General features: G+C 42.3%; 1 protein-coding gene across 1 annotated transcript; it reads left to right on the forward strand.

Moving 5' to 3' along the window:
* Positions 1–55,788: 55,788 nt before the first annotated feature.
* On the forward strand, positions 55,789–118,034 carry CDYL2 (chromodomain Y like 2). Its single transcript, XM_033157185.1, has 7 exons — positions 55,789–55,856; positions 94,890–95,484; positions 104,776–104,993; positions 109,305–109,477; positions 113,001–113,211; positions 113,692–113,835; positions 117,360–118,034. Exons 1-7 carry the CDS (start codon positions 55,833–55,835, stop codon positions 117,516–117,518), a joined length of 1,524 nt encoding a protein of 507 aa, XP_033013076.1. The 5' UTR covers positions 55,789–55,832; the 3' UTR covers positions 117,519–118,034.
* The last annotated feature ends 3,862 nt before the right edge of the window (positions 118,035–121,896 follow it).

Raw genomic sequence — 121,896 nt, forward strand, 5'->3', positions numbered from 1 at the left:
TTTTAATACTTTTCCAAAACTTTTCCTCCCCCACCCGTAGGCTTCTACTAGGGGACACCGGTTCTACCCGTAGGCTTTAACCGAAAAACCTGGCACCCGTAGGCTTTAGCCAGAAAACCTCCGCCCCCACCCGTGGGCTTCTACTAGGGGCTACCGGCCCTACCCGTAGGCTTTGACTGAAAAACCTGGCACCCGTAGGCTTTTGCCAGAAAACCTTTCCCTCCCACCCGTAGGCTTTTTCGGGAGACACCGGCCCTACCCGTAGGCTTTGACCGAAAACCCTGGCACCCGTAGGCTTTTGCCAGACCCTTCCCACCCGTAGGCTTTAGGGAAGACCTTACTCTGCCCGTAGGCTTACACTAAACTCCTTGCCGCTCTACCCGGGGACCCCTTGGGGCAAAATACACGCGCGCAATTTCTATTTACAGTACTTTGGGCAAGCGGTGGATTCGCGCTACTGCAGCGAAATCCTGGATAAACCGGGCCGTTATACCTCACCTCTCAACGTCTGTTTCCGAGCCACTTCCGATATGTTGCCTTTAACCGGAGTCTTTGTGGAAGCGATTTTCAACTGCGCTTTGCCTCAGAGAGGGCACCACTTGTCGGGGTTTGGGTGCTGGAGCTCCTCGTGCACGGCCTTGGGCTGGTTATGCACGAGGTACCAGTTGCGGGGAAAGCGGCCAGCGTTCCGCGTGCTTTTGAGCACGGTCGCCGGCCAAGCCTCACAGTCTGAAGGATGATGAGTAAGCCAATTGAAGACTCTGGTGGTGTGTGAGTTCCTAATTGCCTTCTTTAATGAAAAGTTGCCTCGTGAAATAAAATATATACCCTGACTCTGAATAGGCGGACCAAATTAAAGAAATTAAAAATTTTACTTTACTCCCCCCTTTAACCCCAAAGGAAGACAGACACCGGTTGTATCTTTAGTGGCTTCGGCAGAACCCGCGTAGGCTCGTCCCCTAAGCTAAGTTCTCCTAAGCTTAAAGACCCTGCGCGCCCAATCTTCCGCGAGGCTAACTAAATAAACTAAAACCGAAATATCTTCCGCGGGCCTAACCCTAGGCTAACCTAAAAGAACCTATCTAAAACTAAAACCGAATAATCTTCCGCGATCTAACTCTAACTAAAGAAAACCCCATCCAACCCATCCAGCCCGCTCCTAGTCCCTTAAACTAAACTTGACTTCAACTAAAACCCAACTAAAAGAACATGAACGAAATCCTCTGCCTAAGCGGGGTGCCTCTGCCTTTTATTAGGGAACAAACGTGACATCATCATTAGTACTTTAACCAATAAAATCACTGTTGCTGCCCTCCAAAAAGGCGGGAAGCAAGTTTAACGCTCATTAACAACTTTGAACATGACCGGATCTACAAAATAAAGGCGGATTAATCTCATAAGTGAACCACACTATTCATTCATGCTTTCACTTTCGCTTTTGCGCGCAATTATACCAAAAGTAGACCTTGAAAAACTTATAAAATAACCAAATAAATGTGAATCCATGGCGGATCCGTGAAACGTATTCCGACACTTAAAGGCAGGATTGAGAATATGGGGGTGATATATGCACTCCTATTGTTAGTCTGCTTCATCACAGTTAGTAAAGGACTCACCTGTTACATGTGCAAAGGAGTCCTTTGAGGAAGTGGGGTTCAATTCTTTTGCTCAGGGCCAAACTACACTTGGTGTTAAGCTGGGGGCAGCCAACATGGTGCCCTCCAGGTGTGTTGCTGCACTACAGCTCCCTTCATCCTTGACCATTCACCATCCTGGACAGTTGGTCTGGGAGTTGTAATTCACAACATCTGGAGAGTGGCAGGTTAGCTACCAGCTCTCTCTCTCAAACCGTTGGCTTGCATGGGCTAGACGTTCTCTCCCTGGTACACCAGCTATTTATTTATTTTATTTGCTGAAAGCCTTTTGCCGTTGGGAAAGCTCAAAATGATACAGCCCCACCCTCAGTCCAAAGTAGCATGCTCCACTCCACCACCTCTTGATTCTACCATTACAGTTCTATGTTTGTATGGAGCAGGAAATCAGAAAGCTAATGAAGCCATCTCTAAGCAAATTGCAATGACTGCTTCAAGGTAAAAACAGAAGCTGGACACAATACTTCCAGTGATTTGGACATAGAGCCGGCCCTATCATTAGCCCAGGTGAAGTGCCCTACCTTAGATGGCGGATTCTGGAGTATTGTCCAAGGGCAAGAAACGGGCAATTATGTAGCTGTTGTTATATTTTTAGCTCTAAGGGGATTCAGAATTTCAATTTTCTCCCCCAAGTGTACAAAGATTTCTTGGTCCCTTTCTTTTGGGGTATTATTAACTACAAGACTTACATATTTTAAATGACGTATTTTGTATCTGAAGAAGTGCGCATGCACACGAAAGCTCATACTAATAACAAACTTAGTCAGTCTCTAAGGTGCTACTGGAAGGAATTTTTATTTTATTGTAATTACATTTTAATAACGTTTATATTAATAAAAGTATGAAAAGAGTTTAAACAACTATTATTTATTGTCTTACTTATTTATGATAAAAAGCATATATCACTATCCATAAAAAGCATTATGGTTTACAACAATCATACATTAAACCGTACAATGAAAACCATTTTAAAAAACAAAAACTATTACAGAAAGGAATTTTCTTAATTGCCAGCATAAGCTTAGCGGCATAGAAATGTTTTCAACAGGCATTTACAGATTAAAAGAGAAGGCGCCTATCCCATTAAAAATATAAAAGAGAGCAAGCAACATTTGATTATTATTATTTGTTTACTGCTCAATGCAATGGATAGTATCCAACCTCCTCTGAGTAGACCCACCAGTGTTAATGGGCATGACCAACGGAGTTTCATTCATTTCAGTGGGTCTACTCTGAGTAGGAGTTACTTGGCTATAAACCCTGCCCTACTCCCCACCCCCTTAGGCCTTGAAATAAAATTTTATTGATAGCTTATTGTAGTATTTTTTGCGATGTCATTTTTCATATTTGGAATTACTGCATTTGCTTTAGTTTCATATTATTGGGAGCTTTGGGGCTTCCTTTTGAAAGGAAAAGCAGTGTACAAGAAGGCAAAATGCAATGAAATGAAAGCATCACCTACTGGATGTTCACAATCACATTTATTTGAGGTGTTTACCTAGAAATCTCCAAGCTGAATCTCCAGGCTGTTTAAATCACTCCAGTTGCAGAATGCCTCCAGATCACTCAGGGGAAAGAAAATCCTTCTCCCAGTTTGGGGATTCCATTCCCTTTCCAATTTAGGGATTAGATTTGGCACGGTTCTTTTTCCTCCCAGCCGGCCCTCCCCCACCCCAGCAGCAGAGTGCAGTAATAGTTGGATAGAGAACATTCTGTTCCCTGCCACATACAAAACGTTACAGAAATGGGAACGAGAGCTTGCAGAACACAAGCAGGGCCTCAGCCAAGGGCCATCCTGCTTCCCGGGAGAGGGCTACAAAGTCTGCTAAAATCAACAACGGGCAAAGACGTTCCTTGTAATATCAGTTACATATCTCTAAGCAGATTTGCCAGGAGGGTCCTGTGTCCCTTGTGAATGCACAAACATGCTCAAGCACAATCATTTAGCCTCATTCTGCCTGCCACCACCGCCTTATGTCAAATGGTCTTGCAGCCCAGATTAAGCTTCCCTGCCCCTAGCTTCCAGGCCTAGGTGAAGAGTCTCATGTCCCCCTCTCCCATCCCTTCTGTCAAAATTTAATGTGGAGATGGCCCTAAGGAATGGCAGCTGCTCAGAATACATTGGGCTGCAACACTTCATGACAATGTTGGGCTGCAGTATTTCCCACTCATATTATTATTTTCCTTCATGAATCAAGCGGGAGATAACCAGAGCACGTACCACTCTGGCGAGACAGTGTGCGGGCAGGTAGGGTCTCAGCCTGCGTACCAGACGGAGCTGGTGGACATAGAATTAACCTGCGCTTCTATGGGCAGCTGAGAGTCCAAAATGAACCCAAGGCTTTGCACCTGGTATTTTAGTGGCACACTTACGCCATTCAAGACCAGGGAGTCACCCCATGCCTGCCTGCCCGTGTCCCTCAGAAACAGTGCTTCTGTCTTGTAGGGCATCAACCTCAATCTGTTAACCACAATCCTTAACAAACTCCAGTTCCCAGGATTATTTGGAGGGAAACGTTTAAAATGTGCTTTATATGTATGGTGTCTTCACAGCTTCCCCTCTTTTTCTTAAAAATAATAATAATAGTCAAGAAAGTTGCATTTCAAAATACTTTCTTCTTCCTGTGGCAATCCCTTTAACATTTGACTCAAAGTACCTTTTCACTCCTATTGCCTAGACTCATTATTGCTTAGAATGTCAAACAGAATAGGATGGTAAATTAACACCTGTACAGCAATGCCTTGCAAGCGGCCAGCAATTTCCAGCCTAGTTTCTTAAAGTGGAGGTAGTGATCCAATATTCTGGAAAATGAAGAGTGAAATGGGTTGAAAAGTCCCTTCTGTACCAGCCGACAGGCTTCTCCGGCACGTTGTTGGGTAAAATAAAGAGTCTGTGCATCTCTGGAGAGCTTGCTACAAACTGGATGATACACAATTAAGTAAAATTGCTGCTGTTATTGATTGCTTGGGGCCAATTATTCTCTAAGGAGAACGGGAGATTTGTTATCTTATCTGTTCTGCTAGTTTTCACTGCTATGATTGCTCCTGACATGAGCTACTTTCTTTCCAAAAGATTTCCTTTGTTAAATGTACTTCACGTGAACAGGGGGAGGTGGAAATCAGAACTTCTCCCAGATTAACTGAACCAACAGCTGGTTCACATATACATATAAGGTGTCTTCAGTCCTTCTTAATTTGCGTTCATGGAGAGTTATAGGGGTGTCCATTCCAACCCCAATCTCTGTGCCCCAACCTTCCCACATAATGATGATGATGATGATATATTTATACCCCACCCATATGGCTGGTTTTCCCCAGCCACTCTGGGCAGCTCCCAACAGAATATTAAAAATAGAATCAAGCATTAAAAACTTCCCTAAACAGGGCTGCCTTCAGATGTCTTCTAAAAGTCAGATAGTTGTTTATTTCCTTGATGGGAGGGTGTTCCACAGAGTGGGCACCACTACCGAGAAGGCCCTCTGCCTGGTTCCCTGTTTCTTGGCTTCTCGCAGTGAGGGAACAGCTAGAAGGCCCTCAGTGCTGGACCTCAGAGTCCGGGCTGAATGGTGGTGGTGGAGACACTCCTTCAGGTATACTGGGCCGAGGCCATTTAGGGCTTTAAAGGTCACCACCAACACTTTGAATTGTGCTCGGAAATGTACTGGGAGCCAATGTAGGTCTTTCAGGACCGGTGTTATTTGGTCTCGGTGGCCATTGAATAGGAGAGTCTAAAGGGGGACTGGAACACAGTGACAATCCTCACCTGAACCTTGACAAGGTCCTGGTTGTGGCAAGAATTGCAAGTGTATTAAAGGGTGCCTCTGGACTGTTAGTATTTTACAGAGAATTATTCATACTTTAGGTTTGCACAATTCAAGTGAATTAAAGCCCTCTGCCACCTTGGCACAACAAATCCACTTTTAAAAAATAAACAGACTTCTGTCGTGCCGGGGAAATGCACTGCAAAGCGTAGGATGAACAAACGACTAAGGGGAAGATCTATCAGCACCCCACAAGCAAATCAAGATGAATGTGGGATAAACACACATTGCTGTATAACTGCCCCATAAACAAATCAGAACAAATGTTCACTGAAGACTAGATATCATTTAACCCAGGCATAGGCAAACTCAGCCCTCCAGATTTTTTGGGACTACAATTCCCATCATCCCTGACAACTGGTCCAGTTAGCTAGGGATCATGGGAGTTTTAGCCCCAAAACATCTGGAGGGCCGAGTTTGCCTATGCCTGATTTAACCTCTGCATAAGCTTGATGCAAGCAAAATCAGAGGGGATGCTCAATACATAGGTCGTCTGGAGGAGCCCCAAGTCAAATGTGCTTACAACCCTACTTCAGACCTTCTTGCTGAATGCCAGGAGGTTAGAGTGGACAGAACAAGGCCAACACACACACAGCTCTGCACCCCTCCATGGCTACAAATTCACCGGAGAAGAGCTATCTATGATCATTCAACACTTCACTATGCAATATTTAGGAGCATTAAAAGATCCCTAGGCCTATCTAGTCCAGCATTCTGTTCTCACAGAGGCCAACCAGATGCCTATGAGATGCCTGCAAGCAGGAACTGATCATGACAGCAGACTCTCTCCTCCAAGGCACCAACACTTCTTGGTATGCACAGTGCATTGATTACTTTAAACAGTACCACATTTGAGGTGAAAAGGGTTGATGTCAATGTTATTTTTGGCTGCCATCAGAAATGACATTTGACAAGTGACGGAGACCATTTAATAGCATTCCGACTGCTCTGTAAACAAATTACATTATTTTCTTTACCTGTAGAAGAGCTGTGGCAAAACTGGTTCTTCAGGATTTCAAAGTGGTTCAGCCTTAATGGGGAAAAAACAGCTTTGGGAGTTGCCTATTGACTAGCACCCATGCATTGCAAACTCACATTCTCCATCTCCCAATCCCTAAAGTATTTTAAAATACTTGCAAACACATTACCCTCGGTCTTCAGCTCTCTCTGTCTCTCTGCTGGGGACGGACAGATCAGTTTATTTCTAGCCCATGCCAATTTTGCATGTGCTCAATTAAAATAATAATAATAAATAATTTTTTATTTATACCCCGCCCTTCCCGATTTAAAAACCGGGCTCAGGGCAGCTAACAACAAATATAAAACATTGATTAAAAACAACTTTAAAAATAGCTTAATAACAGCATGAAATACAACATAAATGTAGCATCCGCCAAAAAAGCTCTCCAATGCCTCACAGATACGTGTCAGATTTGTGTTTAAATTTGGTTGTCCCCCTAGGGACATTATCGACTTGATTATTCTAAAAGGTTGTGCCGGGTGAGAGCTAGTGGATGCAATGGAAGCTGCGAAGTAAGATTTTTTAGCAGCTTTCAATGCCATCTCATAGGCTTTCATAAGCATCCTATAGGATGTTCTTGAAGCTCCGTTGCGAGTCCGTCGCCATACTCGCTCTAGCTGTCTGAGGTCCTGAACCAAGGGGCCCAGTTTCTGCTGGGTTGCAGAGGGCACTTAGGCGCAATCTCATCGATGGCTGCCAAGAACCAGTTGTTCCAGTCCTCGACAAGGTCATCTAATGAGTCGCCAGGGGGAGCAGGGTCCAGCAAGGCCTGACGGAATCTATCAGGATCCATCAGCCTTTGCGGGCGAGCCTAAATAGACCCACCACCTGAGCAGTGGAGGACTGGGAAGTCAATCTTGGCTTTCAGACCGTAGTGATCAGATCGTGGCACTTCCACAGAGGATAGCATGATCACATCTATGCCAGCACTAAAGATCAAATCCAGCATCTATGCCAGCACTAAAGATCAAATCCAGCATGTGGCCTGCTTGATGAGTGGAGCCCAAAACAAACTGGGAGAGCTCTAGTGTCGTCATGGAGGTCACTAGGTCCAGAGCCTGTGAGCAGGGGGCGGCATCAGCATGGACGTTGAAGTCTCCCAAAACCAATAGGTTTGGGAACTCCAAGGCCCAGCCCGCCACCACCTCCAGCAGGTCTGACAGGGTGACTGTTGGTGTGCTGGGTGGTCGGTACACCAGCCAAACAGCTAAGCTCTCCTTGGTGCCCCACACGAGACCAACACATTCAATGCCAGAGATCGCCGGTGCTGGCAGAGCTCTGAAAGAGCAATCCTCCTGGATTAATAACACTACTCCTCCCCCCAACCCACAGTCCGCGATTGGTGGAGGATGGAGAAACCTGGGGATGCTATCTCATGCAGGGAGACTACTTCGCCTTCCTGTGCCAGTGTGGTGTAGGTGTTAGGAGCGGTGGACTCGTAATCTGGGAAACCAGGTTCGTGTCTCTGCTCCTCCACATGCAGCTGCTGGGTGACCTTGGGCTAGTCACACTTCTTTGAAGTCTCTCAGCCCCACTCACCTCACAGAGTGTTTGTTGTGGGGGAGGAAGGGAAAGGAGAATGTTAGCCGCTTTGAGACTCCTTCGGGTAGTGATAAAGCGGGTCAAGCAAGGTCAAGCGCAAAGCCCTAAAAGTAGGAAGAGGTGGGCAGGTGTTCTGAATGCACGCACCGAAAGAGGAAGCTCTGGGACACGTGCATGGGTATAAATAGGTCCTTCGATCTGTTTGGACTGTGCGCCATTAGCCAGATTGAACCCAACATTGAACCCACCAATCAGGTGTTGTGGCTGACCAATCTTACCCACCCACAACAAAGGGGATCGGTCTCCAGGTCTCACCACAACATGTGCCCTCTTTGAGGGAGGACACAATAAATCATTGAACATCACTACTCCTTGCCTAGGAACCAGGACACCCACAGCCCTATTTGGAGATTTCAGGGGCTGAAACTGGGGTCTTCTGCAAGCAAAGAGAATGTACCACTGAACTATGGTCCTCCCCCTTCAGATTCTTTTGGCTGGTTGGGGCAATGCTAAACCATGTCCCCACCCCTGCATTCCCCTGGTGTGGTTTTGGTACCAATTTTACATCAACTCATTTACAATGTCTTCATATTACAGAACTAGAATAAATCTCAGTTGCTATCTAATTCTCTGAGGGGAAATCCTGGTTTCTAAATGGAGTGATGTTCAACCTGTTCAAACAAGATTGGAAATCTGGCTTGCAAAACATCAACAGCAGCAAAATACAAACAAGAATAAAATTAAAAACAAACTCTATACAATAAGTACCACCAACATAAAAAGGCACAGATTCACATATAACCTAGGAAAAAAGCAACCTAAAATAAATATAGAATGAGTCCCTACTCGCCCATCCCCACCAAAGAGCCTATATATAGCAAAGACCTAATATACATTAACATCTAGCTAGTTATCAAATTTTGATCCCCCTTCCCCCCCCCACACACACACACAAAGGCACCCCAGGGGACAAACATCAAAATATTAAAGCAATACAAATTAAAATAAAATAAAAGCATCTTTAAAAACTTTCAAATGTCTAAAAATGTTTAAAAGCAATCGCATAATTCAGTTACTTATGTGAGAATTATGTGGGATTATTTGGTAATACTTCTCTCTCAGTAAGTTCAAGGTAATGGTGGTGGTGCTTGTTTAATAATGATATGTTTCATCCCTTGAAGAAATTATGGAATTATTAGGTGGGATCAGACTAGTCCATTTAACTTAATTTAGCTGAGACATGACGATGGTTTTAACCAGGAAATATGGAGGTATAACAGCTGAAACTCCTTTCAAATTACAGATAATAAAACGTATCTCCCATTGTTCTTCTACTAAAATTTATCTAATGCTATTAAACTCATTGAAAAAGGATGAACATTTTAAGGAGAAATGTGGAAAATATATAGTACAGTTTATTTTACGGGATTAATGGGTCGAGATGTGGAAAAATATTCTGTCTTCTAGACTGAGCCCTGCATAACTGAAGGAAAACTTCCACAAAAATATATCAATAGTATCTAACATCTCACAGCATTTGCAAAAAAATATAAAACAAATTATGATGTATTTTATTATCTTTGGCCTTCTCAGCAGAAATCTTTGATATATTTTGGACCTGCCCAGTTATTAATCAGTTTTGGAGGAAATTAACTGGCAAATTGTTGAGATTAACATGTTCTTTCTTACCAGCTGACCCTAAAGTAATTTTATTATGTTATATGAGGGTGATAGTGGCAGAATCTGATTTAAAATTAACAATTAATGTACTAAATGTAGCTCATGTCTGCATTGCAATTTCCTGGATGAACACTGTCCCACATTTTTATTTTATATCATATTATTTCATAAGATTTATATACTGCTTGATTTTTTTTATATATAAAAAACCTCTGTGTGGTTAACCAAAGAATAAAACAGTTAAATTATCATTAAAAGCAGTTAAAACAGCTATTTAAAACATTCAAATAATAAAGATCAGTGATAGGCTAAGAACAGATTAAAACTCATGTAAATCTTCTACATATATTTTATTTCATAAAATTTATTATATCACTCCTCTGAAAAAATGGGACACTGCTGTTATTTCCAAATGAACTTATTTGGTGAGTGTTCAAAGGGAAGTGAATGTTGACACTTGCGGGTTTATGGAAATGTGGGTTTTCTTCACTGCATTCTGGAATGAAAGAGAAACAGAGAATGGACATTGACATATCCTTCCTGTCAGTTTATTTCTTAGTGCAGAAAGTATTGATCCGATGTGTAGAGCTCTCTCCTATTCTGATTAATTCAAGAGAGTTCTGGAAGCTACTGGAAGCTTCTCTGTATGAAAGAAGCTTCTTGATTGTTTGGGTTATACCTTCAGAGAAGCTGAGTACAGCTGGCTTGAACTGGTTCTCTTATCTCTTCCAATTAACTTTAAATATAAACCAGAAGGAGCCTGGGTTTTACTATCTCTTTCTATCTCTCTTCCTTCTGGTGTGGTGTTCTGTACATAGTATGCTTAGTGTTAAGGTTTAGTCTTGTTATAAGTATGTAAGTTTTTGTAAGTGCTGCAACTGGATTTTTATCCTGATTGTATTAGATTTGTGACCATTATGCTCATTTACATTCAGTTGCAAGTAAAGCTCTGCTGGATGAAGTACAATTGCCTCCGGAAGGTGTGCTTGCTATAATGAATAGGATAGGAGATGCATGTGTTGGGCGAAGGGGCTCTTTAATAAATAGTTTTACACCATCAGCAACGGGTTGTAATAGTCCAAGGGGTCCTACTACGTTTGGACCTTTTCGCAGTTGTATGTAGCTTAAGATTTTGCGTTCAAGCAGGGTCAAGAATGCTACAGCAATGAGGATGGGGATAATATATAGGATGGGGTTGATGATATAAGATAAAAGTTTATGCATTATTAAGAAGGGAATTTGCTTCCCTGTAGAAAGATTTTAGGTCTTTTGCATTACTTGACTCTGCCACCTTAATAAGCCCTTGTTTAGGGGAGGGGGGGTGCATGTTTAATACTTTAGCAGTGATCAGTAACTTTAATTAGGACGTTCTTTTGGAAGAGGTCCTACTATCTTGGTCCTTTCGTACTAAAGATAGTGCTGCATAGATAGAAACCGACCTGGATTTCTCCGGTCTGAACTCAGATCACGTAGGACTATTAATCGTTGAACAAACGAACCTTTAATGGCGGCTGCACCATTGGGGTGTCCTGATCCAACATCGAGGTCGTAAACCCCCTTGTCGATATGGACTCTAAAAGGAGATTGCGCTGTTATCCCTGGGGTAACTTGGTTCATTGATCAGACAATAATATAGTTGCTGGGTCTAATGAATTAATTTTGGTGTGTTAACCTTAATGAAATTATTTCATTTTTTGGAAGTTTTATTATATTGCCTCTGGGTCTGTTTTTTAGAAACCCTGCTACGTGTTTTAAGTTTTTCCCTCCTCCGGTGCTGGCACGTCACTTCCATCCCTAGCAGTGGTTTTCCGGGGTTTCGGAGAAGGATCCCTTTTCCAGCAACTGTTTGGAGATATTGGGGTTTGAAACTGGCACCTTCAGTATGCAAAGTGTGGACCCTACCACTGAGGCCATGACCCCTCCCTTAAATGTGGCGAAACATAGTTAAATGCAGTTTGTGCAAAGGCTCCAGCATCTGTCTCCTGACCACTGTGTCTGTTGGTAAAAGGCTGTGACTCAGTGGCAGAGCATCTGCTTGCATGGAGAAGGGTCCCGGCTTCAGTCCCCAGTATCCCCAGCAAGGCTAGGGAAGATTCCTGCCTGGGCAGCTATTGCATTGAGACAATCCCAAGAAAGGATTAGGCAGCTTCCTAAGACTGTAAATCAATTATACATCCATATATTCTTCAAGACATCTTCTTAGCTCCTTCAAGCCACACCAGGAACGTTCCTTAAATTGCCCTATCCATTAAACTTTGTTTCTTGATGGTAGCAATTGTATTAATTATAGCTGAACTGCAGACAGGGGATATCATGGGCCCTTACAGCCAAATGCAATTGAGAGTCATCAGTTTGGCCTTCTGTGTGCTTGCACAGCTAGAGAAGAGTAAATCCAGGCATGCTAGGAGCAGCGGCTGGCAGACCTCCAGCAGCTAGCTTCAGATTCTGTAGCATCTCAGCAATTCTGCCAGTATCACCAGACTCCTGAAGAGAGCGGCCTTAAAGGGGCAGGGCAATATTTTAGACTCGGATCTTGGATTCAAATACAGAAATCATTCCCAAACCTTTGCAGTTCACGGAGGAGCACCTGGATATCATCTTGTTCTCTGCAAAACTCCAAGAAAAATGGTTGTTGTTGTTGATTTATTGCCCACCAATCACCTTAAGCTTCCAGGGCAGGACACAACAATTTAAAATACATTAAAAGTAGTTTATGCCATCCTTCAAACTTGGAACAATATTAAAAGACAGCCATTAAGTGTTATATTGCAGTCTACGTATCTAAAGAAATAATAATGATTTATCATAATTGCAACAATAAAAACTATATTTATTTAATCACACTAGCAAGGACAAAAGATAACTAAAAATAACAAAATAAGCCTAATGTGATGGTTGAGTCTGATGGCTTTGGTAAAGACCCTTGATATCAGGTGTGATATCTGTCAACTAAATGTGCATTCTGAGTTCTGAACTCAGTTTCTGTACTCGGTTTTTGTGGAGATTATAGCTAGAAAATCCAGTATCATGCAGAACTGGGAAAAGGTCGCCATTACTTGATTTCTGTGATAAGAACCCATCAGTGCATGGAGCAGCTCTGTTCTACAGGAGCACAGTTGGGGAAGCGCTGAAATGCAGCAAAGTGGAAGGTGCTTCCACATGGCTGTTTACTGTGGTCTGGATTTTTTTTAGCTCATCAGATTGTCCACAGAAATGGTAAACCAGGAATAAAAGGTGGGATGGGGTGACATTTTGATACGGGCAATGTTGTACGGATACTGTGAAAAACTTGCAAGCGTGAACAAGCACCGTCACAGAAGCATAGAAGCATAGAAATGTAGAGCTGAAAGGGACCCTGGTGATCATCTTGTCCAACCCCCTGCAATGCAGGAATTTCTACTACAGCTTCCATGATAGATGGCAATAAAGTGTTATGTGGAGGCACAGAGAAAGGGAGAGAGCGAAATTAGTACCAATGAATTACTTGTGGTTACTTTTATATTGTTTTTATTTTGTAAGCTGCCTTGAGAGAGTTTTACTCTTAAGGACATAGATAGCTGCCTTATGCCATATCAGACCAAAAGTCCACCTAGATCACTATTGTCTTCTATGACTAGCAGGAGCTCTCCAAGGTTTCAGGCAGGGGCCATTCGTAGCCCTACCTGAAGATGTTGGGGATTGAAACTGGGACCTAGTTTGAAAAATAAATAAACTCAATGGGTCTTAAGTCTATCCTAAGCAAGCAAAGACCAGCTATATCTTTCAATCTATTGTTTCTTCTGCAGAGAAAGTGGTTTTCTGTGGGACTATTATGACGCAGGTGGCGCTTAGGATGCGGGTGGCGCTGTGGGTTAAACCACAGAGCCTAGGGCTTGCTGATCAGAAGGTTGGTGCTTCGAATCCCCATGACAGGGTGAGCTCCCATTGCTCGATCCCAGCTCCTGCCCACCTAGCAGTTCGAAAGCACATCAAAGTGCAAGTAGATAAAATAGGTGTGTGCTGTGTGCTGCTCTGGTTCACCAGAAGCGGCTTAGTCATGCTGGCCACATGACCCGGAAGCTGTACGCCAGCTCCCTTGGCCAGTAAAGCGAGATGAGCACCGCAACCCCAGAGTCGTCCGCGACTGGACCTAACAGTCAGGGGTCCCTTTACCTTTATTATGATCTTGACATTTTCTTTAATAATTTGTCAATAATTAGCTGTACTTGATGCGATTGTTTGCTGATTGCCTTGTGTTTTCCAATGGAAATGACTTCATTCAATAATTCACTCTATTCCCAATGTTCAGGCTGTGAGTACTGTTGAAAGAAGCCCCACCCACATGCAAGAGGGAGGTATCAGCAGGCTGAGGAGAATGCCAAGGTTTACCCTGAGCCAGTCTCTCCACCATCTTGGCCCTCCCCTTCTCCCTATCAGCTAGCAGCAGCACCCTCATGTTGGGAAGCCTGGTAAGAAGCACTGCTGCACTTTGCCAGCTGCTACCGAACACGGGAAACTTCTCAATGCCATAACATTTTGATGCAAGTCCCCCTTGTAAATAAACAAATCCTTTACGATGCTACAAATCATCCTTCATGATTACTTTAGGACTGTAACTACACTTCCCCCCCCCCCCAGCATTGTGAAATAGATGGAATATTCAGCAAAGGAATTTCCAGCGGTTGATTTTTAAAGATGCTCCAAGTTTCAGTTGCTTCCAGGTTCCCTCCACGGTTCAACAACAGCGCTTGCCTTTATGCTCTACATACGGGCTTTCCAGAGTCCTCTGGCTACTGGAAACAGAATGGTGGGAAGAGATCTGCAGTGGAGAATCTTTGGCCCTCCAGACATTGCTGAACATCAGCCCTAACAATCCCATCAGTCCTAACAATCCTGATACACAGCCGGGAATAATGAGAGTTGTCGTTCAGCAACATCTCTTGGGCAAAGGTTCCCCACACCTGAACAAGATTGATTTTGGTCTCACCCACCTGGTTCATCCTTACGTTCTTATCCATGACATTTTCTGCCAGAGGAGACAATCACATTTGCTTGATCTTCCCCACTTAATCTTCTGATGGGATTGCTAGCAAAGAATGAAACCTAACACAGAGTACTTTCCTCATCATATAATTCAATTTTAATATGAATTCATTCTTCCACCATCGTTAACAGTTAACATGTCCTATTTCTTCCCAGTTCTAATTTACCATCTGAGGACTTCATTGTTGACTCTCTCTTTTTTAGATGCCTTGAAAAAAATGAGTTGTGATCAAGAAGATAAGAGGCAATATCTCACATTACAGATCAGCTGTGTGCTCTTACAGATGAGATTCTGGCACTAGAAATATTAAACTGTTGTTGTTTGGCAAAGGCTTAGCCATAGGCTGCAGCTGCACTGTGTTTGAAAACCAAATTGATTGGCAGCACACTATATAACTGAGCTTGTTTTCTACTGCTAGGTGAGGGAATATTATCTCCTTTTATTTTGATGTTTCTACTTACAAGCAACCAGATCTGCAAGCTGGTTAAGCTGAAATTTTTGGCTTTAAACACATGCATACATATTTCATTGTCTAAATTTATCCAAGTTTTATACCCTGCTTTTCCATCCCCTAAAACAGAGATAGTAAACCTGTGGCCCTCCAGATATTGTGGGACTGGAACTCCACTGATCCTTGACCATGCTGGCTGTGACTGATAGCAATTGTCATCCAACCACAAATACCAGCCCCCAGTTCCCAATCTTCTCTTGCACAATCTACATTTAAAAATGCTTCTTGTTTGTTTTTTAACTGCTGCTGTTCTCACAGATTGAGCAGTGATATTCAAGAGACACTACATAGTATCACTGGACAAGCTTGCATCAAATCTCCAAATCTTGTTGATGTCTTCCAGCAAATTGTAACAGAACACAGGCCCTATTTGATAACATCTACAATTAATAACTACACACAATCAACACACCGTGGCTGGTTTGACAGTCAGTGCAAAGCGAAAGTTCTGGCCAAGGGATTGCATGAGAATCCATGGAAAATTTGATCAAAGGTAGATTGCAATACAAGAGTCTGCTCAAAAACAAGAGAGCTGAATATACAAAAATCCAGTGGCAGGAACTGGGACTAGCAGTAATGGAGCAGGGGGTATACAAATTATGGGAACTGGTGGCCCGGGGTTTAAAATGAAGTGAGATCATCATTCCTGCCTCTGGTTGAGATATGTAAAAATTTCTTCAACATAAGTTGGTGGTCAATCTGGGCAATCACATGTACCAGCAATGTGTGTGGATTTCTCAAACCTACCTGAATGGCCACTTGTAATGAGACAAAGGCCTTTATTTCCTGCATGAAATCAAATAAAGCTCCTGGAGAAGATATGCTTCCACCTGAGCTCTATAAGGACTACATAGAATGGTGGACACCTATCCTGGTAGGCTTATTTACCTAAACAACACAGACGATGAGAGATATTTCAAATTGGTAACATTGACTGCAGACATCTGCTATTGATCCAAGAACTATGCAGCAACATAGAAATGAGGGTCAGAGTAAGTTTATATGCTGGTATGAGTGATGCTTTTAAAACATCATGAGGAGTGAAGCAAACTTCTGCTCTTGGTAGTGTCATATGGAGGCAGTGAAAGTCAAAGCATAGAAAACCACAGGGGCATTGATTAAATTCTGTTGCAAGAAGGGGGGAAAGCTGATTGAACCTACTCTAAAGATATTTGGTGGCTAAATGCTTACTCAAATGCTCTGTGGTGTTGAAATCTGGGGCTCTGTTTGAATTCCATTAAAGTTTTGGAAATTGTGCAGAATAATCTCCCCACCCCCCACCCCGAAGATATACTCTCTACCATCAGGAATATGAGCAGCTGTTCCTTAGTTCAGAATCCAGGTAGTCAACAATTCAGGCAAGAGTGGACTGCACTCAGTTAAAGTATATTTTGAAAATAGCTACTCTGCCTATTGAGCATTTTTCTGCACTGTGCTATATGGAATTGGGCAATAACCTATCATACCAGTTTTGTATAGTTAACAAGCAATCATTTCTCTATAAGAATGTGGCCTCCATCTGTGCTGTTAGCAGGAAATGGATTATTAACAGCTTAAACAAAATATCTTAATTTGCTCCTCAAAATAATGATAGCAAAGACCAAGTCTAGGTCTTTAATCACTGTAATATTCAGGATTTTAGAAATCATGTGGAACACATCATCCCAAAACTTCCTTACAGACTAACACTATCAGCAAAATATCAACCATTCTCAAATGTGACCTGTGTGTTTCTTTCAGGTGGTCCAGGTAAGATTGTGTGTCATGAACTGGCAGGACAGCAGGGAGGAGAAAGAGGATCCTGGTGAGGGGTATGGCCATGACTGGGACACACCGGGACAAGCTGGAGATGGAGAAGGAGAGGATGGTGTAGAAAGTACTCACCGGATGACCGAGGGTGGCAAGGGGATGGAGGTCAGTGCACAGGAACCAGAGCGGCTCCTGTCTCCCTGAACACGGCAGGTACTAAGGCATAAGAAGCAGCAGGTGGAACATTCTAGGACAGTGGTGGCCAAACTTGGCCCTCCAGCTGTTTTGGGACTACAACTCCCACCATCCCAAGCTAACAGGACCAGTGGTCAGAGATGATGGGAATTGTAGTCCCAAAACAGCTGGAGTGCCAAGTTTTACCACCACTGCTCTAGGAGGTGGAGACAGGCCAGAGGCCAGAGCCCAGCTCACTTGCTGGCCAGGTGGAGCTTGTTAGCTCTGGGAGGAGGCTTAGAACAGGTGAGGGCAACATGTCTTGTCAAACCCAGATGCTGCAATCAGCATGCAAGGTATAAAAGAGAAGCAGAGCTGACATGTTGGGTCTTCCCATGTCTTGGGTGTTCCAGGGAGTTCTTTGGGACTGTGCTTGTGCAGGACTGACCTTCAGGTGCTCTGATCCCTGGATCAGCTGCAGAGGCAGGAACCTGGCCTGACTGCACTTCTGACCTGTTGGCCTGCCAGACTGCATGCTAGCATCTGCCATGGGATTGTGCAACTCCAGCAGAACTTGCCACCAGGTACCCCATGGTTCAGGACATTGTGTAACCATCTAGAATATTTATACTTGACCCTACATTTGGTCCCCTCACCCACCCATGACAGAGATGAAGGCAACTTTGACCAGGGCAAGGCTATTAAGGCTCTAACTTGGGGTGCGCAATTTTCTTTAAATGGTGCTGGTGCACTCTACTAATTTTTCTCTGGAAGCGGCCAGTTCTCAGCAGCCTGGGCTAGGGCCAATGGTTTTCACAACGTGGCACTGGTTTTGACAATTCCTACACTGAAAGAAAACAATGAGTTGCTTTCATTCATAGAAAAAAACAATTATTCATTCTTTTACCAATTTTCAAATGGCACACCCACATGCCCACACCCACGTATGAGAATTGCTCATAGGACATGGTTATCAGACCCCTCACTTTCCTGGTCCACCTCCCCTGGATTTCCTCCAGTTGGTCAATTTTATTCTTAAAATATGATACCCATAACTGGACACAGGACTCCAGACGGATGAATCTGCCAGTTTGGTTTCTCTCAGTATCTCATTTTTCCAACCTTAATTTCAGTTTGCAATTTTGTAATTTTTAAAAAAACCACATGGAAGTTTATTAGTGTTTAAGTGTGCCAAGAAATAGAGGAAAATAACAGAATGGGGAAAACCAGAGATTTGTTCAAGAAAATTGGAGATATGAAAGGAAGATTTCGTACAAAGATTACCACAATTAAGGACAAAAGTGGAAAGGACCTAACAGAAGCAGAAGACATCAAGAAGAGGTGGCAAGAATACACAGAGGAATTATACCAGAAAGATATGGAGGTCTCATACACCCCAGGTAATGTGGTTGCTGACCTTGAGCCAGACATCCTGGAGAGTGAAGTCAAATGGGCCTTAGAAAGCCTGGCTAACAACAAGGCCAGTGGAAGTGATGATATTCCAGCTGAACTATTTAAAATTTTAAAAGATGATGCTGTTAAGGTGCTACACTCAATATGCCAGCAAGTTTGGAAAACTCAGCAGTGGCCAGAGGATTGGAGAAGATCAGTCTACATCCCAATCCCAAAGAAGGGCAGTGCCAAAGAATGCTCCAACTACCGCACAATTGCACTCATTTCACACGCTGGCAAGGTTATGCTTAAAATTCTACAAGGCAGGCTTAAGCAGTATGTGGACCGAGAACTCCCAGAAGTGCAAGCTGGATTTCGAAGGGGCAGAGGAACCAGAGACCAAATTGCAAACATGCGCTGGATTATGGAGAAAGCTAGAGAGTTCCAGAAAAACATCTACTTCTGCTTCATTGACTACACAAAAGCATTTGACTGTGTCGACCACAACAAACTATGGCAAGTTCTTAAAGAAATGGGAGTGCCGGATCACCTCATTTGTCTCCTGAGAAATCTCTATGTGGGACAAGAAGCTACAGTTAGAACTGGATATGGAACAACTGATTGGTTCAAAATTGGGAAAGGAGTACGACAAGGCTGTATATTGTCTCCCTGCTTATTTAACTTATATGCAGAATTCATCATGCGAAAGGCTGGACTGGATGAATCCCAAACCGGAATTAAGATTGCCGGAAAAAATATCAACAACCTCAGATATGCTGATGACACTACCTTGATGGCAGAAAGTGAGGAGGAATTAAAGAACCTTTTAATGAGGGTGAAAGAGGAGAGCGCAAAATATGGTCTGAAGCTCAACATAAAAAAAAACTAAGATCATGGCCACTGGTCCCATCACATCCTGGCAAATAGAAGGGGAAGAAATGGAGGCAGTGAGAGATTTCACTTTCCTGGGTTCCACGATCACTGCAGATGGTGACAGCAGTCACGAAATTAGAAGACGCCTGCTTCTTGGGAGAAAAGCAATGACAAACCTAGACAGCATCTTAAAAAGCAAAGACATCACCTTGCCGACAAAGGTCCGTATAGTTAAAGCTATGGTTTTCCCAGTAGTAATGTACGGAAGTGAGAGCTGGACCATAAAGAAGGCTGATCGCCGAAGAATTGATGCTTTTGAATTATGGTGCTGGAGGAGACTCTTGAGAGTCCCATGGACTGCAAGAAGATCAAACCTATCCATTCTCAAAGAAATCAGCCCTGAGTGCTCACTAGAAGGACAGATCCTGAAGTTGAGGCTCCAGTACTTTGGCCACCTCATGAGAAGAGAAGACTCCCTAGAAAAGACCCTGATGTTGGGAAAGATGGAGGGCACAAGGAGAAGGGGACGACAGAGGATGAGATGGTTGGACAGTGTTCTCGAAGCTACTAACATGAATTTGGCCAAACTGCGAGAGACAGTGAAGGATAGGCGTGCCTGGCGTGCTCTGGTCCATGGGGTCACGAAGAGTCGGACACGACTGAACGACTGAACAACAACAAAGTGTGCATAATGCGGTTTGTATGCAATTTTGCCTAATATATACATTCCCCCCAAACAGAAATTTTTTTGTATGTTATATACACTAATATAAGCATTTATATGCACACCCTAGTAAATGCAATTTTATACACATCACTTGAATAGAGAATTATATTGGAGAAGTGCATGTTTCAAAGGATGGCTACGTTTCAGTTCTTGTATTATTTTGGAGAGTTCAAATTTGGTAGGTCCTCATTTAAATGCAAACTGAATCAGATTTCTCCCCCATCCCTATCCCTGACCAATGCAGAATAAAACAGGATGATCAGGCTATATGCTGTTGCAAACAGGAAGTTGGGCTGCACGGACCTTAGGTCTTGCCCAGCAGTTCTCTTCTGATGTTCTCAGCATTTCAGAAAACTGTCAGAGAGGTCAGACGCTTTCCTCATTCTGTGTATTTGCTGTGACCAATAGGATTGGGAGCTCCCTGCTCTCAGTCCCACACGTCTGGCATTTCAGTACAACATTAGCGGCAAGGGGGCTATAGAACAGGTGGAGAATCAATGAGGACCCGCTGAAAGTTATTTGCAGATGCTAGGAGGAATGGAAAACCACAGCAAGAAATGGCACATACTACTTATTCAATAATAAAAGGACCCTGCTGGAAATGGAAGAGGAAGCATTTTCTGCAAAGCCTCCAGGTTTTCAGGGGGAATGGATTGTGGGAGCTAACAGCAGCACCAGTTTCGGCAGCAGCTACTCAAACATTCCAGCAGGTTTTAAATGGCAAAATTCTGGAAATAAAGAAATTCAGGGAAGGGTCACAATGTATCCTACTTTTTGTCCAAGTATTTTATGGATTTACTGCAGCTTCTAAGTTATACTCAGAGTAGTTCCATAGAAATTAATGGACCTAACTGAGCAGGTCTAACATAGGATGAAAGGTAAAGGGACCCCTGACCATCAGGTCCAGTCGTGTCCGACTCTGGGGTTGCGGCACTTATCTCGCTCTATAGGCCGAGGGAGCCGCCGTTTGTCCGCAGACAGCTTCCGGGTCATGTGGCCAGCATGACTAAGCCACTTCTGGTGAACCAGAGCAGCACACGGAAACACCGTTTACCTTCCCGCCGGAGCGGTCCCTATTTATCTACTTGCACTTTGACGTGCTTTCGAACTGCTAGGTGGGCAGGAGCTGGGACCGAGCAACGGGAGCTCACCCCGTGGCAGGGATTCGAACCGCTGACCTTCTGATCAGCAAGCCCTAGACTCTGTGGTTTAACCCACAGCGCCACCTGGGTCCCAACATAGGATTAGGGATGGACAATTTTTATTTCTCTCAATTTTTCTTTTTTTCCAGTTCTTAACATTTCTGCATCAGCTTGTGATTATAGTTTTTTCCCCTCAAAACAAAACAAAAGTTCTTGTTAAAATTTGCCAGCATTTTTGTGCAAATTTCTCCTAATATATAAATTCTTGCAAGCAAATTTCCCTAATATAACGCATTATATATATTTCTATAAAATTTTAACTTATATATACTTTTTATGCACACTTTCCCCTAGTAAGTCACATGAGGGACTGTGTGAAAGTTGCTACAGGTTTACCAGTGAGTATGCGGCCTTAGTTAGCAGGGAGAATGCATAGCTATAATGACTCATTCTTCTCATCAAAACCATGCCTGTTCCCTGCAAATGCTCATTTAGCTAAAAGCCACTTTTTGATTCTGGGTTTGTTCAGCTCCATTCTACTCAGGGACTAGATGGAGCTATTTTTGTTGCTTAATCACCTGCGTTCCTATAGTTGCATAATCAATCTGTGTAGATGGAGATTTGCTAGATGACTGAACAAATGGAAAGAGTTCAGGCCAGTGTATGGGTTTGTAAACACAGCCCAAGAGCAGGCTTGGACCGGAAAGGAAGAAAAAAGTGGTCACTGGGAGGAGGAAATAGCCACGGAGTGGAACTCACAAAAACACACAGGCCCGCAGAAAACAAAATCTGAAAGCAAAGGAGATTCAAATATAAGTGATTTTCTCATTCATTTACAGCAATGGACAGAGAGAAACATCCTTTAACACACTGGCAATGTGCTACAGATGAAAGTATTCCCACCCTGCACACACATACAATGTGTGGGTAAATTTTGCCTTTTTATTAACGTGTAGGTGTTGTGTTTTGTGATTATTTTATGCTGTAAGTGGCTTAGGGACATTCTTCTTTGTGTAAGAACATCTTCCATCAAGATTGCCCAGGGACTCCAGAGCTGAGGGGCAGCATACGCCAGCTTCTACCTCAGTCACAAGACTAGGACATCCCTTGCTTCTCAGGAAACCCATGAGGGCAGAGGGAAGACCATGGTGTAACTCAGACCCTCCAAGTGTTCCTGTTTTCCAGGGACGTCCCTGATTTAGAGAAGCTGTTCTGGTTTCTGATTTGATACCGGAATGTCCCACTTTTCCTTAGGATGTCCCTATTTTCATTGGAGAAATGTTGGAGGGTATGGAGTTAACCGACCCCTGAGTTGTCTGAAGGCAATCCTGTAGAGGGATGGTTTTTTTTAAAGTGTAATGTTTTATTATGTTGGAAGCTGCCCAGAGTGGCTGGGGCAATCCAGTAAAATGTGTGGGGTATAAATAGTAAAATTATCATTATGGAATGGGACGTCCATATGTTCATTGGAGAAATGTTGAAGGGTATGGTAACTTCTCCTGTATCAAAGGCAGGAGGATTCTGAATTCCAACTGCTAGGTATCACCATTGGGAGAAGGTTATTGAGCTCATGTCCTACTTGTTGACTTCCCACAGGCAACTGGTTGGTCAATGTGAGAACAGCATGCTAGTCTAGATGGGCCTTTGTTGTGATCCAATATGACGGTTCTTAAGCTGTCAATGTGTAAGACAATCAGCAGAGGTAACTTACTTACTTTCCTCCAAGTACTCCAAGGTGTAGGTCACTTCTCACTTATCTCATACCCTCCAACATTTCTCCCATTAACATAGGGACATCCCATTCCATAATGATAATTTTACTGTTTATACCCCACGCATGTTACTGGGTTGCCCCAGCCACTCTGGGCAGCTTCCAACATAATAAAACATTAAACTTTTAAAAAAAGAACTTTCCTTCAGACAACTCGGAGGTTGGATAACTCCATAGCCTCCAACATTTCTCCAATGAAATCTGGTTTCGGTGTTCCGTTGCGCCAGAAGCGGTTTAGTCATGCTAGTCACATGACCCAAAAAAACTGTCTGTGGACAAACACCGGCTCCCTCGCCCTGTAAAGAGAGATGAGCGCCGCAACCCCAGAGTCGTTCGCAACTGGACTTAACTGTCAGGGGTCCTTTACCTTTACCTTTTAAGAAAAAGCCAGACATTCTGGGATCAAATCAGAATCCGAGACAGCTTCTCTAAATCAGGGATGTCCCTGGAAAATAAGGACACTTGGAGGGTCTGTTATTTTCATGATGCCATGTTAAATCCATTTTATTTTGGAAAGCTTGTAGGAATGAGGCCCAATTGCCCATCTAGTCTAGCATCATTTTCTCAAAGTGGGCAGTCAGATGCCTCAATGGGAAACCCACAAGCAGGACCCAAACACAAGAGCACTCTCCCCTTATGCAGTTTCTAGCAACTTATACTCAGAAGCATTGCTACCTTCAAATGTGGAGGCAGTAGCCATTGATAGCCTTGTCCCTCATGAATTTGTCTGATCTTCTTTTAAAGCCGCCCATGTTGGCAGTCATCACTGCCTCTTGTGAGAGTAGATTCCATAATTTAACTCTGCATTGTGTGAAGTGCCATTTTCGTCTGTCCTGAGTCTTCCAACATTCAGCTTCATTTGATGTCCCCATGTTGTAGTGCTATGAGTAAAGAATAAAAGCTTCTCTCTGTCCACCTTCTCCACCTCATGCATCATGCTGTACGCCACTATCATGTCATCTTTTACTTGCCTTTTCTCTAAAAGGAAATTGCCCAAAGGAAGATGCTTTTACCATTTTGTTGCTGCTGCGCTATACACGCAGAGCCCCTTCCCCAAGTGACATTGTGCCTGTTTTGAAAGCTGAAGGGGTGGACAGGAACATGGGGGCAGCATAGCAGATTCCCCCAAACCCAATCAACACAGCAACTGTTACAATATCATTTTCCCCAACCAAGATGGTTCCATTTATAAAGCTGAAACCTTCAATTAAGTGTAATGTGCTAAACCCAGCAATTCAGGAGAGACATAAAATTGTATAGACCAAATCTAACCACCCAGGAGAATTCATAGAGCTAATTATCCCTTGTTGTTCACAGCTCAGATTTGATCTAAATGCAAAATATTTATACAGAAATGTTTGTTTCACTTAGCACTCTTTATGCTAGCTATCTGATTTTGCCAAACTTATTGCTTCTGTGTCATGCAGTACTTTGAAAAAAAAATACAAAAAGACATATCATTTAGAAAAATATTGGAGCTGATTTGGGGGGGACAGAGAAACTGGGGGGAAACAAAGAAACTGGTGGTTAACGATGGCAGGTGAATACTTCTTTATGTATTTTTCACTGAAAAAGGCAGCTTTATTATGACATATAATGGGTAGCAGACACACACAATTTTGATATTGACAGGTGGTGCTGTGGGTTAAACCACAGAGTCTAGGTCGGCGGTTCGAATCCCTGCCACGGGGTGAGCTCCCGTTGCTCGGTCCCAGCTCCTGCCCACCTAGCAGTTTGAAAGCACGTCAAAGTGCATGTAGATAAATAGGGACCGCTCCAGCGGGAAGGTAAATGGCGTTTCCGTGCGCTGCTCTGGTTCGCCAGAAGCGGCTTTGTCATGCTGGCCACATGACCCAGAAGCTGTCTGCGGACAAACGCCAGCTCCCTTGGCCTATAGAGCTAGATGAGCGCCGCAACCCCAGAGTCGGACACGACTGGACCCGATGGTCAGGGGTCCCTTTACCTTTACCTATGATTGTATTTACAATTTTGTGTGTGCATTCCAAATATCGTCTTTGAATACAGGGAGAAGAATGGTCATAATGAGCTATGTGTTTGTGTTTGGAGAGAAGATGGAATGGGACATGAAATCTTAAAAGTAAGGGGAACTAGGGACTGAAGCATAGAAAGACAGGGGAAGAGCTGTAGCTTAGTGGTAGGGCATCTGCTTCACATGAAGAAGGTCCCAGGTTCAATCCCCGGTATCTCCAAGAAGGGCTGGGAGTGAACCTGGTCTGAAATCCTGAAAAACAAGGTGGACCAAGGGATGGTGATGGTGATGGTGATTTGGTTGGTTGTTCATTGGAACAGGAAAGAGGTTAAAGAACACCCCCCACAGCCAAAAACCAACAGCAGTGATACCACCTTCTTCACACAACCAAATACTTTCCTGAATAGAACAGATTTAGCTTAGCACTGAGAAGATGAGAGAAAAAAGATGTTATATTTATTTGCATCATGCTTATTGATCTGCTCAGGTGACCAGTTCATCTGAATGAGAAGCATGAGAAAATAGTGGGGAAGTAGGGATATATTTTAATATAAGCCGATTTTGGTTGCAAATCCAAGCAAGTTTAAATCCCACAGTAGGGTTACAAGCAGGCTAACTGTATTCAGGATTGCTGCAGTACAGAAGCGCTTTACGAGATGAGGGGTTTTCAGAAGTACATTTGGGCAGATTATTCAGAAGTGCCATCAGGAATGTCTCAAAATCATCTTCTCTGCCATTTTCCTCATCAGCAACCACAAATCCCCATCATTAATATCAGTTCTCAGGTAAAATTATTCCTTCAGTCAATTTCTTGAGGTGCAAAAAGCTTATTTCTGTGAGCAAGCACAGTGGTGGCTGATGTAAGTGCCTCCCCCCACCCCCCCAATTGGGTCCGTCTCACTGTGGTAACGGCACTCTTGTAGGTATAAGATAGTTGTTCAAATGCTTTATAAATGTGGGTATTCTGTTCAGGAAAGTTTTGGGTTGTGGGGGGAGGAAGGTGGTGTCACTGCTGTTGGTTTTAGATTGCCTTTTCATATGTATTTATTTTATTTGTAGAGGGGTTTTTTATGTTACCTTTATATTGTTATGTTAAATGTTTGCCAATTATTAGACCACAATTTAAGACAGGCATAGCTTGGGTGTGATGGCCTGGGACTCGGGCTCGGACTCAGAACCGGAGGAGGCTCAGTCTGCGTCGGCTCCTCTGCCGCAAGCATCAGCTGAACCTAGTCTGGGGCCTGATCCTGAAGAGCCTCAGTCTGCTCAGGTTCCCCTGCAACAAGCACCAGCCAGGCCGAGTCAGGGGCCTGAGTCTGACCTGGCTCCAGGTGCTGAGGATACCTCATTGCAGTCAGCTGGGCCATCAGAGGCTAAGGCGGCCCCTGGGTCTAGTAACCCTCCGGCATCTGCTGAGCTGCAGAGACTAAGGGCTGCCAGAAGGAGGGACCTGAGTACTAGCAGGAGGAGTGCTTGCCTTCAGGCGAGGCAGGGTGGTGAGTCATCGGGGGATTGGGACCGGCCATTACCTCAGCAGAGATAAAAGGGCAGTCAGATCCCAACCCAGGTTGCAGGAGCAACATTGCTGCTTGCCAGATCCTGCCTGTGTTCCTGTGCCTGCCCTCGCCTAGTTTCCTGCACTGCACCCTGCCTCTGCTTCATAGGACTGACCCCTTGTTGACTCCTTAGACTTCAGACTGGACCCAGACCTTGCCTATTGGACCAGCACATTGGGCAAGGAGGCAGTCAGAAAGTTTTACTGTAAGTAATCACTTAGACAAATGTGTAAGCCAAGGATTAGGATGCTTTGAGGACCATCTGCTGCTTTATAAACCTACCCAGGCCTTTGGGGATTGTTGATATGATTGTTTTTACATTGTATGTTGTATTTTATTTTAAATTTTGTGTATCGCTATGGCAACCTTTGAGCTCTTGTACTGATGTACTCAAGGTGACTGTGAAGGAATTGGAATTTCAGTCACTTTTTGCTGGGTTTTTGGTTGCAAAATATAGAATATAAAGGGGTTTGCTTTTTCCTTTAAGGGCTCTTGCGCATAGGAGGGTCAGGAGATCATATGGAGGTTAAAAGTTCAATGGGATGTTTTGCTCAGGGAGTTGTTCACAGGAGAGTCAAAAGTTTAAGAGGAGATGTTTTGCTGAGGAAATTTTGCACAGGAGGGTCCAAAGGTTCATCCTAGGCACCTAGAAATTAAAGAGAAAGAGAAACTATACCAACACTCTCCTCTCCTTCTGAATCACTAAAAGGTTGGAAAGGAGAGAGAGTGCAAATACTCTCTGTCAAGCTAGGAAAAAGTGGAATAGGCAGAACGTTGTGGAATCAGAAGTTTGAAGAACTTCATGAGACAGGGGGAAAAAGTTGCAATAGTGGAGGGCACTGGCACTACAGGAAGAAGGAACCAGGAGAAGGTCATGAAGTGATCCAGAAGCTGAACTTAGCAATGAGAATGGATAAATATCGGTTTGGTCAGGGAAATAATCTAGTAAAGGTATACCTAGATATGTTTATTTTAAAAATTGCTCTTATGGGAAGCAATTGCCTTGAAAGCTGTGTAATGTGTTGTCTTTCTAAATCCATAAGTAAAAGCCTCATGTCTTTGGGAGAGAGGGGAATTAGTCTAAGGCAGTGTTTTTCAACCTTTTTTGGGCAAAGGCACACTTGTTTCATGAAAAAAAATCACGAGGCACACCACCATTAGAAAATGTTAAAAAAAATTAACTCTGTGCCTATATTGACTATATATAAAGTAATTCTCTTGAATTTTTCAATTTTTCCCACGGCACACCAGGCAACATCTCGCGGCACACTAGTGTGCCACGGAACAGTGGTTGAAAAACACTGGTCTAAGGCCTTGTTATGCACCACACACCTATGTGACTCTACTCACTATTGGGAGTAGGTTGGGTCACTTAAAGACCAGAAGGTTAAAGGGGTCTTTAGTGGAAGCAGCCAGATAAAAATTTACACATTCACTTGGCAGTGGTGAAGTTAATAAGGAGATGTTGGTTTGACTGGTTTGCTTGCCTCCCTTCTCTCTTATGATGCACTGTGCAATCACAGTGACTAACAGCATAGGTAGAAACAGTAATCATGAAATACTCAGCTGATGGGTATATGCATGCAAGGCTGTGTATTTTGTGTATTGACCACCATGCTTCTTGATCTTTTTTTTTTCTGCCAAGTGTGTGGAGTCAGTTTCTAAAACGCACTTAAACATGAATCACCCAGCAGTCTCAGAAGGGTGAGCTTGCATTAGTCATAAACAAACACAATAGTGTAATTACAAAAAGACATCTACGGTGAGCCGGAGGAGGAATGAGAGCATGAAATACAGTTATTTTTGTCAGCAGAAACAGTGCACATACATTAAATCAAATTAACTTCAACATTCATAGCCAGCAGAGGGAACCTGGACAAGTGCTTAACACCCTGAGAAAAAGATTAATAAAAATAAACTTTTTAAAAATGCAAATACCTCCCCCCACCCCTTTGCATGTGTCAAGCGCTTTGCTGCCTTCTGTGATTTAGAATTACTTGGTACATCAAATGCTTCATGCCATTGGGAGTTCAATGCCTCTTCCTAGTGTTATTTTCTATGGAAGTTTCTGTCGAGCTTTGGAAACTTAGTCAAAGCTTGATTTAACAGATCAAAATGTTAATAGACCGGCATAAAGGCTTCTTGCTTTGTTCAGCCCACATTAAATGCAAAGGAATCTCAGGCCACCTCCTCCCAGCATTTGAAATCCCATGGTCCCAAACATGTGGTTGGACACTGGACCCACACATATTACCCTCCGTTGTGAGAATGGTGTAGCATGCAGCCTGATACATATGTGATTACCTCCATGCATATATCTGGCCTATCCATGTAACCTTTCCATTCCACATATTGAGAAGGGAGAATAATGAGATTTATATGATACATGCTTACTTATGTATGTGCATATGTTCCCTGTAATATTTATACTGTACTTTCCCCAGTTGCGTATCAGACAAGTGCTGCTTCTGTTCTCTTCTCAGCACCTGTTGAAGATCTTCCTTTTGCTTCAAGTCTTTTAATTGGATATGGTTACACTCAGATGCCTCCCAAATCTCCAAGCGGTGGAGAGATTTCAGGGGCACCAAGCGTGCTTATCAGGGTCTGTGTTTCTTTTTGGATAATGAGGCACAGCAGAGACTGTGGTGTCTTTATGATGTATGGTTTATTTACACATATACACAACAAGTCTAGAGGGAGAGAGGGCAGAGTGTTCACATCCCAAGAGGGTCCTGTTCCTTCCATTGCTGCAGCTTAGATTACAAGACACAGCAAACATTGTGTCTGAGTCACTCTGCAGCATAAAACAGAACGCCCGCCTTCTGCTCTGGCCCCTCCCTCTCAAGCTTGCAAAACTGACACTTTTTCCTGTTCATTTAAATCAGGCAAACTGAAATCCTACACCCTTTAAATCCTTCTGTGTCTTCCCACTAACACACAGCTGGAGGAGGGGCCCCACACCTCCTTGTCTTTGCCTTCCTAATGGACTCGTCTTATTTCCCTCTCTTTCCAGGGAAGTCCTGGGGTCTGTAGTTCTGTGAGGGGAACAGGGGTCTCCCCGATAACTCCCAGCACCCAAGGTTATTTGGGGGAAGCCAGGAGTGCTGAATGTGCTTTGAATGTATAATGTCCCTAAACCATGAGGAGGCAAACTAAGGCCTGGGGGCCAGATCCAGCCCAATCGCCTTCTCAATCTGGCCAGTGGACAGTCTGGGAATCAGCGTGTTTTTACATGAGTAGAATGTGCCCTTTTATTTAATATGCATCTCTGGGTTATTTGTGGGGCATATGATTTGTTCATTTTTTTCCCCAAATTATACTCTGGCCCCCCACAAGGTCTGAGTGACAGTGGACCGGCTCCCTGCTGAAAAGGTTTGCTGACCCCTGCCCTAAACTGTTTAGTAATATCTGTTTCTATGTTTCTATTTTTATCTACCATAGAATCATAGAATTGTAGAGTTGGAAAGGAACCACAAGGATCATGTAGCCCAACCCCTGCAGTGTAGAAATCTTTCACCCAACAAGGGGCTCGAACCCACAAGCCTGAGATTAAGAGTCTCATGCTCTACCGACTGAGCTACCATGTCAGCACCTCATTCTTAAAAACCTAAAGCAGGATGCTGACGTGATAAGAAGGACATCATTCTAAGTCAGATGTTATTGGACTATAGCTCCCATCATCCTTTAAACTATAACTCCCATCTTCCCTCACCATTGCCTGCTATAACTGGGGCTGATGGGAGTTGAAGTCCAGCAACATTTGGCAGACCACAGGTTCCCTAGTCCTAGTTTAACACTTTGACTGTATTTCCTTATTTTGATCGCTTTATCTGATCTTCTAAGAACCTACAACAGCCTTTACGATTGGCAAAGACATTATTAATTCAGGGCTACAAGAGACAGTTAAGAGTTTGATGCCTTCCTTCGTGTACTACTATTCTCTTCCGCAGTGGCAAAGCATCAGAGCTGTTTACCCTGAACTGCAAGAAGCCACGATTCTATTAATGTTCTTTGCAGCAAGGAAAGCAAACTTTACTTTGCTTTCTGTTTATTTGCTGATCACAAGTATCGATTGACGGTTTCTATTTATATAGCGGGGTTGCCAGTTAACTGCAATCCACTTCTAACACCATCCTAGCTTAAGCTAGAGAATAGCTCAATTCATCCAAACATTGGAAATTTGTTTCTTTTTGTAATAACAGTAAATTTCAAGAGCTCTGATTCAAACTATGGCTGTTAAGGCCATTTTATTCGTTGCTATGTTTGGGACCCAGGTGGCGCTGTGGGTTAAACCACAGAGTCTAGGGCTTGCTGATCAGAAGGTCGGCGGTTCGAATCCCTGCCATGGGGTGAGCTCCCGTTGCTCGGTCCCAGCTCCTGCCCACCTAGCAGTTCGAAAGCACATCAAAGTGCAAGTAGATAAATAGGGACCGCTCCAGCGGGAAGGTAAACGGTGTTTCCGTGCGCTGCTCTGGTTTGCCAGAAGCAGCTTTGTCATGCTGGCCACATGACCCGGAAGCTGTCTGCGGACAAACGCCGGCTCCCTTGGCCTATAGAGCGAGATGAGCGCCGCAACCCCAGAGTCGGACACGACTGGACCTGATGGTCAGGGGTCCCTTTACCTTACCTTTACCTTTATGTTTGGGACAAGAGTAGGCAAAAGGTAAATCAAGATCAACTGGGAGATCACTGAATGATCAGCCAGAGAGTTTCTGGTTCCCAATTGAGTTCCCATATCGGAAATTAAACTTTTTCATCCTTGAGCAGTAATAAATGTACATTTCTGTGGTTTTTTTTAAAGGATTTTATAACAGATTCCATTAGATTCTTACAACATATTACAGCATCAAACACATTATATTCAGCCATTGCCCTGAAGATGGTGTTCAGGCAACACATCAAAAATAATGTCCAAATAACAAGTTTCTATCCCAGATAAGCATTTATATAGAAGTTTATATACAGTGTATGCTAAACAAAAAAATTCTAATGTGAGAGGAGTCCTCTGTTTTCATTTTTAGCCATGTACATAATAAAGCTGTATCAGTCAGCTGCAAAAAAATCTTGGTGCTCCAAACCTTGTCCCAATATTATTTTATTAGTCAATTTTTCTATAAGTTCTATTTTCAATACTTTATTGTATCAGATTGTCAAAGAAGCATCCTCCATATTCTTCCTGTATCTTGTGATTATGAGCCTGGCCGCTTGTAAAAGATAACATTAAGTTACAGTTCAAACTCCTAATAAGTTATCTTCCATGAAAAGACAGCAGTGCCAGCTCAGGACAGGTAGAGGTTTTTTGTCTGGTAATTGCTTTTATTTCAACAAATAGTTCCTCCTAGAACTGAGCCATTTTCCCATGTGTCCATCACATAAGTTAAATAAAGCTTAACATTCCATATCCTCTCTAGCAGTTCAGCAAATAGGAGGCGGCAAAATGGACCAAACATAGGTGTGAGATACCATCTGTGCAATATTTTAAGTGTGGCCTCTTTCATTGAGGTTGTGACAGATTTAGAAAGAAATTTCTCCCACACTCAAGGCCAGACCTCTTCATTGATAGCAATCTGCCAATCAGTTTCTCACATCTGCTTTAGACCATTATCCAGTCTGTTAAGATTGGGATGCTACACAGTCTAGACACTACACCAGGCTTCCTCAACCTCGGCCCTCCAGATGTTTTTGGCCTACAACTCCCATGATCCCTAGCCAGCAGGACAAGTGGTCAGGGATGATGGGAATTGTAGTCTCAAAACATCTGGAGGGCTGAGGTTGAGGAAGCCTGCACTAGACCCTGTTCTATATTTTGGGAGTCCAACAAAAATTCAAAATGGGCAAAGTCTCTCAGTGCCTGTTCTGTGGTGTGGGTGTGGCATATAACATTTTCACTTTGGCACCATATCAACCAAGGGATTCTACATTCCTTAAATTGGGATTTGCACATACCCCTTGGGTGTAGTTGGGGTAGAAGAAAGAAGTTTTTCTGGCTGCACAGATGCCATTGTTAGGAAAGGTTTGGCTTCCTGGACCATAGTCTTCATTTCCTTAACGAAGGACTTCTGGCGAGAGATGGGCTGTACCTCACAGCGGTTGACAAGAATGTGTTTGCTAAGAGTCTCACGAACCTGATCAAGAGAGCTTTAAACTAAATTCTGAGGGGGGGAGACTATATTATGAATCACAAAGGAACACCTGGTATTAGGAATAATAACTTAATTGATGCACAGGAAACTGAGGTGGTGCTACAGTAACCTGCTAAAGGGCTGGAAACTACAAGAAGGAAACAGCAAAAGGGAGTAACTCATGGTTTTGCTTATCTCTATACTAATGCACAGAGTATAGGAAACAAGCAAGATGAATTTAAGCTTAGTACAGGATGGCAAATATGGTCTAATAGGCATTACTGAAACCTGGTGGGATGAGACTCATGACTGGGATGACAGCTCCATGGGTTCTTCATCAGGTAATAACCCAGAGAGCCCCCTCAATGAGATATTCCCCATCAGATTCAGGGGGTCTTGGCTGCTCCTGAAGATCCACAATCTGTGGTCAGATCTCTGACGGCTCCATGTTTGTCAAAAAGTAGGGACTAGGCATGACAAAGTATTGGATAAAAAGCGCCTTTTGTATTTTCCATAATATGCCAGTGGCTTTAACAGGTACTGAGATTTCTTCTGAACAAGTGGTGAAATTCATTAAGGGAGCTTAGAATGTGAGCAACTTGCCCTGAGAGCAACTGACAATGTATTATGACAAGAATGGCATTTCAATAGATAAATTATTAGCCTGTTAAAGGTTACAGCCTGTCCTAATGACCCATGATTAACAGTCTGCCTCACACTATTATTTTGAGCACTGAAGGAATAAGGTTTGCAAAAGGCTTTCAGCAATAAAAGTGCTGTATAAATGATGACAGTAAAGACAAATTTTGAAAGCAATTAGAATGAACTGTTACTTCCCTGCCACTTAGGCTCCAATCCTTTACATACTCATTTACCTGGAAGTAAGTCCCACTGAACACGGTGGCAACCTCTGATGTGTAACCAGGGCATGCTGGGACATGCCAGGGTGAGCTTGCATAAATGCTTCACCTTCTTTCCAAGCTAAGTGCTCCTGCATTCCCACAAATGTCTGAACACAAGTAATACCAAACATTGGCTACAGAGGAGGCATTTCTTCATGCTTGATGAAACTGATAGTAGTGCATGCTACTCATCAACAATGTTCTCTCCCAATTAAAATACAGTAAAAGCAAATACCAATCTCTAAACTGCAAATGCTTTCCTGTTGAATTATCAGCAGTAAAATATTGTAGCAAACTAAATAACACAAGATGTACAAATAGACCCATTAAGTAGTCTCAGAGGTGATGTGTAAATAGGATTATTATTTTGAAATTTCTCATCAAGATTCTGCATGTTTCAGTCCAGCTAATTTGTATCAACTTGGTAGCAGTGGAAATTTAATTAAAGAGATCAATAAATCATGATTTTTTTTTCTTTTTTTGCAGTGCAAACTTAACTTTAAAAGCTCATTGCATTTATAATTCGACAGTCTGAAGCTTCCGCTTGCTGCCAAAGCTGGAAGTAACGTAGAGACAATATTCTCTTATCCATTTCAGAACGCAGCCTAAGAAGATATGAATGAGGAAATGAGGATAGCCTGCTTGTAGAAAAATATACACTCTGGACTAAGAGAATATCAGGATCTAAATATAGAGAAACATAGCACACAAGTTAGACAACATTGCTTCACCATAACACCTAGGAATACACCTTCAAACTGCAGTAGACAGTTGTATCCAACTGACTTTTACTTAGAGTGGACCCACTGAAATTAATGGACCTAAGTTAATTATGTTTCTTAATTTTGATAGGCCTACTCTGTGTATGACTGACACTGGATGCAGCCCAAGGGTTTCATTCTTGTTATTTTTTAAAAGCAAGGTGGGGAACATTTTTTGGCCTTTTGAGCAAAGTTCCAGGGACTACTTGCCAGTCATGGGCAGAGGCAGAGGCACAAAGTGTGTGGAGTAACAAATGTTAATTTTGCCTTTGTACATTACACTAGTTTCCACTCACATCGATGCAGATAAGCAAGAGGCATTCTCAGAGTTCAATTACTCATTTCAGGTAGGCCAAAACACTCATGTGGAGGGTAAGAAGCAGAGCCACTAGGGGCTGTAGCTGGGCAAGAAGTCTCCCCTGGGAGTGTTCTGAGGACCAGCTAGACAGGATCGAAGGATCGCTATGGCCCCCTGAGTTCCCCACCCCGGGTTTAAAGATGCACTCAAGGCTGGTTTTAGAGTTGAGGGTTCTCTTGTCCATGTACCAGCCAGAGAGACCCAAGGGACAGCTGTGCAGCCACCATCTTAGTCCCCCCCAAAAAATGCCCTGCAAATTCTGTTGTGCTGGTGCATTGTGGGTAAAAAGCATGGCAGCTCACAACCACTATGTTTCTGTGGTGACCACCATTTCTTCTTGCCCACAGTGCACTGGGTTGATAGGGCAATAGTACATAGGGAAAACTAATATTGATCCATAGTCACTGGAAGTCTAGAACGGAGGTTCAGGCAGTAGTGGGAGCCAGCAGGTGTCACCATCATCCATGAACTTTGCAGCTCCTGAGGATACAGGATGGTGAAGCTGGGGGAATACATCTCATGCTGTCAATAAAGACTTATCTCTACAGCTACCAACCACTATTGAAAATTGATATTTTAATCACAGGGATCTTACCTTTCTTCAGTTTATTCAAAAGCAAGTCCCCCTGTGTCCAGTGGTGCTTCCCTCCCAGGTAAATGTGCAGAGCATTTGTAGTCTATGCTGGGGCGTGTGTGTATGTATCCCTTGAGGCTTTGCATTTCTGATAACAACACTGGCCACACTCCAGACAAAAATGAAACAGTGCCTTTAAAAAAAACACCCTACTGATGCTTTTTACGGTAAGTGAACAGCACACAGCAGTTTTACAGAGTGATGTATTTCCTTTTTATCACGATAGGCAGCCAAGTTTCATGTGATCTTATTTTCAACTGCAAAATTACTTCCTGTAGTGACTTCAACTGCTCAAAAAAAAAAAAACGCAAAGAGCCCAGCTCTGCAGGAAACAGTCTTGCCCTATTTAAATATTTTCTCATTATACAACTTGCTTCCATCCAGATTTCCCCAACCCCTTCCATTTCCAAACTCTGAGAACTTTACTTGGTTAAGATCCTAATGTACAGTAAAGTTTTTTCTCCCCCCCCCTTCATGCTTTTTTAAAATAATAATACCCAATCTCTTCAAAGAGAGCTTTTATTATACCTGATGAATATTTACGCTATCTTTTCCAACATCAGCAATAACAAAATGAGGCAACAACTTCTGGTAGCTTCAGCACATCTAATGAAATTGAGGTTCACGTGAAAATGAAATTTGGATTTTCTACTCTGATAGAGGCCAACCTATTCATTCCAACAGTTTTATAAAATAAACACACTATGCACTAGTAACTTTTCAACTAGAAGCTTTTTATTAGCTGCTTTACATATATCAGGTGTGGGAGGGAAGAAAACATCTAAAAAAATTGATAACCATGCTAGTATTTTTTTTAATCATATAAATTCAGCTGTATCTGTCAATTTGCATTGCTCATTTTTAAGGTTTTCAGTTGAGTTCTTCACATTTCCAAATCAGTTTGTGATTTTTTTTTAAAGTCTTCATTAAAATTTATCAGCATTTTGGTGAACATTTCTCCTAATCTGTGTATGTTGTATGCAAGTTTCCCTAATATGCACACCTTTGCAATACAGTTTTCCCAAATAGGACATATTTTCTGTTATTTTCACAAATTTTATTATGCAAATTTCACTTTAACCCATGCATATTTTTGTATATGTCACTTTATTGGAGAACTGCATTGCAAAATTCAGAGAAATGTGAATTTTAGTGTGAAAGGCTATGTTTCATTTTACATATTTTTCTGAATATGCAAGTTAGGCAGGTTTGACTTTAAATGCAAACTGAATCAAATTTCTCCCCCATCCCTATTTCAATTCTCTGTAAAATCTTGCTAGTATTCTTTTATCAGATACATTCAGATGATTCTATTTAGGAAGAGATAAAGATGCAATGGCATTCAGAGATGCCATATATGCAAACAAATCTATGAGAGTCCAACAAAAGCAGTTTCAAGCACAATAGAATACTGGGTCCCCTTAACAGCAAAAGTTATATTTAGACCAGATTGACTTTGGAAGCTACCTACTTGGTAGACCAGTTCCCACCAGAAGCTATGACAGCGGCAACTTTATTAAAATCCGGTCAACATGGCTTAAAACACTGTTTAATTACAGAGAACAGGATAACTGCTAACCACTGTTTATCTTATTTGAAAGCATGCTAAAAAGGATTGAGGGGTTTGCAGATCCTACATGGAGAATAGTCAAGGTGTTAAAAAACAACAACCATCTGTTCTTTAAAAATAAGAAAAAAAAGTTTTTACTGATCAAACCCTAAACTCTGTACCAATAAATGTTGAATTCTGCATAAATTATGCCATTTCACAAACTTTGCTTCTATATGAAAGCTGCTAATTATTATTATTATTATTATTATTATTATTATTATTATTATTACTACTACTACTACTACTACTACTACTAAATTTGTATGGTACTTCCAAATGCCTTGCATACACTATACATATTTTTGTATTTATTTAGAGAAGGTCTGTAGCTCAGCAGTAGAGCATGTGATTTGAAGGCACAAAGTCCTAAATTCAATCTCTGGCATCTTTAGGTAGGGCTGGGAGAGAGAACCATGTCTGAAAACCTGGCGCTGCTACCAGTCAATGTAGACAATATTGTTACACTCATATATTTTTATGTACACATTCCTACACTTGAGGCCTTTCTTCATTTAAATATCCAATAAATGCCGCCATCTCTGTAATCCAGCCTGTGTGCAGGATTGCAGCCCTAGACGCTGCCCCTTTTAGCATATTTTAACTCAGAGTAAGTTGGCACAATAAGACCAATTGTTTATTTTCTTTCATTTGTGGCATCAAGATGTAATTACATTACAAGCAAAAAAAGGATTCACCCTCCCTTTTTTCCGCCATAATGGCAAACTCCATCTGGAATTGAAAAATCAGCTGTGTTTTTCCTTTTGCTTGAGAAACATCACTAACGATAAAGATTGTTCATTTGCAACTTGCGTTTCACAAAATCTGTATTCTTGTGGGAGAACAGAAGCCAGCTAGGCCTCCCAGAAGAGTGAAAGTAAACTTATTGAGGTGACATTCAGTAAAAGAACTGCATTATACCACAGATAATATGCACAAATTATATATACAGACACACACATACACCCAAATAAGCAAGTTAAGTGAAAGGTCAAGCTTAAAATAAACACTCAATAAGTTCTATAAGTCTGTTTGAGACATGGGGCATAATTGCTTGTATACCCTTTGAAGAAAGCACAGATTTGACTCACTAGGCACAGCATCCCAGGGAGAGAGAGAGGAAGATCCAAGGAACACCAAAACAGGCTAAAAATGACATGAATTCAAGAACCAAAAGCCTGCAGAAACAAAACTGTCTTGGCATGGAGTTGAAAAGCCAGCAGTGGTGCCAAGTGAGCCTTGTCCTGGCACCTGCAGGATCCTCTCCTCCATCACCCCTAAATCAGGCTTGAAAGAAGCACTGCGTTGTAGCCAATGGAATCAGTTGTGGTGTAGGGTTGATTGCAGTGTGTGTGTGTGTGCGCGCGCGCTCTCACAACAGTTTCTCCAGTTTGCAGATATTGGTCACCTGCGGCCCAGAACAATCTGTGGCCATTGGGTAAAAATGTCATGTCGAGGAATGAGCTAGATTATACGTTTGGTGAAGTGAATCCATCAATCCATTCATGCCACTGCATTTATGAATCGCCAGAAGGAGCCCAAGGTGGTGTGTACAATATAAGATAAAGCAGCAAAATAATCATGGGGTGTATCCAGCTTAGTCCCACTCAGAACAGACCCACTGGAACTAATGAACAGACCCACTGGAACTAATGAACCTAAGTGGGTAATGTCCATCAGTAGACCTGCTCTGCACAGAAATGGCATTTGATACCACCCTGTATATTTATAAAATAACAAAATCATTAAATCACAAGAGAGCACTTACTGCTCTTGGTCTCAGCAGGAAATGTAATGGTTTATTTTTATCTGATGGTGCTTATACTTTATTTTGTTAGTATCTTTGGGCATCTCTGTGTTGGAAATGCAGGTTATAAGCCTACTTATAAATAAACAAAATAAACAAATAACACAGTGTCTTTCCTAACTAATAGGTTTGTATATTGCACTGAAAATGCTCCATTAGCAATCATATAAAATATTTGTTTCACAGGCACCTAAACTGCACCTTATTTACTATGATCAAAACACATAGGACACAAACCATGAACAGCTAATAATTTGCTGTATTATTCTTCCTCCAGTCTATGAAATCCTTTCGGGAGTTTGTGATTAATTTGTGATGGAGGACTGGGAATATGACTAACATGCAAAGCAATAAATTGCATCAAAATAAAAGGAGATAGCTGTAATGCTGTGAGGGGGTTACAATTGGGTATTCACTGCAAAAATATGACAAGTTAAGTGTCTATTAGCCACTAATGTCATCATGAATAAAGGATGTTTCGCAATATATTGTGAAGGCATAGATTTAAATAGAAGAAGTCTAACATGAGAGGTTTTATATTAATAAGAGTATTATAGTTTCCACAATAAAAGAATGAATGATATATTATTTAGTGTGGTGCAGTGGTTAGAGTGTTTGACTAGGACCTAAGAATCATAGAATAGTAGAGTTGGAAGGGACCTTGAGGGTCATCAAGTCCAACCTGCTGTAATGCAGGAGTCTCAACTAAAGCATCCATAACAGATGGCCATCCAACCTCTGCTTAGAAGCCTCCAAGAAAGGAGAGCCAACTGCCTTCCAAGAGAGTCCTTCCACTCTCAAACAGCTCTTACTATCAGAAAGTTCTTCCTGATGTTAGTTGGAATCTCCTTTCTTGTAACTTGAATCAATTGGTTTGAGTCCTTACCCTCTGGAGCAGGAGAAAACAAGCTTGCTCCATCCTCCATATGACAGCCTATTAGATATTTTTAGGTGGCTATCATAGCTTCTCTGTCTCCTCTTATCTAGGCTAAACTAACCCAATTCCCTCAACCATTCCTTGATTTACAGACCCTTGATCATCCCAGTCGTCACATGTTCCAGCTTGTCAATATCCTTCTTAAATTTTGGTGCCCAGAACTGAACACAGTACTCCAGGTGTGATCTGACCAAAGCAGAATAGTATAGTACCATGACGTCCCTTGATAGAGACACTATACTTCTGTTCAAGCAGCCTAGAATAGCATTAGCTTTTTTGCTGCTGCATCACACTGTTGACTCGTGATAAGCTTGTGGTCTACTAAGACTCCTAGATCCTTTTCACATGTTTGAATTTATCATGGAAAGTTGTGGTATAAATGTCAAAAGAAAGATACAAAGATACTTTATGTGCCTGTACTTGGTCTGTGGTTTTGGTGTGCTTTAGTTTTATGACTTATAAGAACATCAGAAGAGCCCTATTGAATCAGGCCAAAAGCCCATCCAGTTCAGCAAACTGTTCAGAGGCTTGCAGCCATTGCGGCCAGTAACCTCTGATAGCCTTATCCTCCATGGATTTGTCTACTCTCTGAGATGGGAAATTCTCAGTGGTAGTACCCTGGCTACAGAACTCCTCCAAGAGAATTCAGACAGTCCTCCTCTTAACCTGCATTCAGGAAACATTCAACTTTTCTTCTTATTTTATTAGAATGCAAAATCAAGCATAGAACAAAATAATCACAGAAATTAGGTAGGAAATCTCAAAGCAGAGAGAAAACGGGGGTGGGTGGAGAGACATCCATAATACAGTCCAGTCCTTTAAAATATTTTTTTTCCAGGCTCCTGGTCAACAATTTATGAAGGTTTTACACTGCTGGTTTTTAATAGCTGCCTGCAACATGTTATAATGTTGTCATAAATTGTTTTTGTCTGATTTTATAATTGGGAGCTGCTCTGAGTTCCTTAGGAAAGGAAGGGTAGGTTATAAATTTGAAATACTAATATCATAGACTAGGGATGAATGAATCTGTCCATTTCAATTTTTCTTACTTCCTTATTTTTCCAATCTTTGGTTCAGTTCTCCACATTTCTGCATGTTGTCATGAAAATTCATCAGCATTCTCCTAATATACACAATTTGAATGCACTTTTACCTAATACACATTTCTGCACATTTCCCTTAATTTTGCATGTTATTTTCATTAATGTATACATTTTAAAGCACACTTGTGGTGTGTTTGTATTTCAGAATCTTGGTCCCCAGTAAATGGAAAATTTATAAATAGAAAATTTATTGTGGGTTCAGGGCTCAGCTCCAGGCTGAAAAGAGGAGGGTGTGGAATGCATATGGGAGGACAGCCTCATCACTGTGCATGGTGCTTGATAGAGTAGCAGCATGAAAGCAGGTCCTTATCTTGCTGGATTCGGATCTTTTAATTTCCAGGTGGGTTCGAAAGAGCCCTTGGCAGTTCCATCCAATGGGCCCTGAGTCATTCTTACAGCCGTCATAGTTTCCCCAAAGTTCAAAGAAGTTCCATCTTTCTAGGGCACTGCAAATTCTTATTTAAACAACAACAACAAACCACTATAGTGGCTGTCACAAAAACATGGCAGAACTGAGGCAACAACCTTCTATAACTGAACGTGCTGAGAGGCTTGCTCTTAAGATTCTATTCACTCTAAAGATACAGTAGTGTATGTACATATGGGGTGTGTTCACAAAGGGGACTGTGGAATAAGACAAGAGGATTCGTGTAAGTGGGGAGTGGCCCTTGTGCAGCTGAGTGTTTAAAAAGGAAGGAGGAGGCAGGGGGAGTGCAAAGGGGGCTGCTCAATAGGAGAAAGGCGAAATTGTGGAAATGGGGGTGAAGTGTATGCAAGGGAGAGTTGAGAGAGGAGGAGGAGGAGGGTGGAGGGGAATATGAAAACAGAGTGCAAAGGGGGTTTCAAAAAAGAGAGAGTAGGAGGCATAGGACTAGATTTGAAGATGAACGCAAGAACATGAAAGGGCATGAAAAAGAGGAAGGGGTGGTGGCTTCCTAACTGGCCAGAAAAATGAGCTTAGTAATCACATGGGGTGGGAAGTGGAAGCTCTAGCTGGTTAATATGGGGAGAATGGGAAAGGAGTTGGTAAGCTGAGTGAGCAGGGGTGCAGCCCCTAGTTTAAAAATAGGTACATTTTGTAAGCTGCCTTGACCATTTTTATTTTTGAAAGCTGAACAGAAAGGATTGAAATAAACCATTAATAATGAAATAACCTTTTTTAAACTTGATTTTCCTCTCTCTTTCCACCCAGGGAACTCTGAGCTGTCCATAACCTGTGAGGTTAAGGTGACATTCCTATGTAAAAATGTAATGAGAGCTGACCAGACTGGGGTGGAATCTAGACACATATTAAAAAACGCTGTGAAAATTCATTTAAAAAAATTGAAAAAATATATTGAATTTGCCATAGCTCACCATCGCCACCTAGTGTCACATTTGTATAATGCACTTTACAACACGCTTTTATTTGCAGCTGTATAGTTGAGTCCTAGTATACTTGGTGTTTTCACTTGTGTGTGTCATTGTGTAATTTTAATCAAAAAGTGACCAGGAGTAGCTGAAAGCTATGGTTTCCTCTTTATGAACTCTTGCTCTTATTGACTTCTTTCCCTCTCGCTTTTCTAGCTGCCATTCTGAGATTTGTACAAAGCATGGCAGAGAGAGTTAGAGAGAACGGAATGATTCACATCTCAAGTGCCCTTGCACATAACTCATTACACCACCACTCCTTTTAATTACTATTTGCTGTTTGTGTCTGCACAGACGATCTCCACCCACAAGCAGTAACTTGACCCATCGCATTTCATGTGCAGACGTGTCATTACTGATGCAAAACTTTCAGTAGGTGTCCATGGGGAAGAATTTATGAAAAACATCTCAACCAGTTTTACCAGACCGGTAAAGGCCAATGGGTTGCTTATCCCAGTGTCCGGCATCTAAAATGTATATCTGCTTTTGGCACAGAATTTCTTCAAATGAGGCATCTGATACGAGTGGCACATCTGAAATTATCAGCCAAATTTCTTCCTGACTTTTGAGGTTCTGAATTATTGGTTCTTGTTTCTGGAGCCAGTTTTTGTTTCTGAATTTTGTTACAAAACACAATGCATGTTCAGCTTGTTATAGATTTAAATGCCTTCCATTCCCCTCTGATTCCTTCCCCCCCCCCCATTACATTACCTAGGCACATACATACAATTGCAAAATATCCCCCCTTAAAAAAAATATTTATATGATTTGTACACCTGATTGCATCAAGATTATTTTTGTGAGTTGGGGGCCATGTCAAATGTTAGTTCTACTCAGAGTAGACCCATTTAAATTAAATGCTAGGGTGAACTGAGGCCCATGAATTTTAATGGGTCTACTACTCTGAGTAGAATGGAAGTGGCCCAAACCCTTATTTCCCATTAGCTGCTAGATTAGCAAATGGAATGAGTAAAAGTACAAAGAAATTGTGTATTGGGTTTTTAATTTTATTTATTTTTCTTTGCATAAAAGGTATGATTTTAAAAAAGTGAAGAAAACAAAAAAGAACAGAAAAAAGAATATAGTATATCACTATAACAACTGCTACCAGTTAACAATTACATTTTTTTAACCTACTGTATATTGTATAAAAGAGTTCCAAATTGCATTATCCTTCTCCATGCAAAGTCTACATCTATAAGCAATCCGCTCATAAATGGCAAGTGCAGACAGGTCTTCAATCCACGGAATAAATGGAGCCGTATATTGATCTTTCCGATGCAGCAATATCAGTCTCTTGGCCACCGTAAGGGCATGGAGAATCTATTTATGTTGTCCAGTTGTCAAATTCCATGTAGTAGGTTACAGCAGTGTTTTTCAACCACTGTTTCGCGGCACACTAGTGTGCCGCGAGATGTTGCCTGGTGTGCCGTGGGAAAAATTGAAAAATTACTTTATATATAGTCAATATAGGCACAGAGTTAATTTTTTTAACATTTTCTAATGGTGGTGTGCCTCGTGATTTTTTTCATGAAACAAGTGTGCCTTTGCCCAAAAAAGGTTGAAAAACACTGGGTTACAGTATATACCCGGTAGTTCAAAAGCATATTATCCTCTGTAGATTTTACCTTTTTCCGCACAGTACAGTCATAATTATATAATCCACTACTTCCTTCCAAAACTTACTAAGGGACATTTTAAAGACATGCTTTCAAGAAGCATTATCCTTATTCGTGAGATTTAAGGGTTTTCCTATTGAATGGGGTTATGTTATCGAATAAGATCCTATCAACGCAGGAGGAAAAATTGGGATTTTATTTATTTATTTAATGGCATGTGTATGTTGGTAATGCAGCAGGTGGAGGGAAGGTTCAGTTGATCTGAGCACTGCAGCACACTGCATACTCCAATTCCAGAATTAATTTCAAAAATTCTCAGAGTTAAACCAGAATTCAGAAGGAGAAGAATGCAAGTATAGTAAACTCATAGTACAAAAAAATGAACAGAATGGATGAAACGCTTTCATCCCTTTCTGACACCAATGGAGGTAATGTCAGGATTATTAAGGATGACAAGAAATGGATAAAATATGGGACACTTGTAGCTGTTTTGGTCCTCCTGCTATACCATGAATCTGGCTCAAAGTACATTTGGCGTGAACTAGTTTTTCCTCTCTTGCAAACCCCCAAAAAGAGTCTTGGCAGCACTCAACAGATTGTTGCTCCTGGCTACTTACCCATTCTTAGTCCATAAACAATAAATATTTGTGGTCCCCATTACAATAATTGTCAGCCTTTTTTATCACATGCATTCTGAGAATGCAGAGTCCCAGTACATATTTTCCCTGCTGCAAAACCAACTGAAGTGAAAGCGGCACCATTTGCACATTCTCGAAGTGAAACTTGGCTGCAAGGCACAAAATTAGTCATTGAAAATTACCTTAGAATACAGGCAAAGGATTGTTAAGATCATTAAACTACTGTATTTACGCAAATCTAATATGCCATAGAATCTAATGCGCACCTCGGTTTTCAAAACCTTGAAACCAAACAAGTATTTGCTATGTCAGCGGCATTTTTCAAGCATGCAATCGAATCTAATGAGCCATCAAATTTAATGTGCACCTTAATTTTCCCGACATAATTTGGCCAAAAAAAAGCGTGCATTACATTTGAGTAAATATGGTATATCCAGGGGTGGCCAACTTCCAAGAGACTGCGATCTACTCACAGAGTTAAAAACTGGCAGTGATCTATCACAAACTGATGTGGAAATGTGGAGAACTGAACTTCAGACTGGAAAATTTAGAAACATTGACAGTCTCATCCATCCCTAGTTCCAAGGTTCCAGGTTGCTCTTTTGTCTCCTAGGAGATCTCAGAGTAGCAACAAGCAAGGTCAAAATAGGAACTATCAAGGCTCTTTGTATGCAGGCCTGCACCAGTTTCTCCAGCTCCAATGAATATTGAAAAGGGGAATCCAACCTTTTTCACCTGGCTGAGCACAAGACGGAAGTAAGGGGGAAGCAGAAGATGCATTATCAACCTTTTCTCCTCCTCCCTCCTTTATTATTATTATTATTATTATTATTATTATTATTATTATTTTACCCACACAGGACAGGTTACATTTAAACACAATATTAAAAACAGTTTAAAACCATTTGCAATCACAAAAATAAGGTGAGTCCTTATTTACACCCTTCACCAAAAAATGGTCACAGAGCAGTTTGCAAAATAAAATAAAATAGTGAAACATAATACATGATAAGCAAAGCAATATAAGGATTCTTATAAATTGCATAATTTATAAGCCTCGCTGCTGCCCTGCCCCATCTTCATCCAGATAAACGACAGCAATGCTAGCGTCCGGAGGGAGGCTCCATTGTTCTGCCCCCACCATACCATCCACTACGACCTATGATATCTTTTTTATGAAGCAATTCCACACATCCAGGGAAGTTCTAGAATCTCCAAGACACCATATCGCTCAAGAATTCACAATGAAGCAGAAGTATGGACATGTGAAACTGTGTTATACTGGTTACAGGTAGGTAGCCGTGTTGGTCTGCCATAGTCAAAACAAAATAAAATAAAAAATTCCTTCCAGTAGCACCTTAGAGACCAACTAAGTTTGTTCTTGGTATGAGCTTTCGTGTGCATGCACACTTCTTCAGATACACTGTTATACTGAATCAAGCCACAGAACCATCTAGCCAAATGCTGTCAACTCTGGTAGCAAACTCTCATCCATACTACCAGATTCCTTTTAAAAGCCAGGTAATTAAATCTTACACATGCAAACATGTGCTTTGCCATTGAGCTATGGTTCTTTCTCATATTAATCTCACAACTTGGATTTTTGCGTGAAAGAGCTATTGGTCATCTTGCACAGCTTCCAAATCCAAAAATGACAAAATATGAAATTAGATGTATGTGATGTGCAAAATACTGATTTGGGTCATTGGAAACCTTATTGCTTTGCCACCATTAATCTTCTGCAAATGAGTAACTCTCAACCAGATATGCGCTTTTGCAGTTGCCTGTACTCGTCTCCTGGCCACAATCAGGTGACAACAGTGAGTCAGCATTCTTCTTTCCAGTTAACTCTGATCAGGAACGGAGTGTAAGATGACGCTGGCAAGCCATTTCCCTTTAACATATTTTCTCTTTGCAGACTAAGAGCAGTGCTATGTGGAATGCCCATTGCAGGGACGCTGAGAGGAAATTCCAGACCTATGCTGCTATAACCTGTTCCCTTCTCAAGAATGATTAAATATGCATTGTCAAAGCGCATGATCCTCTGCTGTGGCATTGTGCTAGAAAACTCACATTGATTGGTTTCAAAAAAGAGCCCTCTCCTGCCTGAGTCATAACTTCTTAACTGGAAACTATGGTTCCTAATATCAGTCATAAGAGCAGAAGTGGTATAGTTACGTACTTAATTCGTTCTGGAGGTCCGTTCTTAACCTGAAGCACCACTTTAGCTAATGGGGCCTCCCGCTTCTGCTGCACCGCCAGAGCACGATTTCTGTTCTTATCCAGAAGCAAAGTTCATAACCTGAAGTGGTATTTCTGGGTTAGCGGAGTATGTAACCTGAAGTGTATGTAACCCGAGGTACCACTGTAGTGCATAGCGTACTAAGTTGGACTGGGTCAAATTTTTGAGGATGTGGTAAACTGGATCTCCTGTCAATTCCATTAATGCTGTCTAGAGCAGAGATGGAGAACTTGTGACCCTCCAGGTGTTGACTGCACCCCACCACCACCACCACCAGTGCTGTCCATAGACCATGTTGACTGTGACTGAAGGGAGATGGGGTCCTACTGCATCTGGAGAACTACAGGTTCGCCATCCCTGCTCCAGAGTATTTAGAATCCGGTGAGCTCTGGACACAAAATTGGAAAGAAGAGCACTGAAGCAACACGGAATGCACACTGAAGTGCGCAAATTCAGTGATTCATGTGTGCAAATAAGTCAATAAAAACATTTAACTAGTTCTCCTGCAAACACACATCTATGGTGTGACTGTGTAGCATAAAAGAACAGAGGGTTTCAAGGGGCAGACCCAGGCTCAAATCTGTACCCAGCCATGAAACCCCCAGGATGACTTTATGTGAGTCAATATTTCTCAATCTATTTACCTCACAGATTGGTTTTGATGATTATTGGTGTGGGGTATTGGACATGTGTACAGCCTTATGCTTCTTGGTGGAAAGACAAGATATACCGTACTTTTCCATCTATAAGACAAGGGTTGTTTTTTACGTTAAAATAATGTTTAAAAATGGGGGTTGTCTTATACACGAGTAGTGCTGAGTGTATTTTCTTAATTTTGAGTCCCCCAAAATAGGGGGTGTCTTATACATGGGGGCGTGTTATAAGCAGAAAAATACGGTATATATTATTACAAGTAGTAGTGTCTGGTGGCATTCTGAGAGTTCAGGGGCAAAAGCATTCAAGCATCTTGCAAAGCAAAGACCCGTAAGGGATATAGTGGATGAGGCAGAGTCCTGGAAAGAACTGCAAAGGCCAGGTTTGCAGGGCTTGAGGTCCCCCACCCCTGAACTAAATAAATAGGGAAAATCCTTCCATCTGCAGGAGGGCAACTTTGCATTTAACCTACTGTCTGATTGCCACAGCAGTTAATATCTGGGAAAAATCTATGGGGTGTCAAGATACAGGTCTTCATCACATCGAGCACCTAAACCTTTTAGTGACTCTGTGAGATGAATCCAGTGGGCTGTGCAAAATCAGGGGCAGGGCTAACAGACATAGTCCCCCTCTCCCTCCATGCATGCAGGGCTCCTTTATGTGACCTGTTTATTGAGCCTTTATCCTGATTTGCTTGATAATTAATATGCCTCTGAATCACCTACCCTAATAAATAAATTGATTTATTATTATTCTATTAAATGGATAACAAACAAGACTAGCAGGGTATTCTAAAAAATACAACAAAAGGTAGGGGAAACCAACTGAGCAAGGTCGGGAAAAAGGTAAGGAGATGAAAGATATCCATAAAAATATCGGAAGAAATTTGAACAAAAGAGGCAATACGGCAGTATTCCAAGACATAAACGGTGGGTCAACAACTCCTACAGTCAAAAAGACTGAGCATTTGTTCCAATTTGTCAGGAAGTTATACAGCAATGGGCATTCATCCTACATTCATCCTGTCTAGGGTTCTCAAGCATCTTCCCATTATTAATGTGTTCATCCTACTTTTCAGTGAATTTCCCCATGATTGTCCTTGCTGCACAAAATCTGATTCTTTTTGAAGTGCATGTGTTGCACTACAGAGACTGAGCACTTCAAATCTACTTTATGGAGCAAACCTAAATTTTCTGGGGTGCACTTGAATCCTTCCTGTAAAATACTAACAGATTAGAAGTGCTCATTGTCTGCTCATCAAGGTTAACTTGTAAAGGCAGCTGAAGAAATTATGGGAAGTCTTTCCTTCCTTCCTTCCTTCCTTCCTTCCTTCCTTCCTTCCTTCCTTCCTTCCAGCATTTATATCCCAACTTTTCCTCCAAGGAGCTCAAGGAACCATACATTGTTCTTCCCCTCTTCATTTAATCCCCACAACCACCCTGTGAGGCAGGTTATGCTGAGAGGCAGTGACTGGCCCATGGTCATCAAGGTCAATGGGGGGGAGAGATCACCTGAATGAGCACTAGGCGGCACCATTTAAGGGCCCCTCCAGAGTGCTGCTTATTATGGTAGTTTTTAGGTTATTCTGCAACATGTCATTGATTCAACAATAGTGCACAAGTGATGAATTCATACTGGACCATACATGCATCATTCTGCTTTATTAGCTGTTCTGTGATGCTTCCCCAATGTTGCTGCATTATTGCCATCGGGAGCGGCACTCTTATACCATAGCACAACAAACACGAGACAAAAAAAAATAAACCGGAACATTTGTGATAGAAAAGGATATGGGATTTGAGCAGGCGGTTTACAGGGCATGCAGTGACCGGAAACAAAGCAGCTTGCCAGCCCTGGAACCTTTGCAAAGCCAAATAGTGTTGAAAGCAGGGTCGTGTCTAACCACCCGACACCATCATAAGCCCAAATCATAATGAATAAAAAGGGTGTGTGCCTGGACCCTAAGATGCACCACTCTAATATGTCTTCAAGGATGTCACCAACAAAACACTGGGGGAAATAGAGTTGGGAGGAATGTTTAGCCAGACTATTTCACAGAGCTGTAATGAACGAGCCGATCTCTTTATGTTCAAGTTAGAGTAGCAGGATGATCTATGGATAGGTTTTATGAGAAATGCAATCCATTTGTTTTGCACTGCAATGCTCAGAATGAGGACTGCGTTACTGCAAACTGGCAATATAAGATTGTATAATTTATCTTCTTGTTTTTCCTTCTTTCTTCTGTGTAATTTAAATTGGAAAAATAAGGGAGAGAGGAAAAGAAAGTATGTATTGAGCGGGGGTCATGGAGTCCCAATTTTCTGGCTTCTGGATGATCCATAACGTCAAACACATCCCAACACATTTCTAAATATCTGTACCCAGATGTGTCCTGGATTAATTTATTGGATCGTGGCTCCAGCAACAGCCAAGACAAAATAGCTATTGAACCATAGTTTTATGATTAAATAAATAAAAGGCACACTGGAGTGGAAAACAGAGCAATAAGAATTAAAGGTGTTTACTCAGCTCTTAGCAATAAAACAACTCTAATAACTTTTCAGTGTTCAGTTGCCTATACAGAATGCTTGGTAAATTCTGCTCTTCTAATAGAGACCACAATTTTGAGAGATGGTAAGCTTAAAAATAAAATAAAATGCATGGTACCATTTCCAGAGTGCTATTTGCATTATTGATAGTATTATCAAGTACTGTACAGCAAAAGATTTACAAAACTGTGCAGTTAATGCAGAACATAACATTTCCTATCCACATGAGTATAGTTGTGAGTTACACTTGTGAGTTTCTCCAATCCCTGTTGTTGTTTTAACTAAAGACTTGGTCTGTTCAGAGACAAAATATAAAGAATGTCAGGTTATATTCTTAACAACACAAAGCACAGGGTTAGCCTTAGCCTAACACAGCCTTGGCACCTGTCAAAGCTTCTACTTTCAGTATGTCATATTGCACAAAAGTGAATTTAGAGGAGTTGAGAAGAGATGGAAATGAGCAGGATTGGGCAAAACCAGTTCCCTTCTCAGTCAACTTAATTGGGTAAGTTACAGGTGGGTAGCCGTGTTGGTCTGCCATAGTCGAAACAAAATAGAAAATTCTTTCCAGTAGCACCTTAGAGACCAACTGAGTTTGTTCTTGGTATGAGCTTTCGTGTGCATGCACACTTCTTCACATACACAGTGTGCATGCACACGAAAGCTCATACCAAGAACAAACTCAGTTGGTCTCTAAGGTGCTACTGGAAAGAATTTTCTATTTTGTTTTGAATGTTGGGTAAGCAATCCTATGGCTAGAAAGCCACAGACCCCAATCCCCAGCACCCAAATCATCCTCATCTCAGGATAGGAGATAGAAAATACTGGAAATGTCTTGTAGGAAACACCTATCATTATTTTACCTTGCTCCCTTCCACTGGAGCCAATAGGGTTTACATCTGACTAGACATGCATAGGATTGTTCTGTTGGTTAATGAGTTTTGTGTCTTCGCAACTACCCTTTGGAATTCCCTCCCCTTGAATAATAGGCAGGTACAGTCTCTGTTGTCTCTTCAATGCCTCCTGAAGGCCTTTCTTTTCCAAAAAAAAACACACAAAAACCCAACCCCTTGAGTATTGGAACTGTTTTTAGGTGTTTATATCATTTCATTTCATTGCTTTCTTTCTTGCTTGCTTGCTTGCTTTCTTGCTGCCCTGGACATCTTTGCGATGAATGGTAGGATACAAAGTTTAACAACAGCAACAACAGCAGCAGCAGCAGCAACAACAACAACAAATCATCATTACTTCAGTTTATAAAACACTTTTCGTTAAACATTTATATTTAAAGGATGGCATCCAACGTTAGTCATACCCAGAGTAGACCCACTGGATTTAATGGACATGACTACCTTAAATGTATTAATATCTATGGGTCCACCCTTGACTGTGACTGACACTGGCTACAACTAAACTACATCTGCCTTACAAAACAAAGCAAGCAGCCACAGTTCAATAAGCAATTTAAACTATCTGAAACATAATGAAAATGCAGTCAGCACATTAATTACACTGTAATTACACAATAAAACTTAATAAAATATTTATATTAAAACAGCAGAGGACAAACATTAATATTCTATTTGAATATGCGAGCTTTCAAAATTCTTTAGAACATGGGAAGACATGAAGCCTCACAGGTCAGCCCAAGGAGGGAATTCCAAAGTCTGGGTGCTAACACCAAAAGGACTCTGCCCCTTGAAAATAAAAGTCCTACTCACTTTGTGTATGAAGGGAAGGGAGTGCTCATTATGGGAACATATTGGTTGAGAAACTGAAAGGAACTGAAAAGTACAAGGAGAATCTTGATCCAGTATCTAAGAAGGCAATGTTCTAAACTTGTTCCTTAATGGTCAGAGTACTACACTATGTTTTGAGAGCTGGGTTTTTTAAAAACAGTAAACCATAGTCATTTCTCTAACATTATGGTTCCATGTGTGGCGAGTGAGCTGGGTAATGTATGTGTATCAGTGAAAGGCTGATTGATCAGGGCAAATGGTATTATCTATATAATAAATGGGAGTGCCGAATCACCTCATTTGTCTCCTGAGAAATCTCTATGTGGGACAAGAAGCTACAGTTAGAACTGGATATGGAACAACTGATTGGTTCAAAATTGGGAAAGGAGTACGACAAGGCTGTATATTGTCTCCCTGCTTATTTAACTTATATGCAGAATTCATCATGCGAAAGGCTGGACTGGATGAATCCCAAGCCGGAATTAAGATTGCCGGAAAAAATATCAACAACCTCAGATATGCTGATGATACAACCTTGATGGCAGAAAGCGAGCAGGAATTAAAGAACCTTTTAATGAGGGTGAAAGAGGAGAGTGCAAAATATGGTCTGAAGCTCAACATCAAAAAAACTAAGATCATGGCCACTGGTCCCATCACCTCCTGGCAAATAGAAGGGGAAGAAATGGAGGCAGTGAGAGATTTTACTTTCTTGGGCTCCATGATCACTGCAGATGGTGACAGCAGTCATGAAATTAAAAGATGCCTGCTTCTTGGGAGGAAAGCAATGACAAACCTAGACAGCATCTTAAAAAGTAGAGACATCACATTGCCGACAAAGGTCCGTATAGTTAAAGCTATGGTTTTCCCAGTAGTAATGTATGGAAGTGAGAGCTGGACCATCAAGAAGACTGATCGCCGAAGAATTTATGCTTTTGAATTATGGTGCTGGAGGAGACTCTTGAGAGTCCCATGGACTGCAAAAAGATCAAACTTATCCATCCTTAAAGAAATCAGCCCTGAGTGCTCCCTGGAAGGACAGATCCTGAAGTTGAGGCTCCAGTATTTTGGCCACCTCATGAGAAGAGAAGACTCCCTGGAAAAGACCCTGATGTTGGGAAAGATTGAGGGCACAAGGAGAAGGGGACGACAGAAGATGTGATGGTTGGACAGTGTTCTCGAAACGACTGGCATGGGTTTGGCCAAACTGCAGGAGGCAGTGGAGGATAGGGGTGCCTGGCGTGCTCTGGTCCATGGAGTCACGAAGAGTCAGAAACGACTGAACAACAACAACAATATAAAATAAATTTTGATGATATGCAAAGTAGCAGAGTAGCTTACAGCTAGGAAGCTAAATAACTCTTCTAGGTGATAGATTGCTTCTTTGTAAAGACTTACAATGTCCAGACTCTTTATATTCAAAAGAACTTTACTTTCATAAACATACAACTAAGAAAAATATATTTACAATCTTATGCTTATTCAAACATGGGTAAGTTCTCAGTTGAATTGTAGACTGAAGTCTACTTACTCAGACTTATAAACAAATTGTGTTGAGACTTGCACCAAAGTTTTACCCAACTAAGGGCTTACTGAGAACTCCTGCGTAGGTGGGAAATATTGTATACAGTGGTACCTCAGGTTACAGACACTTCAGGTTACAGATGCTTCAGGTTACAGACTCCGCTAACCCAGAAATAGTACCTCGGGTTAAGAACTTTACCTCAGGATGAGAACAGAAATCGCACGGCGGCAGCGGGAGGCCCCATTAGCTAAAGTGGTACCTCAGGTTAAGAACAGTTTCAGGTTAAGAATGGACCTCCAGAAGGAATTAATTTCTTAATCTGAGGTACCACTGATTTATTTTGACACGACACCATTATCAGAATGGGTAAACTTTTGAGACTGTGAGAAGACATACCAACAATCTACGTCCCTAAATATGAAGATGCTGAATCAGATCATTGGTCCCATAACTAAATATTTTGTCGAGTGGCAGAAGCTCTCCAAGCTTTCAGCCAGAGTGTCTCTCTCAGCCCTAACACGAGATGCTTGGGACTTTCTGCCTGCAGAGCAGGTGGCTCTGCCACTGAGCTATGGTGGAGGAATGAGTTTTCATCCCCTAGCAACAGAATAAGCCAACTAGGAGGGGAGCAAGATCAACCACAGATAACTACAGAGACAACCACAGTCTACATGGCTGCATTCATCTCTAGTACACCTTTAAGAAACAAACTTCCCCATACATTTACCACTTGGCAAGTTGATATGTCTTCACCCCATGTCTCATTACTTGATGAATGCATGTCCAAATACATGAACTGCTTTCACTGGAAAGCATCAGTGCTGATATGAGGTGGCATGAAATTTCTGTCCCCTGTGGTATTTGATTGGCAATGACTCGGTCACACATGCAACTTGCCATCACCTAATGTTGCAGTCATGAAGTGATAGGAAGGTGGTTGTGAAGACTCAACAAAGCTGCTATATAAAATGTTGGCGATGTGTTCTATTGGAAAACTGTCTAGAGAGGTAGCCATGTTAGCCTGTTGCAGCAAAAAAAGTCTTGTGGCATCTTAAATGTATTATGGCATAGGTGCTTAATCAACAGGCAAGATCAGAGGGCTAATGCTTTACTGTAAAAATGTGGATTAATTTCATTGCCTCCTGCTAGGGAGTAGGAGGGACACAACATGATGCTTGGCATAGCATTACCTCTGAACTGGAAAGTGTGACTTGTTTCGCACCGAACCAACCCTAATCTTGGCTTTCTGTTTGTGGCTTGTTTTAGTGAAACAAACTGCAATCTCCAGTTTGGATGTAACACTAAAGACTGTAGTTGGTTGTGCTCACTAGTGGCAAGAAGCAGAGGAAGTGACCAACACATTCACAGCAGTCCGTCAACCGTGGTTTATTGTGACACATTATGGTGATCAACATGCACTTGGGCTCACAGGTTATGTTGTGTATATGGCTGGTCTACTGAGGCCCATCCAAGCTGCCAAAAGATGTTTCTACTCCCACCCTACCCCTTGCATCTATAAGCAGGTGGGTGGGATGTCTTTGGGGCAGGTTGAATTTGAGACTGGGAGACAACTGGAAGGAGAGGAAACCAAAGAACCTGTCAAAACCCTAACCCCCCCCCCCCAGACAAATCTGATCTGAGTTGGTCCTTAAGATGATGGCGATGTCCTCCTTTTGGAATGTAGGAAGTCACATGATACAGTCAGGCCTCTGGCTCAGATGGCCTACAGCAGTGTTTTTCAACCACTGTTCCGCGGCACACTAGTGTGCCGCGAGATGTTGCCTGGTGTGCCGTGGGAAAATGACTTTATATATAGTCAATATAGGCACAGAGTTAAATTTTTTAACATTTTCTAATGGTGGTGTGCCTCGTGATTTTTTTTCATGAAACAAGTGTGCCTTTGCCCAAAAAAGGTTGAAAAACACTGGCCTACAGGGACGGGCAGGGTGGCTCTCCAGGGTTTCGGACAGGGGGGCCCTCTCGACCCTACCTGGAAGAGGCTGGGGATGGAACCTACGTGCAAAGCAGATGCTCTACCCTGTGAGCCCTTTCCCCTTGGTCAGCCAGGACCTCTGGTGGGTCTTTGGAGGAACAGGCAAGCGGGTGTGCAGCTGCGGCGGCAAAAGGTGCAGGGACTTTTGCTGGGGGGGGGGTTGCCATGCGGAGGGATCATCAGCCTGCCGTTTTTTGTCCTCCCCGCCCTTGTGCCCGCTTCACTGGGGTGGGTAGGTGGGGGGAGTTCCTGAAGGCTCAGAGACACCCTTGCGCAAACACACACGACTCCTTCACACGCATGCAGAGCGCTGCTCTCTTGCCGCTCCACAACTGCCACTGCTGCCGCTGCCGCTGCCGCCGCCGCTCTTGCTGGTTACGCCAGCCCGCCCGCCCGCCCGCCCGCCGCCCGCCTGCCTGCCTCTCGCCGTCTCCCCTCGCCTCCGATTCTGCGCACACAGCCTGTCATTCTGCACAGCACAGTTTTTTCGCTCCGCTCGGAGAGCGAGTGGTGGAGAGAGAGAAAAACACACGCACACGCACACACACACACACGGAGGGAGAGCAGCTCAGGATCCCGGCGAGAGGCGCCCGAGTCTCGCAGCCCAGCATGGCTTCGGGGGACCTTTACGAGGTACGGCGCTGGAGCGGTTGTCCGGGGCTTGGCCAGAGGGCAGCCGGCGAAAGGAGGCGGGCAGGCAGGGAGGAAGAGAAGGAAGGAAAGGAGGAAGGAAGGGAAGGAGGGAGGGAGAGAAGGAGGGACGCCCCGGCCAAGGAGGCTGCGGGGGCTTGTTTGGCCAAGGCGTCTTTTCCGCGCGGGGTCTTTCTCTCGGGGGGCGCCGGGGGTCTTCTTCTCTCCCTCTGGAGTTCCTGGAGGAACTGAGAGGAAATGGCCAAGGTGGGGAGGCGGACGGGGGTGGCAGATCTGCTGCTGCTGCTGCTGGCGGGAGGGATGGATGAAGCGCTCCCTCCCTGCTTTCTCTTTCGAGACCCCCCCCCCCGCCACTTTCCGCGGGGTTTGAGCTGAGTAGGCCTTACAGGAGAGTTAGCGGGCCAGGGGGAGGGGGCACCCCAGCCGGACAGCCCCCGGTGCGGAAAGTCCAGGTAAAGTCCTCTGGACTGCTGCTCCTCCACCGCCCTCGGAACCCAACCCGGTAACAGGAAGGAGAGAGGGTTGCGCCCCGGCACGCGGTGGCGCAAAGTCCTGGCAAAGAAGGAGGCGCTGCCTGTTTTTCTTTCTCTCGAGGGCTTCCCAGGCTTGCCCCCAGGGGGCGGATGTAAGCCACGGGGGAGGGGCTTGGTGAGGAGGAGGTGGAGCCTCTGGTGGACACCAGTGCATGCTGGGGGATATTTGGGGGGGGGAGGTGCACTCAAGGATGCTGGGGTTGGGAGGTGGGCTGTCAAAGTTTGGTGGGGTCTTGAGAGAGGAGGTCTTTGGGGAGGCAGGTGTTCCTGCATTGGGTTAGCCTGGAGGTCTTCAAGTGAATTGCTTTGATCAAGTCTTTTGAAGAGAGAGCCACTGATTCTGTGCCGGTTTACTAGTTTATCATACAGCATTAAAGTGCAAAAGGAGAGAGGGATTTGCCTTCTCCCCACCACATTAACTTGAGTAGATCCTATTAGATTGTTCCATGTGGATAAGAGGATGCTGCCTGTGTTTGTCCCATGATTTTGGACTAGAGGAAATAAGTGCAGGAAGTAGCACGCCAACTATCTGGTTGGTCAGAGGTCAGAGGTGCTGAATTGGGGCATCTGCAACCCAGTGGAAACTGGGTGACCATCTTTGGATCTCACTCCATGTCAGAATTTTAATGGCTGGACCACACTTCGTACCAAAGCCTCTCCATCCAGTGTGCCACCAAACCTCTACCTCAGATGACACAGGTTGTATCTAACTATGTTCTACTGAGTCGACCCATTGAAATTGAAGGGTCTGTTAGTCCATTCATTTCAGTGGGTCTACTCTATGGGATACAACCCATAGGGAGTTGCTTTGTTTTGATCCATACCAGTTGTTGACTTCATCTAGCTCACTATTGTCTACACCAGTGTACCCAGATGTGGTTGAACTACCATCTCCCTTGGCCATTGGCTAAGGTGGACTGGGGATGATGGGAATTGCAGCCCCTCAATACTAGAAGATCCAAGGTTGAAAAACACCAGCTGGCCATAGCTCTCTGGGGCTTCAGAAAGGGAATGCTTCCAGACCTACCTGGAGATGTTGGAAATTGAACTTGGGACCTTCTACATGGAAAACAAGTGCTCTACCTCAGAGCTGCAGCCCTTCCCCAATCTAAATAAAGCAAATTTAATCTCATAATGTACAGGTACACCGAACTTGAAATTGTGTAGCTAGCAACAGCTAGCAACCATGAAGGCTACCAACGGAACAAGTCTGGAAATAATAAAACCCATTTGTTAGAGTTTGACACACAACATGCCTGAGATTTAAATCGGTTCCGATGTTAGGTTTACCTGTGGGGCATCTTATGTTCTGATAGCTGTTATAGACACCACAAAGAAGTGGCAGCAGATGTTACATAATACAATCTTGAGCGATATAGAAGCACCTAGAAGACTCCCTCTTTTTAAGAATAATGCTCACCCTCCACATAAAGATCATTCAGACAATTAGCAGACTTGTTTGCAGCCAATTAATTGATTAATTAACCAATTCAATGGATCAATTAGCTAATTCAAATTAATGTTAAAGTCTTAATGGTGATTAATCCCAACTGGAAGTTTGGAGCCTCTTTTCCTGGAACTCCCATATTGATAATGTGTTTGTAATAAAATGTATGAGTCGTATGTTAATGTGTGTGATATTTTGAAGGTAGTTGATGATGTTACTAGTCTCTCTGGTCTGTAAGACATACAAATTATACTTTCTTTGGAAAAAATAATTTGTGGCAGAGGTGACAACTAATATTAAACACAATGGTTGCAATCCAGGAAACCATGTAGCCCACAGTAGATCTTGCTGTCAGGCTCCGCCAAGAAGGTCAGTGAACCATTCCCTAGTTGGCTTTGGGAAATCCTGCACTGCAATTCCAGAAGTCAAATCACCAGATCATATCTATTGCCTGCATAAAGAAATGTATATTAATTATCTCCAACAATGCTGACTTCATACGCGTTAGTGCTGCTTAAAAGCCATTTGTAACACCGGATTTTTAAGCAGTGACTGCTGAACCAGTTATTTGCACCAATGAAGCTAAGTTAGTGGTATTGATGGCTATTTTTAATGTGGTGATTTTTAACTTTGAAAGCCAAACTTTTGCTGGATCAAGTTTAGATGCTTGTCTTGAATTACAGCTTTGTGCTCAACCTTTGAGGATTATTAGGATGAGCACTCTGAGAGGAAGGGCAGACAACAAATGTTGGAAAATGGAACAAATGGATTTTTGTACCTCCTGCTCTCCTTATTTGTTTTCTCTATGGAGTAAGCATAGCTACAAGTTGCTTTATCTTTTGATGGTGTTTTATGGAAGATTTAAAGGCACAGGTGTTCAGATATGGATGGAAGACTCTAGATGCATCTTTAGCATCTGAGTGCCCTTGAGGAGCAATTAAAGTTTTGACCCTTTGTTGTACAACTTGATTTCTTCTGGAGCAAACAGAATCTCTCAAGGTGACATCAGCTACTCAGAAGTCTGTTCCGATTTATATTGATGCCTTTACCTTTGCTTGAAGCTTGCATAGGTTTGAGTTTATAGCCTGCCAGGGAGCTCATTGCATCAGTTTTCTCTCTTCTCCAACTCCACCATTGTTGGTGAAATTCTGCCTATTGATTACTTGCTTGGTTTATTTATATAAATATTTGTTTTGTGCTGTGTGAACTTTACTGCAAACGTTTACATTTATTTCATACTCTGGGAACATTTCAGCATGAATACGCACATGGGTGCTAAAAGAAAGCATTCATCCTTCTCCATGAAGCTGGCATTGCATTCATATAGACATCATTGCTATTCCTAATTTTCTTCAGAAATATTCTGAAAATATGTGCACTTCAGGATTGTGCCTGAGAAGATATTGTTGATTATCTTACATTCTTCATGAAACATACGAACAAATATGAGTATCAAGCGGAATTCCTACAAGTAACACTATTATACTATTGTAGTGAACAACGCACTGGGGAATGGTTGTAGCTCAGTGATAGAGCATCTGCTCTGCCGACAGAAGTTCCAGGTTCAACCCTTAACATCTCGAGAGAGGGCCAGGAATAATCCCCATCTGAAACCTTGGGGAGCTGTTGCCAGTCACTGTAGACCAGCTTTTACCAGCCTGATGCTGCAGAGATGATCTAGAGATGTTTTCAGCAGCTCTCATCAGCTCCGGGCTGATAGGAGTTGTAGTCTAAGACATGGAAGGGACCAGGTTGACAAGTTCTGGTATAAACTGAGCTGGATGGATCAATGGCCTGACTCTGTAAGGCAGTTTCCTATGTTGCTGTTACAGGATACTCAGCCAAAATCATCTTAACATCACAAGTACCTTTACACTGTTTGACGATCTACCAGAATTGTGGATAGGCAGCTCTGCATATTACTGATTATTGGTTTGTAGGTTGCCCTTTTCCTCAATGGTTGCTTTTACGTTAAGTAATATGCAGAATGGAGAACACCTGCATCCATTGTTCGCAAGCATAACTAAAACATATCTTCAGATGGATGACATCAGACCATCACCTGTATGTTGGGCAAACTCTTTGCTTATAGCAAGTGTAGGGAACCTTTGGTTGTCCAGATGCTGCTGAACTACAGCTCCCATTAGTCCCAACAAACATGACCAGTGGCCAGGAAAGATGGGACACTCTGACGACATCAAACTCTGTGTTTTAAGTAGCTGGGTATCTTTATTTTAATATGTTATGCTGGAGAAATGTCTTCACACGTCCTTTTGGTTAGTAATGTCCTTTTGATGCCCTGTTTGATATCTGAGATTGTGCTTACAGGCTTTTGCTGAAGTGATGTATAGGTGATGATGATGATGATGATGATGATGATGATGAGTTTTGTCATAGCCATAATCTGTAATGTTTGTAAAATTACTTTGCTACCTATGATTACAGTCTCAGTGATCAAAGAGTCATGACTAAATGGAGCACTTTCAGCATCTGCAGTTCATAATTCATGTTGACTTTTTTTGTTGGCTATGTATGAGTTCTCGGGGGGGGGGGACAGTAAGAGGAGAGATAGCAAGAGATGCCAAGATTGAATTAGGGTGGCGCGAGATAAGGCAGTGGTTATTTATTTCATTTATGAATCGCTTCCTGGAAAAATGATTTCACAATACAATTTTTAAAATTCTTTGGAATAATGTCTTAAAACAGTTAAAAGAACTGCATATACATAAAAAAATTCAAATCCAGTATTGATCAAACTGGGATAAAAATCTCCTCTTAGAAGTTTTGTTGAAAGAACAAAGTATTGGCTTCTATGCACTATCCAATGGCCATGTAGCAAATGTGGGGAAGGGCTGTAGCTCAGTGGTTGTGCATCAGCTTTGCAGGAAGAAAGTCCCTGCTTCAGCTCTCAGCTTTTCCAGCTAGGAGTGAGAGAAAACCCTGCCTGGAACCCTGGAGAGCTACAGCTAGTCGGTGTAGATAGTACTAACCTAGCTGGACCAATGGCCTGACTACCTATAAGGCCGCTTCCCATGTTCCTAAATGCATGTGAAGATGACACTTGTAGTAGATAATAGCAGCTACCCTTCCATTAATAGGTGTGGAACTTGTGAAGTTGTGCTGTCTACCCTTCCATTCAATAGAAATGGCACATGTTGGACCAATCCAGTTTTTGAGCCTGTGCCAGTAAGTGCTGCTATTGCATACTCTCCAGCTAAAATTGTTCTCATTCATTTGAAAAGGGAAAAAAAAATAAGCACATGCTTAACTTCACAGCTGAAATCAGTGGAACACAATAGCGCTTGATGTTGAATGGATTGTGCCCCGTGCTTTTAATCTTTCCGACTTTATGATATCATGTTTACATCTTTTGAGAGTTGTGTATAGAATTAATGAAAATGCATGGTAAGTTTAAACATATAAAATGACTAATTAGGCCCAGCATTTTATGTTTTCCTGATCTATATTTCACCATATTATATGTGTATGTGTGTGTGTGTTCTCTGATGATGTGAAATGTGGTTTCCTGTACTACAATTTTAAAAATTGTCATTTAGAATGAGTTTACTTAGGTACTGTATATTCTGGCATATAAGACTACTTTTTAATCCAGGAAAATTTTCTCAAAAGTTGGGGTTCGTCTTATATGCCGGGTGGATAATCTGCGGTCGTGTATATCTCAAACTCTATATTTTAGCTGGAAAAGTTGGGGGTCGTCTTATACACCCAGTCGTCTTATACACCGGAAAATACGGTAACTTGAAATACAGTCCTGAGTTTTCACATCTTAGAAATCCAGTCATTGGCCTTTTAAAAATCAAGTTTAAATCCTGCAGAAAGCAGAAAATATAACTTAGGTGTCTAATTAAGGTACCTAATGTTCAATTAAGCAATTAAGTCAATATTATTAATTTAAATATTATTTTCAGGGCCAAGTATAGCAAGCTTGTTCTGAGTTTGGTTAGCTCCAAACTATTTACTGTATTTTACAGACATTTTCACAACTGCTGCCCCTTCAACTATTTCTTGGCAATTCCTTTGTGACTGTCTGCCACTTGATTTATATTACTGTCTGTCAATCTGTCTCTCATTTGGATTCATTTCCTCATGTAGCCAAATCACTGAATCCATGCCCTCATTCTTAGCTGACTTCATTTGCCCTCACTTAACATTGTCAATTCCGTATCTCATTAGTCATACAGAGTAATGATGTCATCTTATTCACCAATATGGTTGGCTAGAGTTGCTTATGTAACTAAACCATAAAGAAACAAAGAAGTAAACAGAAGGTGGGATAAAATGGCATTGAAGTAACAGGTGGGGAAAGCACTAGGATAAAACCAGATTGGATAAATGTACATATTCTGATTTACAGTCAAAGAGTTTTGATGGGTAGGGCTTGGTGCGGGGAACCTATTTCTAAAACTCAATTATTCTAGGACCAAAAAAAACTGAAAAAAGAAATTATTCATTACAGCCCAAATTCAGGCGCCCCACCAGACCACGACTTCTTGCCTATCAGACTTTGAGTTGTTCTAATGCTAGAAAACTGGTTCTAACCTGAAACAAGCCTTGCTGTTCAGTCCAAAGGTCCATTTATTCCAGCATCCTTTTCCCCATAATGGCCAACCAGATGCCAAGCAGCAAGACATAAGCAGAGTTTTCTCTGAGCCCTCCCTGGAGATCCTGAGGCTTGAATCTGGGACCTTCTGCATGCAAACCAGAGTTGTGGCCTCCTTAATAGTAAGAGGAAATAGTAAGAGTGGTTTGACCTTAACTCCCTTCTCGGCCTTTTGGCTAAGATCAAGAGTGGTTTGACACTGGAACAAGCTCTGCCACAGGAGGCGCTGGGCTCTCTTTCCCTGGAAGTTTTTCAGCAAAGGTTGGGTAGTCTATGGTAAGGGATGCTGGCTGCTGCAATGGTCCATTCCAGCTCTATCATTCTATGAAAGGCACCAATTTATGAAATTCCCACACAGAACCCTGGGCAGACAGAGCAAAAGAAAAAGAGAGCAGTATAAATTTCACCATCGGAAAGTTCCTTACACTGTGTATTTAACACAGCGGTCTGTGTTCCCCCCCCCCCCATGTACAGTTTGAGCAAAAGCCCAGTTTTATTTTCAGCATTTTGTTTCAATAAAAGAGCCGATCCCTAAGTTTTTCCTAGGAATATGAGAGCGTTTCTACAGTTGCTCCAAATGGTTGTTAAAGGAACAATGGGCTGATTCAAAAATACAAATATATATTTGTCAACACAAGCAGTCAAATGTCTTCTCCTGTTATGCACTTGTGTGGGAAAAGGTAAATGTCTAATGATAAATATGGCTCGTTGAAATTTCTGTGACTGCAGCTGCCAGAGAGGGCAGAATCATAGCAATGATCATATGTTTCCCTGTCCAGGACCATACATTACATCTATTTGCAGAAGTGCATGGTTGATGGGAATGTGCATTGTCCATATGGTCAGGAAAGGCATTGTGTGAACTAACCTGTAGGCATTTAAAATAACTATGGCTTAGTTCCAAAGAATTGTGAAGGGAAGGAGAAAACACATTAGTGTTGTTCTGTGAGCTCTTGCAGAAGCGATGGAGAAACAGCGAATCAGGAAAATGCAAACTTAAGTGTTTATATACCAACCGTGCGGAAGTGTCAAGGTTGGATCTGCATAATGCCTTAACACAAGAATTTTCACCAGCAGAAGTACACCTCTGGATTTGGGGGTGCTTTGGTCAGGAAACTGCTGTTCAGCTAAGCTGGAAATCGTTTGTAAGTGTAACAGACCTCTTGCTATCAATAGCTATTGGAAGGGGGCACTATTGGAAATTCTCAGTAATTTCCATTTAGAAAATAATTGTGATGTCTTTGGGTTTCCCCCTCAATTTTTAGTTTCTTGGTGAGGGGCAGAGTAGAAGGAATTGTCCCCAGTCCCAGCTGCGGTATCATTTTTTAGTTTCTCCATTCTTTAGTTGCTCTGTGGAATCTCTCGCTTCTGTCCTAGGGGAAAATTAAAAATAGCTTCTCAATGTGAACCAGGAAGTCACCTGTCCAGACATTGGGATGGTTCTTTCTATCGTGTGTGTGTGTGTGTGTGTGTGTGAGTGTGTGATCCTGCTCCAGCCACTCTGTTCTGTTCTTCTATCCCACCTGACAGTTGTTTTCCTTCTTAAGTTTTGTCATTGATATATTTCCGGGCTGTTTTGGGGGGTCTTTCCCCTCTTAAGTTTCCCTGCAGATTTTTAAATGGTTTTTTTTTAACTTGTTTGTATCTCAGGATTACCTTAAGAGTGCTTTTACTCCTCTTGTGTGCCTTAGTGGTGTGGTTTTCAATGTATAACTATCACAAGAGTGGGAAGACTTGCATCTAGAACATAGATGACGGTAAAGCTAAGAGCTTTTGAATCACACTGATTTCAGTGGAAGCCCCTACTCAACACCCTTACTGAAAAGAGAGGAAATTGAAGGTGCTTTCTTTGGGGTGGATCATGCCCAGTGTCATTGAACAAATCAAATGAAGCTACTGATGACATTAAGTATCCCCATGTAACCCAAATGAAATCCGTCAGAGCATTTGAACACTCTGTTTTCACCCCATTGAAATACTGTAATCCTTTAAATACTGCTGGTGGTTACTACCTGACTGCAGTCAGTAAAAAGGCCCCAGAATGGGCAGGGAGGGGCTAAGTCGTCACAGGGTATCTACTGCTGTCATGTGACAGCATCAGGTTCCATCTGGGGCCGCAGGAAGCCTGTGCAACAGTTTTTCTGCCCCCGCTTCCACCTTGGCTAGTGGCCCCAACAGTGACCCCTTAAGCCCCACTTGGCAGCAACCAGCATTGCACACTTAAGCCATTAATTAATCAAGCCATTAATTAAGCAAGTGATCCTGGAGAATGTGATGTCGTAAGATAGTTGAAGCTAAGCAATTGTGTCCCCCGTCAGTGCCTGGATGAGCGACTGGTTCCTAGGAGTGTATGTAGGGAAGGTTGTTGTACATATAATAGATAAAGAAGTGATGGGAGGAGGGCATAACCTTCCGCAGTTTAATTTTTACAATTCAGGCAGCTGTTAAGCTTGTTGATACAGAGACCTTAGTGATTTTGATGACAAACAGAATTAGTATATACGCTCATAAGTAGTAAATTCCAGCATTGTTTATTGACACTAGTTAAAAGCCCTTGTTGACTTGGGATATCCTTATGCATTCTCCACATTGTGCTCTGCTCTAGCAAGTAAAGGATAATGAACAGTTCAACCTTAAAAGCTCTTCATCAACAAAAGCCCTATTAAAGTTAAATATGGCCTCTGTGAATAGAGGTGCTTGAAGATCTCACAGCCTGGCTTAAAACAGAAATGAAGTTCTCGGAGAAATGCATCTCAGCAAGATCAAAGCTAGGGCTGCGATGGATTGTGGAAGTGAAATGGATTGCGGGAGCTCCCTTTTGCAGTCCCAAATTCAAATCTTGCAGTTTTGGGTGGGCAGAATTATATCTGCTCACGTTTTAGCAGGTTGTAGCCATGCATCAGTTTGTTAAATATATGATATCCTGAGTCCTTTTGGGCACATGTGCTTAGCTTGCTGCCACACTGCACCATGGCTTTTGTAGCTTAAAGCTATATAAACAGTCATTTTCACATATGCACAGTACGCTTGTTCCATAATAACTTACCATTGGCAAAATTACAGTAAATTTTGGAACAGCCGATAGAATTTCTGGAGCAGAATTCAGTAGTGGCAAGACCCGATTCATTCTGAAAGGTCCTTTATTTTCTCCGCCTCCCCTTCTTTCCCAGACAATCTGTTTTAATCATAGATTGATTTTTAATGTAAAGTGGTCAATTGCTTATAGTGTCTACCATATGCAACAGAATCTTGCACAGTTATCCTGTGTTTCAGAAAATGCTGCTACTTGCAAAGGGCCAGGGAGACGTCTGTGTGTACCAGACACATCACTACCCCATGAACAGATATTTAAGTTTTTAAAATATTTATGTTTTATTAAAGTATTTCAGTTAAAAGAAATAAAGTGATACAGAACAAACAACAACAAAGATACATATAAAAGTGAAAATAAGCACACACACACACACACACACAAGCAATATACAATATTGCCATACATTCTTGTATACATTGTTATAGTGTTATTGTCCTAGTTCTTATGTAAATGTTAATAGCCTACTACTTTTTGTATACACTCATTCCAAATGTTATCGTATTTATCTGTAGAGTCTGCACCTGTAAGCAGTCCGTTCATAAAGTACGAGTGATGTCATATCGTCAGTCCATTGATTGAATCTTATCATACCTTTATTTTTCCAATTCCTCTTGGCCACCATTAGGGCATGGAAAATCCATTTCTATTGTCCCATTGATAAGAAAATATACTTAAGTTGCTGATATTACTGTGAAGAAGCTACACAACTGGGTTATGGCAGATGGAGTGGGGACCTCCTCCACAGTACTAGAGCTTCTCTGCCAGCAGAATCCAGGACACTCCATTGAAAGAGGCAACCATCAGCAGAACAGAGAGGGAAGCAATTATGTGAGTCCTCTCTCTGCTGCAGCCCCAAATTGCCTAATAAATCTGCTCTACAGGACCAAAATTGGGCTAGCTTTCTTTAAAGAAGGAACAGTGGTTTTTGCTTTTAAAATACACTATTTTGCACTTCTCATGCTTGAGAAGAATGTTTTTCTCCCTCCCTCCCCCCCAAAAAATCAAATTGAGACCTATCTCAGATAGATAGATAGATAGATAGATAGATAGATAGATGATAGGGTTGACGATACTTGTTAAAATGTTTAGGTGAAAACACAGGGAAGATTATTTTAACCATGAGATAGGGCCCATGCCTTTGTTGGATTCTGATAAACATGTGATGAGTTATCCACGTGGTCTATGAAATAAATGGGGAATGGGTAGCATCTTCCCTTTCAGATAATTTGTGCGCTTCAGAAGCAGGTACAACTCAGTGAATTTTGAACATTAAAGTAGAACCACCGAAAGAGCAAGCATGAATCACTGGTTCCTGCCTCTCCCCCCACTGGTTTTTGTTTTGTTTTGTTTTGTTTTACATATAATCTGAAAATAAGGGACATATGAATCTGTTGATTTCGGTTTCTCTCCCATTCTGATTTCTGAATGTTCAGAGATTTACATTTCCCTATCAGTTTGTGGATTTTTTTTTTAAGCCCTCATGAAAATTAATCTGCATTTTAGTGCAAATTTATCCTCTTACACACATTTTTGTATATACTTACCCCTTAATTTTTCCAAAGCAATTTCTCCTCTTATTAGGAATTTCAACACCATTTTCACCAGCATATGCATTTTTAGGCACACTTTAGCCTAGTATGTAAACTTTTGTACATACTAAATGTGACTTAGGTAAGTTTTTCTTTAAATGTGAACTGAATTGAATCCCGCCCTCCGCAAATCCCTGTCTGTGAAGCTACTCTTATTAGGACTGTTGCAGGTTGTAGTTGTTGTTGATGATGATGATGATGGCATCCATCTCTCTTGGGAGACATTGGAAGAGCACGCCTTCGGGGATGAAGTCAAACCGTTGGAGAATTACAGTGCCTGCTGTAACAAGGAGAGAAAGAAGAAGAAGAAGAAGAAGAAGAAGAAGAAGAAGAAGAAGAGAAGAGTTTGCATTTGATATCCCGCTTTTCACTACCCGAAGGAGTCTCAAAGCGGCTAACATTCTCCTTTCCCTTCCTCCCCCACAACAAACACTCTGTGAGGTGAGTGGGGCTGAGAGACTTCAGAGAAGTGTGACTAGCCCAAGGTCACCCAGCAGCTGCATGTGGAGGAGCAGAGACGTGAACCCGGTTCCCCAGATTACGAGTCTACCGCACTTAACCACTACACCACACTGGCTCTCATGAAATGAGAGAGACGTGTTTTATTGCAGATATAGCAGATGAAGGCATCCAGTTTTGCTGCTACAGGTGCACCATGTAGATACAGCAGTGAATTAATTAAAAGTAAATGAATTTGGTCTGAAGCTCAACATCAAAAAAACTAAGATCATGGTCACTGGTCCCATCACCTCCTGGCAAATAGAAGGGGAAGAAATGGAGGCAGTGAGAGATTTCACTTTCTTGGGTTCCATGATCACTGCAGATGGTGACAGCAGTCACGAAATTAGAAGACGCCTGCTTCTTGGGAGAAAAGCAGTGACAAACCTAGACAGCATCTTAAAAAGCAAAGACATCACCTTGCCGACAGAGGTCTGTATAGATAAAAGCTATGGTTTTCCCAGTAGTAATGTATGAAAGTGAGAGCTGGACCATAAAGAAGAATGATCGCCGAAGAATTGATGCTTTTGAATTATGGTGCTGGAGGAGACTCTTGAGAGTCCCATGGACTGCAAGAAGATCAAACCTATCCATTCTGAAGGAAATCAGCCCTGAGTGCTCACTGGAAGGACAGATCCTGAAGCTGAGGCTCCAATACTTTGGCCACCTCATGAGAAGAGAAGACTCCCTGGAAAAGACCCTGATGTTGGGAATGATTGAGGGCAGAAGGAGAAGGGGACAACAGAGGATGAGATGTTTAGACAGTGTTCTCGAAGCTACCAACATGAGTCTGACCAAACTGCGGGAGGCAGTGGAAGACAGGAAGTGCCTGGCATGCTCTGGTCCATGGGGTCACGAAGAGTCGGACATGACTAAATGACTAAACAAATGAATTTCAGTCAGAGTCTGGGGAATCCTGAGGAAGAGCAGAATCAGCAAGGGTATGAAGTCAGTGTTACCATAACCAACCCAGTAGTGTCCTCGGGTTGCATCTCTTTGCTTTATCCCATACAAATGAATGGCTGCTATATTCCCCAGTGGTGCATAATGTAGTACTGTACTGCCCTTGGGGATAGCAGTGAATGACTCACTCAGCACTGATGCTGATTAATCCCTTCAGGTGCTGTGTGGGTTATGTACAGAGAAGACCTTTCTCCCAGCGCAGGAAAGGTGAAAAAATGGTTTCTGCCCAAGGACCACATTCCATTTTGGGCCACCTTCCAAAGGCCATGTGCTTGTGTTGGCTGGGATCAGAGGCACAAGTAGGCAGAGCAATAGGCACAAATGTTCCCCTTAATAGAATAAGCTGGTTTCTACACTCACTCGGACACCCCTCTTTATCCTTCATCCAGACAAGCAAGAGGTGTTATCAGAGTTCAATGACACCTTCCAGCCAGGCAAACATATTCAAGGAGGGCCATTGAGGGGTGAAGCCTGGGGAGAGTTCAGAAGGCCAGAGAAGAGGCTCAGAGAGGGTGCAGCTTGCTCCCAGAGCTGAGGTTCCCCACCCTTGATCTGCAGAAACACGCACTGCCTGTCATAATGCAGGGCAACTTCCTAATTACATTATAAAAAGCAGAATAATGCAGTGTGTTTCTGGATAGCGACTGCTGACAACCTGGGGAAGCAGACGAAAATTCCACTTGCCTTCATATGCCTTAGCCTCCCAGATTGAATTAGATTAACAACAATATGTGTCTTTCAAGAAGATTGACATAACTGAACTGCACTAATGTAATTACCGGGTAGTACAGTTGTTGTTTTTACAAAGACACAGCCAATTTTATCAGTGTCAGAAGTAAAGAAAGTGTTAACTGCTGTTTATTGTGCTGGAGTTCTGGAGGGGAAGTAAAAGAATAACTGCAGTAATCTAACCTCCGTTGTCAAATGTGTTGCAGATACAGAATACAGAACATTAAGGTGTCTAGGGTGTGACTCAGGAACTATCCTTTATGACATGTCAGAGCTACCTGTGAGAGCACACCTTGGTGTTCTTTGCAGGGATGGGGAACCTTTTTTGGTTTGAGGCTCACATTCCTTCATGAGCTTCCAGAGTCTGTAAGCTAGTGGTGGGCGGGTCTGTAGACAGAAGTGGGTGGAGCAACAAATGTGATTCTTAGCTTTGTAGAGTTGGTGCCTGCGATAATGCCTCTAGGGCTTAGAATCTAAGGTATAGGGACTGTTAAGGAACTCGCACCTGCTGAACCACCCTATCCATATTAACTGCAGGAATCGGATTCATCCCCTTCATCTGACCCCTAAAGTAGCAGCCATATGAATGTGCTATATCAGTGTTCCCCAACCTTGGGCCTCCAGCTGTTTTTGAACTACAGCTCCCATCATCCCTAGCTAGCAAGGCCAGTGGTCAGGGATGATGGGAGTTGTAGGCCAAAAACAGCTGGAGGCCCAAGGTTGGGGAACACTGTGCTATATTACTGAAAGCATTCAAACGTTGCAGCGAGCCATGGTTTTACCTCTCTTGTCTATATCCAGTTGTTGAGAGAATTTGATAAGGATATGAGAGAGACACAAAAGTGATATTGTTATGCTCTAGACTTGCCTAGCCAGCTGGAACACATATATGACGTTTCCCTGAAATAGATTATACAACTTTCGCAGAGGCAAGTCATAGTAGTAATGAGGACTTTCAGCTATTCTGACATACGCTGGAGGTCTAACTCTGTTCCAGGTAGAACATCCAATAAATACTTGACTTGTCCTGCTAACAACCTCACCGCTCAGAAGGTGGAGGGGAAGGTTCAGGAGTCCTGCTATCCTGACTGACAAGGCTGAGGAAGTGAAAGTGGCAGGAACCTTGGTGGGGAAAGTGACAGTATCATCTTGGAATTTGTGATAGGGAGAGATGTGAGAACCTAAGCATAATAAGACTTTAGGGAAGCAGGTTGAAAGGAGTTCAAGGAAAAGTTGAGTACGAAGTCATAGCTAGAAATTCTGAAGGAGAATGAAGGTTAATGATGGATGGGAGAGATTAAAAAGTGAAATTTATTTATTTATTTATTTATTTATTTATTTAATGTATAACCTGAACCTTCCTCCAAAAGAGCCCAGGGCAGTAAACATGTCAGTACTAAAACAATGCAGTTAAAATGTCTAAAAACAGTTAAAAACTCCTAAAAGCAATCACTAAACACAATCCAATAATTTCAAGGTTGCCATGGACAGAACTTTTAGCCATCAAATGGCTGGGCAAACTAGAACGTTTTAAATTTCTCCTGAAAGCTAATATTTAATTATTTATTTAAAAAACCGTTTATATACTGTAATACAAAGAAAACCCATACATATATAGAATAAAAACTGTTTAAAAAAATTAAAACAGAGATCAACTAACTACTACAGAAAGATATCCATAATAAGGGGGGGGGGGGTGAGAGACTGGTGCATCTTGCTAAGGAGGACGTTCCACAAACAAGGAACCACCACAGAGAAGGACCTATCACAGGTCACAGCGAACCAAGCAACTGCCAGTGGCAGCACCACCAACAGAAATACTGAAGGCACAATTACGAACCATTTCCATGCCCAGTGCGGCTGCACAAATTGCTCTCTGGTGAGCTGAGACTTTAAAACAGGCATGGGGAGCAGTTGTGATCCTCTAAGCCTCTCTATCTGGCTTTTGGGACTCTTCCCCACGCCACCTCCCTAGCCACTCACCCTCCTCCCAGGCCACACCTCTCACCGGCTCTGCTTCACACACCCTTCAGTGTTTTTGCCTGGCTGGAGATAGCTCAGCATGTAGAGCGTGAGACTCTTAATCTCAGGGCCATGGCTTCAAGCCCCACGTTGGGCAAAAAGATTCCTGCATTGCAGGGGGTTGGACCAGATGACCCTTGTAGTCTCTTTCAACTCTATGATTCTATATATGTATACCGTATATATCATTGAACTCTGATAATGGCTCTTTTTTTGCCTGGAGGGAGGATATGTGAATGTGGGTAGAAAGTAGCCTACTGTGAAATTTACATTTGTTGCTCTGCCTGCCTTTGCCATTGGCCCCTCCCACCATTGACATGTCGCCTGGAGGGGATACAGTCCTCAGGCTGAAAATGGTCCCCCATCCTTCCTTTAAAAGGACATGCATAGGAGATGGGTTATATAGTCAACAATGAGTAGGCTAGAATACTTCTTACTTGCAATGGCAGTGTCAGAAAAGCTATAAGTCCCAGAATGAGCTGAGACTTAGATTAGATGCTAAAAACAAGGAGGACTTCTCTAGTTATGTTTGGAGCAAGAACAAGAAGGAAGGGTCAGGTCTGTTGCTTGGAGAAGATGGTGAAGCTTTAACAGGTGATGCAGAGAAGGTGCAAACTACTCAACTCATGTATTGTCTTGGTCTTCTCCCACAAGTGGAATTGGGTTCAACCTGGGAAATGTAGAACAAATGATATCAAGAGGGGCCATATCCCAGAATAGGTATGGTGATAGTTAGGCACACCTTGCTGCTCTTAAATGAGTTCAAATCTCCAGGGCCAGATGAATTACACCCTGGAGTGCTGAAGGGAGAAGCAGAAGCTATTTCAGAGCTGCTTATTATAATCTTCAAGAGTTCTTGGAGAACAGGTGAAGTGCCAGATGACTGGAGGTGGGCAAATGTTTCCCGTTTTCAGAAAGTGAAGAAACTACAGACCCGTCAGCCTGCCATTAATACTAGGCAGAATTCTAGCACAGTTTATTAAGACGGTCAGCATCTAAGAAAGACTGCACTGCTTATGGTTAATTTATTTATTTATTTATTCCTATGAACTACCCTGAAGCGATTTACAATATAATATCATATATAAAACAGTTGCACGCGCGCACACACACACACACACACACACACACATATTTCATAAAATTTATACACCACTTGACTGTAAAAACAAACCCTGAAAGTTGCTTTAAAAATTCATATTTAAAAACATGAGAGAGATTTAAACAACAGCAGCACATACATAAAATAAATTCAAATCCAAGAGAGATACCAACTGGGATAAAGATTACTAGAAGCCAGCATGAGTTTATCAGTAGTGCATCATGTCAGAACAATCTTATTTGATAGACTCTGATAGATCTACTGGTAGACAGGGAGCACCATATACAGCTAAATTTTATTCAGTGTTGACCCATTGCTAATGATGCCCATTAAAATAAGTGGGTCTACTTTGGTTATGACTAGCATTAGGTATGACCCCATGGACGTTGTATAGCTTGATTTCAGAAAAACAGTTGACAATGGAACCCATAATACCCTTATTGATAACTTTGTAGAATGTGGGCTGTGAATACTGGTTTTGAGAGCCCCAAACAATTTGTACTTATGATGTCATAAGTACAAGATGATGACTTCAGTGGGGACGTGAGCTGTGCCATAAGCATATAATTACCGACTGCTCAGACATGTCCTACCCCCAAAAAATCGTAAAATTCAAATGTAATCAGCATCAACTCCTTTTTTCATCAAAGAATTGATTGTGACGACTAACTGCTGTGTGTGGAAAAACATGTTCCATTGTCCATTCATTAGCCTTTTAGCAGCCTAGCATTTTTTTCTATAGTTCTCTCTCTCTCTCTCACTTTGTCTCTCTGTCTCTCATTATCCCATATATGGGGGGAGAAAACACTTCATAATCTATTGTATGACATAAGCATCTTGGTGGTGTCAGCCTTTTTGAATAAAGAATGAATTGTTCTTAATTGTGGAGAGCACAAGAAGCATCAGAGGTTAATATCCAGCCATCTCAGTGCAGGAAAACACTGGTGGAGCAATGGAAATGTAAGGAACTATTCACATCTGTGTTGGTTTTACATACCTGTAAATTAAAATAGCCCCATACTTCAGTCTACCCAAAGGAAGCTGTTATTTCAGAACAGTATTCTTATAACAACTTTTTTATTCATTACACAAGCCTTACACAGCAGGTTGGTTTCATACATGTATCTTTTTCTGTCACCCCTTACCAGTTGTAGCATGTGGGAACTGCAGCAAAATGTTGCAGCCTCTTCAGGTAGTTTCATCCTCTCTGCCTCCCAGTTTTCTGTTTGTCCACCCCTTAGAACCAGCCTGAATTCCATGACTGCTAAACACGCTCAGTCTTCATTCGGCTGGGTTTCTTTGGGGTGGGGGGCTCCCTTGTATTTCCTTAAAAAAAAACCTCTTTTGTACCTCCCCTTTTGGAACACATACTCAGTACTCTTCCAAAAGCTTCACAGAAATGTGTTTTTCATGGAAGAGAGAGATGCGGTATTCCACAGTTGTTCTGTGTTCAGGCATGTTTTACCAAGGTGCTGGCAAGCTGGGTGGAAGAACAAACCCTGCTGAGGGATGTGGCCTAAGGGGAAGTGATATGCCTAGAGAGAGTCCTGTGGACCAGATCAAGAGGCCCGGAAGGCTGGATTTGTCCCCCGGGCCTGAGGTTCCCCATCCCTGCATAAAGTATCCATGACAGAAAAGCGAGTATGATTGCAAAAGAAAAAAAGAAGAAGAGTTTGGATTTGATATCCCACTTTATCACTACCCGAAGGAGTCTCAAAGCAGCTAACATTCTCCTTTCCCTTCCTCCCCCACAACAAACACTCTGTGAGGTGAGTGGGGCTGAGAGACTTCAAAGAAGTGTGACTAGCCCAAGGTCACCCAGCAGCTGCATGTGGAGGAGCGGAGACGCGAACCCAGTTCCCCAGATTACGAGTCTACCGCTCTTAACCACTACACCACACTGGCTCTCAACCTTTATACTTTGCAACCTTTGCATGGAACACCAATGTAATATTAGGCACCCAGTGGGTGGCAGGGACTCCCTGCTGCTCCTGCATCCAGCATGTGAAGATTGTTGCCTCTTTGCAGGTGTATGAATCATGGCCAAGTAAGCAAGCATGCCAGAATTCACGAAGGTGGAAGTGGGAAGAGGCAGATCGAGAAATCTCTTATACAGGACCACGTGCGGGATTCATTCCAGAAGGGTTGCATTGTTTAAACTGGAGCAGCGGGAGCACGCTTCCAGCCCCCCACCCACATACAACACAGAGAGTTCTGGAGCACATTGGAAACTAGTATGAAATGCAAGCATGGATGTTTTGTAGATACAAAGTGCAGGGTTTGAATAGACACTGGCAACCACAACTAAGCCTAACGTTCACAGATTTTAATTTTTGCATTGTCAGGAGCTTTCTAGGGCTAGACAACCAGAACTCTCAGTTCTGTGCACAGCTGTCTCTGCCCCCCACCCCCATCCCTGCTTGCTTTGCATCAACAGAATGCCATATTAATGCTGAAAATCAGAAAAGAAAGCGCCCTAGAAGTATACTGTCAGACTCTTAAGTACCATATTTTTCCATATATAAGACGCCCCCATGTATAAGACGACTCCTAATTTTTTAAACCCAAAATTAAGAAATTAAGTTGTTTAGCTTTTGGGGGGGGGGGAGGTCATTTCCGCCAACCGCTCACCCACCTGCCCTCCAGAGCCAGTGTGGTGTAGTGGTTAAGAGCGGTAGACTCGTTATCTGGGGAACCGGGTTCGCGTCTCCGCTCCTCCACATGCAGCTGCTGGGTGACCTTGGGCTAGTCACACTTCTCTGAAGTCTCTCAGCCTCACTCACCTCACAGAGTGTTTGTTGTGGGGGAGGAAGGGAAAGGAGAATGTTAGCCGCTTTGAGACTCCTTCGGGTAGTGAAAAGCGGGATATCAAATCCAAACTCTTCTTCTTCTTCTTCTCCACTGCCGATCGCTTGCCACAGCCACTGCCAATCGCACACCTCGCCACAGCCGCCAATTGTCTGCCCGCGCACCGCCACCAACAGCCCACTTGCCGCAGCCGCCAATCGCCAGCCCAATTGCCACAGCCATTCGCCAGCAGGCGTTGACACAGCCACCAATTACCCGCCCAATCGCTGCTGCCAATCTTCTGCTTGCTGCTGCCATTAATCGCACGTCCCCCTCTGCATTCACTATCTGTGAATTTTTGCCTAATTTTTTTTTAGCAAAAAGCATTGTCTTATACGGTAATATATGAAAAAAGTGAATGGCTAAAGATAGATAGAATTGACCCTGTTTATTTAAACATTTCAGCATGGGGTGCCCTACCCACAATGTTGGGGAAATAGCCATAGACTTTCATACAAGATTCGAAATAGCAAATCAGCAATCTTTTTTAAGATTTTCAAGCTGCTTGGAGAAGCTATTATTAGTACAGTATGGCACCCAGTAAGTAAAATGCCTTTTAAATACTCCAGGAAGGAGCCATAAAACTTAATGCACAGAGGCTTCTGGAGAATTGTACAGAGAAAGAAAGATGGATGCCTTCTTGTACCCATTGGCCAGCCATCTTTTTTCCTGGACAGTGGCCCTGGTAGCCTCCCATATTTTTTTCTCTATATAATTCCCCAGGAAGGGACTGTTCATTATGACTTATTGCTACCAACAGAAGCATTTTTAAAATAAACCACACTACTTACTAGCTGCTTGGCTGTTTCAAGAGGGGAATAATTTTGAATATTTTACACTGTCCCAACTCAAATAGAAGTAAGGAGTACACACCACCTAACACTGGGAAAAAGCTCTGGCAAAATCCCTCCTCAAACAAACATTTAATGTAAATCTCTAAGAAAGCTTCTATAAAATCATTTTTTATTATATTTGACATCATTGTGACTTAATCAAATTCATAGCCCAGCAAGTAAACTATGTTGGAGATGCAATACAATAAATGCAGACATGTTTTCTTGACTTGTCTCAAGATAAATTCTAGGATAATGTGATAAGAGAAATGGAAGCAATAACAGGATATATACTCCCAACAGATCCATTAGTTATTTTACTCGGTGTGTTAAAGATCTGGCCTTAACAGATGAGAGAAATGGTCTCGAACTTGTTCATGGCTTCTTGCTTGACTATTCTGTCATAACTGGAAAAAGATAAAAACTCTGACACTTGAAGACTGCGTAACCAAAGTATGGGATGTAGTAAATAACATAAAATGGACTAATATGGTCAGTCAAAGAGGAAAGAGAGCCTTATGACCATTTTGTTGAGAAATGAAACATATCCATAATGTAAAAAGGTCAAGGTAAAGGACCCCTGACAATTAAGTCCAGTCATGAACAACTCTGGGGTTGCAGCGCTCATCTCGCTTTACTGGCCGAGGGAGCCGACGTTTGTCCACAGACAGTTTTTCCGGGTCATGTGGCCAGCATGACTAAGCCACTTCTGGTGAAACCAGAGCAGCGCACGGAAACGCTGTTTACCTTCCCGCCAGAGCAGTACCTATTTATCTGCTTGCACTTTGACGTGCTTTCGAACTGCTAGGTTGGCAGGAGCTGGGACCGAACAATGGGAGCTCACCCCATCATGGGGATTCGAACCGCCAACCTTCTGATCGGCAAGCCCAAGGCTCAGTAGTTTACACCACAACGCCATAAGGTATTGGTGTGCAAAAACATAGAAGAAAATATTAATCCACTTATGTGGATCTTGTGAAGTATCTGCTGTGTGTATGTTCATATTCCTTCTAGTTAAGATGTTCGTTTGCCATATCATTAATGGTTTGTTATAATTTACAACATTCAGATTCTCATTAAATAGTCCAAATATATATTTGATTGAAAAATCCTTATCTGGAAAACTGCAATGCCCCTTCGAGAAACCTTTAAGCATCATTGCAAGATGGTCTCTTCCTGGCGTGTGAAACTGACATAAGTGCTATATGCACAGTGAAGCAAGGAAGGCACTTCATAATAAAAGATTCTTCGAGATATGATCACACTTGTAAGAGGTGAGTAATGGGACTCACAAGAGAATTTCTTCTAGGAAAAGTGCTCTTTTACATCCTAAGTGTGCTGAAGACACAGGTGATAATTTATAGAAGCTACCAAAGTAACTTGAAGTGTAACATCCAATTCAAACTGGAACACCTTTGGAAAGATATCTCCAATCTGAGCATCAGAGTAGAGAGAAGAAGAGCATCTGCTGGATCCACTTCAATCTGGGTATAGACCTGGCTTAAGGACTAATCTGCCTTGGTGGAAAATATATTCCATAGTGGAATACAAGGGTCACAGGTATACCAAACATATAAAATAATCATGAATGTTGCCAAAGAAACTCATATTTAGGGGGGGGCAGCTATGAGATTGTTTAGTCATATGAATCACAAATGGCCCCCAGGCAGAAGCGAAGTTGGCTTGATAACTGATATTGGAAAATATTTCACAAAGCAGCTTTTGTAAATAAAACGGTGCTTATAAAGTATAACCTTGTGTGCTCTGGGAATAGTCAGAACCCTCCATTTTCCTAATGAGGTTTCATCAGGCTTCATGAAATACTCATCCTATGAATGCCATAACTCGACAAGAATGGAGAAAGACCATTTAGAAGCTACACAACCCATTCCTTCTTAGCAGTCTCCTTCCTTGTCTCTTGTCCTCTTCTCATGCACCACCATTAGCTAAGAAATGACCTTGCAACTTCAAGGGTGTCTTAATGGATTCTGTTCCACATAGCTTTTTAAATGATGCATCAAATAGTAGCATAATGTTGAGTTCTGCTTCACTTCTGGCAAGGAAGCATCTATGGACTTCAACACAAAATATTATGGAAAGCTCCGGTATAAAATCAGATGTGACTTGTCTAGACGTGTAATGTATCAACTCAGCCTTTAACTCCCAGATGGAAAGGAGGGTGGGACCAATGGATGGATACCTGCATACATACATACTATGTAGATTTATCCTTCTGAATACCAATTGCTGAGTAGCAGCATAGAAGTCCTATTGCCCTCATCTCAGAAGCATTTGGTTGATCATGGGAAAGAAAATGTTGGACTAGATGGACCTTTCATCTGATCCAGAAGGAATCTTAGATGCTTGTGAATGGATTGCAGTGGTCCAAACACACGTCCTGGTCCATGTGATGAGCACACATGTTCAGGGAAGGGACCATAGCTTCATGGTAGAGTACATGTTTTGCATGCAGAGGGGCTCATGTTAAATTTCCAGTTAAATGGTCACATGGCAGGCCATGGGGAAAACCTCTACCTATGAATCTGGAGGGCCGATGCCAACTGAAGTAGACAATTTGTTGAGCCTGGTATGAGACCACCTCTGATGTTTTAAATGTAAAGTAATTGTGATTAGAAGAATTAAATGTTTAGGCACATTTACTAGGCCATGTCAAAGCTGTAACAAATGCTTGCCCCCCTTCCCATTTAAGCTTAAATTGTTATTTTTCTCTTTGATGCAATGCTGTGCCTTCGGTCTATGCATTACTGTCACTGCTTCTTTCTGTGCTGTGTTCACAATCACACACACACAGAGGGAGGGAGGGAGAGACTGGTGCCACTTACTTTTTGCTAGAAAATGACGTGCTGGTATGGGATCATAAATTCCATGCATAATTGCAGAGTCATCTAATCCTGGAGCATTCTTTGCCTCAGCAAAAGAAAACTCTCATTTCACTTATGACCTTAGAGCAGTTGCCACACCTTCTGGATCCTGTTCACTGTTAGGCTATAGATGCAGGGCAGACAAAAAAAACAAAGGTATTACTTCACACAGCACATGCTTACGGAATTTGCTTCTGCAAAAGGCAGTGGTGGCCACCGACTTGGATGGCCTTAAAATAGGATTGGACAAATTCATGGAGGATAAGGCTATCAATGGCCATGTTCTTCCTCCACGGTCAGAGGCAGTATGCTTCTGAATACCATTTGCTGGAAACCACAGAAGAGGAGGGTGCTTTTGCACATGGGCATCTGTGAGAACAGGGTGCTGGACTAAATGGGCCACTAGCCTGATCCAGCGGGCTCTTAAGAATGTTCTTATGTTGGATCCCAGCTAGCTCTGTGGTCCAAAGGCACAGGATTCAGAAAACTACGTCTAGTTGTGGTGATGCTTCCTACATAAGAAGAGACTTTCAAGATCAGACCAACAATCCATGTAGTCCAGACTCCTGTTTACTATAGTGGCTAACATGGTACCTCAGGAAAACCCACAAGCAGGGCATAAAGACAATTGCCTTCTCCTGTTGTTGTGCCCCAACAAGCGTAGAAATGGTGGCCCTCCAGATTTGTTGGACACCAACTCCCATCAGCCAAGGCAGCATGGCCAATAGTTAGGGAGTTGGAATCCAATATCTGGGCTAAAGGTTAGCCACCTCTGTTTCTATGAGACATATTCTCTCTAACATGGAGGTTCAATTTAGCAATCATGATTAGTAGCCATTGATAGTATTATCTTCCATGAGTTTGTCTAATCCACCTTTGAAGCCATCTAATCTTGCTGTTAGAACTGTTGTAGGGAACCCCTACAATATATGCCATTTCATACTAAAACATTACCCACAAAACCCAATGATGCCCTTTTACTTCTCCTCCCCCATCAACTTTTAAAGCACTTAGCATGAAAAAAACCCTTAACCTATTCATCTGCAATTTGTCAAGTTTCTTTCTTTGGGCATTTCTCTCATATATGCCATTTCCATACAGAAAACAATAGCAAATATTAAGCATCTCCTTTTTTAACGACGGTACCCCAAAACATGCAGGAAAACCACAACAGCTATCTTTCTGAAATTTGGCTGGATTCACCTCAAAAGGGGAATGTCTATAAATTCCAGCTGATTCTGCCAAAAAAAGTTATAAATGGTTCATTTTAAAAAAAAATCTTTAAAGGTGCCCAGCACAAAATCCCTAGACCTATTTTCTATAATTTGGCAGGCTTTATTCACTCTGAAGGGATACTATGCATGCAAATGTCATCCAATACTGTCAAAAGGAAGAAAAGCTATAGGTATCATTGGTTTTACCCATAGTAGTGAATTGGGGAAGAAACAACACTTCATTTTTTCCCAAGTCAAAATTTGGACCTAAACTAAAGCAGGCAGCCTCCACAGTGCTTCAGACTAAATTTGGCTCAAAATTGGAATCTTGAGATCAGTGAACACCTTTACCACATACTGTCAGACTGTTAGTCCATCTGGCTCGGTGTTGTCTACACTGACCAGCAGCAGGATTCCTAATAGTGTGAAGGCTTCAGCTGAACACACTGAGAGGCCCCATTCAGACCTTTCCTCTCAAAACAGGAAGTTAGGGTGGAGCAGCCATGGACGAGGACACTGAGAGTTGGATCAGCATGTCTGCGCCTGCTATTCCTACATACTTTATGTCTTCTTCTTGTTGTTGTTGTTTAGTCATTTAGTCATGTCTGACTCTTCATGACCCCATGGATCAGAGTACGCCAGGCACTCCTGTCTTCCACTGCCTCCTGCAGCTTGGTCAGACTCATGTTGGTAGCTTCAAGAACACTGTCCAACCATCTCATCCTCTGTCGTCCCCTTCTCCTTGTGCCCTCAATCTTTCCCGACATCAGGGTCTTTTTCAGGGAGTCTTCTCTTCTCATGAGGTGGCCAAAGTATTGGAGCCTTAGCTTCAGGATCTGTCCTTTCAGTGAGCACACCAAGCTTATTTTATGCCTACACTCATTCAAAGAACTCATGAATAATGCTCGCAATTTTTTAAGCATCATACTAGTTTATCTCTTTTTACGGGAAGGTGAATATTGATTTTATATATCCATATAGTAACTGAAATCAGAGAAGTGCCTAGCATTTTAAAATTCAGAAGGCTTTCTCTGAAATATGGCCCAGCCATTTAATGTAACAATAACTGTAAAATTGTAGAAATGGTTTTGTTCCCTTTAGTTTCCCTGCATTTTATATTTTATCTTATCTTATTTTATTGTACAGCACTTCAGTTACTTTTTGTTGTGGAGAAGCTTATAAACCTGCAAATAAATAGTAATAGACGAAAAATCAAGAATTGTTCAAACAATTGACAGCAATGAACTCAGTTGAACAAACATGTTAGATTGGCATTCTATATACCAGGAGTAGGGACCTTTTTGGTCCCATGGGCCATATCTTTCTCTCCTCGTGTGAACCAACCCACTTGTCATGATGACATAATAATATCAGGTAGGTTGTCCCAACCACCTGTCAAAGTTGGCCCATGGGGATGAAAAGGTATTGCCCAAGCAGAATTGACCCCCCCCCCCCGGTGCATTGCTCGATGTATGGAAAGTTCAATCCTGCTTTCTGCAGGTTTGGACACACCAGCCAGCTCCTGCAGCACCTCACTGACATGTCCAAAACCAACAGAGCAAATATATTTGGATACTTTTAAACAACTCGAGAGATGCAAATGAGTAAAGCTCCACCAGCTGAGAAATGTTTACTTACATTCCCCATGATCCAAATTAGTCTTCTGGAAGAGGCAGGGAGAAATAATGTATGTGCAGCATTACATATGACGCCATGTTAAGTAAAATCTTAACCTTCCAAGCCTTGTTAAGTTCCTTTCAACAAGGAACTCCAAAAGAGCTTTGCAAGTTTAAACCTCATTAATAAATTAAGTCTCCTCATTTCCACAAGGTGAGCAAAGTGTAAATAAGGAGCATTTCCAGAATATTAAGTCTTCCGAAACGGTTCAGCGTAAGCCTGGTGAACTTCCTTCCTTTAAATAACTGTTTGTACTGGGAGACAAGTGTGTGTGTTTTCAGGGTAACAAACTCTGTATTAAATTAAGCATTAATATGAGGCTTATTTTGGGAGTCTCGGGTTATGCGTGCTTTGCACTTGAACTTAGAGCTGCATATTTTTTTTTAAAAGAAATTTGTGATTGTTGACGTTTTTTCCTCCTTTAAATAAGAAATCAGCTGCACCAGAGTATTAACTAATAAGAAATTGGGTGTTGAATTCTTTTCATCAGATAAAAGGAAAAAAGGGGTGTAGTTACTTATGTTAAATCCAACATCAAAGCAGAAAAAATATTTCAAGATGAAGAAGAAGGGTAGTAGGAGTATGTTTAAATTTACCAAAAGGTAATATAATAGTGGTTGATATTTATGCCCCAAATGGGTCCAAGGTAGATTTCTTTAGAAAATTGGTAAAAGAAATTGGAGAATTTATAAACGAGGAGGAAATCATTCTATTACAGTAGGGGATTTTAATGGGGTCATATCACCAGATCCAGACTGGTCAAACAGGGGGGAAATGTACAGGAAAATTACCGGAAACGTTTCCTTCACACAGTTTCCTCATAGGGCATCACAGCTGTAGAATATCCTCCCTTTAGAATAGGGGTGGGGAATCTCAGGCCAGATGTGACCCAGGGACTTTTCCCTCAGCCCTCACCGACTCTTCTCTGTGCCTTCCTTGGGTGTTCTTGCCTGACTAGAATGTGTCCTTGCAGTCTGGCATTCTCTTGCTTCCCTGGATGGAAAGGGGAATGAGTTTACAGAACTAGCCTACTGTGGAAAAATAAAATTGGCATTTGATGCTCTTTTGCCTCTGGCTCCCAGAAGATTATCCAGAAAGGAAAGTCGGGCTCAAATAGTTATACAGTTTTGTACAAGGACAACGTAGCGCCAACTTTGCTGTCTTCTCAGCACCAAGTCAAAACCTTTCTGTTTGTGTAGACATTTTAGATGTTTTGTTTGCCCTGTTGTGTTTCACTGCTTCTTAAAATTGCTTTGACCGTATTTTATGGATTTTAGTTCATGGTTCCATTTATTTTTGTCTAATTTTGTACACTGGCCTGATACCTAACTGTTGAACTCTGATCACCTCAGCTATCACCTCAGCCTGGTTGGGGATAATGAAAGTTGGAGTCCAGCAACATATGGATTAACTAGGCTGGATGCTTTCAATCTCTTTGCAGAGGTGAAGAGGAGTAAGGGAAATATGGGAGCCAACAGCGGACTTCTGTTCATTTATGGAGTGCAGGGATAGCCAACATAATACCCTGCAGATGTTTTGAACTACAGTTCCCATCAACTCCAACCATTATGACCAATGGGCAGACATCAATAATAGAATCATAGAAGTGTAGAGTTACAGGGTGAGTCCTTTAAAAGAGGCCTCGTGGATACAGAGTACACCAAGGGTCATCTAATCAAACCCCCTGCAATGCAGGAATCACAGGTAAATAATGCCTGACAAATGGTCATCCAATCTCTGTTTTAAAAACCCCAATGAAGGAGAATCCACCCCTTTCCAAGGTAGTCCATTCCAGTGTTGAATAGCTCTTACCATCAGAAACTTATTTCTAATGGTTAGTCAGAATCTTCTTTCTTTAATAAATTGTATAGAGATATTTGAAGATATTTGAAGATGGCTTTCATAGCAAATCTCACTCTTTTCTTCTTCAGGCTAAAACCAGCTCCTTCAACTGTTCCTCATAAGGCTTGGTTTCCAGATCCTTTATCACATGGTGGGGCCAAAATATCTAAATGGTACCATGGCATGCCGTACCATGATTTTGTCTTCTGCGCCAGTGGAATTATAAGTGGCTGTTTCCTGTGTTACATGCTGTGTCAGCCATATTTACAAGTTAAGAAATAGTATGCTAAGAACAAAAGAAGTGTTTTCACATCACGGTGAGACTGCTTTAGGTGCAGCAGAGATAAAAGGAAATTGTATGCATTCTCCAATTTAAATTAACAAAAATGGGGAATATAATAATGATTTGGTTTGTATGTGTCAGTTCCAACTGAAAGGAGAATGGAAAACTAAATGACTAGTTTCTCCCTTTTCAGAATTGAAAATATATTTTGATTAATCTCTAGTAGCCAGATAATACATTTTTTCTTATTAGCAGAAACTCCCTCAAATGTACTTTGAGGAGCTGTAGAACGTAAAAGGAGGTTATTACCAGACTATGAAAGTAGCAAAATACTCACAGATTTTCAAAGCTGGAATAGTGGAAATGAAACTGCCTCTTCGAAGATAATTATGGGTTGCCCATTGGAGTGCACTAAGAAAAGGGTTAGGTTCATCTCTTGATGATAATCATGTTCTCGGTCTGTATTATGATATTTTCATTGAACCCCATACATGGCGGGCTTGGCACTTGTTCATTCAGCAATCCTACATTGTGGGAGCTACTGCTTTTAGTCAGTAATATTGAGTTTCAGTGGCACTGCTCTGTGCAGCAATGGTTGTGTACCCATGTGCATTCATTCATTCATTCATTCATTCATTTTGTTTGCCACTATTCCAGACAAAAAACATACTCAAAGCAGCTTACAACAAAGGAAACAGGAATACGTTTCAACCAAAACACTACAAAAACAATTTCCTAACATTGCAAAACAATAACATAGTAACAATTTCATAGTTAAATAACAAAACAAAAGCAAACATAATAACATACAAAACAATAACATGGTAACGATTTCATAGTTAAATAGCAAAACAAAAGCAAACATAATAACATACAAAACATATTTCAGTATTATAAATATAACAAGAATACTTAAACAACAAGCAGCACCCAATAGCAAAAATAACTAGGGAGTGTCTCAGTTTCACCTTAGTCCTGGAAACACCCCTTCCATGATTTTGCCCAGCGTCCCTTGCAAGGCTTCCAAGGGCAAGGGGTGGGGTAGCTGAAAACATAGAGCACATTGCAGTAGTCCAAGCGAGGGATAAATAAAGCATGCACCACTGGCGAGACAGTCTGCAGGCAGGTAGGGGTCTCAGCCTGCATACTTGATGGAGCTGGCAGACAGCTGCCCTGGACACAGAATTAACCTGCACCTCCATGGACAGCTTGTTAGCAGGAGCATCCTACTCTCATGTAGGACCCTGGCAGAGACACATGCCTGACTGGCATGTTCTCTCCCTCCTGGTTGATCATTTGGGAGCTTCAAAAGCTTTCTTCTGCCCGAACATCACAGTGACTAATGCCAAAAAGCATTAGCACACTCAGGGATCCACAGAGTCTTCTCAGCTTGCATAACAGACCTCAGCAACTCAGCATTTTGACTAATTACTTTATTTGCGTATAAACACACATGGAGCACTGCAACATGGCTCCCTCTCTCTCTAGCATCAGACAGCAAAGAGAGAAAGAACAAAGGACAATAGTTCCACTTCATAGAACACAGTAACACAAACATCCTGTCTCCGTCACTTCCCACTTTGTGGAATGAAAACATACCCTGTCATGTGATAGACAACAATCCCATGAGTGCAGACACGGGGAATGAATCTCCAACACAGCTGTGTATCCGAAATTACTCTTATTTTTCTACAGTAGGCTGCATTGCACCCATGTAAACATGAAAGGTTTCTGTACATGTGCAAACTCTCTCTCCAAGTAGGAAGGAGGCATTGATTCAATGAAGCATTCAGGGAGGGGATGGACAAGGACCAATGAGGAAGGTTGTCTCTAGGAATGGGCTACAGAGAGTCCTAAGGGCCAGAGCACAGCTCTTGGCCCTTGAGCCTGAGGTTTCTCACTCCTGACCCACACAGATAAGGTTTTAATGCTCACTCATAGCAATCCTAAAAGGAAGAGTTAGCCAGGTTTTTATTACTGTCAACCCATCAATAAGACAGAATAGAAAATATGAAATCACAGCTTCCATTATAACTAAATCATTATCATTTAAATGACAAGCTGAGAACTAGCAATCATAGTGGGGTTATTAGAACATTCAGATAGTATGTGAACTGTTTGATAATAAATTTATTGGTCACATCATGGAAGATACTCAGAGCAGTGCTTTTATCTGGCAGTACACAACGGTATGCAGTACCAGCAGCTTTTGGGAGGAAGGAGACAGGAGGGCTTTCAGGCCCTCTCAGAGCATTGTGCTTAATGAAGTTCTATTAAAACATGTAATTATTTTATGTGTAATTGTTTTTCCTCAAGGAAATTTTGTGCCCAGGGCAACAGCCCAGAGTACTGGCACCTTTTTTTCTAGAAACAAACCAGGAAACTGTCCCATTATGTAATCCCTTGGTCATATATATACCATATTTTTTGCTCCATAAGACGCACTTTTTTCCTCCTAAAAAGTAAGGGGAAATACCTGTGCGTCTTATGGAGCGAATGGTGGTCCCTGGAGCTGAATTGCCCAGGGGCCAAAAGCAGATTGTGCTTTTTATTTTACAAAGAGAAAAGGGAGTGTTGAAAGGACCCCACTCAGCAGCTGATCAGCAAGAGATCGGGAGAGAGATAAGAGTCCCGGCTCCCTTTCAGCCCCGCCCTCCTTTGTTGAATGTGCTGCAGAGGGAGGTTGTTTGTTTCCCCAGGACATGTGACTGGCTGATTAGATTATCTGTCTGGAAACTGTAGAAATGGCTCCCTTTCCTTAAGATTTTTCAGAAATGTGAGTTAAACCCCATAAAAATGGGGCTTTTCCTCTTTGCTTTTCCCCCTTTGCAAAAGGAGCTTTGCTTTTCCCCCTTTGCAAAAAAAGCTGCAAAACCTTTAGCTGATCCTCAAAAACAAACAAACAAACAAAAAACAACCCAGGGCTTTTCCCTTTGCAAAAAAAAGCTGCAAAACTTTTAGCTGATCCTTAAGAAAAGTCTTTTGTCTTTGCAAAAACAGCTGCAAAACTTTTAGCTGATCCTCAAAAATGCCAGGGCTTTTCCCTTTGCAAAAAAGCTGCAAAACTTTTAGCTGATCTTCAAAAAAAAAAAAAAGGCTTTTAGAGGAGGAAAACCAGAAAAATATTTTTTTCTGGGTTTCCTCCTCTAAAAATGAGGTGCGCCCTATGGTCCGGTGCGTCCTATGGAGCGAAAAATATGGTAAATACAGTGGTACCTCTAGTAGCGAACGGGATCCGGTCCGGAGGCCCATTCGCAACATGAAAAGCCCGCAACCTGAAGTGCCATATCTGTGCAGGTGCACGGTGCGATTTGGCACTTGTGCGCCTGCGCGAGCAACAAAACCTGGAAGTAACCCTTTCCGGTACTTCCAGATCACCACAGGACACAACCTGAAAAAACGTATCATGAAGCAAACGTAACATGAGCTATGTCTGTATGACTAGGGGTACCCAGTGTGGTGCCCTTCAGTTGCTGGACTACAGCTCCCATTCATCGCAGTTAGTTTGGTCAGTTGTCAAGGATGATGGGAGTTGTAGTTCAGCAGTATTTGAAGGGCACCATATTGGCCACCCCTAGGTTACACAGGCAGAAAATCTGCTGTCTAAAATCTTTTGACGGTAGAACATTCAAACAGGCCAAGAAAATGGCTCTATTTTATGCAGGCATCTTAAAAATAAAACAGAAGAAGCCTAAATCATATCCAACCATCACTAAAAATAAATAAAACTTAAAGAGAAAAGAAACAAAATCCAGTGGATTCAGGATCCTGGGCTTGCCTGTTGACAGTCCTTTGATATGCCAGCCTCAGTTTTTGACAGCAGAGATAAATCTCAATTAGTCACCACTGTCATCTGTAACTAACACATTTGTTGTTGTTCAGTCGTTCAGTCGTGTCCGACTCTTCGTGACCCCATGGACCAGAGCACGCCAGGCACGCCTATCCTTCACTGCCTCTCGCAGTTTGGCCAAACTCATGTTAGTAGCTTCAAGAACACTGTCCAACCATCTCATCCTCTGTCGTCCCCTTCTCCTTGTGCCCTCCATCTTTCCCAACATCAGGGTCTTTTCCAGGGAGTCTTCTCTTCTCATGAGGTGGCCAAAGTACTGGAGCCTCAACTTCAGGATCTGTCCTTCTAGTGAGCACTCAGGGCTGATTTCTTTGAGAATGGATAGGTTTGATCTTCTTGCAGTCCATGGGACTCTCAAGAGTCTCCTCCAGCACCATAATTCAAAAGCATCAATTCTTCGGCGATCAGCCTTCTTTATGGTCCAGCTCTCACTTCCGTACATTACTACTGGGAAAACCATAGCTTTAACTATACGGACCTTTTCCTCAACAAAAAAACTCTGAAGTGGAGTCCTCAAAGGGAATTTACAAGCACGGGCAGTTTCGTATTTGTGAAGTTTTGGTGATGACCACACATGACTGGGTTAAATGGTGGGGTGGGGAGTGGATTTTTCTAGAAGCGTGAAAGGCTTGCTTGCTTCCCACACCCTTCCAATATTTTTAATATGTTTTGTATCTTTTCTTATTTTTTGCAAAATATGCAAGCATTACAATCTGGCACTCTTAAAAAAATTTAATTCCACAGAGAAATAGACAAAATTAAAATGCACTAACATCACACTACAAAAATGGTATCAAGCTACAGAAGTGGGCAGACTTTAAACTCCGACCTAGTCATGTGTCAATGACTAGCTGAATTAAAATTTCCAGCCACATCTGGGTATATGTTGTTTTATTTTTCACTTTTTGTAAGAAAGACTTTCAAGGAGCATGCACTCAGGAACTGTGTTGTGGTTGTTATACTTAGTTAATCATTGAATTGCACAAGCAGCAGTGTGTTCTTAACTTCTAGGTATTCAGGCACATTCTCTCGTAGCCATAAAGGACAGGGTGGAATGACTTTTATACCCACCTCAGTTAAGCTGTTAGACGTTTTGCAGCTGCCTGCATCATTTAAGGAACAGGACTGAAGACAACTTCCTCTGGCCACATTCACACAACCATGCAAACTGGATTCGTCCAGACATCATGGCGAAAGCATGCTTTTGCTGTCAAGAGAGGGATGCGGGTGGCGCTGTAGTCTAAACCACTGAGCCTCTTGGGCTTGCTGATCAGAAGGTTGGCGGTTCGATTCCACACAACGGGATGAGCTCCTGTTGCTCTGTCCCAGCTCCCGCCTACCTAGCAGTTCGAAACACGCCAGTGCAAGTAGATAAATAGGTACCGCTGTGGAAGGAAAGTAAACAGCGTTTCTGTGTGCTCTGGTTTCCGTCATGATGTTCCGCTGCGCCAGAAGTGGTTTAGTCATGCTGGGCACATGACCTGGAAAGCTGTCTCTGGACAAACATCGGCTCCCTCGGCTTGAAAGCGAGACTGGACTTAACCGTACAGGGTCCTTTGCCTTTACCTCTTTACCTTTGCTGTCAGGAATAGGCATCATGTCTATTTTCATTTACTTATTTCTTTGAAAATTTATGCTCCACTTTTTGAAGAAGTTCCTCCACAAAGCAGTTTACAATCCAGTCAAAAAAACCAACTCCCACCTGGCAACAAAAGATAAAAATATGAAATGCCCCATTACAATAAAGACCAGCACAAAAAGTGAAATACTGAAATGCAGTAGAGTATTAAGCATACAAACATAGGAAGAGCCCTGCAGGATCAGGCCAGCCCAGCATCCCATTCTCACTCCGGGCAACCAGATGCCGGGGAAGAGTGAAAGCAGGACCTGGGGGCGAAACAGCTCCACCCTTCCCACCTGGGGTTTCCAGCAACTGGTATTCGTAAGCATACTTCCTCCAACATTGGATACAGATCATAAAAGCAATGCTAAGACATCAAAACTCAAAAAGAATTAAAAACTGCAGGGATAAAATAGACTAATTTGGGAAGGCTTTGGAGGAAACAGAGGCTTTCAGCAAATGTCAAAAACGTAACTATGTTGGGAGTCTTGCTTCTGGAGGAACGGAGAATTGCCACGATGCTAAAAGCACATTCTTGGGTCACACGCTAGGGATGTGGCCCTATTTCTGTTAGCCTGGCTTTCTCCTCCTGTGCAGTGCTAGAATCCCCAGCTTTTGTGCTAACTATAGAGTGCTGCTCAAATGTTTGCGCAAAGGTGTGGGGGCTGAAAGTAGACAGAGGCAGCGGAGAGGCTGGTGCCCATTAAAACTGGTAGGGCGTAAGACAGGGAACCTGGACAGTAGGAGGTGCCAGAGCTAATGGCAGGCAGAACCATCTAATTCTGGTTTTGTCCCCCATCCTCCTCACTGCTGAGTTGTACAAGGTGAAACACAGAGACTAAGGAGGGGGAAGCTGACAGCCTGGGCCACCCTGGACTGGCTGTAAGTAAGGTGACAGCTGGCTGAGCTTGGTGGGGCAGTACCCCTGTTTGCCCTAGTGGGTTGGTTTCCTCTGGGCAGAGGTATTCATTCAAGTCCTGCCCCTGTTGGTATTTGGGCATGCTGGCACCGTTTCCAATCTTCCTTCATTGAGAGAGACTCCAGATATGGTCCAAATTGCAAGGAAGACTCTAGACATCTTCACCTGAATGTGCTTAAGATCGCTCTCAAAGTGGGAAACTTTGAGACAGAGCCAGTGTGGAGGAGGACATTGGGGGCAGTGTTTGTCTTTTTTGCCCTTGGCCCCCTTCCTCGTTTTTTTAACCCACACACATTAATGGGGATGTCTGAATAGGACTTAAGTTTGCTCTTAACATTCTGACAGGGTGATTTGTGTGACTGTCACAAATATTATTTCCAGAAGGGTAGCCTTGTCTCTGCTGTTACACCAAAAACAATGGAGAGTCTTGTGGTGTGTTAGTCCCCATCTGCACTATACACTTTAAACTGATTCATAGCACTTTAAACAGGCATGGCTTCCTGCAAAGCATCCTGGGAACTGTAGGTTGTTAAAGGTACTGCGTGTTATTAAGAGACCCCTATTCCCCTCACAGAGCTACAATTCCTTGCAAAGAGGTTTTTAAACCTTTTTGTGGGGAGAATAGGGATCTCCTGACAATTCTCAGCATCCTTAACAACCTACAGTTCCCAGGATGCTTTGGAAAACCATGACTATTTAAAGCGGCATAGTACAGCAATAAAAGTACAGTGGTGCCCCGCTAGACGAATGCCTCGCTAGACGAAAAACTCGCTAGACAAACGGCATTCGCTAGCGGAAGGCTGCCCCGCAAGACGAAAATGTCAATGGGGCTGCCTCGCAAGACGGGGGTAAAAAATTTTGTCGCGAAAACCTCCGCTCTGCATTGACGCTTCGCTAGACGAAAAATTCGCTCTACGAAGACACTCGTAAATGGATTATTTTCGTCTAGCGGGGCACCACTGTATAGTGCAGATGGCGCATAGCACATTTAATGTGGCAAGATTTTGTCAGGTGCATGAAGGAAAGCTTTGGCAGTTCTGTGAAGGAGAAAATTGTAATGTGAGTATTGAATGGCAATGAGATGCATAAAATTAAAGTCAGTGATCATTAGAACACTGCTTAACATACATTTAAGCTGGATGACAGACGGGCTAAAAACACAGGCACAGTCAGTACTGTACAGGATTCCTCTTTCTAAGGCAGGGAAAGAATGTGATCCATTAAGTGCACTCTCTCAGAATACATGGTTTAGCTTTTCATAAGAGAGATGGCCGTTGGGTTGAATGACAACGTGCTCTCGTTTTAGAAATTCTCTTTGAATACTGTGGAATTTCTGTGTTGCTTTTTTGCCCTTTATCGCCCAGAGAGAGCCCACTGTAGAGTTTCTAAGATTAGATCCTGTCACACTGTGACAGCGGAATCATATGTTCTACTAAAGTCAGTTTCACCGGCAAAATAGGGCATCTGTTAAAGGGATTGCAGTCAGTATATAAAATGTATAACTTTGTTGGGTGTTTTAGATAGCAGCCATCTCATTTTATTAGGTGGTAGAAGGTTGAAGGTAGAATCCAGTGCTAGTCCTACTCAGAGTTGACCCACTGAGTTAATGGACGTGACCTGCTTAGGTACATTAATTGTAATGAGTCTACTGTGGAAGGACTTGGTTGGATACATTTCTAAGGGTGCAATCCTAACTTCACTTTCATGGGAGTGAGGCCCATTGAAATGAGTAGGACTTACTTGGCTAGGGCTACTTTTCTCATATTTTCATATGTCACAGGAAAGAAATACAGAGTTGGAATAAATTTATTGATAGTATTGAATACTTCCATAATAGAACAGCTTTTCAAAATGCAGTTTTCTTTTTCATTCATCTAAATTAGTTACTTGTATTTTACAAAGAGAAGTATTATCATGTTATTAGCTGTGACTAGAATAATTTACAGGCACCCTCCCAGTTATGTGGGAGTTGTGTTGCTGCATGGATAGGTGAAATTGTGTAAAGTGGGGAGCACATCACTTTACTACATAGGCCGCATGGCAAGGAGAGCGAGATATTCATGTGCACCGCCAAAGCGGCTACTTTCCCTCTCTCTCAGGGCCGCTGCCCAGCACACCTTTCCTCACCCCAAGCCTTCCTTCCAATCCCTCCTAGGCAGTGTCCCTGAGTGACTTCTGAGCCGAAGTTTGATTTCCTCCTTCCCTTCCCATTTGACCCAGCTGCTCTCATTGCCCTTGACTTCTCCGATCAGCTCAGCTAAATTATTTATTATTAATTTATTTATTAGATTTATACGCTCACACTCTTCCCCCACCACTCATTTTCTCCTCCGTAACCCCGATCCCACCTTGTTTGGAGATGGATTCGCACCTCTCCTGCTGGCCCGGGGCAGTGTGACTGATGGAGCACTGGGTCACTCATTCTCTAGGCTGCACTCAAGAGGCACTTTATGACCCAGCGGCTCAGCAGGCAGGCACTGATCCCATGTGCTCCTGTCCTTTCCCCCTGCCTGCCTATTGTCTGAGGCTGAGTGGCATAGTAGCGGCAGCCAGGCAGGGCACACGGGTGGTGGGGGCGCTCCTTTCCCATTCACACCTTGGCACTGGGGATGAGCTGGCATGTGTGTGTGAACATGCACCCCACAGTGCCAGGAGTGGAGATCTGAGCCGCAGGTAGGAGTGGCCAATCAATTTGTTTATTTATTGTCCAGAACCCCACATACATGTGGTCATGCACAAGTCAATTGTGTGCAGGGGGGGGCACCTGTATTTCACACATAGGATACAGTAGTAGTTTGAAATGTTTGTGCAAACCCTGGAATATTTGACTTCTAAAACAATCTCTTCCTCCAGAATCTGTTAGGAACCTGGCAACTAATCGTCAGGTCTTCCATGTTTGGTGATTTAATTGACTAGAGGTCCTTTTAATTTGACTAAAACGATGCCCACATTTGATCGGCCAGCGGATTTCAATTAAAGAAGTATAGTTTTTTTAATACATATATAAATGATTGGCTTTTGTAGAACATTAAGTATGTAACACAACAGCCCTAATCTCTTCCCCCTCTCCGGTAACTGGTATCAGGTTATACATCAACGTGAATGCTTCTTACCTGTTCATATAGATTATCCAAATGTCCATCATATAAGGTCCGGGGGGACAGCAGAAAAACTGTTTTATCTGTCACAGGCAGTCGTTTCCAGAGAAGAGTAGTCCAGGCCATACTATTTATGATACTGTAACCTTATTTGCAACAGTGCTTTGGAGAATATATCCTTAAAACCAATATCATTTGTATAATGAATAATAGCACTTGGTTTTCATTCCTTTTATCACTTTTAAATTATGAGTTATTTTCTCAGCGATCACCAATCACCCAAACATTTTGTGCCATAAATCCAGGATAGTCTTTGTAAGGCCTTCCAGGCCTTGAACTACAATTGATCAGCTACTAAGAGAACAATCAATACATCCTTTGTCTTTATATCAGCCATTTAGGCCTCAAATAGGAACAATAAGCACTATTGGGGTGAGTAATCCATGGGCTTCCAAATTATTTTGGATATTTCCAAGGACACAAGTCCCCCAAATGTCTAAATTACTGGGCCATGACTGATAACAAGTCCCCTTAGTACTGCCAACATCATGGCTGAACCATGGACAATGTGAAACTGGCATCTGATACCACCAATGTATCACTTTTAAGGTGTTTTCTGTAGTATAAGCAGAGGCGGGATTTACCTGAGCCAAAAGCCATAATTTTTTTTCCATTGTGTCTCATCTATACCTTGCCCTTGAGAAAAGGTTGTAATTCTTCCAAAATCTCCATTTGGAAACTCCATCTTCTCTGTATATGAGAGAGGACGGGGAATGCATTTTCCAACATGAAGCCAAGTGCAGCCCTTATCACCTAATAGCAGAGAAATCTAACCTTTTTTACAACTTGGCTTTTCTCTCTCTTATGCAAATTAATGTAGATTGCATTGAACAATCAGTTATCTCAAATGCACATAAGCAATTGATCAAGATTTATTTAAACAGATACATATATTAAGAAAAAATGTACACTAAAATGCACAAGTTTTTCTGTAGACCTTTTTTTTTTTGCAAACCTGGAAATGGGACAAACTTTTTTTTTGCAAACCCTGGAAATGGGACAAACTGATCTTAAGACAGGAAGAGTTTAAACTGAAGAAAGAAAAGCCAAAAGATTGTTCTTCTCTACTCAGTGGTAAATCCCATTGAATTCAGTGGGACTTGCTCCTTAGTGAGGGTTTTATCCAGCCAAGTCCTAGTCATAGCAGACCCATTGAAGTGACTAAACTGAAGTTAGTTGCACCCAGTTACTTCAGTGGATCTGCTCTGTGTAGGGCTAGCATTGAATACAACCCTGCAGTCTGAAATATTTTCCCTTGTTCCAACTTAACTTTTTTCCCCCCTCCACTTAGGTTGAGAGGATCGTAGACAAAAGGAAAAACAAAAAGGGTAAATGGGAATATCTTATACGGTGGAAAGGTTATGGGAGCAACGAAGACACCTGGGAGCCAGAACATCACTTGTTGCACTGTGAGGAATTTATCGATGAATTCAACGGACTGCACGTCACGCGAGAAAAGCGAGCAAAGCACGGGAAACAAGCCAGCGCGCCAAAATTTTTACGTGAGAGCAGAGCATCGCCCCTCGACAAAATACCACATAGGCCATCTGACTCTGGGAAGAGCAAAGGGCTGCCCCATAAACGGAAGCGCATGGCCCCATCATTTCAAAAGCAAAAAAAGGGTTACGCGGCCAAGCCAGCACCTTCAGGAGACAGGGCTGCTAAAACAGTCTCTTACCGGACTACTCCCAGCGGCTTGCAGATTATGCCATTGAAAAAGCCACACAACGGCTTGCAGAATGGAGATGCCAGTTATGAAAAGGATTCTAGACATTTTGGGAACGGCCCCCCAAAGCCAGACTTGGATTTAAATGAACCTGAAGCGGAACCTGATTTGCCTGGAGTGTTGGATGTGAATAATGAGCCACCCGTCTTGAATGGAATTGGTAGGTGATGTTTCTTTTAAGCATTAATTATTATTATCATTATTATTTTATTTGCACAAAATCATGCCATGTGTATTAGATAAGTTATATGTCTGCATATGTAGTATGTTACAATATTGCATATGTAGTATGTTACAATATTAACATGCTAGCATAAATGCAGGCGGAAAAATCTACATGTTATTAATACATTGCTTTATGGTGTGATCCTATAGTTTCCTATGCAAAAATATGTCCCACTGAATTTTACAGGACTTTCTCCCAGGTTAGTTTGTATAGCAGAGCAAGCCACAGCTTGTTGGACTATAATAATAATAATAATTTGTTTATTTATTTATTTATACCCCACCCATCTGGCTGGGTTTCCCCAGCCACTCTGGGCGGCTTCCACCAGAATGTTAAAATACAATAATCCAGTGTTTTTCAACCACTGTTCCGCGGCACACTAGTGTGCCGCGAGATGTTGCCTGGTGTGCCGTGGGAAAAATTGAAAAATTACTTTATATATAGTCAATATAGGCACAGAGTTAAATTTTTTAACATTTTCTAATGGTGGTGTGCCTCGTGATTTTTTTCATGAAACAAGTGTGCCTTTGCCCAAAAAAGGTTGAAAAACACTGCAATAATCTACAACTACAACTCCCATCAGCCCCAGCGAGCATGGCCAATGTTCAAAGGTGGTGGGAGCTGTAGTCCAGCAATTGGCAAGCGCCACATTGGCAATCCCTGGTGTATAGCATTGCAACCTAAATATTTCAGTATGATATTACCTTAATCTATCCCTTTCCTTTGGAAGATATGTCAGACTTCCCCTTATCCTGTCTTCCCTATTTAAAGCAGCAGCATTTTAACTATTTATTTATATTTTGATACTTTATATAGCGCTCAATCACAATTATCTCTAACTGGTGCACAAGTAACCCAGTACAACAAAAAATTAAAGTCATTGAAAACTATAAATTCGAGCATCTATTTTTCAGCTAGCCTGGAACACCCAGGAGCCTTGAAACAATATTTTAGTATTTTCCACCATCATTGGGGATCACCTTGACGTGTCCATAAATGTGCAAAATGGGAAGCTTAATGAGCACCAGTTGTAATGCTTGGTGCTCTTGAAATCCATGTCATGCATATATGATGGTGCTCTTTTTATTATTGTTACATGTTCCAATTAGTTCTATTTATGTCCCTTTGCATTGTATGTACAGGTGAGAAGCAGTATTCCTAAATCCCTTCAATTTTCTTCTCTAGGCCACACAATCTCACTATCTTCACAGCCTCCTTATATGGGAGTCTTCTCTGACCTCCAACTATTTTTGCTAACCATTTCTCGAGCCTTTTGTCTTTCTATTACATCCTTCCAGAGATTATGAGATCAGGGCTGAGCACACTGTTCCAACGAAGGATGTCTATGCAATATGTGAGATTCAGTGTGTAGAGTCTTTCATCATCCATCGTCTCTCAGTGTCTTTAACGCTCATAGTGCTCGCTCAGCAGAAGTTTTGAAATTGTCAGGGCAATCTTCTGCTGGAGCTTCATTTCAGACTAAGCAGTATCAGATTGCCTTGCCAGGGCCCTTTTTAGGACACAGAGAGGCCTAGAGGCTGAATATTCATATGGTCCTCCTGTTTCTTCCCATTGCATCTCTCTTCCTTCCTTCCAAAAATGTATGTATGCCATCTTTCATGGAGAAACTCTCTGAAAATCATACATCAAAACAGACACATTGTATTTTGAAAATAGGGTCAGGATAGACAAGGCTTCTCTACTCAAGGCTAGGGATGGGGGAGGAGTTTGACTCAGTTATCATTTCAAGACGAACTTACCTAATTCACACTTTCCCAAACCGCACACAAACGGAAACAGAGCCATCCTTCGAAATTCACATTGCTCCAAATTTTGTAATGGCAGGCCAAATGATGTGTAAGAAGATGCACGCATTGAGGTAAAGTGTGCATATGTTGCTGAAAATAAGATGCCAGAATGCATTATATTAGGGGAAATCGCTTTGCAAAAAAAAAAACGTGTATATTGAGGGGAAATTACACTAAGATACTGGTGAATTTTCATGGCGCCTTTTTAAAAAAACACGAATTGGTGTGGGAACGTGGAGAACTGAATGTAAGATTTGGAAAATGAGGAACAGAAAGAAACAGGAATAGACAGGTTCACTCATCTCTACACAAAGCTTAATAGACAGGCAAAATGCTTTGCCAAGGGATATTTCAAGTGTCGTGTGTTGATGACATTCCCCCTCCCCGTTTGTTGGTGTGTGTTGTTTTTATTGTTTTTTCAAATTATTTTTTCACATATAGTACATAGGAAGCTGCCTTATACCAAGTCAAGCCACTGGCCCATCTAAGTCAGTATTGTTTACAGCGACTGACAGTGGCTCACCAGGGTATCAAACCTGGGACCTTCTGCGTGCAAAGCGGATGCTACACCACTGAGCTGCAGCCCTTCCCTGAGATAGCTAGGTGTATATCTGTGTGGCTTTTGAGCACACTGACTGACAAAAGCCTTACAAAGTGTATTTGGATGGAAGGTACCCCACTTCCACTCCACTCCCTGCCCTGCTGCCTTGCAGTATTGCACTGCTGCCTTCATTTAAGCCTGTGCAAAAGGAAGCTGGATTCCTTTATCACTACATCTCTGAGCCCTGGGCTCGCCTCTTCTGCAAAGTCTTTGCTTAAGAGGTTAGGATGCCAGCCAGTGTTGTTTCGCACTGGGCAACCCCCTCCCCACACACATACACACACTGCAGCAAAGCTGAGCGAGCAGAGATGAGGCAGTCAGAATGCAGTGGGGAATGGAGAGAAGCAACAGAGGAGAGGAAAAACTGACTGTGGACTACAAGTTAAAAAATAATGGGAGTGAGGTGGTTGATACTATAACCATCACGGTAATCAAATTATAATCATTACAGTATAAGGCCTTTAAAAAAAAATGGAATCCTTTCTGTCAACGCTGTTGCCAAAATGACAGTGACTAGGAAGAGTTGTTGTTTTTAAAACATTTCTTAAATTAGCATTAAATCACGGGTAGCCCATGTGGTGGCCACCACATGTTATGGGACATGTTACAGCTCCCATCACACCTGACCATTGGCCTTGCTGGCTGAGGCTGATGGGAGTTGGAGTCCAAGAGAGCTGGAGGGGCCCCACATTGTAGCACTATAACACTCTTCCATTTAAGCTGTGTTCCGTTTGTTTGTTTGTTTGTTTGTTTGTTTGTTTTAAAAACCCACAATTTTAGCCGTAGTTTCGGAGCTAATTTAAATATTGATTAAAAAATAAACAGGGTGATAAAATAGTCCCCCACCGCAAAGTTTACACTAAATCTTCACTGAGCTTCAAGTGGCCACTCAGCTGAATTGGGCCACATCACACTCACAGGCGTAGACAGCATCCTGGGGTGAACACAGGGCGAAAGTACAATATCCCTGATAGTGTGGAAAGCCAGTTACAATTCTAGCTTATGCTTTTTGCATTTATTGCATTTATATCCTGTCTTTTTCTCTAAGGAGCTCTAGGCAATGTACATGGTTCTCCCCCCGCCAACAATCCTGTGAGGTAGAATAGGCTGAGAGGCAGTGACTGGCCCAAGTGAGCTTCATGGTCCAATGAGGGTTTGAACCTTGGTCTCCCAGGTCATAGTCAGACACCCTAACCTCTACACCATGCTGGCTCAGCAGGAGTACAGTGATTATTTGCATTAGGAGAAACCCATCTCAAAAATCTGGTGTTCCCAGCACAGAGAAAGCAACACAGAAACACTCAAATACTCCTGCCCTAGCCCCCTTAGGACATTGATATTCCATTCCCACCCATATATTTTTTCTATTCACTTGTGGTCACTAGGCGTTGGCCTCATCCAGCAGTCTCTTCTTACATTCACATCTTCTTAAGGCAGTGAAGAGGAATGTGACACAGGTTGTATGACCCAGGTTGCTGTGCGGATGAAATGGAGAGGGGAGAGAATCAGGCATACCACCTTCCGTTCTGAAGAAGAAAATACGTAGCAATAAAAACAATGGGTAAATAAATTAAATAGTTGCCTGTCAAGCTACAACTGGAAACTCTTAGTTCAAGTGGCAAGCTAGCTCTCCCAGTGTATTGCTATCAGCCAACAGATGTCAACACTTACCCTGGGTGGGAGAGTCACCCAGCCCACATCAACCAAGCCCTTGATAACACAGAGAACATCTGTTGCGGTTTCACCAAACCCACATGAGCATTCCATCATCTTCCATTGGTGCTTGCTGTCTTCTTTTGTCAGGTTTCTTGACAGCATTATTAAAATCAAAAAGCAATCCCTTATATTTTCCTTTCTCTCTCTCTGTCTCTATTGATCTAATTCTCTGCACCGTTTGCTAAAGATTGCCTTTTTCATTTAGCTTTACACCGAGTCTTCTGTTTTTTTATTTTTACCAACAGACTCCAGGGATTATCTTTAATTGCAATGCTAGTTTTACTCCTAAGGAAGTCAGTGTTTTTCCAGCTAATATCACAGCTAATAAAATTCTACTGCGCTTAAGTTTGAAAGGATGTGCCTTGTAGGTTAACCATTTTTGTGGCTTTTAAGTACCCTGAAGAAGGCTGCAGACAGAAGGGGAAGACGATGAGTGTGGACAGTTTTTAAATGCAAATTTGAAAGCAAACTTTTGTGCGCTCTGCCTCTTGGAGTGGGAAAACGCTCCAGTGGCAACCATTATATGAGAGACCCCTTCCAAAGTTCAATTTGGAGATGTGCTTCTGCTGGGTGGATTCAGCCTCAACCTCCCACCTCCCAAACCATTTTAAAATTTTCTGCAGATATTTTCAGGGGTCTCAGTCACCCTCTTCTCCTGATGTGGACCCCTGGACTGTGCCTTGTGGCCTCTCTGAAGCTGTAGTATCCATGATGCTCCTCAGCAGAGGTGTGGAACTTCAGGCCTGGGGGCCAAATGTGGCCCATGAAACTGGCCCCTGGATCTCTCCTGGGGCCATACCCCTCACTACCCCTGCGTCACATCCTCCTTGAGCGTTTTTGTATGGCTGAACTGTGCCCTTGAACTCTTAGCATGCCTCTTCTCTGCCTGGATGGAGGAAGAAAGGCATGTGTGAGTGTATCTATAGTCTACTGTACAAAGGTAAAAATGTACATCCGTTGCCCACTTTAGCATCTGCCGCCAGCAGGTTGCCCAGGTGGCCCTCTTGCTGAAAATTCCCCTATGTCCTCCCAGGATTGTCCTCCCTCCACCACCACCACCACCACAGCAGAGCTTTAGCCTTCCTTTAAACTCTGCATTAGGAGAAACCAAATATAAAATCAAAAAATCCTTCCAGTAGCACCTTAGAGACCAACTAAGTTTGTTCTTAGGAGATGTTTGCATAGCAGTCAAAGGTTAGAGGGGAGAGGGGAAGGTGATGATGAGCCTATTACTTCCCCTACACCAGAGACATAAAACCATCCAATTCTTTCCATGCTGCAACCTGATACATCTCATCATATTGCCACTGTCGGGTCATTTTGTGAGAGGTCCAGGAAGCCTGTGTGAGGTTTAGGGCTGCTGCTAGAGTAGGCGGATTAATTGTGTGTGTGTGTGTGTGTGTGCATAAAATAGCAAAGCACATGCCTGCATCAGATCCCATTACACACCACCATCTCTTCTCTGCTCCTTTCTTGTTTTCTCGCAAATGTGGCAAGAGCTCTCCTGTGGACCAAGCCATTGGTTGCATTTCCCTCCTCTCCGCAGAGAGGCTTTGCTTTGCTTAGGGGACCTGCTGTGAGGTTAACAGCCTCTTTTGTCACCTCTTCAACTCGCTTGCTAGGTGCTCTCTTTGAACAAATGAAGAAACAACAAATAATGATGATAACCTGATGGATGAGAGGGTTTATGTTGTGTTAGATTTCCCCGAAGGATTAATCCCCTGCCCTCTTCCCTTACCATCTGCACCTTCAGCAGCTGTTGCTTATTCCTCAATAGCATATAAATTTTCCAGCCCAAGTCTGCCTTCATCCATTGCCCAGGCACTTGCATGTGATTTTTCAGAGTTCCCTGTCCAGACCTACTTGAACCTGCTTAGATCTAATTCCTAACAGACACATGGCATTCTTTTGACCCTGAGCTTGATCAATCCTTGTTAGGAGGTTGCTTTTTGGGCAAGGGGAAGAGGTTGCCCCTTTAGATTTCCCCCCACTAAAGGTAATTTGTAATTCTGCAAACCCGGGGGTTGCCTCAAGCATTCTGATGATACCTCTCTGTTGTTTCTTACTGGCCCCATTTCGGTTACAATCTGGTCACAGCACTTGGCAGGTGGCTCCACTATTAGAGGGAGTGATTATTACAGTGGTAACTCGAATTAAGAACTTAATTCGTTCCGGAGGTCCGTTCTTAACCTGAAACTGTTCTTAACCTGAAGCACCACTTTAGCTAATGGGACCTCCCGCTGCCGCTGCGCCGCCACAGCACGATTTCTGTTCTTATCCTGAAGCAAAGTTCTTAACCTGAAGCATTATTTCTGGGTCAGCGGAGTCTGTAACCTGAAGCGTATGTAACCTGAAGTGTATGTAACCTGAGTTACCACTGTATTTGAAGTGTATTTGGAGAAAGAAAAAGTATACTCCCTGAGTGGGCTTTAACTGGTGTGCTGGAATAAGATCTGGGAAAACCGTTTGCCCTCGAGGGAGTCAGTTCTCAAAACATGGTGAGCAATCTTCAAACAATAATAAATGGTTGTTTTCAAGCAGCGGTCTAGGGTTTTGCTTTTTCTTGTTTTGGGCTTTTGGATTGCTACATTTACTTCCACCTGCAGCTCTCCTCCTCTTCAATGCATCCACTATGTGGGAGGTTTCAGTATATATAGAGATCAGTTGGTCCATCTGACTCAGTCCTGTCTATTCCAGTGGGGCCATAGCTCAGTGGTAAAGCATCTGCCTTGCATGCAGAAGATCACAGGTTCAAATCCCTGCATTTCCAGCTAGGAAAAATTGTTTGTGGGGTGGGGGGAGGCTTAAGTAAAACAATACAAATATTTGGCATTTGTCTGTTTTGAGACCATTAGATTGTGTCTTAATGTGTTAAAATATTATCAGTGTATTAATATCCCTAATTATGAAGAAGGCAGTAGGTGAAATATGTAATATGAATATGTCTGGAATATGTTTATAGGGGCCTCACTGTGTGGTAGGATTAGCTGTCCAATCACAGACTCTTGTTAACTTTTTTTTCCCTCCAACGCCCTCAAAAGTACATAATCCAGACCCCAGTGACATTAATTGAAAGACTTCTCTTGCCTGTGGTTACTCCCTGAGAGACTAATTTACCTTAAACTCCCATGGCAGTCCACCAGCGCTTTCACTAAGCAAAGATGAATCCAATCTACAAAACTCAGATCCAGGTCCCTGTTGTACATCTTTTGATTCTGATTGAAATTACACCAGGCTGTCTGGAGCCAAGAAACAACTTTGTTCATTGCAACTCATATATAAGGGAAACAAGAGAGAATTTTGGATTTAAAAAAAAATATTTATTTGGTTGATTTAAACCCCTTACAAAGCAGTTTACAGCAATGAATAGATACAATGGATTGTATCCAATGTGAGTTGCGCTCAGAGTAGATCCACTGAAATTAATAGATATAGCTAACTTATGTCCATTAACTTTAATTGGTCTACTCTGAGTTAAAAAAAATTGTTAAATACATTGAACAATGCAAACATTAAAAACCCAACCGGGGACGAACAATTAAAACAGCAGCAACAAACATGAAGGCAAATATAGCCATCAATAAAAAGCAGAGTGGATTTAAAAAAAAAGGTTCGAAGCAATGCAGGAAGTTGGACTAGATAACCCTTGTGAACCCTTCCTATTCTACAATTATATAATCCTATGATTCTAAAATTCATTTAAATCACAACAGTGAGGAGCCCATTCACACTTCCCAAATAAGGGAAGTCCACAGCAGATAAGGCCCTGTTTTTGTTCCCCTCCAGTCTCATGGTCCTTGGGCCTGGGAAGGTTCATATGCTTAGAAATGTTCAGTATTTCCTGTCTAGGAATGGAAGAGAAATATACAAATTTCAAAGAATAGTCGTGTTTCACTTTGTGTATTGGTTCGAGAAGTGTGAATTAAGCACTTTCACATTAAAATACAAATGAAATTGAATTTCTCCTCCACCCCTCATTGCTTATTAGCCGTCTCAAGCTTTTTTTCGAAAAGCCAGAATATACTATATACAGTGTGTGTGTGTGTGTGTGTGTGCGCCAGACAAAACAAAAATCCAGCCCAAATCAAACGTGTGAACAGCATGATCCTATATATATCTACTGAGAAATAAGTGCCATTGAGTTCACTGGGGTTTGTTCCCAAGGAAAGGAGCATGGGGTTGCAGCCTGAAGTCCCAGTGATTTCAGTTGAAGTCTTTTAAGCACCCACCTTGCTCTTTCCTTTAGCTAGAGCAGTGGTAGGTAACCTCCGGCCTGCCAGGTCTGATGATTTGACCCTTGAGGTTCTCATCAGGCCACACTGTTCACAGGCACTGCTCTATGCCTTCTGAGATCACTTTTTACTGGCTGGCATGTATATCTGAATTCTTGCTTGTCTGGATGGTGGATGGAAAAGATACTGGGAGTGAGCCTTGAAAGCTCTGGTTTCGGTGTAGCCTTACTGCACAAAGGCAGAAGTCACATCCATTGATCTGCCAACTTTTGTCCCCAGGCAAAATGCCCACTTTGTCTCTGGTCTCACCTGCCAGAAAGTTGCCTGCAAGAGAAGGCAGCCTGTGGCCTGGAAATGGTTCCCCATGCCTGAACTAGAGCATATTCAGACAAAATATGTTTCTCTAAGTATGTACTTTTTTTTTTAAGGGGCTGAATTTACTTTCAAGGAAGGCAATAGTACCCATTGGCTTCTGTCTGAGAAACTCCAGCAGTTGCCGTTGTACATCTCCCTTAATTACTCCATCCTTTAAAGCAGAGTAAGAGCAATTCAACCAAATGAAGAAGGCATCATATGAAGCTGAAGTACATCAAAGATGTACATCTTAGGGAGAAAGGGGCATGGCTTAGTGGTACAGCATTTGCTTTGCATGCAGAAGGTCACAGGTTCAATCCCTGGCATCTCCAGGTGGGCTGAGAAAGATTCCCTGACTGAAACCCTGGAGAGCCCATGGTCAGTCATTGCATAAAATATTGTGCTAGGTGGACCAGTAGACGGACCCAGTGAAATGCAACTTCCTATGTTTGTCTCTTGGGGGATTCCTAGAGATAATGACATGTGTCTCTTCTGACTCTTTGCCTTTTGAAAGGTTCTTCTCTGGCAAATGGAGGCCTGAATCTTCATAGCACTGTGAAAAGGAAGCTGGAAGGGGAGAAAGATTATGTCTTTGATAAGAGACTCAGGTACAGCGTGCGTCAAAATGAGAGCAACTGTCGGTTCAGAGACATTGTAGTACGCAAAGAAGATGGATTCACGCACATCCTCCTCTCCAGTCAAACCTCAGATAACAATGCACTGACTCCAGAGGTATGCAGGTGAACGTCAAAGCAAAGGGGAGAAGCCCTGTAAAGTGGGAGGGCGATAGTAGCCAGAAAGCTAAAGTCAATCTTAACCTGAGTTTACCATTGTCCCCTCATCGCCCATGAAGAAGCTCCCATTTCGGACTTCCACTGTTGATGCTTGCAATATTTTTTAAATGAAAGAATAGAAGTGGAGACTGCAGATTTGTAGTCTGTACACAACATTTTTATTTTCCTCAGGGTTTGAATGGAGGCCACAGGAACTTAAGTGATGCTTGCATTATGAGTTGATTACTCCCCAAACCCCGTCATGTTCACATGGTGGCCAATTGTGGGGGGGGGGGGTGGTTCCTGATTGCATTCCCAAGTGGCAAGATATTGAGGCTTACTGATGGGAAAGGACCATAGCTCAGTAGCAGAGCACAGACTTTGGATGTCATGGGTCCCAGGTTCAATCCTTTATATCCCCAGGTAGGTCTGGGAATGTCTCCTTTCTGAAACCCTGTAGAACTGCTGCCAATCCATGTAGACAATGCTGAGCTTGATGGACCAATGATTTGATGGTACAAAGCACCTTCCTATGTTCCTTCCTATCACCTCTCAAGATATTTGAACTTTTGGCCATTCTCCAGGTTGACATAAGTATCAAGATCTTCCTGCTTCGTTTTTTTATTATTATTAATTTTTATTCCAAAAAAAACTATGGGTAAAAAGGTCACTTCAGAGTTAACTGTATCATGTCACAAAAATACAAAGCTGGGTGCAGGAGGTACAATTCATAAAAATCTGGAGAATATTATAATGCTTTTAAAAAATTCCACTGGAATGACTCCTGTTCCCATGGTTTGCCTACAGCCCTGATTACTGATCAGATGAGCTGATCAAGAATCAGATGAGCTGATCAAGGATCACTTCCCCCAAGCTCTTTGAATCCTCGCTTCACATTCTGAAATAGCACAATATCCTTTGGGGCTTTGTTTTCTGAAGGCGGTAGCTTCTGCTGTTTTATCCTCAATTAATTAAAGGTGCCTCAGAACCTGGTAATTGCATTTCCATTCTTTGCATTGGTTTAAATCAAAAACAAAACCAGAGCAAATGTTTTGCCTAGCAGAAGACAGAAGCTACTGCAATGTAATAATGTGCTATCAGAATTGTTTCTCCCAGACATTCAAGGGGGCAAATTGCAGTTTGAGGGGCACACTTTTATGAAGGCATTTGTCTCTGTTTCTTCTTCTTCTCTGGTGCTTCAGACCATCATCCTTGGTCATTGTCCGTGCTCTCTGGGGCTGATGGGACTGGATTACAACAGCAAGTTCATCACCCCAGTTTCTTAGGTCTTCTCTTCATTGCCCCAGTCCATGACCACTTGTAAACATCAGCTTTCTTAACAATACCTTCAGAAATGGCTTCGAAAATAGATTTTTCAGATGCTTCAACTGTTCCTAATTTCTCCTAATGAACACATTTTGTATGCATCTGACTAATATACACATTTTTGAAATGCAATTTTCCCTAATATAATGGATTTTTGCATGTTATCTTCACTAATATATGCATATTCATATGGAGTTTGCCCTAGTTCGTGCATTTTTGTGCAAATATATGGCTGGAGAACTGCATTGCAAAATTAAGAGAAGTGCAAATTTCAAAGAATGGCTGTGTTTCAGTTTATGTTTTGTTACAAAAAGTGCAATCAATAATTATTATTACTATTTATATCCTGCCTTTTTCCAGGCAGCTTACAAAAAATAGGCAGATTTGCCTTTAGATGCAAACTGAATTGAATTTCTCCCCCATTGCTATCTGAGAGTAAGGATGGATGGATTTGTTGATTTTGATTTCTCCTAGGTTCACAAATTTCCAATCTTAGCTTGACTTTTCTACATAAGTTTGCATAGATAGATAGATAGATTCCCCATCAGACATTTTGTGTGCCCTTCCAGCATTTCTCATACGCACCTTTATGCAGTGTAATCCTATTTGCATGCAATTTGCCTAATATACACCTTTTTGCATGTTATTTTAACTAATATATACAATGCCCACTTTCCCCTAATATGCACATTATTATTTTTTTGTTCAAGGGCTGCACCGTAAAATCATGGGAAGTGTGAATTTTGAAGGATAGCTGTGTTTCAGTTCATGTACTGTTTTCATAATGTGAATTAGGAAGGTCCATGATAAAATTCAAGCAAAACCAGATTTTTCCCACATCCCTACCAGAGAGCAAGTTCCCTTGAACATGGTGGTGATTACTTTTGAGTATGCCTAACTTTGCCCTGTGAATATGCCTGAGCTGCTGATCATAGTAAGACGAGTTCCACTGTAGTAAACGTTCTATTAAAGATTGTTTGGTCAAGGGCCTCTTCAGTCTGATCTGACACCACTTTCAGAAGATAATGCAGGACAGGATAATTTCTGGGTAAACGAAATGAAGCAGGCGGGAAAGAACTTTCAGCAATAGTAATGATACTGGGTGTGAGAACATGTTTTTTAAAACACACCCAGTAACTTGTTTATTTTATCAAGGCAATTTATGCCCTGCCCTTATGGGCAATCAGTGAAAGTCACAGTGGGTAGCTGAAGCCAAATCATTCCTAAATCATCCACCTCATAAACTAAAAGCCTGCTGAAATTAGAAATCAGTTTCTGAGTGCTATATGAATAATCTTAAATTTGTAAGAAGTGAAGGATATGAATTACTTCATATTCCCAAGGTTTTTAATGTTCTCTTCCTTGCAGAATTAGTGTCAGCAACCATGTGGATGTACATAATAAAATTTACAGTACACCTGATTCTCAGAAAGCTTTCCCAACCCTCTTTGATTCTCCCAAAGAAAGAGCCCCACTAACTAAGCTGGAAAGCTCATTTCTTGCCAAAGATGTATTCCTTTTATTGTCACTTGACTTCCATAACTATTTATTTTATTTTTTTAGTTTCCTTTGCCAGTCTCTCCAAAGAGAATAGCCATACACTGTTGGCGATTCCAACAGTGCTGCGCAGCTCATGACATGTACATTGAACGCATATTATTGAAAATCAATTAAATAGAAGCATAGCACAGCATTTTCCCCTTGGCATGTTACTTGCATGGGGCCCCACTATGCAGTTACTGGGGAATGGGACCTAGTTGCATGGAAACTTCTGTACACACAGAAGCTTTGTCAATTCAGACATCTGTGCCCAATACATTGATGCCAGGGGTTTTGTGTACAGTGGTACCTCAGGTTAAGAACTTAATTCGTTCTGGAGGTCCATTCTTAACCTGAAATCATTCTTAACCTGAGGTACCACTTTAGCTAATGGGTCCTCCCGCTGCCATTGCACCGCCGCCGCCCGATTTCTGTTCTCATCCTGAAGCAAAGTTCTTAACCCAAGGTACTATTTCTGGGTTAGCGGAGTCTGTAACCTGAAGCATCTGTAACCTGAAGCGTCTGTAACCCGAGGTACCACTGTACTTGTAAATTGAGACAGGGTTAGAGGTGGATCCTTGATCCCCTTCATACAATTAATACATCAAGGGGGTTCTATGCCAGGTAAAGTGATTTTACCACCTGTTTTAAATAAAGACAGCTGGCATGTTGCTTGGCTTCTTTCTTGCAGGCACATACACAACTGCTTAAAGGTACAGAATCTGCAAATCACAGAGGAAAGCCCACACCTACACAAAGTGCAGTACTCAGGAGGGACAGGAAAAAATGGGCATGATCCTGCTCTTCCTGCGGTGTGCTCTTCCTGCGGTTGTGGGTGTGGGTGCTATACTCCCAAAAGTTTCTCTAATTTGCAGCTATTTGCACATCTGCCCATGGCCCCAAAAAGTTTGGCCAAGCCCCGTTCCACACATTGAGTCTACACAGTCATTTGAAGAGTCTGTACAGTTTCTGAAGGCATGAAAAGGAAAAAATAGCTCTTCTGGGGCCCACACCACTGCACAATACCCTTGTGTGGTTTAGACAAGCTTTTTTCTGGAAGAAAAGCAGAGGGTGCAATTTAAAGGGTGGCAACATGAAGCCTTGGGAAGTCGGAAGCAAACCAATGACCTTAAATTTCCTTCCTCCTTATTTCACTAGCAATACCTTTTGCTTTTGAAAGTTGCAAGGCAACTTATAAATAATGAGTGTAGAGCAGAGATAGCCAAAGTGGAGGCTTCCAGATGTTGTTAGGCTTCAACTCCCAACAGCAAACCCATCCAGTGGCCAAAGTAATATTGAATATGTCTTTGAAACGTCCAGTTGTAGCTGAAACAATGTGAAGCTAGTGATCACTTTAGCTGTGTGTGTGTGTCAAAGAACTGTTCTTGTTTTTTGGTCTTCACAGATCATGAAGGAGGTCCGGAGAGCACTGTGCAATGCGTCAGCCGACGACAGTAAACTCCTGCTTCTCAGCGCAGTGGGTAGTGTCTTCTGCAGTGGCCTAGACTACTCCTACTTAATTGGCAGGTTATCCAATGATAGAAGAAAAGAAAGCACTAGGATCGCAGAAGCTATAAGGTGACTTTGTCTTGCCTCTGATGCTCAGGAGTTGCTGTGCATGGGGAGGAGGTCTTAAGATTTTTTATTTTTTATTTTAGTTTTTGTGGTCAGTGTACATGTTTATGTGTTTCTTTGCTTAATAGGGTTGTTATTGTTGAGTTGTTTCTGTTTTTTATTTTGATTATGTATTTTGTGTTTTTATATTGTGATTTTATCTTGTGAACCGCCCTGAAAACTGTGGGTATAGGGCAATATACAAATAATAATAATAGTAGTAGTAATAATAATAATAATAATAATAATAATAATAATAATAATAAATTCACTTATAAGATACTAGCAGCCACTCTGAAGTTTTATTACAATCAAGCGGTGTATACGTTTTGTTAAAATAAATGAGCAAAATTATCACGAAGAACAGATACCCTCACAGCTTAGAAATCAGTGTAGGACAAACTAAAAAAATGTTGTTGTTGTTGTCACTATTTTACCCAACTCTCACCCTAAGGCAGGTTACATTGAAACACAATATATACAGCAGATGGCACACATAATCAAGCCTGGAGGGTTGACTTCGGTCAGGGATAGGGAAGCTGTCGGCCTCCAGAAGTTTGTTGGACTACAACTCCCATCATTCCTGTCTGTTGGCCATGCTCACAGGGCCTGATGAGATCTGGAGTCCAGCAATGTCTGGACAGCCACCTGTTCCCCATCCCTGACTTGGGCAGTGATCCTTGGCGGGAGATGTTACAAGTGCGTCCCCATTTTCATCTGGGAAATGTGAAAGGGTTGAGCTCACCTGGAGATCACCAACATGAAGTACAAGCCCTGTAGAGGTTTTGATTGTAGCTTCCCTTCCTTCTGGCATGTCAGGTATGGTCTCAGGGACTTCAGCATATTCATAAATTTCAGCACTCATGTTTCTTGCTAGCATGGCAGCCTTGCTTGATTAAAACAGGATTGTGCAATATGGCTGAGCCTAACAAAGGAGGTGTTCTGCTCTTTTCCTTAGAAGTGAAATGACCTCATTTACATGTAAATGGACTACCAGTGTTAAAATGTGGCCTTCCTTTAATAAGTGTCATATTATTTTTAATAGAAATCTGCCTAGTGTCAAGCACGTTCCTTAAATCCGTTGCCAAACATGCTCCTTCCCTGTTTGGAGCCCAATCCCAAACTGTTGCCAATTAGTGCCCATGCAATCATGACCCATTTGTGCCAATTATGTTTCTGGCTCTGTGTTTCGTTTGGGAAGGTCTGTAGCTCAGGGGCAGAGGACATGCTTTGCATGCAAAAGGTCCCAGCTCCAACCTCTGACCGCTCCAGGTAGGACTGGCTAGGGCCCCTACCTGAAATCCCAGAGAGTTGCTGCGTGTCAGAGTAGACAATACTGAACTACATGGATTCAGTATAAGGTATCTTCCAATGTACTTGGGGGGAAACGTAGTTTGTAATGTACCCAAAAAATTACAAGGGAAATGGCCACTCAAATCAGGGGTGATTTCAGAAGTTACACAGGCATTTTAAAGTTTCAGGAGCCTACAGTGTCATAAAGCAGGTGTGGGAAACTTTGCTCATCTCAAGGTCCGCATTCCTTTCTGAGAAACCTTTCAGGTGCCACATGCCATGGGTTAGAGGCTGCAGCTCAGCAGGCAGAGGATCTGCTTGGCATGTTGAAGGTGAATCAGTAAAAACAATGCTGAGTTAGATGGATCAAGGATGTGTCCCAGTATAAGCCAACTTCTTAGGTGTACATGCTGCTCCGGGGAGCTATAGATCAGTGGGTAGTGGGAGTTCCCGGCGTGCACAGCGGGAGGATGGCGGACTTTAACATCTTTGCTATCTATCACGAGTTAATTTGGCGGCTGCGATGGGAGTAAGCAGCCTCCCACCTCCCCGGGACGACGGGGAGGGCTGCCTTTGCCCGCGGTACTCCTTAACCCGCTTTGGGTCCTTCGGGACCGGTGGGGGAGTCTGGGCACATAGGGCTCGTTTTCAGATGCAGCTCCTGGAGCCGGCCCCGTTCGTGCACGCTCCCTTTAATTGGATATATAAATTTGTTTAAAGATTTTGGGCATGTCTCGGACAAAGGAGTGGGAAGAATGTTGCTAACTGCAGCCCTGAGTGATTAAGAATGAAGATTGGAAGAAGACGCGGACTTTACATTGGTATGTGAAGGAGGGAAAAGAAGGGGGGGTAAGCTCTGGAATCTCCGTTTGTTTTGCCTCAATATCTACTTAACACGGGCGAAACCTCCCCCTAGAAAATCCACTTTCACAGGCAAATGGCAAGTGGACTTTAAAGACAGAATGGAAATTAGAATGGAAATTACAAAAATAAACTGTGTGGAGGTGAAACTTGATCTGGACTTGACTCAACAGAAATGGAGGATCCTCGGCTGGCTGTGACGCAGCTAGAATTAACTGCCGAGTGCTGATGATAGCCTGTGGAGCTGTACACCACTTCAAAGGGAGAAGCCGGATTTGATGGACGATTGATAGTGGAATTTACGAGGGTCTGGCCCTCCCGGAAAGGAGTGGGGACGGCTCACAGGGGAAGAAATTGGTGTGTCGCAGTTTGATTTACAAGTTTGATTTATGAGAGACTTTCAAGATGGCGTCAGCCGAAATGCGATATTGGGAGAGGATGGCTTTTTCCACACAGAGACATTATTTACTATAAGAGTGTCTGCTTGCTGGCATTTATCAGAGGCTGTGAAAATATTGACTTTATGAAGCAACTGGAAAAGATCATAAGAAAGCGCTCCGGAGTCCGAGACATGGGGAATTCACAAGTTAAAAATTTGGCATAATTGGAATTGTTATAATTGGAATTGTATAATTAATTTGGCATTGTAATTTGTTTGGTAATTGGAAATATATGTTGGAAAATCAATAAATATGTTTAAAAAAAAAAAAAAATAGATCAGTGGGTAGTGCATCTGCTTTGCACACAGAAGGTTCCAGGTTCAATCCATGGCATCTCCAGGTAGGGCTGGGAAAAGTCTCCTGCCTGAAACCTTGGGGAGCCACTATCTGTCAGCATGGACAGTTCTGAGCCAGGTGGATCAATGGCCAGACCCATTATAAGGTTGCTTCCTGTGCTCCTATAGGTTGCAAAGGTGAATCTATTTTCAGAGGGAATAGGCATCAGTGATAGGGAGTGGCTGCCTCCAATGGGCTTTATTTATGAGGTTCTCTTAAGTTATCTGGCTCCCTTGCCAAAGGTTTCACTCCAATCCAGCAAGGTAATTCTCACGTTTGTTTCCTTTTATTGCAACACTATATGTTGTAATAATAATAATTATGTGTGTGTGTGTGTGTGTGTGTGTGTGTGTGTGTGTGTGTGTATTTATTACACGTACATTAACACAGAAGGTCTCCAAGCAGGGCACAGCATGCAGAAAAGGGAACAAAAATGCAAAATAACAGAGGTTCTGCACTGAGAGGTTCTCAGAATTGCCAGCAATTTCCGGTAATTTCCCAAATTGACATTTTTTGGAATGTGATTAATAACAGTTCTCCTTCTCCTCCTCCTCCAGGGATTTTGTCAAAGCTTTTATCCAGTTTAAGAAGCCAATCGTGGTTGCGATCAATGGACCCGCTCTCGGCTTGGGGGCTTCCATTTTGCCGCTCTGCGACATCGTCTGGGCGAGTGAAAAGGCCTGGTTTCAGACACCTTATGCAACTATTCGTCTCACTCCAGCCGGCTGCTCTTCCTACACGTTCCCACAGATACTGGGTGTCGCTCTGGTAAGTCTGTTTCCTGGATTATTTCGGTGGTCCAAATCCAGGCAAATGGCTTGGATCTAAATGTGCCCTTCTGCAAGCACAAAGCCTCATTATCTGCTCATAGAGAGACCGCTTCTGACTTAACAGAAGAGGATTGCACAAGTGGGCTGAATCCAGAGTTTCTCTTCTGCTGGGACAAATCCTCATTCAACCATATGTGCAATGTTGTTTGCTATTTCTTCCCCTAGATCCCATACCTTTATGGTTTTAACTCACTCCATGCAAACCAAGTCCTTACACTTTTTCAGGGCAGCATCCCCTCATAGCCAAACCTCTGGGGGCCACATGCCAGTGTTGGGCGGGGGGGCTGAGGCAAAAGTGGGCGGAGCAAGACCTGTGACTCTTACCTTTGTACCAGAGGCTACATTCAAGCCCTGCCGAAGTCCGAGAAGGGTCTACACACACATTTCAGCGTCTTGACTCAAATATATTTGATTGCAGGCAAATGAAATGTTGTTCTGTGGAAGGAAGCTAACGGCACAAGAAGCCTGCAGCAGAGGACTTGTCTCCCAGGTTTTCTGGCCCACAACGTTCGGGCAAGAAGTGATGTTGAGGGTGAAGGAAATGGCATCCTGCAGTGCAGTGGTAAGAAACATGCAGTCGTTGGGATTGGCTAAGGAATGACAATGTTCATTTTTGGAAACAAAACTCACAAACTGATATAGGAATGTGGAGACATGGATTTAAGCTTGGAAACATAAGGAACCGAAACTGATAGGTTCGCCCCTTCATATAAAAGCATCAGCTACAATATCCTTAGGCTCTATTTCTGGGCTTGAAGGGAATAGTTAAAACTTCTTTTATGTATTTACCGGTACTTTAAAAGCTAATCTCATCTCTTCCAGAAACTTCCAGTAATCAGGATTGTTGGGAATAATAATAATAATAATAATAATAATAATAATAATAATAATAATAATTTAATATACTGTAAACCACCCTGTGATCTTCAGGTGAAGGGCAGTATATACGTTTAATTAACAACAACAACAACGTAATTAATATGCAGTGATTTGAGGACTCTAAAAAGCTACATAAAAATATTTTGTTATTCTTGTTGCTGCAATCTTGGGGGGCTTTTTAGGGAAAGTTGGCAAGGATGCATAATCCTTTACCTGGGACATTTTATTCAGGGATGGGGAGCCATTTTTGTCTTCTATGTGATCAGTGGGCGAAGGCAAGGGCAAAGGTGGGCAGAGCAAGAAGTGTAAATTCGAGCTTTGTACAGTAGGCTAGTTTCTACAGACATTCCTCCCTCTATTCTCAATCCAGGCAAGCAAAGAGGCATCATCGGAGTTCAAGGACACGTTTCAGCCAGACAAAAGGAGAGTGTGTGGAGCAGGGTGGGTGACGGGTGTTGCTTGAGTGGGTGGATGGCATGGGGAGATCCTCAAGGGCCAAATAGAGAAGTTTGGGGAGCCTGTGGGTGGACTCTTAAGTCCAGGAATAAGGTTGGGTTGGTGAACTGGTGTATAGGAGTAGTGTTAAGCACTCTCCCTTCTGCCCACCAGTTTTCCCCTGCAAAATTCATCTCCACCCCTGGTGCGGGGAACATGTTTTCCATGTTGTCTGGCAAACATGACAAACCCAACTGCATCAGAACAAAAAAACCATTTGTTCCTCCATCCTGTTTCCAACAGTTGCCAACCAGATCCTTCCGAGAATCAACTTTCCTAAGCTTGCTTTTTTATAATTTGGATACCTAAATCTGCCTTATAATGAGCCAGACCATTATCCTATGTAGCCCAGTGCTGCTTATGGAAACATTGTGGGGCTCATGGTGGCGCTATGAGCTTCTGCTGCAGACTCAGTTTCTCAGAGATCCACTTCAGAGAGGAAATTGTTCATTTGCACAGACTGCATATGCACAGTAGTAGTCCTGATTTTAAAATAATGTGTCATGTGTGGGATCTGATTTTCTACCCGAAGAAAAATAGAATATTTTTGTCACCTTTTATAATAAAAGATTGTAGCTCTCTGCCACACTCTTCTCCAGCAAAGACAGAGCAGGTACTAGTTTCAGTGGAAAGATCTGGAGACACAGCAAGGCACTTTTAATTAAATGAATTGCAGATAACATCTCACGTGGCATAAGAACCACAAAAGAAGCACAGGCTTGAAAAGGCACTGAAGCTCTTGCAGATTGTGCCGATAAGCACATAAATTGATCTGACAATGCCCCCAGCCTGATCCTGCATTCCCCACTGTTGTTTCCATTGTTATCCTTGTTTCATCTTCTGATTTCATGAGGTGATGAAATGTAGCCATGCACATAAGGAAGCCTGTAAAACAAGGATGGGGAGCATCGGGCCTGTATTTCTGGCCCTCAGGACCAGGGCCGGCCCAAGATATTTTGCCACTTGAGGCAAAACAGAAAATAGTGCTCTGCCGCCACTGTCTCTACTGCCGCGCCTCCTGAGGCAAATGGGGGCAGCCTGGTGAAGCTCCAGCGCACTGAAGGTGACAAGAGAAGCGAAAAAGGAGGTCGGAAAGGAGCAGGCAGTGGCAGCCTCACTCTTCCCAGGCAGTGGCTGTGGGCAAAAAGCACAGGAAAAGTCCAGTGGCATGGTGCTCAGGGGCCCAGATTTGCCACACACACCCAGCTGCCCCGAGCCTGCCACCTGAGGCTACCCCTCACTTGCCTGGGTAGAGGAATGTGCGTACGTGTGGAGAAATGTCTGGCTTTGCATGGCAGGAGGGCAACTTGTTGTACAAAGGTATATCATCCTCACAGCTCTACTCTCTTTTTTCCTCCGGCTCCACCCAAGGCTGGCCTGCAGCCCCAGAAGGCTGCCCATGAAGGAGTATGGCCTTCAGAATGAAAAAGCCCCCATCCCCACTGTAACAGAAGAAGAAAGAGTGGTCAGGTGGAGAGTCACGAGCAAAGGTTACAATGCTCAATGAGCAACCAGGGGCCACATGCCAAAAGTGGCTGGGACCAGAGGCAGAAATTGGGCAGAGCAACAGGTGTGCCTCTTACTTAGATATGTATGGCTACATTCCACCCCCCAACAAAAGACAGAGGCTTCTACACATACATCTCTCCATCCAGGCATTGTTGTTGTTGTTGTTCAGTCATTCAGTCGTGTCTGACTCTTCGTGACCCCATGGACCAGAGCACGCCAGGCACGCCTGTCCTTCACTGCCTCTCGCAGTTTGGCCAAACTCATGTTAGTAGCTTCAAGAACACTGTCCAACCATCTCATCCTCTGTCGTCCCCTTCTCCTTGTGCCCTCCATCTTTCCCAACATCAGGGTCTTTTCTAGGGAGTCTTCTCTTCTCATGAGGTGGCCAAAGTACTGGAGCCTCAACTTCAGGATCTGTCCTTCTAGTGAGCACTCAGGGCTGATCTCTTTAAGAATGGATAGGCATTACTGCATTTCAAGGACACACTGCAGCCAAGAAACAGCACGTGGAGATGGTACAGAGTATGGCTAGTGACGGTTGTGGCATGGAGAGAGATCTGAGGGCTGGATAGAGAGGCCTTGAGTGCCACATTTGACCCTGAGACTCCCCACCCCTGGTCTAGCTCATAAAATAAAAGTCTGCTAGAACAAAAAGTAATTCAATAACTGGTGGAAAACATTGCATAAAGGGGCCAACTGCACATCATGGGGCCAGGTGCTCCATAATCTGGCTTTAGCCACTGAGAAGACCTTTTCTCTTGTCCCATCCAGACATTCTTCCACCATAGTTGAGACATTGATAAGGATCTCACCTTCTGGTCAGAGTCCAGAGACCTTCCAAGCTGTATAGGGGGAAAGGCATCACCTTAGATTTCATCCTCTCTCCAACCATCTCTTGTCACCCCATTATCCCACCATCCAATGACAGTACTTGGAAAATGAATGTGTTAGATTTAGAACCTTCCTTGCCTCTTATCTGGAGTTGTTTGTTTCACTAACATTCAGACGTTTGGTTCCTCCTAAACTCCTAATCTGGCCGCCCTCTTGCGTAGTGACATTGGCTTCACTCATAATGGGTTTTACAGAGTTTCTACCTCAGGAGCACCTACTAACACTTTTGCAGCTGCATTCTGGGCCAGCTGATGTTTCCAAAGAGTGAATGAATTGAAATGATGAAATGGGCTTAACAATTTCTTTTCTTAGGTACTGGAAGAATCTAAATGCCTGGTCCGGAGCTTCCTTAAATCTGGCCTCGAAGATGTGAATGAGAAAGAATGTCAGATGTTAAAACAGCTCTGGAGTTCTTCCAAAGGACTAGATTCATTGTTCAGCTATCTGCAAGACAAAATTTATGAAGTCTGACATCCTTGCGCAACTCTGAAAGAGCAGGGAGGAAGAATGTTCCAAGAGAAAAGTGATTTCAGGCGTCACCAGGGTTTGAGAAAATAATATAAAAGTCAAACCCAGACCTAGCAAATCCTTCAGAGGAATTTGTGATAGTGTATCTAACATACCTATGGTTGTGTCAGTTTCCTTGTGAGTTAAATAGAGAAGTTCAGTGGCTGTTCCTAGCAGGTTTGATTATTGTTCAACAAAGGAAGAGACAGATGTGTTAAGAACTGCATCTCAAGGTACACTTGCCTAGAGAGAAGTGTACATTCCATGTGCTAGAAAGCACGAGTGTGCCCCATCAAGGTATACTGCAAAAATCAATTGTTGTCTTTTTTAAATTTTAATTTATTCTTGCTACTGTAAGCAACTTATCTTTGCATTGACCCAAGTGGCTCAGTTTAGAATTTGGGCCAAAGCCACACTTTCAGGGCCCACTTTAGAAATATTTTAATAATTTTGTTTTGCTCGTTGAAAGAATAACCATGGGGGGGAAATTAAAAGGGGAGAGTATAATTTATATGTATGATGTAAAAAAAAATATTTTGGAGAAAAGAAAAAGAACCTACCTGGATTTGTGTTTTCCCCTCTCTGTTGCTGAATTTATTTAATTTATTTATTTGTATCTTGCTGTGTGTGTGTGTGTGTGTGTGTGTGTGTATGCATACATACACATTTGATTGTTGGTCTAGTTAATATATAATTGTCGTTTTCAGATTTCCCCGGATTGGACAACTGTTTTGCACGAGTACACAAGCTCTGTGGTTTACAGTAAACGGATTGAGCTGTGCGTACAATAAAAACAAGATAAAGCAGGAATGCTGTAGGGCATTAAAAAGCAGCAGAGAGTAGACACCATCTTAGATACTTTAAGAAAACCAATAAAATGCCGAAGCTGTGAGTTTTACACAAGTCTCCTCCTGACAACTTGAGGCATAGGCAGCAGATGCTACATTTAAAAGAAAAGCTAATATGTTTACTATTTTCTTATTAGCTTGACATTAATAACAGGGTGAATGGTGCCTAACTTGTGGTGCCAACAAAGGATTAAGCATTCCTTTGTGCTATGATTCTTAGAACCTTACCTTCATGAGCCTCTTTCCTCAGATGATGTGGTATATTTTGGAGAACGTTGAGAGAGGCCAGCAAGAAGCTGCTAGAGGATCTTTCATTCTCCAGCCCTCGGTGGCCAGACTCTCCACCAGGAAATTCCACAAGGACACAGGTTTCCCTCAGGACAGTCTGTGGTCATTTACTATTACAATGTGACCCTAATAAATAGATTCTTCCATATTGCATCAGTTTATTTTGTGTTTGAAGTCTATGGAAAAATACCAGAAGGAATGCGTTCTTCAGATTAAGCAAAGAAGCTGGCAAGTCCAATCAAGATGGTGTGGGCTGTTCCAGTGATTTGTATGGCGGCTCTGCATCTTCTGACTACTCTAAAAAATTATTGTTCTCTTAAGATTGCAAAAAATGAAAAAAGAGGAATCCTGGGAACAGACTGAAGGTCCACATTATCTCTCAGATTTCATGGAATACAGAGATTGGCTTCCATGACTTTCCCTGTCTATCTGTCTGTCTATTTTGCAGCCCTTTCAAGGTTAAGTAGAACACACTTTCCATTTCTTTTTAGTTTTCAGAGGTTCCAAATTAGACTACTGGGTTTGGGTTATTTTTATTTTGTTGCGTTTTTTGCTTCATATTTGGCAAAGTTCCACCTTCTAGTTAAGACTACATCCATGGGGATCTGCTTACAAATCAATGGCAGAGTCTGGCTTCTTGTTTAAATTTTTGGAAAGCAATATTCAAGGTGGCTTGTGGGACGCTTGTTACCCACAAGTGTCAGAAGCCAAGGCCACGTTCCCCAGTCAAGGGCTGATGCCTCCCTTATTCTCAGTTGTGAACCGTCTTAACAAACCCACAAATCATTTTCGTCCATTGACTTCCTTAGATTGAACGTGTGAACTGGAGTCATACCCTTGAATGTACACTTGCAGGGCAAATAATTGTATCGAAATATATGGGGAAACATCTTTTAAAAACATGCTTTCATGTCTCTCAACAAGTGGTGCAACCCCAAATGATGTGTCAGACATTTTAATGAACCAGTGGAAAGTCCTTGCAGCGTGGGAAAATTATTGCTCTGTGTAGACTCTTGGGTGTGCCACATTTTGGTTTTAGAACAGCAGTTTTTCATAATGTATCTGATTTTTCAACATTGTTTCTTCAACAGCATTTTCAAAACCGTCTCATTTTCCCTGGCAAATTAATAGCTGAACAAAACTGAGTACCATTTCTTCATAAAAAATTAATTCTGAAAGCTCTAAAGCTTTTTTTAAAAAAAATTTAAAAAATCATGTCTAGGTGGTTAATTTAATTTCTGTTTAATTTTTTTTAAGGGGGCACTGATTATTTTTTAATACACTTCCTTATTTTGTTTTCTCTTTCTATTGTCACTGGGTATTCAGCTGTATAGGTATACTGTATATATTAGACTGAATACTTTTATGAATATTCACAGTATTTAATTAAAAAATACATGCAAATTTGCTGTTAAGTATGTTATATTATTTCATGTAAATTGTTTTGTACAAATCTTTAAGGATTGGCAGTTTTTGCATTTGTAGATATGGTAAAAGGAAACAATTTATTTCTGTGTGTTTCTCTTGCATGTACATTTTCGCTGTACATAAAGTGTGGCTTTAGTTGGGTAACCTTCTGTTTCAATGAATAAGCTGTCCAACTTTAATAAGTATATATTTTCAAAAATATAAACTTTTATATTTCCGTGGTAGATTAGGGTAAGCGTTTTAGGCAATCTTTTTTCCACAATGGTTAACCATTATTTTAATCTCAAGCATCCTGGGGTTGGTGCCAATTGTTTTCCTCTTAGAATTCTAATACACACTTTTACTCTTATATACGCAGGCAGGGTGTTGTTTTATTATTTCTTTTGTTTGTTTGTTTTCCAACCTTGGAAATAACAGAGTTTAAGGTACAATTTGTAAATTTAGTGCATTTGTGAATAAGCCTTACCACTAGGTTGAATCAAACGTTGTAAACTGAATAGGTAAGATGGAGGGTCCAATTAGATGTGATGGCAACAGACACATGTTGTAGAACATTTATTCTTGTAGTTATAGTTGCCATCATGCAGGTATAAAACAGAGGGTGGGGAAAACTTCATGCCGGCGCCTTTCTTCACACATCTTTTTCCCCACTGAAACTCCCCCCTCCGCTCAAGTTGCCTCCCCCTACCTAGACTCTAAAACCAGGTACTGTATAAGCTCCCTAGAGGGGCAAATTGCTAGGGAGAGGTGGTTCTCAGGATAGGAAACACACAGGCAGAGAGAGTGTTCAGCACAACCTACATTCTAAGGAATGAGTTGTGTCATCATCATATCGAATTAGACCTGAATAAATTTCCTCTCCTCTTCCCCCCCCCCCCCCGGTTGAAGCATTCAGACAGTTGGCAAATTTAGAATGCAAGGCCTTAAGTTTTTTCCTTGTGATATGGATTAATACGGGTTGTTTCTTTCGAACAACATAGTTAGGCTTGTCAGTGTGGGTATTGTTTGATATAAACTCTGCATACTGTCCGCCCAGCCACATTACTCAATCTCAGGCTCTCTCTTTTTCGGTGGCTGGGTCTATAGAAGTCAAATCTGACTGAAGCCAACTCTCTTTAGAAGGCACTAAAGAAGTTTACATAAGGGACTTACAGACAATCTTAATCGTAGTGCATCTAAGTACTCCGTTTCCTGGATGTGTTATCTCTGTCTACCCAATTAATGTTTTTAAGCCATACTTAAATCTCTTTGCCACTACTTTAAATACCACACGGGAATTCAGTTGCTAATTCACTGACATTGTCAACAGGATTTTAACTTCTAGGGAATAATATATATAAATATATATGTATCTTCCATTTAAAAAAAAATAAGGACCAAAGAGTTATCAATTATCCTAATGAAGCATTGGTTTTAAAAAAAATGAAGCAGTTTATCTGTACAGCAAAGGGTCGTCTGTTGATTCCCTTTCAACATGCATTTTGTATCATTCATTTCAGGGATAGAGAAAAGGGCAGGATAGCCATTGTGGGTCTATCTGCTTTTAACATGTTGGAACATGAAAGATAGCCAGTAAATGATGGAGTGCCTATTGGTAAGGCTTATTACCAAACTTTGGAGATAAAGCAAATAACCAAAAAAAAAAAAAAAAAGTTAGCAGAATTGCAAATTTAATTTGTAAAGATTGTTTGATTTCTAATGAGTGTCTTGCACAAAGGAATTAAAACATTTTCTGATTAGGCCCATAAGTTATTTTGTTGTCCGAATAGCATAGAATA

This window comes from Lacerta agilis, chromosome 8 (genome assembly GCF_009819535.1).
Source record: "Lacerta agilis isolate rLacAgi1 chromosome 8, rLacAgi1.pri, whole genome shotgun sequence".
Lineage (NCBI taxonomy): Eukaryota > Metazoa > Chordata > Lepidosauria > Squamata > Lacertidae > Lacerta > Lacerta agilis.

Excerpts from the sequence above, each read along its gene's own strand:
- CDYL2 (XM_033157185.1), top strand. The coding sequence starts at position 55,833 with ATGGCTTCGGGGGACCTTTACGAG. Across the intron at positions 104,994-109,304 it reads ACAATGCACTGACTCCAGAG|ATCATGAAGGAGGTCCGGAG; the intron begins GTATGCAGGTGA and ends TGGTCTTCACAG. Across the intron at positions 113,212-113,691 it reads AGATACTGGGTGTCGCTCTG|GCAAATGAAATGTTGTTCTG; the intron begins GTAAGTCTGTTT and ends ATTTGATTGCAG.